The sequence below is a fragment of the Mesoplodon mirus genome, assembly GCF_964341445.2.
Source record: "Mesoplodon mirus genome assembly, chromosome: 5".
NCBI lineage: Eukaryota > Metazoa > Chordata > Mammalia > Artiodactyla > Ziphiidae > Mesoplodon > Mesoplodon mirus.
In genome coordinates, this window is record NC_138980.1 from 142,157,560 (window position 1) to 142,301,738 (window position 144,179).

General features: G+C 42.4%; 1 protein-coding gene across 1 annotated transcript; it reads left to right on the forward strand.

Moving 5' to 3' along the window:
* Positions 1-31,223: 31,223 nt before the first annotated feature.
* Positions 31,224-96,300, forward strand: LOC309804916 (chondroitin sulfate proteoglycan 4-like; the record flags this gene model as incomplete). Its single annotated transcript, XM_082622612.1, is given in 20 exon segments — positions 31,224-31,302; positions 43,408-43,568; positions 43,905-44,546; positions 44,548-45,241; positions 45,244-45,761; positions 45,765-46,603; positions 46,605-46,840; positions 47,039-47,676; positions 49,058-49,528; positions 54,487-54,663; positions 65,771-65,969; positions 69,724-69,855; positions 78,319-78,491; positions 92,895-92,912; positions 92,916-93,029; positions 93,033-93,078; positions 93,948-94,508; positions 94,511-95,377; positions 95,380-95,568; positions 95,571-96,300. Coding segments are annotated over 20 exon segments (7,176 nt in total). The 3' UTR covers positions 95,993-96,300.
* Positions 96,301-144,179: the final 47,879 nt, after the last annotated feature.

Below are 144,179 nucleotides of genomic sequence, written 5' to 3' on the forward strand. Positions count from 1 at the left end.
TAACCTAAATGTCCATCAACAGGGAATGGATAAAGAAGATGTGATACGTATATCCAATGGAATACTACTCAGCCATAAAAAGGAATGGAATTGTGCCATTTGCAGAGATGTGGACAGACCTAGACACTGTCATACAGAGTGAAGTAAGTCAGAAAGAGAAAAACAAATATCATAAATATCACTTGTATGTAGAATCTGGAAAAATAGTACAGATGAACTTAACTGCAAAGCAGAAACAGAGACACAGATGTAGAGAACAGATTTATGGATACCAAGGGGGGAAGGGTGGGTGGGATGAACTGGGTGATTGGGATTGACATATATACACTATTATATATAAAATAGATAACTAATGAGAACCTACTGTATAGCACAAGGAACTCTGCTCACTGCTCTGTGGTGACCTAAATGGGAAGGAAATATAAAAATGAGGGGATATATGTATACATACAACTGATTCACTTTGCTGTACAGCAGAAATTAACACAACATTGTAAAGCAACTATACACCAATAAAAATTAATTTTAAAAGATTTCTTTATATAAATACAATGAAAACTATAAGATGGTTAGGGCTTTTAAAAGTCTCTCCTTTTTTTTTTTTTTTTTTTTGTGGTACACGGGCCTCTCACTGTTGTGGCCTCTCCCGTTGCGGAGCACAGGCTCCAGACGCGCAGGCTCAGTGGCCATGGCTCACGGGCCCAGCCGCTCTGCGGCATGTGGGATCCTCCCGGACCGGGGAACGAACCCGTGGCCCCTGCATCGGCAGGCGGACTCTCAACCACTGCGCCACCAGGGAAGCCCTAAAAGTTTTTCCATTTAAATTAAATTATAGGGCTTGTAAACATACACTGAATGCTGCCTGACCATTTTCATTCACAGAAGGTCATCAGTCAATGGTTGTATTTAACGGTGCCAATATTTACTTCCCTCAGCCTTTATCACATTCATCATTTGCAGTTCAAATTGATCCTCGTGGAAAAAAGAAGCTTATATCTTTAATGAACAATACAGCTTGTCTAGGCATGGAATCTCAGTTTGTTCCACTGTGTTTGTTGATGTAAGTAGGGAAGGGCATGTTCTCATCTTCATATGGGGCAAAAAGCTCATAAGTAAGAGTTTAGGTGGTATGTTTGGGGGTATTTATAGGCGCCATGTACCTCAAAGTGTCTCCTCTATGGTATACAATTTTGCCCCAAATTACCAACTCAAGTGTCACACCTTTATATTAAGAGATTATTCTTTTATTTCTCTAGAGAAGGCATCTGTAAGCACTCAAGTGTAATCTAAACAGGGCAATCTAATAACGCAATGACCTGTTGACAGATAGAATATGTAATGTCTCTTTTGGGTTTTCCCCCAAAGCAGACCCTTAGAAAAGGATTCTGATGCAGGCAGTTTATTTGGGGCTTGATTCCAGGAAGGTGGGAGAAGGTAGAGGAGCAAGTCAGACAGTGAAAGGAGAAAAGCCAATAAAAGTGCTGTTAAAGAGAGAATTACTGCTGTTGGCAACCGGGCCTCCCTCTAGCTGAAGATTCTCTAAGGAAATGTGAGAAACGCACATCAGGACTATTTGAAAACCAAATACTTCCTCTTACATCCATCCCTTGGTGGTGAGGGTTGCTCTGGGGGTGTTTAATCTCTGGATCACCCAGGACGTGTGTGCAAGGGCTGAGCAAGCTCCTAAAGCACAGGAGAAAGCCCCAGTCAGAAGACAGCAGGATGGGTGTACCTAATGTGGGCACGATGGACAGGACTGCTCACTGCAGATGCAGGTGAACTCAGGGGTGGGGTGAGAGAGCATGGGTATCACTAGTGTCTGCATCAGTTGGTTTAGCCTGTGATCTAGAATAAAAGTATGAAAGAACAGAGCAGAGATCAGGTGAGTCGTTTTGGGGAGAGAGGCTAGGATGAGGAAGAGGAAAGTGAAAAAGGGTTGAGATGACATTTCTTAAAGACAGAATTGAAGTGAGGCTTAAAAGTTGGAAGCTCTGGGGCCTCCCTGGTGGCGCAGTGGTTGAGAGTCCGCCTGCCGATGCAGGGGATACGGGTTCGTGCCCCGGTCTGGGAGGATCCCATATGCCGCGGAGCGGCTGGGCCCGTGAGCCATGGCCGCTGGGCCTGCGCATCCGGAGCCTGTGCTCCGCAACGGGAGAGGCCACAACAGTGAGAGGCCCGCATACAGCAAAAAGAAAAAAAAAAAAAAAAAAGTTGGAAGCTCTGGGTCTGGAAACCCTGAGACATGGACACTAGAGGACGCGCTTCATAGCTAGTCTGGAACCTGTGTTGACTCTTTGGGTCCTTCTGAACTTGGGAGATTCTGTCAATATAATGAGAGAGTAGGGTTATGCATGAGGCAGAGTTTTATGAAGTCTCTCTCCCAGCCCCATCAAGACTGATTTCTCACTTAGGGGGACCACCCTTGGGCATGACTCATCATTAGCTTGCTTGGGTCCTTAGAGCTCTTTTCCATGGGCTGTTTGGTACACCTGTGTGGGTGTGGGGTTAAGTGTGTGAAACCCGCCTTTCCACAATAGGGCTGGGCAGGGGGCACAGCTCCAAAGTTGTTTAGCATTCACAACCAACTTGCTTTTCTCATTCAGTTCTTAAACTTTCAGGCTGACTTGGACCCTATGTATGTTTTTTTCCCCAAAAGGAGTATAGTGGTTTTTTTGTACTGATGCATCTGCATTTTATTGTGCCTTGTGCTTCCTTTCTACTGAATGCCTGTTTGAAGCTTCTACCCAAATCCTGCACATGATTTCGTACCTAAAATAGAGCTGTAGACTTGTAAGTTGTCTGCCTGCCCTCCCCTCCCCCTCCCCCAGCCTTTCCCATCTATTTTCCACTCCATCTCCAGATTAATCTTTTTCTAGCAGAACTCATATCACTCCCCTTTTCTGCTCAAAAATATTCAGTGGTTTTCCAGTGTACACCAATTTAAGCGCACATTTCCAAGCCTAGAAATCAAGTTTTTTTTTTTTTTTAAATAAGGCCCTAACTCAACCTTATTAAATGTTTCCCACTATTTCCCACTGTTACACCACACTAGAAATTATAACCTGCCTCTGGGCTGTTTATTCCCAATTTGTAGACTTTGTTCAGTTAGCAGACTGCTTTTCTTAAATTATTAATTTGTTGGTAGCATTTAGATATTGTCTTCATAGTTTTGACTTTTTACGCGGGCCTCTCACTGTTGTGGCCTCTCCCATTGCGGAGCACAGGCTCCGGACGCACAGGCTCAGGGGCCGTGGTCCACGGGCCCAGCCGCTCCGCGGCATGTGGGATCCTCCCGGACCGGGGCACGAACCTGTGTCCCCTGCATCGGCAAGTGGACTCTCAACCACTGCACCACCAGGGAAGCCCCCATAGTTTTGACTTTTCCAGAATGTTATATAGTTGGAATCACATAGTATGTCGCCTTTTCAGATTGGCTTCTTTCACTTAGTAATAATGCATTTACAGTTTCTCCACATCTATTCATGGCCTGATAGCTCATTTCCTTTTAGTGCTGAATAGTATTTTGTTGTCTGGATGTACCACAGTTTATTTATCCATTCACCTACTGAAGGACATCTTGGTTGCTTCCAAGTTTCTGTAATTATGTATAAAGTTGCTATAAACATCTGTGTGCAAGTTTTGTGAGGACATAATTTTCAGTTCCTTTGGATAAATACCAAGGAGCATGCTTGCTGAATCATATGGTAAGAGTACAGTAGTACTCCCTTATCTATGCAGGATACATTCCCAGACCCGCAATGTATGCCTGAAACCTTGGAGAGTACCAAAACCTAGGTATACTATGTTTTTTCCTGTACAAACACACCTATGATAAAGTTTCATTTATAGATTAGGCACAGTAAGAGATTAACAACAATAGCTAATAATAAGCTAGAACAATTTTTTATAACAATATACTGTAATAAAATTTATGTGAATGCGGTCTCTCTCTCTCTTTCTCCCAAAATATCTTAAAACTTAATGCTTTTTCCAAGGACTGTGGCTGTTAACTTTTGCAGTCTGAGGTTCAGCAGCAAAACTAACATGAATTTCTTTTTCCTTCTTCACCATTTAACTGATAGAAGATTCATCCTTACCATAGATCTTAGCAACCTCAGCATACAATTTTTTTTCTTAAATTGAGCACTTACACCTCTTCACTTAAAAAAAAAGCACTTTACATTTTCACTTAAAGGAAGCACTTTATGGCTTTTCTTTGGCATATCCAAATTGCCAGCATCACTACTCTTGTGCTTTGGGGCCATTATTAAGTAAAATAACACAATCACATTGCTAGAGCAGCTGAGAGAACTGAGAAGGCTATTAAATGACTAATGTATGGGGTACACTGGACAGAGGGATGATTCACGTCCTGTGTGGGACAGAACAGGATGGCATGAGATTTCATCACACTCTTCAGAATGACCTGAAATTTTAAATGTTAGGAATTGTGTATTTTGGGAATTTTCTGTTTAATATTTTCAGACCATTGTTGACCACGGGTAACTGAAATGATGGAAAGAGAAACTCCAGATAGAGGGCACTACCGTATGTCTAGTTTTGTAAGAAACCTCTAAAGGAAAAACCACTTTGTCTTACAAAGTGGCTGTACCTTTTTCCATTCCAACCAGCAATGTATGAGAGTTCCTGTTGCTCCACCCCCTCACCAGCATTTGGTGTTGTCAGTGTTCTGGATTTGACCATTCTAATAGGCGTGTAGTGGTATCTCATTGTTTTACTTTGCATTTCCCCATGACATAGGATATGGAGTATCTTTTCATATGCTTATTTCCCATGTGTACATTTTCTTTGGTGAGGTGTCTGTTAAGATATTTGGCCCATTTTTTAATCTGGTTATTTTTTTTCTTACTGTTGAGTTTGAAGAGTTCTTTGTATATTTTGGATAACAGTCCTGATATCAGATGTGTCTTTTGCAAATATCTTCTTCTAGCCTGTGGCTTGTTTCTAATTCTCTTGATATTGTCTTTCACAGAGCAGAAGTTTTTAATCTTAAAGAAGTCCAGCTTGTCAATTATTTCTTCCATGTATTGTGTCTTTTGTGTTGTATCTAAAAAAGGCATCAACATACCCAAAGTCATTTAGGTTTTCTTGTATGTTATTTTCTAGGAGTTTTATAGTTTGCATTTTACATTTAGGTTTATGATCCATTTTGAGTTAATTTTTGTAAAGGTTGTAAGGTCTGTGTCTAGATATCCAGTTGTTTTAGCACCATTTGTTGAAGAGCCTGTCTTTGCTCCACTGTATTGCCTTTGCTCCTTTGTCAAAAATCAATTGACTATGTTTACATAGGTCTATTTCTGGGTTCTCTACTCCATTCCATTGATCATTTGTCTGTTCTTTTGCCAATACAGCATTGTCTTGGTAGCTTGATAGTGAGTCCTGAAGTCAGGTAGCATCAGTCCTCCAACTTTGCTCTTCTCATTCAATAAGTTGTCAGCTGTTCTGGGTCTTTTGCTTCTTTATGTAAACTTTAGAATCAGCTTGTGGACATCCATAAAGTAACTTGCTGGAATTTGATTGGGATAAAATAAACTTTTTCAGAAATCTAGACGTTAACCAAAAGCTTGCAGAAAACTGTGGATCATTTAGTAGAGAAAAATGACTGAATCTCAGTAAGAAAACTGAGGTTTGTGGCATTTAATGTGCCCTATTCTCATCCCTTGCTCCCCAGCTCAGTGGTAGCCTTGAAAAATCAGGGTCTGCATGTTGGTATTAGAGACAGCAGAATGGAGCTTGAGCTCTTTCAAAACTTCATTCCCAGAGAACTGTTATTATTTGCTTTGGCTGGTGATTCCCCAGAAGACCTCAATCAGAAGACTTTTCTTTCTTTTTTTTAACATCTTTATTGGGGTATAATTTAATTGCTTTACAATGGTGTGTTAGCTTCTGCTTTATAAAAAAGCAATCAGCTATACATGTACATGTATCCCCATATCTCCTCCCTCTTGCATCTCCCTCTCACCCTCCCTATCCCACCCTTCTAGGTGGTCACAAAGTACCAAGCTGATCTCCCTGTGCTGTGCAGCTGAGAAGACTTTTCTTTATTTGACTTGACTTGAGCTCATCCAAGGCTAAACCCCTTTCCCTGCATCATTTGTTGAAAACATTTATAAGCAAGTACAGGTACCTCACAGCTGCCTCAGGCGACGGATAACAATTAAGGCAAACAATAGATTAAACACAAGCTTGAAATGAAACACAACAATTAAGGCAAACAATAGATTAAACACAAGCTTGAAATGAAACACTGAATAATGAATTATCCATAGGTGCTTTGAAAAGCTCTAACTTATTTCTGAAAATCTAGACAACTATATGCACATGTAGGGCTGCGTGCATGCTTATGAATGATGCTAGAAGGCCCTGTGTCCTCACCTTTGGTTGACCTTGAGGCTCTGTATAAGCAAGAAGTGAAGGTTAAGGCAGAGTTATAAACTGCCTGGTTGAATGTGGAAGACAAGCTTCAACCTGCACACAGAGGCCCTTGGCAAAGACTGGAGATTTATTCATTCAGACATTTAAGAAATTCTCCATTCAGTCATTAGTTGATTATAAAGCTAACTGAGCAGCGACCTCAGTGGTAAGCCATGACAACGAATACATATTTTATGGAATTAGTTCAGAAAAGTCACTGAACAAACAACAACTCCAACAAGCAACAACAACAAACCCTGGGGAGAGGGGAGAATCTGATTTCCAGAGATGCCACATTATATTATTTGAAATGTCCAGGTTTCAACAAAATTTATGAGACATGCAGAGAAACAAGGAAGTCTGATCCATACACAGGAAAAAAGCAATTAATTGAAACTCTGCTTCTGAGAGAGGGAGAAAAGACTTTGCTCTCCTGTCATGTACAATCTTTTGAATGTAAACCAATTCTCTCAGGAAGTAAGGGGAAAGTCCCCACCCTGGAGTGCAAGCAAGCATTTGGCTCGTGAGGAGATAAGTTTGGTTACCCTACAAATAGGAGCTGTTGGCTTCATGTCTAACACCCTTTAACTTCCAAGGTTTGCCTTTTTTAAAAAAATAAATGACATTCTTTTCTCTCTTCTTCTTCTTCTTCTTCTTCTTCTTTTTGGCTGTGTCAGGTCTTCATTGAGCCACACAGGTTTCTCTCTAATTGTGGTGTGCAGGTTTTCTGTCTCTAGTTGTGGCGCGTGGAGACCAGGCCGCATGGGCTCTGTAGTTTGCAGCACGCGGGCTCTCTTGTTGAGGCATGGGAGCTCAGTAGTTGTGGCAACGGGCCTAGTTGCACCGCGTCATGTGGCATCTCAGTTCCTCAACCAGCGATCGAACCCACGTCCCCTGTATTGGAATGTGGATCCTTTACCACTGGACCACCTGGGACCTCCCCAAGGTTTGCCTTTGAACCCAAGTTTTAGTTTCCTTTGCTTGGAAAGTCCTAACTGTGCTGAAAAGGAAAATACTTTCTCTACCATCCGAACTAAGTCATCAGGCTGACTGGCCAAGATGATGACCACCATAGGAATGCCTAACAAGATGTAATAATTGGATGATCTTATAGCTTGGTTTGTCCAGGGCACTCCTAATACATACACGTTGTAGCTCAACCAAAGCTTGTTGCTGATTTTAGCACCTTCTTTCACTTCCAAAAATGTCCCAGTGTGATGATTAGCTGTGCCATCACCACACACAAAACACTAATGGTGCCTGTTTAGCTGTAGAAGGGGTGAAGGAAAACAGGAGGCAGGGAGATGGGGCCTGGGCACCAACTAATTTGTCAGCTGGAGTGAGTTACATTTTCATAGAGCCTGAAGTTTCATTTTATACAGCCAGTATTTCAAACTTGATCCCATACTTCTATAGCAATTAATAAAATGATCTGATTATGAGATGCCTGTGCCTTTTTGAATTGAATAAGTGACATGGTAGGGGAAATCTAAACTTCAGGAAATTATAGGAAGTAGATAAGCTTCAGCCAAAGAGAATAACAAAGGAAATTGTATGAAATAGTGAAGAAATGAATCAGCACTGAGTCACAGGTAAAAAGAAAAAAATAGCTCTTGGTCTTTTTCAGAGATGTGAATCAGAGGAGAAGAAAAAGGGGAAATGGTTCCAGAAGAGTTTGGCTTTCAGGGAAGCTCAGGAGTCAGTGAGTATTGATTCTGATCTGTTTTTTTTTTTTTTAACATCTTTATTGGGGTATAATTACTTTACAATGGTGTGTTAGTTTCTGCTTTATAACAAAGTGAATCAGCTATACATATACATATATCTCCATATCTCCTCCAAGAAACACTTTGATATTCATGATGCATCAGAGGGGTATTATCTGAACTAAGCTCTGGTGTTCTTGAATCCAAGGGGCAAGACTTTTGCCATTCAGTAGGGCGTGGTGAGATGTTGACTGAGCTTACCCCTGGGCTTTCTCGTCTGTGGATTTCCTTCAAAGATCCACCAAAGGGCTTGTTGGTGGTAACATCTCTGAGAGGCTCTCAATCTCATTTGCCTCTTGGTTTCTCAAGCATTTTACCCAGATGTCTACCGTAGATTTATCACATTTCGTTGTTTCTATACAGCATCTTCCTGATTCTCTTACAGGGCAGGGCTGTGTCTTATTCACTATGGTAATGAGTACCTCCAGATTTGGTGTGTGTCCAGCACATTGTGTTAAAATGGAATGCAAGTGGTCAAATCATTTGTTGCCTTTGTTTTCAGAGAGCCAGAATCATCTGTCTAGGTCTCTCATTTAGACCTAGATCTAATGATCATCACCTGCCTCCTACTAGAGGCTGGTGGCTTGAATTTGGGAGCCAGGAGAGAGCTGGAGAAAAGTTGTAAAGAGGGGGATGCCCAGCAGCGAACTCCTTTCTTTTTGACATTAGGCATTTCCTTAGACATCCTTAATGTGATGATAGGATAATGGAGAACTCTAACTCCTACTTTTGGATCCTCTATCCACACCTCCCTTGTCTTTTATTCAACCACACATCTGAACTAAATCTAGAGCTGTCAGGTGGCATGCCACAACAGAAAACCATCCAGCTTTTTTAAGATCAAAAACATGGAAAATGGGTCACAGGGTTGCTGCTTGGAGGTGAGCTACTCAGTCAAGATTACTGATGTTGGACTACTGTGAAAGCCCCAGATAAACTTATTTGGGTTGGTAGTAGCCTCCCTAACCAACGCACCCGGTATGAGATCTTCATTCTGCAGACAGCTTTTTCTGTGTGGTCAGTCGCAGTGGTTGCCACTGGCTCCAGACTGAGCTGGTTCCAGCAGAAAGAGAGCTTCCTTCTCTCTGTGTCCACATGCCAAAGCTGAAACAGCTCTCATTAGGCTGATTATGACTGACCTGTAGCCCTATTCCTGGGCCAATTATGGTTTGTGATGAAATGGTGTTACTTAGTGGTTTTGAGCATGAACTCTGACTGCTTGGATTAGAATCCTGGCTCTGTCACTTTCTTAACTACGATACATTGGACTTGGCTACTTAACTGCCTCACGCCTCAGTTTCCCCATGTGCAAAATGGGAATAATAATAGTACATTCTGGTATGACTGTAAGGAGAAAATGGGTTAATATGTAGATTTAGAACAGTCATCGGTGCAATAGGAAGGAGAGCAAGCACTTCTACAGCCTTGGTCCAGCTGTGTCATCCATCTACTGCTGTGGCTGAGTGTGTCCGTGCTGGGAGATGTTGTAATTGAAAGAATTATCAAGAGTACAAGTGTTTTGCAGTTTACAAAGTAATTTTTCCATCTCTTTTTTCATTTGATCTTGCCTCAGTGCTGCCAAGAGGTCTTAGAGGACACAGAGGCTCAACGAGCCTTAGATCACACAATGAATAAACAGCAGGGATGAATCTTGAACCCAGAGAGCTTTCCAGGATACCCTGAGTGATATGGATATTGCCGAAGAGGTGGTGATTGCTGGCTCAGCAGCTTGAGAATGCCGCTGGATAACACAGCCCTTTGCAACCTGTGATTTAAAGTAATCCTTGGGAAATGGGTCTGCTGGGTGCTGTGAGGCATTGTTCTCTGTTCTTCATGGACCTGGCACATAGAGGGACACAGGACCATGTTCTGCTTGCATCTGGTGAGGCACTCACCGGCTTGATGTTTGGGGTAGCCGTGGTGCTTTGATCTCTGTGGATATTACCCCATGTGCAGAAGTTTATATAAAGGCCATTCAGAGCCTGAAATGATTGTGTGGGCATTTCTTTCTAGTCCGATCCTCTTTCCTTTCTGGATGTGAGTTCTGCTCTGATTCTCTCTGCTCCTCAGGGGACTTGATGTCCCCATTCAGTCAGAGACTTTGCTTACAGGGATCCTATGACCAGCTTTTTCATTTTCTCTGGCCACATAAACTTTTATTGTATCCCTGAGCTCAGTCTCCTTTCTGAATCAGCACATGTGAACTCATTCTCAGTCTCTCTCTCTCATTCTATTTCTCTTCCTCTCTCTCTCCCTCTCTCACACACACACACACACACACACATGTACACACACACTGGTGTCCACAATGTCTTTTCAAATCAAGAGTTTGACTTGAAAAGTGCTCCCTCCTTCTACCTCTATCACCGTTCCTGGGGCTCCAAATCTCTGGGAGATGAGACTGTTTTGGTATCTTGACCAAAGGCTGGGCCAGGAGTCAGAGGAAGAGTTTGCTATTTCTCTCTCTTTTCAAACCACTAGGGTAATCCTTTGCAAAGGCTATGGCTCTCTGGGGTTTTATTTTCCCCTTCAGTCATCAAACATGGACTCTACCACTTATCCAAGATTATAAGTCAATAAGACACATACCTTATTTGAGATTGCTTCACTATTTATAAACTGGGAAAAATAATACCTGCCCCCTCAAAGAGTTATTGTAAAGAACACATTTTTTTATATTCACCAACATAGTATTCAGATAGTTTTCTTATTACTCTTCCTGGTCAGGGACTCCAAAGTAGCCTGTGTATGATAAAAGCATGAATCATGTTATTGAAAGGTTAAAAAAACAATTGCAACAAAACATATCAGCCAGGTGGAAGCTGGTCCCTATGAAAGGCATCTTTAGCTTCAGACAATAATCATAGATGATTTAGTGAACATCTAAAGGGCCACTGGACAGTATGTTTTGTGGGTGATCAGAACAGCACTATACCGACTGTGGGAACTTAATGAATTCATTCTGCCTCTGTGGATGCTGCTGATGGTGGTGATGGTGGTGATCATATCAAAGGTCATTGCACATATGAAGATTGGTACATAACAGTGGTATTGATGCTTGCAAAGATGTAGCCATTTTTCTAATGATGCTCTCTGGAGGTCTTCTCATGTCTAGATTCACTGATGAATGGGCAATTATTTTCCACTGATCTGGTTCGACTCTTCAGCTTTCCAATGTACTGCCTCACTGCAGAGCTAATCAGTGGATATTTGCAGTGGAATCTTGCTGGTTGGCTGAGCATCAAGCCTGACAGCTGTGTCTGGAGGGTCACAGGCAATGAACTACACAGCTCTCTTTCAATGAACCAGTTTTCCAGGAATTCAGTGATGGGCTGACATCTTATGAAATAATCGTGTGGATTTGGACAGAGAACAATGGGCCACTTTTCATGATTCAAGACACATGACCACTTTGACAATACAGTCAAATTTCCAGGGAAATAACCAGATGAGTTTTAGGAGAAAGCCAGGGGAAATGGGGTAGTCAGCACATCGTTAAACAATACTAACCCACAGTCTTTTAGACATCTCTGGTAGCAATTAAAGCTCCTGGAGAAAGTACATTGAGCTTCTCACGCTGCCAGGGTGCAATTTAGTAAGTTACTGAGATGTTTCAATAAATTAACTAATGTTTGGGTGACAATTACCATCTGGGGACTAGTTTTATTCCTGCCTTATTTTAAAGGAAATTTTGTTTCTCTAGGAGGTACAACAAGGCTATAGCGGTAATAAAATAATCCCTGGTTCAGACTCCACAAGCAAAATCACTAGATCCTTAGTGGTGCCCATTGCCACAGACTGAAAACTAATCCTCTATGTTTTTCAAGGGTTTCTGGGGTCTGACATGTGATCCCTAGTGCTCCCTCCTTCTACCTCTGTCACCCTTAAGGGGGCTCCAAATCTCTGGGAGACGAGACTGTTTGGTATCTTGGCTAAAGGCTGGTCCAGGAGTCAGAGGATGAGCTTATTATGTCCCAGTTCAGCTGTGCAGCCCTGGGGGGACACACACCCGGCCTCTCTGTGCCCAAGGTTGGCTCTCAGTCCTCTTCCCCTCTCTTTACTTCTTGCCCTTGGCAATCGCATGGCTCCAGCTGTTAGTATGCACAGGTTCAATAATTCAGCATTTTTACAACAAACATTTACTAACTGCTCACTATGTACCAGGTACTGTTCTTTTTTTTTTTTTTTTTTTGCGGTACGCAGGCCTTTCACTGTTGTGGCCTCTCCTGTTGCAGAGCACAGGCTCCGGATGTGCAGGCTCAGCGGCCATGGCTCACGGGCCCAGCCGCTTCACGGGATGTGGGATCTTCCCGGACCGGGGCACGAACCCGTACCCCCTGCATCGGCAGGCGGACTCTCAACCACTGTGCCACCAGGGAAGCCCCCAGCTACTGTTCTTAATGCTTGGCGAAACACACACACACACACACACACACACACACAGCTTCTAGTGGTAAGACATGAACAATAAACAATTAACAATTTAATAAACAATCAAAGAAAATATGTAAAATGTCAGAGGATGATAAGCTCTGGGGAGAAAATTAAAGCAGGGAAAGGAGAGCCAATGAGGGGTGGGGTTCCTGTCATTCGAAAGAGAGGCTGGAGGAAGTCTTAATGTGAAAATGGCCTTGAAGCAAAGTCCTAAAGCCCTAAAGTAGGGAAGAGAGTGAACCGTGAGGATCATCGGAAGGAGAGTGCCCCAAGCAGAGGAAACAGCCAGGGCAAAGGCCCTGGGGTAGGAGTGAGCCTGGTGGGCTTGTGGTCCAGCCAGGAGGGTAATGTTGCTGCAGCTGAAGCAGCAGGGAAGAGAGCAGAGGAAGACGAGTTCTGAGAATTAGGAGGGTGGCGTCAAGACAGGGCTGGTACCCAGCAGGTGGGGTCATGCAGGCCTTCGTGAGGACTTTGGCTTTTACTTGCGTGAGAAGGGAGGTCACTGCAGCGTTCTGGCTGAAGAGTGATCTGAGTTATGTGTTAGAAGGACCACAGTGCCTGTTGGGAGAATAGACAGGAGGGGTGGGAGGGTGCAAAACCAGAAACCGTCAAACCAGTTAAGATGCATCTATAAAAAGTGATGGTGACTTGGATCAGCGTAACAATATTAGAGGAAATGAAAAGTAATCAATTTGGAGATGACTTGTAAGTCATGGCCAACAGGATGAGCAGGAACATTCCCAGATGGGCATCTCTGGTTGGCTTCTTTCCCAAGTACCAGTCCCACAATTTTAATCTGCGTCTGGACAATTCCACCTGATGACTTTTCAGCAATCTAAATTGATCATGCCCCTAACACCAATCCCCCTCTATCCACATCTCTTCTTAATATTTTTCCCCTGGACATGAAAACTTAGAATCACATAAAAGTCTTCCTCACTCTCACATCTAATAGTTGATAAATTCTAAAGATTCTTTCTGCCTTGCCATTTGAATCCACACTTCCTTCCTAGATCTACTGTCGTACTGTATTTAGACTTCTCTTGTCTCCTGAAGATTCAGTTCCATAGATACTGAGTGCCTATTATGGGCAAAGCCCTGCTGGAAATGCAACCCAGCCCTTCAGGTGGCTTGCTAATAATAAGACGAGACCATAGAGAGATAGGAAGCCTCTCTCTGGTCACAAAACAGCACCCGCAAGGCTTGGCCCCCAGGGCCTTGATCACACCAGGGAGGGGTTGGTGCTCACAGCCCGCATGAATGCTGAGCTGGCAGAGGAGGGCTTGAGCTGTGTCACATCTCTCTTATATCCCAGCTCTTGCTGAGTGCCTCCTTGGTCTGCAGCTCACAAGACCCACAGCCATTATCCCAGGGAGTCAGGACTCGCTGTAGGGGACGGACCACAAACTCTGATTCACATGCTCAGAGCTTGAGCCTCAGTTCTACCTGCCATTCACTGCAGGCCTTTGATGAGCTGCTTAATTCTCTCTGAGCAAGATTCCTGGAGTTTAAAGGTAGTAAATATGAAGTGGCTTGCAGAGTTAGCATTTGATAAACAGTAATGAATATTGGATGTTGGGTTTTCCCCCTTCTGGTCAATCTTTACGATACCGCTAGATTCATTCTCCGAAAATACAGCTCTTGGATTGTTACGTTGCCTGCAAGTAATTTACCTTAAAAGAAAAGCCTCAAGGAATGTAATGTATGTGTGTGTTTTTAAACTTTAATCAGTATTTCTTTTTAGATCTTTGACATCCTCAAGCCTTTTCACCAATAGAAACCACCTTCTCCTCCTTTAAAGACAAGCAAATAGAAGGAAACTTTTTTCTCATTTCTTTTGGGACAACTCAGTAAAGTAGAAAGCATTTTATTATGTGCCTGAAATGTTCCCATGTGGGGCAATAGGAGTTACGAGTATATAATATTTGTCCCTTGTTTTCAAGGGTCTTATAGTCCAATAGGAGAGACTGGATTCATATATGAAAAAATCAGAGCAATACAATTGCAAGAGAAAATCTAAGCAGTGAGATGATTATCTGAAAAAATAAAATAAAGCTCTGTGGAAACTGTGGAACTCGCACTGAGTACCAAAGACTGAATAGATTGGGCTGGGCAGAAGGCAGGGAGGGGAAAGTCCACTTTGGATCGATGATGCTCTGCTGTCTTATCTAGCTCTCTGTTATAGACTATTTGCCTAGTAAATGTCCTGTTCTGGAAAATCTGCATTAACACTGACATACTCTATTAAATTCAAAAATTCATTTTAGAGCCTTTATGCATTCCTTCCTCCAGGAGCCTCTGCAGCCCCTAGCTTGGGAATTTCAGCTTTCCCTGTCATTTTCTACTATCCCCTGCTGAAAGTAGGATCTGCATCATGCAGACAAAGTCTGATAAGGAAGCTGGGGTTACTTATCAGCTTTTCTTTTCTCTGGGAGTTTTCAAACACCCAAGTAAAGCCAAGTTTTCCCCATGGAACCCAAACTGCTTAGGTTTCCAGTTTAAAGTCAGAAGGTTCCTATTATGCAATTTGTTCCCACTATTTTTCTCACTTCACATTGGAATGTTGATCTTAAGCAACTGTCTCTTCTACAAAAATACACAGGGCATCTTTTAACACAATATCCCTTTTTATTTCATTTGGCTGGGGAAAGGCAGCTTTGTAAAAGGGAATTTAGAACTTGTCAACTGAATTTTGGTTAATTTCTCTTGAGTTTAAAGACAATAGATTACTGTTTCCCTTCCTTTTCCTAGAAGCGAGACCTAAATTCAGTCTTATTTCATAGAACTTGTCGGACATGTATCTGGGCACTTTAAAGTAGCAGAAAGCTCTTTTCTTCAAACCCAATGGCGCCCTCAAGCGGCACATCCCATTTCAAGACCGTAAACCTAATGGCAACTCTTTCAGAAGCTTCGCTTCTTAGAAATTGAGAAATGATTTTTTTTCAGTGATCAAAGCTGTGGTTAGGTTAATTAGCTTTTAAGATGACTATCTAGATTCTCCTGGATTAGGCTTCGATCCCTGGAGAACTTGAGATGCTTCTTGCTAACCGCTGTCATGAGAACAGAACGCAGATGCATACACTGATGCTACAGAGCGCGGTTGATGGATGGTTTCTCAGGACGCTCTCACGGGAAGGGTGAGTTCACTTCTAGAATCAGCGGCTGTGCTGAGTTAAGGCTTGAGCAAGGGAGAAGACTTGAGAAAATAGGTAAAGGCTTTGAAACTAAGCATAGCCTTGCCTTTATTCCTCCCATACACGCAGTTTCAAGAAAGCAGAGTGATGTATACTTCACAAGGTAGTAAATAATGCTGATTTCTTTGGTTTCCTCTCAAGTGTCAGTGGTCAGGTTCCTGGGGGGATGAACAAACCATTTTGGTCATTATTTTTCAAGGCTGACTTAGAGCGAAGAATCTTTGAGGCATTCTAAGGAGATGGATTCAGAGCTTCCCACCCACTGGCAAACCATTTGACAGACCTGCTCACATGCCCCAGTGCAATAGAAGTGACGTGGCTGACAGGAGAGACAGGCCTGCCAAGGGCTGTGGCCAATAGTCCAATATCTGTTACATAGGTGTTTTATTAGCCACTTGGCCCAAAGAATTAGCCCCCTAAGAGCTGGGAAGCACTGCCCCTCCCCTCACTCAACCAGGATGAGCGCTCTGATCGACAATCAGCGCAGACTTAGCTTGGCACGTGTAGACACGTTCTGGGGGCTGGGAGGGCAAACTGCTTCGCACAGCATCTGCCAGGGGAAGAACCTAGAGTGATTCTCGGGCTTACACTTTCCCAAGAATCTTGGCATTTTATACAGGCCCAAAGGAAGGGTCAAAGCAATTATCTGAGAGCTTAAAAACTATAGGAGTAGGAAAGAAAAGCTTTACTAATGTCTCTTCATTAATTGGCGAATGGGGGATGAACTTCAGTAGGGTGTCATGGAGATTTACACACGAGTCAGGGGGTTCATCAGCTTCGGAGACACCAACTGGGTTGTTGTCGTTATTGTTGCTAAAACTCAGAGATATTCCCAGGAGACCACCACTAATTATGGGAGTACAAGTGGCCACACTGACTTGGGAGATGAAAAGAGGCTGAAAGAGCTGAGAAAGAGAAAACACAAATGTAGGGGTGGTTAGTTGGCACCAAAGCAAAAAAGAGTTCCCTGGTTCTCTTGCTCCCTCTTCTGGGAAGGGGACTGTGTACTCTTACCACTTAAAGCTGCTCCCATAAAGTTACAAGACTGGAAGACTGGAGGAGTTTCATCATGAAGGGAGAAGCCTCATGCTCCATGCTTTCTCATAAATGCCTGTGCCTGGAAGGAGGGGACAGCCCCGTAAAGGACAGGACATGCCTTCTAGCTCTTCCAAAGAAATCTGAGCAGACAGTGAGGGAAGGATTGCAACCTGGAGACACGCACTGGGATTTAGGCTCGTAATTCACACTGGCCACTGGAGGGCGCCCGTGAGTTGTCACTGCCCAGAAGCCCAGACGAGACCTCTCCGTCGCAGGTCCAGATGTATTGCAGGGTTTCTCAGCCTCAGCACTGTTGATATTTTGGACCAGACAATCTTTGTGGCGAGGGGGCTGCCCTGTGCACTGTAGCATGTGTGGCAGCATATCTGGCCTCTGACTACTAAATGACAGTGGCCCTGAGAGCTACCCCTCCGCCCAGTCATGACAAAAAGTATCCCCAGACATCTCCAAATGTCCACGGGGGGCAAAAATCACCTTCCAGTGACAACTACTTGTGTACTGAATGTTGGGTTTAGACATCAGTCAGACCATTGTTCTAAGGCTCAAATTCTCCTTCCCTAAACTCTTGTTTAGCCTGGGCTCAATGGACAACTGCATAGACACAAAAGACACAAAAGTTGCTCTGGCCAACATCTGCAGCCATTTCCCAGTTAAACCCCGGACACAGGGCTCCCAGTCTGATATGACACAGATGTACATCCTGCCTTCTTTCTCTGCACCTGTCTCTCTTCAAAACCTCGTCCCCAGCTCCACTGGAGTGCAGACTACTCGGAGGGGAGGTATTTTGTTAACTACTTTACACAAGTTTCCTTTTTCATCTGGAATACTTCTGGGCATCATCATGCTGCGGGATACGCACGTTTAAAATGAGAGAACTGCCTGAAGGAGGATGTGGTTTAAATCTAGCAAATGAGTGTCTATCAACAGAATTCCAGGTACCATGGCATTTATAGAATGCGGATATTAATAGTATTTATCTCATAAAGTTATAATGTGGATTAAATAAGTAAAGCACTTACAACAGTGTTTGACAAAAAGTAAACACTCTAAGAATACCAGTTGTTTTTATTGTTATTATTAGCATTTTTATTATCTATCCAAGAGACATGTTTGGGAAGAGGTGGGCTAGCTTCTAGCCTGAAACACTTCCTATAAAACTACCCTTGTCTTCAAAATAGACATTTCTCCAGATAAGACAGGCAGATGGCCAACAGGCAACTGAAAAGATGCTCAACATCGTTAATTATTAGAGAAATTCAAATCAAATCTACAATGAGGTATCACCTCATACCAGTCAGAACGGCCATCATCAAAAAATCTACAAACAATAAATGCTGGAGAGGGTGTGGAGAAAAGGAACACTCTTGCACTGTTGGTGGGAATGTAAGTCGGTACAGTCACTATGGAGAACAGTATGGAAGTGCCTTAAAAAATTAAAAATAGAGATATCATATGATCCAGCAATCCTACTCCTGGGCATATATCTGGAGAAAACTCTAACTCATAAAGATACAGGCACCCTAATATTCATAGCATCACTATTCACAACAGCCAAGACATGGAAGCAACCTAAGTGTCCATTGACAGATGAATGGATATAGAAGGTGTGGTATACGTATGCAATGGAATACTACTCAGCCATAAAAAAGAATGAAATAATGCCATTTGCAGCAACTTGGGTGGATCTAGAGATTATCATACTAAGTGAAGTAAATCAGACAGAGAAAGACAAATATCATATGATTTCACTTATATGTGGACTCTAAAAAAAATGATACCAATGAACTTATCTACAAAACAGAAACAGACTCACAGACATAGAAAATAGACTTACAGCTACCAAAGGGGAAAGAGGGGGAAGGATAAATTAAGAGTTTAGGAGTAGCAGATACACACTGCTATATATAAAATAGATAAACAACAAGGTCCTATTGTATAGCACAGGGAACTGTATCCATTATTTTGTCATAACCCATAATGGAAAAGAATCTGAAAAAATATATATATATCTCAATCACTTTGCTGAACTCCAGAAACTAACAAAGCATTGTAAATTCCCTTTTGAAATTCCCCTTTGAAGTCATTTTGAATATTCCACCCTGAGTTTAAATATCATTGAATAAATGAATAAATGAGCTATAGAGAAAATGGAAACAAATATTTGTGAAGCACCTATGCTATGCAAGATGCCAAGAAGCTATCTAGAATATTAGACATAATTGCATCATTTAAAAAGTTGCAGGCAAGGCACTCAAATCATCAGGACACAGCCGGGCTAGTGAGAGTAGAGTGTAAGGTGTATGCGAGTGGAGAGGGAGAATGAGCCCCGCACAGCAGTTTGGTGAGGAGGGCACCTGGTGATTGGGTGCGGGAAGAGGATCGTGAGCCTTTATTTGGGGCCCAAGTATTATTGTGTTACCAGGAAGCAGCGGCCCCTCAATCCCAGGGTCCTAGACTCACACACTGCAAGTTTCATGTGTGCCATCTTCACAGCAACATCTAGAGACTCTGAAACCTCAAACTTACGCAAAGACCAAATAGTCTTTGCTGAACCTTCCAGTCATGCTTCCTGCATTTAGGTTCTCAGTGAGAAATGCTCCATGGAGAGTAAATGGTCTAAATCACAAGTTTTGCTGAGCCAGAGAAATAGGAGCCTTCATGAAAGTGCACAGCTGTTGCCCAATTTTCTCAGTTCCTTCCAATGCAAGCAGAGAAGTACGAAGTACGCTGAAGATCTCTCTCTCTGTGTGTGTGTGTGTGTGTGTGAGAGAGAGAGAGAGAGAGAGAGAGAGAGAGAGAGAAAGAGAGAGAAAGAGAAAGAGAGGTATTGATTGCCAGTTGCTTTATATTGGAAGGAAGATGAGGGCTTCCTTGAGTAAGAGCATTAGTGTTTACTCCTATTTTAGAGTTAATGTAATATTGTCTTTGGATTAATTTACTTTAAAATAATTTGTATAAATGGTGTGATCTTTGTGTACAAATTAACTCTAATCTTCATCCCAGAGGTGGTTAACAGTCTTTGAAACTCACAGGGCTATTAATTAGTCATGGAGAATCCTAAACAGCAATCTAAACCTCAAGTTGATTTCTTGCCTCTTAAAGTGTTCTTACTGAAATAAGACCTAAGAGGCCATGTTAATTAGCATAAGGAATGTCAGATAATTTTAAGTGATGACATTCATGGTGTGAGATAGAGTTTGATTGGGAGTATAGTACAGGACTCGCTGTCCTTGAATGAACGATGTTTAAGAATCTGTCAAGCCCAGGACTTTAATATATGCTTTCCAGATCTACAATCCCTTTGTCCCTGTTTCTGCTGGCTACAAGGATGACGTTGTCACTGGACTTGTTCACACACCTTGGAGTGGGCCTTTCATGTGAGGGCGATCGTGCGGCCAGGGCAGAGAGCCACACACAGACTGGGGACTGCGTTAGGACTCTGGGTGGAATTTGTCCCTTTCGTTGTTCTATCACCTGGTAGTGAGGTTACAGTGAAGCGAAAGTCTAACCCCACTCACTTAGAACCGCCAGTGAGTTAGCTTCCGGAATCCAGCCAAAAAGAACCAGACATTTGCTGAATGACCAAATGGACTTAGGCCAGTTTGCAGCAGGGCAAGTAGCCCTCCAGGGGCAGCTCTGGGCACATGGAGCTGGTCAAGACGTTTTGTTCAGAAGTCTCATTTGGGAATACAGGCTTCCTGAGGAGGGGAACCCTGGGCTCCCCCATGGATGTGAAGTGAGTGATGGAGTGAGCCACCATCAGCCGGATCTCTTGAAGCCTAGGAAAGCTTCAGTGAAGAGCCACAGAGCGGCAGTGTCCCTGAATAGACTCTGTGGTTATGTCACAGCTACTTCTTGGCTATTGCTTCCTCAGGTGACAACCTCCGAGCAGCTGAAGATGGCGCATGCCTTGCAGACGCTCTAACAAAGTACCTGGCACCATGCTGTAGGTACAGAGGCACTAGGGCACAGGGCCTGAGGGCTTTGGCTTCAGAGAGACTTGGCTTTAAGGCCAGACACTCTTACAAGTAGAAGGGGGAAGAGAAATAGGAAGGAGACTCACTCCTCAGCCTGTATCTTCTCGCCATCTGTTTCCCTCTAGATTCGTGTCCTTCTTCCTCACGATGTAAAAACAGAAGCTGTCACCCAGTTGCTGACTAGGAAGAGAGACAATGGGGTTACAGGGCTAGAGGAATGAGAGAAAAGCAGGTATTTTTCATGGTGTCACGCAGAATGCTAACTTCCACACAGCTTTAGCAACTCTTCCTGTAACTCTGTGGCCTACAGGGGACTCCTGTGTGACTTGTGCTGATGCACTAATCTTGAATCCAATCTTGGCCAAAGGAAGTGCCTCACATGGCCCTGAGTCTCCAGAGCTGTCTCTCAGAGGAACTAGAAGAAAATCCCCACTGGCTCATGTCTGCTTTAATACTTTATGTCTTCAGTTTAAGGCCCTGCTCCCAAATGCTCTGGGAGACCAGTCCTTGAAGTGGCTATCACTGATTTGCACTTTTGTATGGGGTATTCCATCTACTTTCTTCAGAGCAGGTTTTCATTATGAGAAATCATGAAGACAGCAGAGGAGTAGAAGGGTCCCACGGGAGCAAGGGCAGGACTGGCATTTAGGGGTATTAGGGTGTACACTTCACTGACTTCTAAATTTTTCCTGGGTGTCTCTGAGTTCTGCTGTGAAACGATTCCTGGATCGCAAGTATTCTCCAATAAACTGATAACTCTAAATTGAAAAAAAGTTCAAATTCGCTTTTTCATCAAATATTTATTGAGTACCTGCTATGTGTCAGTCACTGGTGCAGATCCTGGGGGTACAGCACAGAGATGATGGTGAGGTGGATTAGGGTAGCATAGAGATGGAGAGAAGCAGGTCATGTTTAGAGGCAGAACTGCAGAACTTTGGATGTGAGGAAAAGAGATGAATGAAGATTGATGCTTAAGGTTTGGACTTGAACCACGAAGTAGATGGTAGTGTTATTTACAGAGATGAAGGATATGAGAGGAGGATCAGGCTTGGGTGGGAGGGCAAAATAAAGGGTTCTAGTTTTGTCACGTTAATTTTGAGGTATCTATCAGACAGCCAGAAGAAGATGGTAAGTAGGCTTGTCTTAGCTCGGGCTGCTGTAAAAAAATACCATAAACTGGATGACTGAAATAAGAAACATTTATTTCTCACAGTTCCAGAAGCTGGGAGTCCAAGATCAAGGCGCTGGCAGATCCAGTGTCTGGTGAGAGCTCACTTTCTGGTTTGCAAATAGCTGTCTTGTCATTGTACCCTCACATGGCAGAGAGCAGAGAGAGGAGAAGAACTCTCATGTCTCTTCTTATAAGGGCACTAATCCCATTCATGAGGGCTCCAGCCTCATGACCTAATCACCTCCTAGGGGCCCCACCTCCAAATACCCTCACATTGGGGGTTAGAATTTCAACATATGAATTTGGAGTGCAGGGACAGACACATTTCACCCAAAACAAAGCTTTTGGAAACAAAAGTAAGGCTGAAATCCAGGGAGAAGTTCATAACTAGGGATGTGAATCTGTGAGTCATTTCCATGTAGTACTTAAGACCATGGGGGTGGGAAAGAGTTTGCAGGTAGAGAAGAAAAGAGGAGTCAGGGTTGAGCTCTAAGGCACTGCAGCCTGTAGAGATTGCTTGGAGCCAGCAAAGGAGACTGTGTAGGTGAGGTTACTGAAGTAGGAGGCTAACCAGGAGCCTGTGCTTTATGGAAGCCAAGAAAGGGCAGGGTTTCAAGGAGGGAGTAGTCATCTTGAATGCTACTGAAGGCTGGAGAAGGTAAGAATGGAGACGCACCACTAGATGCAGTGACTGGTGAGCACGATAAGACCAGATGCAGGGGAGCAGGGATGAGGAGTCCAGGCTGGAGTTCCTGAAAGGAATCTGGCAGATGGGGAAATGGAGACAGTGAAAGGAGACAACTGCCCCCCAAAAACTTCCTTTCTGTGTTACCGGAAGGGAAGTGCGTTGGGCTATAAGGACAGGATGGAATTTGGAGCCTTAGAAGACTTGAATCCTAGGACTGAGACTCATCGGCTGGATGATCTTGAACAAATACTGTTCCACATCTCAGTGTCAGTTTTCTCACCTGCAACGTGGGTTTGACAATATTGCCCGCTCCATGGGGTTTTGTTTTGTTTTTGGTCTTTAAATGTTAATATCTGTTTTTTGCCCTTAATCTCAAGAAACTGAGCATAGCTCAACAGCCCAAGAGATTTTCCTGAGGGGAGATAGAGGCAACTCACCTACTTATATTGTAAGAACCAAGATTTAGTCACTCTCATAGAGTATCTCCCCAACTTGATCATGAGGACGTATCAAAATTCCATTAAAACAGACACTGCAGTAATACTCTAAGTAACCACTCATTCACTTATTTTTTCATTCATTCAACACATAGTAATTGAAAATCTATTATGGCCCAAGCACTGGGGTTACTGCAGGGACCAAACCAAGTCTCTGCCACAGAGTTCACATTATAGTGTAGGAAGGCAGGCAGTAAAGGTGTACACATACATATTAGGCAGTGACAAATGCTATGGAGAAAAATAAAGCAGGGGAAGTGGGATGGAGGAGTTATTTTCCATAGGTGACTATGGAAGGCCTCCGTAGTTTGAGGACATTTAAGCAGAGACCTGTAAGCAGAGAGGAATGGACCAGGAGAACACAGGAACATCACAGGCAGAGGACACAACGAGTGTCAAGGCCCAGAACAGGGAATGTACTTAGGGTGGTTGTCTGCTATGGCATTGACTTTTCCTTAGGAATCCACTCCAGACATACTTGGCATCTTCTTGTTCCTCAGAGTTTCAAGTTTCACCAACAGCTATTTAGAGAAAGAAAGCAAAGTCTGGTAAAGTGAAGGCTGCTGATGGTTTACTAGGAAGCACTGCCATCTCCTTAAAAAGTATGCAATCGCCACTCCTTCCATATGGCCCTTTGAAGTTTGCTAATTCAGAACGACAATATTTTCCCTCCTCTGGTATCCCTGAGATTTCCCCTCCCCTGCTTATCAGAAGTCCCTCCACCCCCATCTGTATATCATGAAATCCCCACACCCCTCCTGATGCATAAGGCAATTCTCAGGTGGTGGCAGGTGTTTCTTTTCCGTATGTAAAAGAAAGTCTGGGGCTTCCCTGGTGGCGCAGTGGTTGAGAGTCCACCTGCCGATGGGGGGGACACGGGTTTGTGCCCCGGTCCAGGAAGATTCCACATACCGCGGAGCGGCGGGGCCCGTGAGCCATGGCCGCTGAGCCTGTGCGTCCAGAGCCTGTGCTCCGCAACGGGAGAGGCCACAACAGTGAGAGGCCTGCGTACCGCAAAAAACAAAACAAAACAAAACAAAACAAAAAACAAAGAAAGTCTGTAATGTTGATGTGTTAAGGATCTGGGCTGTGGTGTTCACTCACCTTGCAGGCACTTCCCTCCCTCCTTCCCGCAGTGCAGTCCTCACTGTAACTTCTGAGGCTGTGGCCTTCTTTTCCACAGAGGAGTAAATGAGACGGAAGTGGTAGAGGCCTGGAGGTGAGCATAGGTCACGTGGGCCTTGTAGGGAATTGGGAGGACGTTGGCATTTCCTCTGAGACATGCCTAAAATCGCAAACGTTTCCTGTCTTCTTACCTGTGAGTCACAGAAGCAGCATTGATGGATGTCATTATCTCCATGCTACCCAATTACCAGAACTTTCAAATCTCTTGAATTCCTACTCTTGCACTTCACCAACCTAGAGAAATCCCAACCCTGCCACCTCTGTGTCTGGATGCAGGGCTCTGCACCACAGGAGAAAATGACTCAATGGTGCAGATTGAAAAAACACAAATTCTCTCTCTCTCTCTCTCTCTATCTGTCATCTATCTATCTGTCTGTCTATCTATCTGCCTACCTACCTATCTATAACTTACTGTTCATACTGCGACACTGTTGAGAGTGAATGGATACAGTGAATAATTACACCAGGACAATACTGTAGGCATAAACCAGGACTCTCTCCAACACACAAGGAGTCATGGTCCACCTACTTATAAACAGTTTTACATAACCAAAGAAAAGGGAAGGAGGATCAGATCAAGGATAATTCCAAATATCATGTGATATCACTTACACGTGGAATCTAAAAAAAATGATACCAGTGAACTTATTTACAAAACAGAAATAGACTCACAGACATAGAAAACTAACTTAAGGTTACCAAAGGGGATAGTGGGGCGGGGGGCAGGGGAGATACATTTTTTAAAAAAGGATAATTCCAAATCTTCCAGGCCTGTGTTGAACTCACCTATAGTTAGTAGACACCTTTCGTCCCATTTCATAGAGAAAATTGAGTCTACCAAGCTCAATTCCCTGTGCTCTGACCTATAAACTTGCCATATGCCTAAGTTCATCCTCCCCTCCTCCCCTCTTGTTCAGGACAAACCTCCACTTGCATCTGAAGCCCATTCCTTCCTGCCTCTCCAGGACCCATCTCCAGCTCCCCCTCTCTGTCCTGTAATCTTCCATCTCTCCTCTATTTTTCCCCACCTAAACGCAAACTCTAATCCTAAAAATCCCTTTCCTGGTATTTGATTCCCTCACCCAATAATCTAACTTCATTCCTACTCTTCTAACCAAACCCTTTGAAGCTCTGTCTGCATGTGATGTCTCCTCTTCTTTGTGTCCCAACCATTCAGGGCTGAATAACTTCTGTCTCCCGCTGAGTTTTAAAGCTACTCTCGTCAAGCTTAGCTTTACCCCGGTGGCCAAAACCACTGGATGAACTTTATCTTTCTTGACTTCTCTTGATGTCTTTAGCATTGTTGAACCTTCCTGATGAATACTCTTGACTCCCTCATCCTCCATGAAACAACGCCTCCCTGGATCTCTTGGTGCCTCTCTTAGGCTGCTCACTTGCTGTCTCCCCCATGGTCAGTCGATACCAGTATATTATGGGGACTAAATACCATATGAAGATATAAAACATTTGGCCATTTCTACTTCTTGCAGATAGCACCATACACAGGGTCATGAGCAGGTGGGCAGAGACGGGGCTCCAGAAAAGCTAGTGATGCTCTTTATTTCTGACTTGAAAATCCTCTGGATCTGGATCTGGAGAAGCCAAGTGACCGAGGGGTCTTTTAGCATTCTTTTCTTTTCAAGTCCCACTGACCTGTGAAGGCAGGCATGAGTCACATCTGTAACTTGCGTAAGAGGGAGGCCAAATGCAGCACTAAATCGTTTTTTGGAAAGCAGAGTTCAACAATTTAAAATCAATCTTTTAGTTCTAAAGTAGCCAAAAATAGTTTCCTGTGGCTTATTCTATTTCTTTAACTAGGGTTACCAGAACACAGTTTTGTGCTGGAAATGCAAGTTCAGCAGAAACATGTCTTCCCCTAATGAGGCCTGGTGCCTGTCGGTATTGTGTGTGAGCCCCTGGGGCTGTTCACTGGGTGATTTTCCAGTTGCTAAGAAGTACATAGGCATCCTGTAAACATATTAAATGGCCATAAACTACCCTGGGACTCAGTGCAGAGCTTCCACGTGAGGCCTAACCCCACACGGGGCCTTGTAGTCAGCTTACGGGGAGCAGCTTACCACTCCGAGCTGGCTGTGTGGACCCCTTGAGGGGTGGTTGTACATTGAAGCCTGTGGCCTGATGGAGCCTTGGTTCTGAGTGAAGCTAAGCAGGAGACGAGGCCGTCGGAAGCAGAGGATTCCCCAGCTGTGGGAAGGTGGCAAGAATTCCCCTTGTGGCTATGGACAAGAGTCATCTTTGTGTGTTTTGTGTTACTGAAAGGCCTCTGTAAAAGTTCATTTGTTCAAGGCATCATGGAATGTGAGAGCTGACAGGGGCCTCAGAGACCCATTAGCCCAGGCTTCTCATTCTTTTTAAGTTTCGAAATACAGACAGTGGTTTGACCCCTGTAATTGCATCAAGTCATGTGATTCCAAAATGTTTTATATTCCTTCGACGTTAAGCTCTTCCTTGCTGACAGCAAAACAAGAAATGAGAACCAAGTGCAACATGAAGGTTTTGTAAAGGTATATTCTTTACACCAGCAGCATCCCCCGTTTTTTATTAACCGGTTGCCAACTGCCTTCTGTGCTCACTCTCTACAGAAGCAGACCTCAAGGCCTTCATGTCCTCCTTCTTCCTGGGCTCTCAGGTAATCTCCACTGACCCACGCTTCAAAGTCTAGTTCAAATACCAAAAAGGGCTCTTGTTCTCCTCATGTTCGTTGTACACGGACTTTTGTTCTACTTAAGGCCCTTTTAGTGGGATTCTGTTCCTTGCAAACAAACTAGTGTGGCAGAGTAGTTTTCTAAATTTTTTATTATTTATTTTGAGGAGGTGGTTCTTTCTTTTTTTTTTTTTTTTTTTTTTTTTTTGTGGTACGCAGGCCTTTCACTGTTGCGGCCTCTCCCGTTGCGGAGCACAGGCTCCGGACGCGCAGGCTCAGCAGCCATGGCTCACGGGCCCAGCCGCTCTGCGGCATGTGGGATCTTCCCGGATCAGGGCACGAACACGTGTCCCCTGCATCGGCAGGCGGACTCTCAACCACTGCACCACCAGGGAAGCCCTCCTTTTCTTAATTGAAGTATAGTTGATGTATAGTATCATGTAAGTTACCGGTATATAATACAGTGAGTCACAATTTTTAAAGGTTATACTTCACTTACAGGTATTATAAAATATTGGCTATATTCCCTGGGCTGTGCCATATATCCTTGTAGTTTATTTATTTTATACATTATAGTTTGTACCCCTTAATCCACCTACCCCTCTCTTGTCCCTCCCCCCTTCCCTCTCCCCAGTGGTAACCATTAGTTTGTTCTCTGTATCTGTGAGTCTCTTCCTGTTTTGTTATACTCATTCGTTTTATTTTTTAGATTCCACATATACGTGATAGCATATGATATTTGTCTTTCTCTGACCTATTTTACTGAGCATAATACCCTCCAGGTCCATCCATGTTGTTGCAAATGGCAAAATTTCATGGGTGCCCACAGGAAGGCATCCAGGAGCAGAGAACTGCCACACCCCTTCTCCCAGTCATCACTGTCTTGGCACTACATAAGTCCCATGGCACTTCAACACAACACAACACAGGGAAATGCAGGAGAGAAACTTAAATTGACTGAGATGCAGTTTTTCATCCACAGCAAACTGAGAGGTCAAAACAGAAATCAAGGGCTTCCCTGGTGGCGCAGTGGTTGCGAGTCCGCCTGCCGATGCAGGGGACACGGGTTCATGCCCCGATCCGGGAAGATCCCACATGCCACGGAGCGGCTGGGCCCGTAAGCCACGGCCGCTGAGCCTGCGCGTGCGGAGCCTGTGCTCCGCAACGGGAGAGGCCACAACAGTGAGAGGCCCGCATACTACAAAACAAACAAATAAACAAACAAAAAACAGAAATCAAGTTGAGTTTTGGGAAAATGTAGAAAATTATCATTCATGCACACCTGAATTTGCGAAGCTAGAGTTGTATACTAGCTCAGGAAAATGTGGATTTATCAAAAGAACCCAGGAGAATCTCATGGAAACAAAATTCAGGAAGTATAGCTGGGCTTCATGGGACTACGAAAGTCAACAGGCAGCTACTGTCTGTTGCTCTGACTGTCCCTCATAATCACCTTTTCTCTGGGACATGGTGCCAGTCCTCTCTCCGCAAAGACCAAGATAGAGGCAGATAGCTTCCTCTCCTGACTCATGGTCCCTTCATGATCTTTGTGGACATGGGTCTTTGGCTGGTGCTCACTAAGGAGCCATCTCCACATGACTTACTGGTCTGTGATCACCACCAAATCATTGCATTCTTAATGCCTCTTGGTTGAAAGTTTTGAGAAGGAATCAGCTTTGACATTCTTTTCTCCAGGGTCATGCTCCTTAGACCAGAAACCCACCCTGCCCCAGTCATGTGGGTCAGAGGGTGAGTGGTCACGTAAGTGAGACATGGCTGTTCAAGCCAGTCATATCACCAAAAATGTATGGTTTGGACAGTTCCAGAGAAGAGTCTTGAGCCCAGTTTCTAATGTACCTTTATTAAAATTACTGCTATACCTGTCTTATACTCCTCTCTATGTTTTTATTTTTTATCTTATTTTTTGGCCGTGCCGTGCGGGATCTTAGTTTCCCGACCAGGGATCGAACCCGTGCCCACTGCAATGGAAGTGTAGAGTCTTAACCACTGGACCACCAGGGAAGTCCCAACTCCTCTCTATATTGTAACTTCCTTGAAAGCCGGACCTCTAATTCATCTCTGTTCTGCACCATGACATCTTTTGTGCGCCTTTTGCATTTGGAAGAGTTCAATGAATATTTGTTGAATGAATGTCCATCTCTATATTCATTCTCTGTTCTTTATACCTTCCTTTCTGAGTGAACAGTGTGCAGGTTAACATTTGAGTAGAATAATTCCTGTTGCTGGGGCATAGCAGGTGAGTGTCAGTCAGAATGACTAGATGATTAGATTTGAGCCACTGTTACATAGGTGGGTTTCCTGATCAGACACTATAAACACCCTTAGAGTCACCATATTTATCATCGGGCTTTCCCTACCAACTGAGCATGCTAATTTCTCATTATTCTAGAGCCACCTTAAGAGCTATGGAAATTGGCCAGAGACTTCATTCATTTCTTGAAGCATTTGTGTGATAGATTAGAACTAATTTAAAGAAGAGGGGCAAGGGGTGCTCTGCAGGGAGATGATTCCTAGTCTCTTTTTGACCCTTTGAATAATTTCTCTAAATTAAAAGCTCCAAGTTTATTGGCAATCACTGATTTGGGTACAGAAACTCAAACATTTCATGTTTCTCTGTGCACTAATTAAAAGGGCTCTATTTAAATGGCAGAGCTGTCCTGATGCCAATGATGACAAACCAGAATCATAAAATTTTGAACCTGGAGGGAATTTACAGATCATTTAATCCAACCCTTGCATTTTATAGGAGAGGAAATAGAAGCTGTCACACATCTAGAGGCAGAACTATCACTCCCACCCCCCTGGTCCAGGGTTCTTCAGCCTCAAGAAAATCAGCACGACTATGGGCAGTGGGGGGATGCTGAAGATTACAAATATGGATAATGTATGTCGTCTTCAGCAGTACATATGGCTAAGGCCATGGAAGGAAAATGAGACAGCCCTCCATCCTGAAGGAAAGATAAAAGATGGCTCATTCTCAGGAGTGTGTCTAGCCAGACTTGTTCAGAGACTGGCCGGGGAAGCCCTGCGGGCCTAGCTGGGCTCCCAGGTATAACAAGACCGCCCAGTGAGTTCTTACAATAAGCCAGACACCATGCTTAACACTCAGTCCTCATGGGCTGGATAAACCTCACAACCCACCTATGAGATCAGCATCATTATCTTCATTTTACAGGTGAGGAAACTGAAGGTGGGACAATTAAGAGATTTGCCCAGGGTCACATACCAAGGTCCCTTATTAACGTCTGAGCTGGGATTTGCCTTCACGTCTCTCAAGGTACCAAGCTTATGTTCTTAACCAGGGATGACATTTGAGTAGAGGCTCCCTGGGGACACTGGTGACAGTCTGCGGCCTCTCTGGCAAGCCTGCTCTGCACTGCTTGTGCTTTTACAACTACGTGGCTACCTGAGCCTGCCGGGAGAAATCCCGCATGCCTGGGGCAGCCCGGCCTTCCGCCACCAGGCACAGGCTACACAGAGCCAGCCCTGGGTGGGGTCATTCTCTGTGCTAATGCATTCCTCGTGGAGAGACTTCCCATTTGTTTGGAATTTGAACGTGAGAATGGTAAAGCTGGAAGGACCTTAGAGATTTGGTGCAATCTCCACATTTTAAGAAGGAAAAAACAGAGGTCCAGTTTGTGTTTAATTCTTACTCATTCATCCAACACGACTGCCCGTGCCTATGCACCAGGTATGCATTGGGGATTCAGCAATAAACAGGGGCTCACTCTGGTGCCTTAAAGCCGTGTTAAGTTGGGTCCTACCTCCGCCAGGAAGGCTTCTCCCTCCAGCCTCCATTTCTCAACAGCGCCCGCTCTACGCTCAACTCCACGGCAGAACTCGCCGGGCAAGGCGGGGGACACGTACTCTCTGCTTACCGACCCTGCCTGGGCGCTGGGGCCCCAGAGCGGGCCCTCCTCGGCCGCGCTGCGGACGCCGGAGCCGGGCAGAGCGTGATGGGGCGCTACAGCTGCGGGTTGCAAGCGGCTCTCGCCGCCCCGGCCCAGGCCCCCGCGTTGGTTGGGGGCGGCGCCCCCTGGGTCGGCTCCGGGTCCCGGCCGCGGACGGGGAGGGGCCGGCGCAGGTAGCTCGGCTGCCGCCCGGGAGCGAGCGCGGGACCGCCGCGGCGGGATGGGGTGGCTCCGGGCCCGTCGCCTCGTCCTGCTCGCCGCCTGCCTGGGGCTCTGCGGGGCGCGCGGGGCGCTTGGAGGTACGCGCCCCCCAACCTCTCTTCCCCGTCCCTTCCCCGGCCGGCCACGCGCAGAGCCCCCTAGAAGGGAGGGCCCGGCGAGGGCGGGCGGCTCGGGGGGCGCGGGCGTGGAGCCCCCTGTACTCCGGGGTCCCCGGGAGACGCCGCGGCCGGGTGAGCCCCGCGGCGACCGCGACTTGGACTCTCAGGCCGGGCCTTCGGGTAGCCGGGGTAGGGGTCCGCTCGGCTCTGAGCAGTGCCTCCGGCTCCTCCGCGGAAAACTTGCGACTCCCACCCCGCGAGGCCCGGCCCCTCGGGTCCCGACCAGTTCGCGAGACTCGGGGGCGGGCCCTGCGCCGACCTCGGCACGGCCTTCGCCGCGGATTGGGGGTTTCAGGGCCGGACTCTTGGTGTCCCTCGGACGGGCAGAAGGAAGGCTTCCTGCTGTCCTCCCTTCTCATCCTTTTCAGCCCTGCTCCTGCTCGGGCCCTTTCTCGGCTGCACGTGACTGTCACGGGGGCCTTAAACTCCTCGCCGAAATTCTTGGGTGGCGGCCCGTTGTTCCCTAGGTCCCTCCACGCGTCCGCTTATATTTTCTGGACCTACTTCGCTGGAAGTGCTTTATATTTCCATGGCGCTTTTCAGAAGTCAAAGATGACTAATAAAAGCGTAGTTTTGAGACTTTTACATAACTGAGCTCGACACTTGGACGTACCACCCTGCCCCCGCTCTCTGAGATTTACTTCAGCTTAACAAAAGACTTTTCGAGACCGGAGAACAGACTCTCAATCAAAGGCCTTGTAAATCTTTGTGGCATTCGGATTCAATTCTGAACGCTTATTTACTTCACTTTAGACGACATTCCGGTGGTGAGTGGAGGACGCCTCGCTCTCACCCCTGCGCGGCCCTCCTTCCAGCTCCAGCAGCGGCTCTGCGCCAGTCCTGATGTGTGGGGGCCCTTCCGAGCTCCTCCCTCTTTATCTTCCTCCTTTCTCTCCTGGTTCTTTCTCTGCCCCCTTCCCGGCCGCTTCCTGGCCTGGCGCGCAGGGTGGATCGGGTACTAGGGCCCACGCGTGGGGACGCTGTGACGGTGGCTTTGAGAGGGAAGCTGCTGGTTGCAGGCCGGGGAGATCTGAGAGGGCAGTGAGTGGCATTGGGGGACAGATTGGATGGCGATGGGGCCTGGGCCAGGGGTCCAAGTGGTCAGTGTAGAGGGATGGAAAGCCCGTGGCTTTGGAGTTAGGAGGACTTGGGCTTTAATCTGGGTGCCACCATGCATTCTCAGAGTGACTTTGGGGAAATTACTTTACTTCTGTTGGTCTTGATGTTGCATTTGTAAAACTGGGATGATAATCACTTCTTCAGAGAGACTTGAATAAACTATGTGTAAGACCTGCTTGGGAACTACTTGATAAATGCTCATGTCCCTCCTTTCCTACTCATGACTCTCCTTTCCTCTTCATCTGTGCAGTTAACTTGGGCATGAGGCAAAGAGCAGCAGGTTAGGTATGCATTGAGGGGTACGGAATGTGGTTAGAGGAGAGTTATTGAATAAAGAATAACATAGCGTATATAATTTAACATATATACTGTTCTTCACCCTTGGCGCTAATAGCATGACACATATCAGATACCGAGGTCTTACCAAAGCTGCTTTGGGGCACTTTTTTTTTTTTTTTTTTTCAGTACGTGGGCCTCTCACTGTTGTGGCCTCTCCCGTTGCGGAGCACAGGCTCCGGACGCGCAGGCTCAGCGGCCACGGCTCACGGGCCCAGCCGCTCCGCGGCATGTGGGATCTTCCCGGACCGGAGCACGAACCCGTGTCCCCTGCATCGGCAGGCGGACTCTCAACCACTGCGCCACCAGGGAAGCCCTGGGGCACTTTTCTTGAATAGCCAGATGTGTAATCTAAATTTAGGTTTGTTCCTTACCTCCTTGGGTGATTCAGGCTGTTGCTTTGAAGACTCTGTCAAAGACTTACGTGAATGCTGCTTTCAGTCCTTACAGGACAGAGGGTGATGTGTCCCCAGGGAGTCTCATCACAGCAGGAAGTCACCTTTGTCTGGTAAAGCAGATTGTCTCAGTAAGAATATCTGTAGCACCCGCCCCCCAGTATATCTCTATTTGTAAAGCAAGTCTCAGTACTATTGTCTAACAATTTTCTCAAGGTATAATATACTCTTAGCTCTAGACCCATGTTGTCAATAGTTCAATGATTTCTCATTTTTTGACTACCTTCTTATCAGATCTCATTAGTGTATTATTGCTTTGACCTTGTAACAGGGCTAATGAGCTTGTACAGAAAGAGGAGAAGGGCCACCACCACCAGTGTTCCTTTGCATTTACTGGTCCTTGCGTTATTTGTATATATCTCTAATGTATGGCTTGTTTGTAGGAATTGTTTTAATCAATTGATCCTTTTTGTGAGGGTTTGTTTAATTACAGTGAGATAATATAATTGTAAACCCAGTTAAGCAGACAAACCCCCGTGTGGTGTGTCACTGAATGGAGAAAGAGAGAGGGAGTGAGGGCACCACTGTCCATCCTTCCACCTTGTAGAGCTCGCGCTACTCCCCTAGCGAGACTTGTGTACCCAGCAGACAAGACACACTGCCAGTCTCACATGCCACCTGTGGCATGAGGCCAATCAGTCTGTAAAGTAGAGATGAATAAAGCCTCAGTTCTTATTTTTTAGACTAAAATAACCCATGAAGTTGTAATTACATTTCCTTCTGGCTCTGCAGTGACTACCGTGGCACGCCACTTTGTCATTTCTGCCTGAAGCTGTGGCGCCCAAACCCAAAGGCTTCCAGTGGCCCGAGAGTCATGGTGAGTCAAGCAACGGTGGTGTGGCAGGAGGTGACGTGGAGTGAGGGAGCTGGGAGCTGGAGCCTCCACACCCTTCACGGTTGTTGTGCTGTGGGAATAAATAGGTCCCAGGATGGCCCAAGTGGCTGATTTTTCCAGGGAAGTCAAAAAGTCCAGGTTTTTATTTAAAATGTCTTTTATTACAATTTAAAAATTTTAATTTAAAAATAGAACTATAGAGGCCACACGAAGCACAAACAAAACTCATGCCTTCTGCTTCTGGGGTCCTTTCTAATGCTACTGCTTTATTTCTAATGCTCTGTATTCTGTATACTTAGTCCAGTACCTAAAAATGATAAGCGCTCAATAAATATGAGTGACTGAGTGATCGAGCACCCCTGGGGATTGTGGTAGGCGGAATAACATCCACCCAAAGAAGTTCACATCCTACTTCCTAGAACATGGAACATGTTGCTTTACAGGGTGAAAGGGACTTTGCAGATGTGATCAAATTAAGGATTTTGAGGTGGGGAGATTATCCTGGATTATCTGAGTGGGCCCTAAATGCAATCATAAGGGTGTTATAAGAGGGAGGCAGGAGGGTCAAAAGAGATGATGTGATGGAAGCAGAGGTCGGAGTGATGTGATTGCTGGCTGGGGCCCTAAGCCAAGCAATGTGGCCGTCTCTAGAAGCTGGAAAAGACAAGGAAACAGATTCTCCCCTAGAGCTTCCAGAAGGAATGCAGCCCTGCAGACACCTTGATTTTAGCTCAGTGAGCTCCAGAAATGTAAGACAATAAATGTGTGTCATTTTAAGCCATTAAATTAGTGGCAATTTGTTATAGCAGCGATGGGAAGCTTATAGAGGGAGTGTCTGTCCTAGTAAAAGGGATCATATAAAGGGCCATTTAATTCTGATGGTCAGAAGATGGCAGTGCCATCAGAGAGGAATATGAGGAGCTGGGAGCTTTAGGGAAGGTTTTGTTCCTGTGCACGTGAGCCTGGCTCCAGCACTCACTCCAAAGCCTGTGGCCAGGCCTGGAAAACTCCCAGACAGGGGGAGCAAACATAGAAATGTATAAATGTCACATGTGGGACATTTACGATTAGGACACAGGCTCTGTGGTCACTAAGGAGGGAGTTGTCGGCTCAGCCAGGGGTGGCTGGGGACCAGGACAGCCTCACTGCTTCATTCCAGGAGGTGCTACAGCAATCTACAGCATCTGCAGGAGTAGCTCCCCCTGCAGGTGTGCGGGACGCAGTCTGCATGACCATTTGCAGCAGGCCTAGAGACTGCCCCATTGAGAGGGGGTATGGGCAGGGCAAGTGCTGGTTTTCTCTTTGCAACCTGAGCAGTTGGCATGGAGACTGATGTTTGGGGGATGAATGAAAAATGAGAGGCCGGTGGATCCTGTTCTGCATTAGCAAGGATTCCAGGGCTGTGGATTGCTCAGGCTCTACCTGGAAACCTCAGATTTCCATCCTCACGGTGGCCCTGGGCCTACTACCGGCTTCTCCCACACACCCCCCAACTGTGTCAGCAACACATTTAGCATAGAGATGTGATGCCAGGGACCCCTCCCACCCTTCCAGTCAACTGCCCATCCTGCAGCCGTGGAGCAAATATCTATTCGCTCATTGATTTTCTTTCCCAACTTAAATTTTAGTGGACCTAACTCTCATGGGAGAGGCTCTTAGAACTTTCCCTGTTGGGATTTACTTTCAGTGAATAGAGGAGGTCGGGTCTCCAGGGCATATTAGATGTTTGTGCTAATTTGTTTCATATTTGTAAGTTTTCTTCTTAGAGTGCTCTGGATAAAGTTAGTTATCTCTTGAATAAATAGTCAACTTCAGTTTGACAAAGCACATGCCGTCGATACCATAGTAAAACACTGTCGAAACTCTTAAGAATAGATTTGTGGGGCAAAATGTGGCTTTCCTTTCCAAGTGAAGTTATTCCACTCAAACGATACAGCATGAGTAAGAGCTGTTTTATAACATTAGCCCTCCTCTTAGGATGTCATCTTAGGAGTCTGTATAATGCAAGTACTCTAGCAAAGAAGTTTTGTTTTTGTTGCTTTTTATTTTAATTTAAAAAAATAAGCTTCTACACTTATGCTATATCATCTGTAGAACGTATTTGGAAGAAAATCAGTATATAAAAAGGCACAAAATAAAATTACCAAAAATACTGTATTATGAAAAAGCAATTCTAATTTTCAGTGAAAGCAAACAGTTCTGAAATCTTTCTTTGAAATACTCTCCTAATTAGTTTCCACCCTACTCATGTTTTGCCCTCACACGGTCACCAGACTGATCTTTCTAAAACACAGAACCGATATGTCTTTTCCCAGCTAACACCATAATGCTTCCTTACTGTCTGCAGAGTAAGGTTCAGCCTTCTTAGTACGGTTTGTAAGCTGCCCCCCACCCCTGTAAGTGGGCCCCTGCCCATGGGGATCCAGGTGGCCCGTCAGCCATTTGCTCCCCAAACGTTCATTGAGAATTTCTTGTTATATATACACAGCAAAACAACGCAAAATGAAAGCTCCCCTCCCAGAGTCCGCCTCTTAATAAGTGGCTACCCAGCCAGAAATCTGGAAATTAATCTGAATTGCCCCCTTGGCCTCTTCTTCCCTCTTGTGACAGTCCCACTTGTGTGTGTGTGTGTGTGTGTGTGTGTGTGTGTGTGTGTGTGTGGTACGCGGGCCTCTCACTGTTGTGGCCTCTCCCGTTGTGGAGCACAGGCTCCGGACGCGCAGGCTCAGCGGCCATGGCTCACGGACCCAGCCGCTCCGCGGCATGTGGGATCTTCCCGGACCGGGGCACGAACCCGTGTCCCCTGCAGCGGCAGGCGGACTCGCAACCACTGCGCCACCAGGGAAGCCCAGTCCCACTTTTTAAATATCTCTTGAACCCACCCACCTCCCCCGGCTGTTTGCTTCCCCACACCCACGATCCCCTTGAGTCCATTCTCTGCCTTTCAGCCAGAGTCAGCTTCTAAATTGCAAGCTGACCATCTCATTTCCCTGTTTGATCCCTTTACAGCCCTCTTTCGAGTCTGAACTCTTTAGCTTGGCTTCCAAAGCCATCATTTACGGAGTGCCTAATGTGCCGAGCGCTGCTGTGTGCACTGCCAGCTGAGCGGTGGTCGAGACCAGCAAAGGCTCCGGACCTCGGAGTCTTATATTCTGTTTGGGGTGGTGTGGTATTGGGGCTGAATAATAACCCAGAAAACAAATTAAGAAGGTAATCAGATTATGATAAGAGCCTTGAAAGGAGTAACCAGGCACTGGGTGTGTGCGTTTGCAGGCAGACATACATGTGTGTGTGTGTGTGTGTGTGTGTGTGTGTGACTGTACACACTCACTTGGAACTGAAAGTTCAAGGAAGGCCTCAGATGGACGCAGTGGTGTTTGCCCCTGACCCCTCTTGCCTCTGCAGCTTCTACCCTGGCTGCCCCCTCCTTCTGCTGTGCTCAGTCAGACTGGGCTTTTGGTTCCTTGCAGTCATCTCTCTTCTATCTCTCCCCGCTTTTTTTCTCTCCTCTTCCCCTGCCCCAGCCCTCACCAGCTCTTCCTAGCAGCCAATGCCTTGCCTGAAGCGCCTTTCCTCCCTCCACCCTCCTTGACAAGGCCCAGTGCTACTGTTGTGGTCTGCATTTCCCAGTTAATAATCAGGCAACTGTACTTGCTTTACTTACAGTCTTTCTCAGTCACCATTGAATCCCCAAGACCAAACAAGCAGTATATGTGGACAGAATATGCACATGGCACGGGACACTGAAATCTGCCAGGGAGAGACGCTTAATAGTTAGATTGCTCCTTCCCTCATACCGCCACTGGACCCACATCAAGCTTCTGTTGTACCAACTTTCTACTATCGCTCGGATACATGCTTCTTTCTGAGCAGCTCTCTCTTTGGATAGATTGCAAGCCCCTTTGTCTTATTAATTCTCCAATCTAACCCATGATAGTACCCAGCACATAGTAGGTGCCAAAAAAACTTAAACACAAAACCAAAATCAAACAAAAAACCAGAATCATATAGTTTGGAGGAAGGAATGGGAACCAATTCTAAGATAGATAGAATGAATCATATAATTACCAACCTGGAAGAAATTACAGAGAAATAGTTCTTAACTTTCATGCAAAGTATCTTACCCACCTCACTGCCAAACTTTGGTTTCTATTCAAACATTTCACCTTTTATCTAAGCACACAAAACCAGGAAGTTGCTCTGATTTTTGTTCAGCTTGATTTGCTACATTCCTTCTAAAATGCCCAAACACAGCTTTTCCTTCACTGCAGGTCCAGATCGCCTTTCTTTTTCTAGGAACCAGTTTTACTTGTGCTTCTACTGCCCTTTATTGTGATTTTGAGGCATTTACTAGGGGCCACAAAAATTAGGCTCCGTTTGGAGGTCTGTGAGGACCCGAACTGGCTTCAGGCTGTCAAACCAGAAGTTTTAAGCCTGCTTCCCTGTTTTTCCCCTGAGGCAATGGAAATTTCTAGCCACCAGCTGAGACTGGAATTGATTTAGTGCCAGAGGTGAAATGTGGGAAAATATAGGGATGTTGTTTATTAAGCTTACTTAGTCATTCTCAGCAGCAGATTTTATGATTTAGAAAACATTTCCTGGTTTTGAAAACTTAACAATACACCCTCTAAGTCTGTCAGAAATTGGAGTCAGGGGATTCAGTAATGGGAAGGCCAGGAGGATAAAGTAGGATATCTAGTGGGTTTGTAGCTGCTTCTTTAAACTGTATGACCATGTCCCTACATTCTAGTTTTATTGAATTTAATTATTAATGGCTGTTTTTAACGAGAGAATGGGGGCTTATACATATCTGAGAAAGTCTGTAAGAGATCATGTTCATCTCTGTATCAACCTCGTATCTTGGTAAAAACACTGGCTTGGTGATTGGGAATGCTTAGTTTTTGTCTTAGCTCTGTTTCTAATTAACTGCTGACTTTACATAAGTCCATAAGCTTCTTTAGGCCTGAGTTTACTCAACTATAAAATGAGGGTTTACTAGGTTAGTTCAGTTTGGTTCCGTAAATGTTTGCTGGCTACCTACCTAGCTTAGACTGGATTCCCTAGAGAGAGAGGCTTAGGGAGGGATTCTTGTGTGAGTGAAAAACTGAGTGAGTGCTACCAGGAGAGAACTGGAAGGAAGTGAGGGAAGCAGGATAGGGCAGGAAAACAAACCAAGCAAGGATGTGGTCTCATCTCAGCCCGACCCCAGAGAAAGCTCTGAAATATGAACAGCAACACAGTTTTCTACATACTTTATACACCTCTTTCAGTCATTGGCTAGAGGTTGTACCCCGGAACAGAGGGTATAATTTCACTGAAATTTCTGGATAGCACAGTTAATCAGCTGGAGGAAGCGTGCACCAACCTGTTAAAAGGGATCTAAATGGGACACCAACAAAATCCATTATACCACCTGTGTGCCAGGCGCTGTTCTAGGTATTGGAGAGAGGAAGGTAAAAAAGATATGGTCCCTGATCATAGGAAACTTATGGACTAGTGCAGGAGCTAGATGAATAAACAAGTAATTTTAATACACCATGGTGAACTCTAGGACAAAGGTATGCGCAGTGTTGTAGGAACAAAAATGAGAAGCAGGGCTTCCCTGGTGGCGCAGTGGTTGGGAGTCTGCCTGCCGATGGAGGGGACACGGGTTCGTGCCCCGGTCCGGGAAGATCCCACATGCTGCGGAGCGGCTGGGCCCGTGAGCCATGGCCGCTGAGCCTGCACGTCCGGAGCCTGTGCTCCGCAGTGGGAGAGGCCACAACAGTGAGAGGCCTGTGTACTGCAAAAATAAATAAATAAATAAAAGAGAAGCAGACATTGCGGGTTGGGATCCTCAGGAAGCAGAATCAAACATGGAGATGAACGTGCAGGAACTTTATGAGGGAATGTTCCTGGGAGCAAGATTTGAGGAAAGGAAGAGAATAGAAGAGAAGGGAACTGGTTTCAGAAGAGGAGTCAATCTGCAATGTAGTCTCAGTGGAAACTGCTGAATTTGTGGGGGGCTCTGAAGATGCTGGGGGCTATCTGCCAGCAGCATTCATAGCAGCCAGGGTAGAAAGAAAGTCCTTTGTTCTCGAAGGGTAGTGGGTGCATCACGGAGTCCACCACAGTCCACCCCTTTCATCACTTGGATCCACTTCATGTAAATCCTGGGAACAGTATCTGAGTGATCATCTTCATGTTCCTCCTTATCCAGTGATTCCTTTTACCCTCAACTGGTATTTCTGCTGGTCTCAGTGGCCACCTGACGATGTGACTCAGACCTTCATCCCAGAGGGGTCTGAGCTCTTGTCAACGCACTCTTCGCAGGACAGGGTGACTGCGTTTATTTACTGACTGACAAAGAAGTACCAAGAGGCATCCAAGGGGACCACATGGACACCCAGCATATTTTTCTGTGAGCCTGTTGTGTAACAATAGTTCTACCCCCTGCTGATGACTCAGGCTCAATTACCTGCCAGATGAGGCATGACTCTTCTTGCCTGCTAGTTCCTTGATATAAGGACACTGAAATGTCCAGGCAGCAGCTGTAACTTATCATATAGAGAGAATCTTGCTGTGTCCCCTGGTAGAAGCATTCCCCTTTGGAAGCCAGGAGCTTTGAAACCGTGGATTTATGGTTGATGGGGATGGGAACACAAATTCCTTTAGTGGGTCACTGAGAGGGATGGTCAACAAGGCCGCTCCTGATCTACCCCTTGTTCTCAGACCCACAGCTTATACTTCTGGAGACATAGCAGGAGGTGTGTAAAGATTTTTAATTTAAAGACCATGTAAAGATATTTCACTTAAAGTGTAGATTATGTCCTGGAGGGTGGAACCCCACCCTGATAGAGTATTCCTTCTGAGCTGGTGATTCAACCGTGCCTTCATCAGGCTGTTCCCACACTCTCTCAGGCCTGCAGCTTCAGTGGTGTACTATGTGATAGGACCAGTGGGTCTCAGGGTCTTAGTCCCATCACCACACCTCCTCTGGAGTAAAGGGTGTGCCTTGGATTGATGTGATGCTATTCGGTATCCCGTGTTAATGAATTAAACACTCCAGAAGCTCTCAGAGCAGTGCCTGGTGCCGCCCTGCAAGCAAGAAAAGCAAATATATACCCAGAGTATATGTCTGTTTTTGTTGAAATGAATCACTGGCTATTCCAAGAAGAAAGGGTTTCATTGACATCACCTTGCCACCCCTCTTCAAGGGATGGTAACCTACTGGGGATTTGGTGTTGGACTCTGTGGGAGGCATGCTGGGCATTCAGCAGTAGCATCGCTAGGGAAGCCTTGGTCAGACGGGGCCCAGGCTGTTGGGTGCAGGCATAGACTCCTCCCTCACCACCCTGGCTACTTCATCACGCACCCGTTGTGCCAGCATAGGGCTGGCCGATGACAGAGGCTGGCTGATGGCAACTGGCCAAGTCATTTTGTCTGCCTGGTTGCTTAGTGCCTGTTGTGTGTGGTGGATGTTTCCTGGTGGGCATTAACATGCAATATAAAGATCTTCCTGCTTCCTGCTGACACTCACGTGTCTATCCCAGACCTCCTCGGCCCTGCTCTTTCAATCTTTCTCATTCTAGACTCCTGACCATCTGGCCGGGCTGTTTGCTGCTACCTATCCGTCTGTATTTATTCTAACGTCAAGCCTCTTCTCTCTCCATATAAAGTGGGCGACTAGGTGTACCACTCACAGTTCTACCTTTTGGAGAATTTTCCCTCAACAGTGTTTTTCATGGCCACCCCTAAGAGGACCTGTAGTGCAGTTGGAGTCCATTTTCAGCTTGCATGCATGTGATGAAGCTGACTCAGCCACGAACCAAGCTCAGGGGTTTTGCCCTTTCAACAGCTGGCAATAAGGGGTTTCTCCATGCAGCCAGATGCATGAGCTGAGAAAAAGGTGCTGGCACAAGAATGGGGATGACATGGCGCTCCAGGCCACCATCTCGTTGTGCCTTCTGGTCCTATTCATGGTTGATCCTGGACGTAACCACTACCATCCCTTGAATCTCTACTTCCACCATCCATCCGTCAGAGCCATTCTGTCATGTGTGTCTCACTTAGAGTGGGTCACTGCACTTTCTGTGCTTCCAGGATCCACCTTAGCAGTGAGTTCACACCATTTCCAGCAGTCTGTGCTAGCATGTTATATCCTGCATCCCTGGAGAGTGCCCCCAAATCTAGTATAAACTCTCCCTTTTTCAACTTTATGTTCCTGCCCCCTTGATCAGGTACCCTCAGTCCCATGTTCATTCCCCCGGCTGCTGGCACTACATTCTGGCTAGGTTCCGCAGCTCCATTAGGGTCTAGTCCTTTTCCTCCCATATCAAGCCCAGCATGTCTCCACACAGGTTATATCATGACTTAGGCTTTGTTTTTGGCCTAGTGGTCAGGAAGAGAGGTGGGAGTGTATCTTCAGAGGTTACATGTTCCTTGTGGGGAGAGGTTTCTGCATCCTCTTTAAGCAAGGGGAGTATCACCTTAACAGGGGGATAGGTCTCTTCTTCAGGCTCAGAGGGTTCAGAGGGGTCTAGGGACCCAGAATATTTGAACGCACCAATCCAGATGTCCCCATTCCATTTGTCAAGGTTCCATTCTTTACCAAACAAGGCCACAGACTTGTCAGAGGTAGCCTGACATAGCTGGAACTTTGACTTAGTTTGTTGCTGAATACTCTGATGACTAATTCCTGGGCGGGAGTCTCAACTTCCCCTGCCCACCCACTGTAGGAGATGAGAAAGACTTTATGTACTACCATGGAAGCCCTTTGGCTTTCACACCTGGCTTGTAATTATCAACTAATCTCTCCTAGTTTTTCCTGATCTTTTCCAAAGCTTCATTCAGACTTAGCAATAGACACCCAATTCCATTGTCCTTATAGTTACTACTTGCCCTATATTTCTCGTAGGTTGATATTTCAGTCCTGGCTAACGTGTTCCCTTCCACTGTTACACCGGTTCACCGCCAGTGACTTGGGATTAAGCCCTGTGGAAAGGAAGGAAGCAGAATTGGGTAGATGGAGAAGTAGATTTGCAATTCAGTTTCAGTGGAAGCCTCGGCCACCCCCTGCTTGAGAGTTCTGAAGAGGGACTGACCCATCAGAGGTATCCTGAGTTGGAGCAGGAGAACACTGAGAATTTATTTCCCCACAACAGATCTGTGGGCTACCCCAGCAAGCAGGTGTGGGCTTGCGCAAGGCAGCTATCTTTGGCAGGGTCTCTTCTGAAGGGAGATGACAATATAAGTGGAATAGACATTGTGTAATAAATTTACTAACTTTTTTGCCCCCAGCATCTTTTTATGGTGAAAGCTATGGGCTCAACATCATAGAAGTTTCCTCTGAGTTATCTCTTCAATTAGAGTTTCAAACCAGCAAACCACAAGGATTATTTTTTCTTGCAGCTGGGGAAAATGACTACTGTATAATAGAACTTCTATCGGGAAACTTATGGGTAAGATTAAAAACAAAATCTTTAAACATGTATAAGCCTTTAGTTACTGGAGGGAAAAACAGTGAGAGAAAAGAGAACAAGATAGCTATCCATTTGATTACTGTTATTTCACTAGAATAAAATCAGGTGCCATATGTAAGTGTTGAGATCTTTTCCAATTTTATCAGCATGTCTTAACTGTTCCAACTCTGAAATTTTTTAACCTCAATATGTAGTCCATAAATGTGGGAAGAGTTTCCATGTCCAAGTTTCTCTCTTTCTCTTTGTGAATGGCCTTGTTTTCTCAATAAAACACTCTGAGATGAGATTGATTAATTATGATTTTTTCTCTTTCAGGTGAGAGTTAATTTGGGGACAGGTGAACAAGTGCTCCTTTCTCAGAAAAGACTTCATGTGGATGACTTGGTTTGGCATTTAGTGGAATTGTACTGTTTTAAGAATAATATCTCTCTGGTTATTGACAAACATTATGAGATGACTGGCCAGATGACCGGCAATTTGCACTGTCAGCATGGAATCTGCATAGCAGGCCATGGTGGACTTGATGTCCCGTACCTAGATGGAGAGATGCCCAATTTCCGTGGATGTATGGAGGATGTGGTGTTTAACCAGAGGCAGATCCTTTCACCCCTTAGATCTTACCCTGGTTTTAAGAAAGTTTATGAGGTGTCACTAGGATGCAATGATGAATTTTTTGCAGCAGAGGATGGAGCCATCAATTTCTTTAGCTCCAGGTCCTATGTCCCCTTCCCAGAATGGAGGGTGCAAGGGGATGGGCTATTTGAATTTGCTTTGCAGACTGGAACTCAACAAGCCTTGCTTTTGTTTCAGTCAGGTAGAGAAGGAGATTTTGTTGCTTTGGAAATAGTTAAAGGTTTATTGAAGGCTCATGTAGGAAGGAATAAGAGTAACACTCCGCTCTCTTCTTTTTGCTTAGTTAGTGACAACCAGTGGCACGTTATTCAACTCAGATTCACTGAAAAGGTATCTGGACCTGATGGTGGATGAACAGGGAGTAAGGACATTGCTGCCTTTACAAAGCAAACCATTTGTATCTGAAGGCCCTCTCTTCGTGGGAGTTCTTGATAGCCACAAGGGAGAAGAAGTTAAAAGGTTAGAACTTGCCTCTGTGCCTAGGAAATCTGCTCAAGGAATCTCTTTCAAAGGGTGCTTAAGAGGCTTGGAAGCCAACTCAGAAAAGAAAGCATTAAAGGATGCCCTTATTTCCAAAGATATATCTGCTGGGTGTAAAATGAAGAGTGGCGATAACAAAAACCCTTCCATAACAACCACAGAAAAGCTGCTTCAGGCAGAAGTTCCCCTTTCCACGGCCGACCCTGAGGTAGGCAAGCCTATTCTTCAAGAAGCCAGTAGCTATTTCTTGGTTCTGAATAACTTGAAGGTCCAAGAAGGTGGGCAAGCCCTACTGGAACAAAGGCATATGAAGGTGGATGTGGAGTTGAAGGATTTGGGTATCCATCCGTCTCAGATACTATTTAAAATAAAGGAGATGCCTATTCATGGGTTCCTTCAATTAGATGTTTCCCCCGAACAAGAAATGGAGAAGGCTTTTACTCTGTTAGATTTGGGGCAAGGAAAAGTTTGGTATGTCCAGGATGGTTCAGAAGAACCTAGGGATTATTTCACATTTTCAGTCTCTTCCAACAGCAAGAAGTGGCATTATATCTTCAAGGACACATTTCATATGTGTTTAACATTATTGTCATTCCAGTAAATGATCCCCCAAATCTAAAGCTCCCTGAAGGATACTTGCTTCTCATGTTTGAGAACTCTAAGAAACGACTGACTCCAAATATCATACATGTGTCAGACCAAGACATGGATTCCTTGAGTCTTAGTTTCTCAGTTCTTGGCAACTTCAATTCAGATGCTGGGTTTTTAGAAAACACCAATGATCCTGGGAGAGCCATTAATGGTTTTACATATGGGGATTTAAGAGATGGCAACATTTTGTATGTGCACAGGGGACATGACAACTCCCGGATCCTTCTGAGAGCAAGTGATGGAGAGCTGGTTAGCAATACAGTGGTGTTACGGGTCATGGCTGTTCCTTGGGACTTTGCAGTGGCCAGTAGAACCAGTGTGGTCGTACGGCAGGGTGGCACGGTTCTGATTACACAGAGCAACTTGTTGGTGGAGGTTAATGGTGAAGGCCCTGAGGTGGACACCCGCTAGGTTATCACTCATCCACCTCGGTATGGCCAGATTCAGTGGCAGGGGTCAAGTGGCGAGTGGAAACAAACTAGTACCTTCTCTCAGCATTCCGTTGGTTGGGGTCAGGTCCGGTACTATAGTACATTCAAAGAATTGCAGCTAGAAAATGTTACGGATCACTTTAAAGTTAACATAGAAGGAAAAAGCAGTGAAGAGCTGATGTTTCCGGTTATGGTACAATGGCTGAAGTTTACCCTTGTGAAAAATGTTCCTCTTGAGATCAGTAAAATAAACAGGCACGTATTAAATTCTGATCATTTGCAGGCTGTGACAGAGGGTGTGGAAGTAGCTGAGAGGGAACTTCATTTTAAGTTACTGACCCCACCTAAGAAAGGAAAATTGCTACTTGGCACAAAATTTCTAAAAACAAACTCAGTCTTCAGCCAACAAAACGTTACAGACTCTAAGATAAGTTATGAACCACAGGGGAGGCCCAGGGAACATTCACAAGACGTTTTTAGGTTCTTGATGGTTGCAGAACACATCGAATCAAAAGATTATACATTCAGAATAAATTTTAAAGCAGATAAGAGGCGCATTATTGTAACGAACAGAGGATTATTTGTAAAAGAAGGAGAAGAGAAATTAATCACAAAATTGGAGTTATTTGCTCAAATCTCAGACAGTCAGACTTTCCAGTATAAAATCACCAAGAGTCCTCAACATGGGAAGCTGAAACTGACTCGATCTTCAGGTTCTCTGGGAAGTCATGACACTATCACCACGTTCACTGATCAAGACATCTTGGGTGAGCGGCTCATGTATGTGCACGATGACTCTGAGACCCAGTGTGATGAATTTCCTCATGGCCTCCACCGCAGGACCAGGCCAAGAGGGAGTGGTCAGGGATTTTGATACAGAGCATCTGTCTACAGAAATTAAAGTCACCGTTTCTGTGGAGTTAAAGAACGATGAGAAACCAGTGTGTGTGGAGGATAAGGTCTTTCACGTCGTGCGGAACGGCCAGCGCTTGTTGACTCTAGCTAACCTCTGTTACCATGACCCCCATGCAGATTTTTTTTTTTTTTTTTTTAGCAGTACGCGGGCCTCTCACTGTTGTGGCCTCTCCCTCTGCGGAGCACAGGCTCCGGACGCGCAGGCTCAGCGCCCATGGCTCACGGGCCCAGCCGCTCCACGGCATGTGGGATCCTCCCGGACCAGGGCACGAACCCGTGTCCCCTGCATCGGCAGGCGGACTCTCAACCATTGTGCCACCAGGGAAGCCCCCGATGCAGATTTTGATGATGGACAGTTGCTCTACACCTGGCGGGGCATCCCAAATGGGGACTTGGTGCAAGCCAGTGACCCGTCTCAGAAACTCTACCAGTTCAGGCAAGAAGACCTGCGGGAAAGGCGTGTGCTCTTCAGGCATCAGGGTGCAGACTCGGCCCACTTTGTGCTGTTTGTGACAGTTGGTGTCCACTACACCTCATCCCTCCTCGAGGTCAGCGTGTCAGATCCCTATGTCCGCATAGCCAACAACACAGGACTGCTGGTACAGAGAGGAAAGGACAGCAGCCTCACGACAACCAACCTCAGTGTCACCACAAACCAAGATGTCAGAACAGACCACGAGATCAAATTCCACATCCCGTGTCCCCCAAAGCATGGCAGAGTGCTGGTCAACAGCTCAGGGCCCGGCTCATTTTCCCTGCATGACTTGAAGCAAGGACGTGTGATTGATAGACATGACGGCAGTGGCAGCTTCGATGTGTTCAACCTGACGGTGAAAGTTAAAGATACATATTTAGAAGTGGGCGTGTACATGGCAGTGGACTCGGAAAGCCACCAACATCACACCCAAATTCTGCACAGCAAGACCCTTGTGGTTGAGGAAGGAAAACCAGTAAAACTGAGTAGAGGAAGGCTCCAGGTAGGTAGTGGTCCCAGCACCAAGCATCCTCACTCTCCTAGAACCGCAGGGGCAAATGATCTGTTTGCTTCTGAAAGGTATTTTTGTGTTGATTTCTCTCCTGGTATTTGGGATGACTTTTTAAAAATGTAGATGCCATTGAGAAGAAAAGCTAGAAGGTTTCATGATTTTGATACTGCTAATTATGCTATAGGGAGAAATGGAATATAAATAATCCTATAAATATATTATATAAACAATATAAATATGTTTGGTGTAGGATGACCTCAGAAGGAGGACGGAATGTGTATATTATAGTAAATGAAGAGGTCATTACTTCTTTCATTTGTCATGGCAACACTGCCAGTATTTCATTTGGTCTGAGTTATATTTGTAATGTGGTGAAGCAGGGTGTAAACGAGTAGGGTAATTTAACAGACATAAAAAGGATCCCTAAAATAGAAGAGGATACTATATTACACAGTTTATTTCCTTAGCTCTGAATGTGGCCTTGTGTAATTTCTTGAAATTGATGGATCCAATTGGCCTAGACCAGTGGAAGGCCAGGGGTGAGACCTCATACCAGAAGCTGACTGGTTTCCTGAGGCTCCAACTTGGAAGCTTCCAGTAGTACAACCCTGCTGCTGAGAGTCAGGAGAGAGTGAGTAATCTGTGCAGGGTATGTAAACTGATTTATGACAATTGGCCACAAATGCAGGCTATTCTGAATCTACCCTCAGGACTGCAAACGAGTTTGCCTGCTTGCTAAATACAGCCAATAACATCAAGTAGAAATGAATTCAAATCAGAAGCAGTTTACTAAATAATGGGTTTTGACTAAGGGAATACGGGGCCTACCAGCTTCCCTCAATTCTTTTTCAGGATCTTAGAGAGTTAAAGTTTCACCACAAGGGGGCGTATAGAGTTCAGTGACTATAAATCAGTAACAGTGACAGTTTTGAGATGGATTTTGCTGAATCCGTAAATTAAATGTATATCGAAAATGCTGAACTAGTTTAAAAATAAGCTTTCCTCTAAAGTCTTGCACTTTCAGTGAGTAAGCTGCTATTTCTTCTACCATTTTTTATTCCTTCTCCTTATACCATTTTATTTCTTTCAGCACAACTTTCTGAGTCCTAGGTTTCTTGCCACTGTGGATGATGCCTTGTTAGTACATTAGTAGCTGTTCAAATGTTGCTTTTCCTTTGTAACCAGGGCTGAAATTCAAAATATTAGCATGGTCCCCAGAACAGACCCGGGCTTAAACTGTGTATCTGCCTGGATTGTAACCTAAGCCATTTGTGGACATTAATAGAAAACAATTTGGTTCATCAAGGGTCTTGACTCTTTCATGTGTTAATGTTTTTCTTTTTGTGTCTGTGTGTTGTGAATGTGCACTCAGGCTGGGCATGAAGATGATAGTACTTCAGAGGCAATGTTCATTGTTAGAACTCCGCCAGTGCATGGATACCTCCGAAGATCTTTATCAGAGGAGGGCAGCTTGGGTACAGATGAAAAGTCACCTTTGATTTTTACACAACAGGACATTGATGATGGTTACATCCATTATGTACAGACAAGTCCTGACCAACAACAGGACTGTTTTTTACTGGATGTGATGAATGGCTTCCAAGCTGTGAGTAGACTTGAAATCTTGGTGGATGTTGTCCCTAAGTGGATTCCTCTGGAGGTACAAAATTTCACAGTCCAGGAAGGTGGTTCCAAAGCACTTCCAGAAGACTACTTCAAAATTCCAAGCAAACATTTTGAGGGACTTGACTGTGAATTTGTTCTACTCAAACCACCAAAACACGGTTATGTTGAAAATGCTCATTTTGCAAGAGTAAAGCTAATGAAATTTACCAGAAAACAGGTAATAACTCTCAGCTGATATGTTTGGTTTTGGGTATGTTAGATAAGAGAAAAAACTTGGCTATTTTTCATTTAGATTCATGGACTTTCAGGAGTGATGGGACCTTAGGAGGTATCTGGTCCAACCTCCCAACAGATGGAGAAGCCCTTCCACAGTAACCCCATAGAGAGGTCATCTAGTCATTGCTTAAATATCCTCAGTGATGGAGAACTCACTGCTTCCTGAGATGGGCCCTTCCAGTTTAAAGACACTCCAGTTGTTAGAAATTTCTTTATGCTGAGCTGCCACTTAGAAACTTCTGCTCCTAGGTCCTGGCTCTGGTAGCTTACAGAACAAATTATAACTCCTTTCATAAAAGCTCTTTAAATATTGAAAGGAAAAATTATCAAAGTCCCTTGAATTTTATCTTCTTTAGGTTAAAGAACTCTAGTTTCTTTAGCTTTTGCTTATATGCTGTAGGTTTCTAGCCCCTGCACCATCCTGGCTGCCCAGTCCTAGAGGAGCTCCACACCATCCCCTCTCAAAGTATAACACCCAGGGATCTAATACAGTCATGCTTTAATCATTAGTGGATGTTTTCATTCATTCATTCCCTTAACAATCAGTGCTTACTCTGTGCTGTGCCCTATGCTAAGCATAGTGCTGTCAATGGCTGAAATGGCACAGTCCCTGCAATCAAGCAGCTGGACACAACTGACAATCTCATGTCCAATAAGCATAAAATAACCAGACTTAACTCTGGGCTGCTATCAGGTTTCTTTGCTTTGGGTTAGAATGGTATTATTGTGGTACTTTGCTTTCCTATCATGAACAAAAGAATGATTTCCATCCTTTCTTTTTAAATATTGCAAAGTAACTTGCAGATCCCCATTATTTCCTTTATAAGTTCCTAGGAATACACACTCTTCAGGTTGGAAACCATGAACAGCTACCTAGCATCTTTGGGTGTCCTTGTCCAGTTAGCTAAGAACCCATGTGTGCTGCTTCATTTTGCTTCTGAGGATTTCACCTCATCAAGTGACTTGAATCCGTTTACTAAAAACCTACTCTGTTCAAGTTACTGTTTGAGGTTACCATGATAAGTAGACATATTCCTTGCCCTCGAGAAATGCTGTGGGGGAATCAGGCACATGAACTTTAAGGCACACTCTTCTTATCTTTCACGTAGCACTTTCACAGTGGTACTGCAGGAGTGCAGAATGGTCACATTTGACTGTAACTGAAGCCTTCACAGAGGGAATAAAGTTTAAGCTAGACTTTGAGGAGACAGAGAAAGAGCAAGGACATAACGGAGGTGGAGACAGAAAACAAAGCAATGCAAGCAAAGCAGACTGCATGGCCAAGGGCATGGAGGCACTGAGGGGCATGGTTCCTGGGGGCTGCGGAATGGTCCACAAGGCTCTAGGACGGGCAGAGGAGTGCCAGAGGGTGCTTGGGGCCAGACTGCGCAGAGCCTTGAGTTACACGTCAACAGGGTTAGACTTAACCAGCTGGCATTAGGGAGCCATGGGGAGAAGCAGAGATTGCTGAGGGTGGAAAAGACCTTAGAACTCGATGCTTCTCAACTGGGGACCCAGGGAAGGTGATTCTTCAGTGATTACGTGCAGCCATCTCTTTTTTTTTTTTTTTTTTTTTTTGCGGTACGCGGGCCTCTCATTGTTGTGGCCTCTCCCGTTGCAGAGCACAGGCTCCGGACGCGCAGGCTCAGCGCCCATGGCTCACGGGCCCAGCCGCTCCGCGGCATGTGGGATCTTCCCGGACCGGGGCACAAACCCGCGTCCCCTGCATTGGCAGGCGGACTCTCAACGACTGCGCCACCAGGGAAGCCCCAGCCATCTCTTAATCATAGCTTCCCTCTCAAAGGCTGGACAGACTGTCCGAGAGAACCACTTGTTCTCGTGTGAGCTGAATTTAGTTCTGTTCACCTCGTGCGCTCTGGGTGAGAGACTGAGCACTAAATTTTGGTCTGTCTTAGCCCATTCATTGTTGTCTGCGCTTTGTAAGAAGTGCATATTTAAGCATGGTTGGTTGAAATCTGTGTTAAGCGTGTGTGTTCCCTGTAGTATCCATGTTATCGTGTAGCCTTGTTCACAGTCAAGGTTGTGTGTTCCTGCTCTTCAGATGAGCCCTTTACACTTTCTCTTCCTTTAGGACTTCTGAGGTCTCTAGGTTTGGAGACGTGATCATTTTCACTTACGGTGACACCTAATAACTTGTGGCTGTAACCTTGAGTGACTCAGAGAAGGAGAGCCCTTGGCCGTTTTTGCCCTTCATTCATTCAGCAATAGTTTTTGAGTGTCCATGATGGGTCAGGTATCCTAGTTCTAAGTACTGGGGATAAAGCAGTGAACTAACCCAGCAATAATCCCTGCCCTTATGGATCCTTTCTCCTAGCGGGGGAAACAAGGAGGCAGAGAGAGAGAATAAATAAAATAAATAAGTGAATTTATATAATAAAATAGTTGAACGAAGATTAGTGCTATGGAGAAAAATAAACCAGGAAAGGGAGAGAGATGATGCTAGGGACTTGAGTGGTGTGTGTGTGTGTGTGTGTGTGTGTGTGTGTTAATGTTCAGTTTCAAATAAGGTGGTCGGGGGGACCCCGCTGAGAAGGCAGCATTGAGCAGAGACCTGGAGGAGGTGATGGATAGTGAGCTCGGTGGGTATAGAGGAAGAACATTCAGGCAGAGGGACGAGCAAACAGACAGCGCTGTGAGGGGAACAGTGTGACTAGAGCTACACACGGGGTGGGCAGGAGGTGAGGCTAGGGAGGTCCAGCGTGGGAGGGCTTTCGCCTTCACCTTTGACCCTGAGTAATGGGAGCGTGAGGATGTGAACAGAGAGGGGACCTAATATACCCTGAACATGACTCATGACAGGGGGCCAAACACTTTTTTTTTTTTTTTTTTTTGCGGTACGCGGGCCTCTCACTGCTGTGGCCTCTCCCGTTGTGGAGTACAGGCTCCGGACGTGCAGGCTCAGCGGCCACGGCTCACGGGCCCAGCCGCTCTGCGGCATGTGGGATCTTCCCGGACCAGGGCACGAACCCGTGTCCCCTGCATCGGCAGGCGGACTCTCAACCACTGCGCCACCAGGGAAGCCCAAACGCTTTTTAATCTTCTAAGATCTTCTACAAGTTTGTTATCTACTTTAATTTCAAGTCAGCAGATGTTTTTCTAGTATTAGAACGAGGAATAGACAAATTCCCACCAAACCTTCTCTTTGCCTTTAGATTAATACCTACTAACTGATATTTTAAATAATAACGTGGGGGAGTACCACTTCATTGAGGAAATGATGTGTTTCTCCAGGAAAGATACGGAAAAGGTGACTTCTATTTAAATGCTATCTTCCTAAAGCATACTAGGTTAGAATTTCTCCTGCCCTCTGATGAGTGCCACCTTCCACAATTGTTTTCAAATAGCTTAAAGCAGAATGTTCCAGGAACATGTGGTCAGGCCTACGGTCTGGAATTTCTCTTCCCACAGAACTCCAAAGACATTCTCAGGCACCTGTGTTCAAGTGACCACAACTTTCCCCTGAGACTGTTCATGAACTTTTCAACTCTTGTCAGAAACACCTCTGAGAGATCAAAAGTCTTTGCTCAAAGGAAGTGCGCCATAGGAATGGGCAAAGTTGAACTGTTAAAAATGTTGGCTCTATTTTATCAAAACAAACACAACCCCAGAGACTTTCTGAGAAGTTCAACTACTCCTGTCAGGCTTTAGAAGTTCTGTTCTGTTGTATTTTGGGGTCACATATTCACTGAAGCCAAGTTCCTTCTAGCTTTAAAATTCTCCTGGTCTCTGATTTCAATCCTGAGCTCTTCCGTATTTCCATCAGAGCCTTAAAGACATGGAAGGCATTCTGATCAAATCAGTGCCTATCACAAATCCAAGAGGAGGGGGTTTCCCTGGTGGTGCAGTGGTTGAGAGTCCGCCTGCCGAGGCAGGGGACACGGGTTCGTGCCCCGGTCCAGGAAGATCCCACATGCCGCGGAGCGGCTGGGCCCGTGAGCCATGGCCACTGAGCCTGCGCGTCCGGAGCCTGTACTCCGCAACGGGAGAGGCCATAACAGTGAGAGGCCCGCGTACTGCAAAAAAAAAAAAAAAAAAAAAAAAAAAAATCCAAGAGGAATTTCAGAATGGAAATTAGAAAGATGAAATCTATCAGGGATAAAAAATTAACATTTTCATTTTGGTTATTACAGTGAGAGAAATCTGGCTTGATAGAATAATTCAGTTCCAATATATTTCACTATACTCTGTCCTCAGGAGATGTATGATAGCTAGCTATGGGTAGCATCTGTTAAGAGATACACCAGAAATGATTGTATTTTGAAGGAGGAGGGGCAGGATTAGGAGGTAGCAGGTGTAACCTTGCATACAAAGAGCAGTTAAGGGAGTGATGCCTGCTTAGCTCAGAAAAGAGAAGTTTGGGGAAACTTAATAGTTGCCCTGGTCCATGTGTCTCCAAAAAGCAGAAATCCAATCAGTGGGTGAAAACTTCAGAGCGTAAGTCCGACATTCTGAATTGTCCAATAAAACAATCCACAACTTCAAAAATTAGTCACTCTAAATAAACAAGTAGAGTCTGAATTTTAATAGGTATTGCTCCATTGGAAGAAAGGGTGGAGTATGTTACTTACAACACATTTCAGGGTTAGAAATAGCCTTTGAACTCAGGTCTTCTGATAACCAGTCCAGCATTCTCTTTACTACCCCACATTGCTTGATCTCTGTGCTCCTCATGAAACTTATTTCTGGGATGCAGCACTGCTTCATAAAAATTATACCATCCATCATAATTTGCACTCTGATTGTCAGAATCATACTTCATGGGATGAACACATGCTTCTGTGTTTTAGATATAAAAAAATCAGGATTTCTTTTAAAGCACTTTTTCATATTTTTAAATTATATTTCAGTAGTTTGGTGATATTTTGTTGTTGGTTACAGGTAGAAAATGAATTGATTTCCTATGTTCATGATGATAGTGAGGACCTTCTTGACAATTTCACTATCTTTGCAAATAGCTCAGAGCTTGGAAAACAGCGTTTGCCTCAAACTCTTTCTGTGACTGTTGAATCAGTAAATGATGAGGCTCCAGTAATAACAGCCAATAAAATCCTCCAGGTAAGTGCTCCATGCTTTTGGATTTATCATAATAACATAGAACTACCAATTTGATTTTCTTTTGTATTATTTTTACTGTTAAATAATAAGATATATGACTACGTATGTATAGTTGACATATTCCTCCTGGTTTTAAATAAATGCTAGTTATTACCGAGACATTCTGTTGGTTACGGCTTGTGCTATTCTAACCCAGTAATCTTTTTTTTGGTGGGGGGTAACTATTTAATAAACTTTAGTTTTTGAGTAGTTTTAGGTTCACAGCAATGTTGAGCAGAAGATACAGAGATTTCCTGTATACTCCCTGCCCCCCCCAACATCCATACCCTACACCATTATCAACATCCCCTACCAGAGTGATACATTTGTTATTATTTATAAACCTATATTGACACATTATTATTACTCAAAGCCCATAGTTTATGTTAAGGTTCTTTCTTGGTGGTGTACATTCTATGGGTTTGGACACATATTTAAGGACATGTAGCCATCACTATAGTATCATACAGAGTGTTTTCACTGCCCTAATCATCTTCTGTGCTCTGCCTATTCATCCCCTACCCACCACCCCCTGGCAACCGCTGACCTTTTTGCTGTATCTATAGTTTTGCCTTTTCCAGAATGTTATTTGATTGGAATCATACAGATCCCATACATTTCAGATTGACTTCTTTCATCTAGTAATACACATTTAAGTTTCCTCCATGTCTTTTCATGGTTTAACATCCCAATTTTTAGTGCTGAATAATATTTCACCATCTGGCCATATATCACAATTTATTTATTCATTCACATGCTGAAGAATATCTTGGACTAACCCAGTAATCTTAAATGCTGTTTTCTAAGTGGCAAAGGATCTAGACCACCAAGCTACAAGATGGTGCAGCACACCCGTGATGTCTGGCTGGTGGTCGACACAAAGAGAAAAAGGGTCTTTGGTGAGAGTGGTGGCCAGGTGGGTGACAGGGAGGGACAGGAAGAAAGCAAGGAGAACAACAAAGAAATAAGGAACTGTAAGCCTTTGACCTTAATTATAAAACACCCCAGCACCAACTAAATGCTTGTGCAGGCATACACAGGAGCCCACCAGGGGCTAATCAAACTAGGAAATGTTACATTGCTAAAAATCACTGGAGTTTTTTTTTTTAATTAAAAAAATTTTTTTTTGGCTGCATTGGGTCTTCATTGCTGCATGCAGGCTTTCTCTAGTTGCGGCGAACAGGGGCTACTCTTCGTTGCAGTGCACGGGCTTCTCATTCCAGTGGCTTCTCTTGTTGCGGAGCACGGGCTTTAGGGTGCACGGGCTTCAGCAGTTGTGGCACGAGAGCTCAGTAGTCGTGGCTTGAGGGCTCAGTAGTTGTGGCTCACAGGCTTAGTTGCTCTGCAGCATGTGGGATCTTCCTGGACCAGGGATCGAACCTGTGTCCCCTGCATTGGCAGGCGGATTCTTAACCACTGCACCACCAGGGAAGTCCCAGTCACTGGAGTTTTTAAAATCTGTTATTTGCTCAAAATAATTGGATCTCGGAATAGGCTTTTTAGTGCTTTTTGTTATATTACAGCTTGGTTTGTTATGCAGCCTCTACATTTTAAGGGGAAAGTTAGTGGTACTTGGACCTTTGGAACTTGTCCCTTTATCTTTTGGTTTACTTCACAGTCATTACCCAGGTAGCCTGGGGATGGTGTGTTCCAGCTGGTCAACCTCATGGGCTGCCCCCCTCTGTTTTCAGCTGCCTTTCTCCCTCTCCTCATACTTATTCTTGTTGTATTAATACCTACTGACTCATTCTCAGCAAAGCGATCTAAGAAGTAGGCTGCAGACCAGCATGATGAATTGTAGGTGTCAATTATTATTAAACACAGTTATAAAAGTTTACATGTATTACTGAGTAGAGACTGGACACCTTCCATATTGGTGTCGTTTTAACAGCCCTACAAAGGAACTGCTGTGATTTATAACCTCGTTATAGATGGGAGCCCTGAGGCCCCAGGCTGTCACAAGCGAAGGTGTGGATTTGAAGCCGAGTGTGCCCAAGTCTGACTCTCTTGCCACTGTGCTCTGCACTTCCCCCATTACCTGTGACGGACTCAGGCTCTCTCAGTGCATCTCTGTGATCAGGGCTGTCTTACTAGTAAGAAGAAGTCTCCAGAGCTGTTGTGCCCTTTGCTTCTACTAAAGTGGACTTAAGGGAATAGGTCTGCAGCAGTTGTACTGACATCTGTGTGTTTGCCCAGGAACCTCGGCAGAGGATTTGGGCATTTTGCTGCATGATGCAGAACTGCAGGATGAGAAAGATCCAGGGGAGGGACCTAGGATCTAGAAAGATATGGGAGAAGAGCTGGAGTTGGCAGAAGGAGAGGAAGAACAAAGAATTAGATAGTGAACTCTCAGGCTTCTTTATGAAAAGGAATTGAAGCCCCACTGTGGGCTGGGAGGTACCATGGATTGTAAGATGCACCATCAACTTAATAATAGCTTTATTGTATTTAAATGTACCTGTCAGTTTAAGATGTTCAGAACATTGAATTGTAAGGAGAAAAAAGTGTAACCTAGACTTTGTTTCTGTCTTCCCTTAAAATTAGGGAAATACAGTCTACCGGGAACCTTGAACTTGCTCAGGCAGTTTGCCCCGACCTCTTCCCCCATCCCTGATACCAGAGTGTTTCTCTCAAGAGGAAAAGGAAGAATAGCCCGAGTAGGAGCCATTTCTTTTATTCCTATCTTCTTCACTAGATAGCCTGGATCCAGGCCAGGAAGGGTACAACTTTGGAGGGATGTGGTCATTTGACACTGGCCCTTTCTGAGCTTGTTCGTTTATTTATCTAGTAAGAAATTCATTTCTGTTTTGAAAGTTCTGGATTAAAGTTAGGAGACCAGAGTTTAAGGCTTGTAAACTGCCCAATTTAAGCAAAATTTCTCTGGGTCTCACCTTCCTCAATAGCAAAACCATAAGCAGGTTTCAGGGTAAGGTGTGTAAGTGTGTATGTATATGTGTGTGTGTGTGTGTCTGTATGTGTGTGTGTTTTCCTTGGTCATCTGTCAGTCCCTCCCAGTTCTAATATCCCGTGGTTTTTATGACTGTAAACCTTGCTTGACACTCTCTGGGTGAAGTTGCACTTAGACGGATGGAGGGAGTGTTGAGCCACCTTTTTCTATTGGATGGACGTACTCTGGTATACACTGGGGGAACCTTTTCTCTTTGACTGAGAAACATATGAATAGTTTTGGTTTTAAAGTCAGTGTGTCTAAAATCTGGAGGTGACTAGGTACTACGGTAGGACATATTAACTAGTCATGCAAACATGTAGAAATAGTTTTGGTAGGATTTGCTTGATTGTTTTAAAATGGAAGGATCTCAAGAATTTGTTTCTTCAGTTGTACGTACTGGTCATGGTGCTCTATCAATGAAAATCTTTCTATATCAAGAAAGATTTAGGCTCATTTGCCAAAATGAGTCTTTCTTTTTTTGAATTATGACTGTTGTGAATAGAAGCTTTCTAGATTTCACTGATTCCAGCCATCCGGTGCAGAATGTAGTACCAGGGCTCCTTAAGCAAAGGCATGTTACCCCCTCTGGGAATCCTGGCTGGAGTCTGGCTCCCCAGGCTTCTAGACATGCTGCTCTCATAGATGCTTCCCTGGCCACGCCAGCAGAAAGAGCACCAGGCCATCCTCTGTCCCTTGACCCTGCTTTATTCTCCTTTGTAGTAAACAAATAAACAATCTGTTGTTTGTCACCTCCCATAAACGTAAGCTCCATTGGGAAGGGACTTTCCTGTCCTTTTCCTGTGCTGCCCTCAGTGCCTGGCACAGTGCCAGGCATGTAGTAGGGGCAATAAATTTTGAATGTCTAAGTGCCCTGTGGAGCTTATGTTGAGTGGAGAAGACAATAAAAGTATGTGATAAATAGAGTGACGACCTGCTGTATTTTTCTGCAGAGCATTTAAAGGGACAGAGAGTGATGGGGTTAGAGAATGCTGACCTTGCAGAGAGAGTGGAGTGAGGGAGGGTCTCTTCAAGGAAGGGATGTTTGCATGGAGCCCTGTGTGTCAGGGGTCCCCAAGCCCTCTCCAGATTTGCTCGTTAGCAAGGACTCATAGAACTCAGCATATAGTCAAACTCATGGCTAAGATTTATTACAGTGAGAGATAAAAAGCAAAATCTGCACAGGGAAAAGGCATGTGGGGTGAAGTCCAGAGGAAAGTAGGTCAGGCTATAAGAGTCCTCTTCCAGTGAAGTCACACAGGATGCACCAGCAGCAAGTTGTGACAATGCGTGGGAAGTGCTGTCTACCAGGGAAGATCATTAGATCCTGAGTACCCAGTATGTTTACTGGGAGCTGGTCAGGTAGGTGCCCTCTGCCTAGGATGACCCAAAGTCCCGGATTCCCAGAAGGAAAGCAGGAGTCCTGCACAAACCACATTGTTTGTGCTGTTTAGATACAGTGAGCCATTCTTATTAGTTAGGGAAAGTTTTATATCAGTACAGAAAACCGTTTGACAATCGAGTTCCCAGATTGTTGATGCCAGCCAAGTGCCAACTTGCAAGCAGGACTTTCTAAGGAAAGGCGGTCTTAAGCCTGCTTTGTTACCTCTTTTTCTGAATAAAGGCCAGTGTAGGGGTGCTTGTGTTGGGGAGTGAGGAACTATATGAATGTTTGAGGCAAGAGCATTCCCAGCAAAGGGATAATCCAGAGCAAAAGTTGGGAGTCTGTAGCAGGTTTGGCGTATTTGAGGACATGGGAAGCTCAGAGTGGCCAGAGCAGATGGAGGGAGGAGGGTGGTCAGACATTAGGTTCCATGGTGAGAGCTGGTTTCTGGGCATAAGGACCCCCTACACTAGACCGTTTCATTCCACTGGCCTTCCAGAGGTGCGGATGGGGAAGTGGACCAGCATTTATTGAGCCTCTGCTGTGAGCCAGGCTCACTTCTAAAAGCATCACATGTGACTTCTCATTCAATTCTCTCACAACCCTTGACATAGAATGAGGATTACAGTAGACGTGGGGCACAGAAAGGCTAAGTCCCATGGTCAAGGTCATACAGTTAGTAAGAGAGTGAGTTTTAAGCCCAGGTAGTCTGAGCAGAGTCCACACTCTGCTATCCACGATGAGAATGATGTGGAAGAGTGTTTTAAAACTCCAGGTTGCAAACTATTAATAGACTGTGAAATTAATTGAGTGGATCAGGACCAACATTTTAAAAACAAATTAGATAGAATAAAATAGAATAGAACAGGTAGCATCAGAATGCACTGTGTGTAGTGAGGGCAGAATTGTTATATGAAACTTTTGCGTCATTTGAAACACACACACATCCATATATGCATATGAGTAATAGGTTGTTTTGTAAAAGGTATTCCTTACATTGGGTGTTAATCAGAGAACATTGTATGCCACTGATCTAGCAAAGCTAAATGTTTTTATATGGATAAATCACTTTTTAAAATTACTCGTCCTGTTTCTAGGAACACCTGCGCTTTTACAGGTTGAGTAAAGTCCTAGGAGTTCATTTTTGGAAACTTCTATTTAGAAACGGGTACTGGAAGGTTATAACAGAGTTAATGCAGGCTGTAACAACCGCCTCCCCCCTATACCCCTTCATCAGGGTACTTTACCACATGCCAGAGGTCTCTGTGTTTAGTGGAGGAGCACAGATTGCCGTCCTCAGCTTTGAAGTCTCCCTGTGAGTACCCATCATCATAGGGCTGCTGGCCAGGGTAGCCCTGCCTGCCCATCCACTGCCCATCTGCCTTGCTGTGTCCAGCAGGAAAGGAGATAGGGGTGGACGGACCAGGTATATTGTCTGCAAACCTGGCTGATTCTCTTTAGGTACTGCTCTTATGGCCCAAAGTCATGTTGGGGAGGGCAAATACAGAAAAGGAAGAACCTAAATTATAAAATTTTAAATATTTGAAGAAAAAGGGATGTAGACCAGGGTATATAATTACAACATTGCTTTCCTGTTATATATAGCATAACGTGAATGGAATTGGTTTAAGGATTTTAGAAGAAGGAAATCTTATGCACTAAAATTTTATGATATAACTAGTGTCTATTATCAATGTCAGCGTAATTTAGACCTGATGAAAAAGAGCCAAGAGACAGTCAGGAATTGGTCTTGCTGATTTCAAGAGCCTGTATTGGCAGTTTATGACATCTAAGATATTCTTTACTTTATGCCCCTAATTTTTTTTATTGGAGTATGATATCTCTATCATATCCATGAGAATGTGTAATAACAACGGCAAATGAACACAGAAAACTTCCTGGAAAAACTGTGTGTGTTGAACATAATGCAAGTTATTCTCACAAATGGATAACTGTTTATACAAAAGAACTGCCACACATTAGGCTTGTTAACTTTCTGAAAACTAGTGTATAAAGAGTATGCATTTCATCAAAATAGCAGAGCTGTGGGAGTACCTTTTCCAACAAACAGATAATTTCTCCAAAGCTACAGTTACTAGTTACTTCTTTCCAGGCAAAAGTTTCAAATGTAGGGGATGATTTCAGACAGTGATTTTCCTTCTTCTAGATTTCAGAGCATAGCAAACAGTAATAACAACTATCATTTACATAATCTTAATGGTAGCTAATGCGTACCTAGCACTTACTCTGTTTCTGGCATTGTTCGAAGCATTTTATATTTATTTACTCATTTAATCTTCAACAACTCTATGGAATATAGTTTCTATTTTAAGGAGGAGGAATCTGAGACACAGAGAGGCTCAGACATGTGCCCAGTGTCAGTACTGGAAGAGCTGCTGGGAGGCAGTAACTGGCAGAGCCAGAATGCAGGTTTCTGCTCGTAACCATGACGCTCTACTATCTCTTCCTTCATGGTTGTAGTTAAGAGGCCCAAGGACCTGGTGAGGTAGATAAAGCAAGTATTGCTGTTATTTCCATTTTAAGAGAGAAAGCTTCAGAGGTTAAGTGACTTGCCCCAAATAAGCAAGTTAGACAGTGGCAGAGTCTGGGGCAAAAACAGTCCTAAATATGAATTAATAAGCCCTCTGTATTATGTAGGGTTCTCCAGAGAAACAGAACCAATAAGGTGTGTGTGTGTGTGTGTGTGTTTATTTACTTGTTTGTTTGTTTATTATAAGGAATTCGCTTTTGTGATCATGAAGGCTGGCAAGTCCCAAGATCTGTAGGGTGAGTGGGCAAGCTGGAGACGTAGGAGAGCCGATGGTGTAGTTCCCATATAAAGGCTGCCAGGAAGAGCCAGTGTCCCAGTTCAAAGGCAGTCAGGCAGGAAAGGATTCTCTTTACTGCCCTGACGCTAGGGAAGGATCAGTCCTTTTGCTCCATCCAGGCTTTCAGCTGATTGGTGAGGCCCACCCACCTGAGGGAGGACAATCTGTGTTACTCAACCCATTTAAATGTTAATCTCATCCAAAAACATTCTCATAGAAACACCCAGAATAATATTTGACCAAAGAGCTGGTACCCTGTGGTCCAGTCAAGTTGACACATAAAATTAACCATCATAGTCTTCAGATTCTCTGGTGTCTTTGACTTTCTTTCTTTTTTTAAAAAAATAAATTTATTTATTTTTATTTATTTATTTTTGGTTGTGTTGGGTCTTCATTGGTGCACGCGGGCTTTCTCTAGTTGTGGCGAGCAGGGGCTACTCTTCGTTGCAGTGTGCGGGCTTCTCACTACAGTGGCTTCTCTCATTGTGGAGCACAGGCTCTAGGCACGTGGGCTTCAATAGTTGCGGCACGTGGGCTCAGTAGCTGTGGCTCATGGGCTCTAGAGCACAGGCTCAGTAGTTGTGGTGCAGGGGCTTAGTTGCTCTGTGGCACATGGGATCTTCCCAGACCAGGGATCGAACCCATGTTCCCTGCATCGGCAGATGGATTCTCAACCACTGCACCACCAGGCTTTGACTTTCAAACAACATTTTCTCAAGACCTTCAGACTATCCCACGTGACTGCTCACTCTATTTACTTATCATTGGAGCTTAGAGGAGACAGCATGAAGGGTCATCTGCAGTCTACCCGCGAGAAGGAAGTGGGAGGATAGGGTCAGAGCTGCTAATAGCACCTCAGACTCTGGATGGGAATTCAGAGGCAGAAATCTGAACGTTAACCCCTCGGGCCCATCATTTCAAGTGTATTGAAAGTATTTTAACAAATTGCCTTAAGTCACAGGACTGGTGGCTGGCTGATCATGGCCATTCAGTGGTACAGGAGATCATTTCTGTCATGACCAACTGGAGTTAGGAATTGGAGTTAGACCACGTCTGGTAAATCCTTTGCATTTTACTCTCAGAAGTATGTTCTCCTGAACTTACTCTCTTTTGTACTCAAGCATGACCAGTGATTTTCGTGCATACCCGATAAAATGTATTGGTGTCCACAAGGGGGCTTCAGTTTTCTATTTTTCAACTTTTGCTTTCAGTGATACTGTACATTTTGTTTTATTGTTGTTGCTGTGCATACCAGAAGTAGAACTGTTTGCTTGTTTCCCATAAGCACTTGCCATCACTGAAAAGAGCTTTGAGAGCTAAGGACAGTGGAAGAATGAAGTCAGCAAAGTCTGAACCAGTGACTTGGAGGCCTGAAGGCCTGAAGGGGTCAAATAGTGGGAGAGTCAGTTCACAGATATTTCACATCTCTCATATGAAACTCAAAACAAAGGTCTGGGTTTTTAAATATTAAGAGCATAATTTGGATATATTGGATCATAATTTTTCTAAGTCTCACTAACCTCCTATTTAAGTTAAAGGTGAATTAAAAAATATATCATTCCAGGTTCAAGTGTTACTTTTTTCAGATACTAACTCCTTAAACCATTATTTCTTGGGCTTTGGGTCATGTTGAAATCTGAATTCAAGTTTGGAGTCTTTGTTTTTCTTGTCCCCACCCATTTGAAGTTTCCGTTACCAAGGACTAGGCATTAAATCAAGCCTCACCGAAAGCAATGGACCTTTTAATTGAACTAAATTTGGTTTGAGTGGAAGTGGAGACCTGAGGTTACTAGCTCTTGTTTTCAGTGGCAGGTTTTACATTTGTTTTGGAAGATGGTGTCTTCCAGAGGCAAGAGGAGCAAAAGCAGTGTTTCACAGAAGAGTAGCTACAGTGGAAAACATGCTTCATCCAGCTTTCGTATGCATGGTGTCGGAAAAAATGAGTATCTACGAGTCATGGGAAGAGAAATGGCAGTACATTTCCAAATCAGTTCAAGTTCCTGAAAAAATGAGAATAAAATGCACAGATGGATTTAAAAATGTAAAGGGTGAAAAACTTGAATGATTGGACTTGGAGTTTTGTTAAGCAGTCCAACTTGTGTATTTTATAGAAACTGTAGGCTTTCCATGGATTAAGTGAAGACCAAAACTTTATAATTTGAACATTAGGTTGATTAACATTTCTGGTAGCTATTAAAAAATTGATGTCCTTAGAGTTTAGGGCTGAAAAATCCTCAGTGGGCATATTCCAAATGCCAAGATATAGGAGCATCCACTGACAACACAATCATTAAATGGATAAACTATTTATCTCAAATTATGGAGGAATGCTGTGGGATTAAACAAAATGTACAGCACATATTATAGAATAGCCAATTTATGGTTATCAAAGGGGAAAGGGATGGGGGGAGGGATAAATTAGGAGTATGTGATTAACAGATACACACTACTATATGTAAAATAGATAAGCAACAAGGATTTACTATGTAGCACAAGGAACTATATTCAATATCTTGTAATAACCTATAATGGAAAATAATCTGAAAAAAAATATATAACTGAATCACTTTGCTGTACACCTGAAATTAAGTTAATATTGTAAATCAACTATACTCCAATTAAAAAAAAGTTTAAAAAAAGAATAGCCTTAAAAGTGGTAATCAGGGTCTTCCCTGGTGGTCCAGTGGTTAAGAATCTGCCTTCCAATGCAGGGGACATGGGTTTGATCCCTGGTCAGGGAACTAAGATCCCATATGCCGCGGGACAACTAAGACCGCATGCCACAACTAGAGAGCCTGCACACCGCAACTAGAGAGAAGCCCATGCGCCTCAACTAAGACCCAACACAGCCAAATAAATACTAAAAAAAAGGAAGTGGTAGTCATTAAACTCCAAATGACTTTTAAGTAATATGAAGAAATCACATCTATCCTCAGAGCCAAATCTGATGAAGAAGATGGGTAACATAAAGGTAATATTTATTGAATGCTTACGATGTGCCAGATAAAGCTTTTTCTAAGCACTTGCAGATCTTAACTTACTCATTATACATAATCATTCTATTATTTCTAGTTCACTATTGAGGAAATTGAGGCACAGAGAAATTGAGAAATGTGCCGAATGGCCTGTCATATCTGGTAGGTAAATGTAGGAATCCTATGTACTTTCTAATCTCCCTATCTCAAATTCTGTTTAGTTACAGGTAAGTTATTTCATAAACTGCCTTTTCTACTGAGAAGAACAGCCCCTTAGGCCAGAGCGATTACCTAGTAAATTGCTTAGGATTGAATTTTTAAGCAAGTTGGTAACAAGTGTAGAAGATGATCAGGTTCTAGTCAGAGAGCAAAGGATGACACATAAGCTTGGGAATGTGCACAGAATTTCTGGGGGGAGGACATTTATAAATACAGAGAGAAATGAGAAAATCTAGTCAGTGATAAAGCCGCCATCTTTGGTTTTGGTGAAATATCACGTGACTGCAGGATTAGAGAAACTCGAAACAGCCTAATTCCATCAGACCTGGTGTGTCTTTTTTTTTTTTTTTTTCCGGTACGCGGGCCTCTCACTACGTACCGAAAAAAAGGCCTCTCTTTCTTAGTAACCATCAGCTTTTATTGCTTTTATACTTTATATAAATGCATATGCAGTTTAAATTATTAATTTTGAATAAATAACGATGAATCCTATTTTTTATTGAAACCTCATAAACCTCATAAATAAACACTACAACATGCTCTGTATTTCATCTGGCATTTAATTATCTGTCTGTTTTGAATTAAGAATCTTCATGCTTTAAAAACTCGGTGAATGGCTTCAGTTTTTAAATCTTTGTGCAAGGGCTATTCAGTTTACTAGTGTTATATGATTGGAATTGGTCCTTTCAAGATCTGTGATTCTCTTCTTTTTAAGGTGTGGGTGAATTCTCTCACTGAGATTACCAGTGGTGAACTCTGTGCAGAAGATGGGGACTCCTCCCCACAGGACCTTGCCTACTTGGTCTCTCCACCCAGCAATGGGCATTTGGCTCTCAAGTCCTTTCCTGGCCGAAGCATGCAGAACTTCACCCAGGCTCAAATCAATGAGGGTCAGCTAGTGTTTGTACACACTGGTATGTCACTGAGAAAAACAACGTGAAACTAAAATGTGTTTCAATCAGAGGTTAACATGTAGTCAAACCTAATAGCTGCTGAAGGAAAACCACAAGCCATCTAATAATTTTGCAAACTCTATAATTTTTTAAAAAGTGACACAGTTTGGTGAGGTCAATAATGGCAAACATTAGAGAGTACCTGTAACTCACACGTGGCTTACTCACACTGTCGTGTAAGGCCTGCGCTCATATATATGCCTCTCAGAGAGCCTTTTCCTGACCACACACTAAAATAGCGTCTCTTCCGTCACCCACTATCCCTTACCCTGGCTACCTGACATCGCAGTATAGATTGATTTGTTCATTTGTTTGTTGTCTGTCTTCCCCACTAGAGTATAAGGGCTAGAAGAATAGGCTCTTCCTTTTGTTTGCGCTTATATCCTCAGCACAGTGCCTGGAACATAGTAGGTGCTTAATACAAACTTATTGAAAGAATGAAATCATATTGAATACCTATTATGTGCCAGGTAATGTTCCAAATGCAAGGGATACATTAGTGAACACAACAAATGTATTTGTTAAATGAATGAACACACAAATGAATGAATAAATATAACTGTAAATTTAAGAGACCCTGACATTAAAAGACTTTGTTTTCTTCCTTCTGGTCATCAGTAAATCAGTAGGCCAAATAGCCACTGATTTAAATCTGCAGAAGGGGTGATCTAACCTGCCTTTGTTTCCAGGCTACCCTTGTCAGTGGTCGCAGAGAGGAAGCCACCCATTCCCAGCCTGCAGGAGGAAATGGGGGGGAGCATGAGCTGGGAGCACATGATGGGAAAGCTAAAAGCCATATCTTTCAAGCCATGTTTAATTATCTTCTTTGAAAATACAGTAAAGAAAATAAAGATTAAAATCTTCTAAATTCAAATGTAGTAATTTCCTGATTATCTTTGCAGTTAAGTACAAAGAATCCCCAGATAATCTGAAAAGCATTTACTATGTGACCGCTGTCATCTAGTGGTACCAAACCTGTAGCCCGGGGACCTGTTGGGGATTAGTTTTATTGCAACAGGATCCTAAGTCCACCCACATATGTACCAAAGCATTATTTCTAGACTGAATGATCTTTTCCACATATGTGTGTTTTTATTTTTTAATTGCATGCAGATGCGCTCATTAGTAAAATACAATTTATTTTAAGGGACATTGAAGTGACAGGATGTTTCTGCCAATTATGTATGGTTTTGATTAGTAGATACTAAAAATCCAGGTATTATTAGGCAAGGGACTAGGAAGGTTTTTTTGTTTTTCTTTGTTTTTTTTTTTTTTTCTTGCGGTACGCGGGCCTCTCACTGTTGTGGCCTCTCCCGTTGTGGAGCACAGGCTCCGGACGTGCAGGCTCAGTGGCCATGGCTCACGGGCCCAGCTGCTCCGCGGCATGTGGGATCTTCCCGGACCGGGGCATGAACCCGCGTCCCCTGCATCGGTAGGCGGACTCTCAACCACTGCGCCACCAGGGAAGCCCTAGGAAGTTTTTTATCTCTATGCAAGGATTATTTTATTTTCAAAATGGTGAGAACTACTCTAGAGACTTGCACAGGGGAGGTTTGGAATTTCTAAAACGATGCAGTTTGCAATGGAAAGGAGTTATTGACTCTCTGACACATGCTAGGCACTGCAGAAGGTGTAATCACATGTTCCATTTCATTTAACCTGAAGAAGTTCTCTGTGTGAGTGGAAGTGATGATCCTGTTTTAGAGATGAAGAAACTGAGGCTCAGAAAGATATAAGTTGGTCTGACCATAAAGCTGGGCTTTCTCCACTAGCTGCCACCCATTGAAGGCTAGAGTAGGTTGAAGAACTGAAGTTACCCTTTGCAGTGAAGGATTAAAATATAAATAAGCGCTCTGGATTGATTTATTTGTTAAACTACCAGGTCAATATTTGCTTTTGGCAAGTAGAGAAAATAATTTCTCCTTAAAAAGCAGGAAGGAGGATTATAGTCAAGCTCTTTGAGAGTGAATCATTACATTTTGTAAATGGACTTGGAGGCAATAATAGCCTTCAAAGTGGCTGGAGCCCAGCTGCGGATGAGTCTCTTGCTGAAACCAGCTGGTTCTCCCTGCTACATCTGTCCATCAGCAGCCCCAAACAAAGGCTTAGGTTTAATTAGTCTCTCTTAGCATTTATATTTGCAAAGTACTCTGCCATTAATCTAATTCATTATTCCACAGAACAACCTAAGTAGGTCGATAGAGCTGAGAAGTGGAGGAGCTAAGTGATTTCAGGTCGCCCTTCTGAAAGTACAGTCAAGTCAGGAAGATCTGAGGTTGTACAATAGAAAATCCACAGGTCACAGCTGCTTTCATGTTTCTCTCCTTCCCCCTCTTTGGTCATAATTAGTATGATAGTTAGGGCATACCCAGTACACTATTCTAGTATTTGTTTTGATATAATTCCTTCCTATTCCATTTCTGTTTTGTTTCCAGATTCATGAAATGTTCGAAGTGCCTAATGGCAGAAAGCATTCTCTCCCTAATTTCACATTTAATTAAATACAATTTTCAAAGTGCTATTTCTAGTCAAAACGAGCAAAGAAAAATAACATTTCGTTGTGGGCCTCTGCTCTGAATTAGGCAGACCCAGAATTCTCTTTCTCTGTTTTTTTGTGGGGTTTTTTTTTTTTTTGCTGTTTTTAAAAATATGACTCTTGAGTGTTTTGGAAAAAAATTTTAAAGGCTGTAACCTTTTTTTGGTGAGGAATCAGAACTCCCTGGGTTTGCTTAGATAACAGAGCCTTGAGAGACCGTTAAGCTATCAACCAGCCCTTTATTAAATCATGTTATTACGGGAGTAGTAGGTAATTGCAGAGTGAACCATGCCTCCTTTGTTCCCTGCCACATGTCCCGGAGGGCAACAAAGAGGACATTTCTACCCATTACATGATGCAGAGACCTGTGGGCCTGCAGATTTACTGCTGGATGAACAATTTCAAAGGGTGAGGGGACTGTGATCATCAGGCTGTCTGCATGGTGATCTTGCCTGGTGCTTTGGGAGTCAGATTGGTAAAGCACTCCCGGGAACGGGATCAATAGGGGGTCCGACTCAACTTCTGTTTCGCACATAAGTTAATTTATAACTTTTCTGGTATCACTAATTGATCCCTTGACAGAAGTATGTGAGTAGAATTCTCTTCTTGCAGGAATTTAACAAAACTGGGGCTGAGTCTTTCTCCACTTTTCTCTTTCCCCTCTTAGCAGAAAACAGCTAGTTTGAAATAGATGAATAATGGGAAATTATTTGGGGGGGAGGGGCTAAGTGTTATTTACTTCCCTCTAGTTTTCATTTTTCTTATTATCAAGTGTTATCAGTAGTTCAGAAATTGCTAAGGGCTGTGTGTGTGTGTGTGTGTGTGTGTGTACATTGCATGCATGTATTACTTTTATTGGTATACATTGATGCCAAAATAATAAAATGCAGGTGATGAACATGTTTTAAAATTTTTAAAAAAATTCTTAGAGGTCACATCTTTGCTTTCTTTTATTACTCTCAGGAGGGGGTGAGGCAGGAATATGCATTTTAGACCTTTACTGATGTTCTTTTAACTTTGTGTTTTGGCAATATTTGATTTGGTGAGCTCAGTGACTATTAACATACTCTCAAATTGATAGGGGTCACTTTGCAGGGGGATCAGGTGGGAGAGAAGGTGAAAGTGGGTGGCTTTTGCAAAACAACCAAATTGACCAGAATGTAATTTCTTCTTTTAAAGGAGCAATGTCAGGAGGCTTTTATTTTCAGGTTACTGATGGTTTGAACTTTGCACCACGACAAATTTTTAGTATCACAGCTCGAGCTCTGATCATTAGCTTAGAAGTAAACAGAGGACTGAGCATCTTTCCAGGTAAGATTTTAACTTCATTGGGTGTTTGGGTTTAAGTGTTTTTCAATTTATTTAGAAAGTTCTACCTGAATGGTATAACGTATCATCTTTTACTGTAGAGTGATATCAACAACAGTTACAAAGTCCCAGAAAGAATTGTCTCTTTGCAGGAATTTCGCAAAAACAAGGCTGGGTTTCCCTCACCCCTCTCTTTCCTATCTCCCGTTCCTCAGAAGAGGGCGTGTTGGTGAAAGGCAATGCTGGGAGGAATCTTTATGTTCCATGTGTACTTTCTTCCTGCTCTCTCCTTAGGGTCCTTAAAGAAGCAGGAGAGCCAGGCTCTGTCCTGACCATCTAGATCTTGGGGTTTTCATTTCTGAATATAAAACGCTGTGTATCAGGGGGACCATCAGGATTTCACTGAGTTCCTGCTTCGGGGCCCTGAAGCCTTTGGACTGCTTTTTGCCAAGAATGGAAAGATCTAAGGTAGCATCTCTGGCTCAGTACCCTCACTGCAGGAATAGAAAAAGATTTACCCAATTGCAGGGGTAATAAAAAAGGAGGAAAAAAAATTAAAACTTATTTCCCAAAAAAAGCACTGAGGTAGACGGCACAGGAAATAATAAAATTTTATATTTCAGTTAAAAAAAAAACCTGTGCACTGTAACTTGTTCAACTGATACGCATTTTCAGTCAAGTATAGATGGAAAAAGACACTAATCATTTTATTAATTATGGCCCCTCCATGGTTACTCTAGCCAGTTGTTCTCAAGCTCTGGGAAGATTTAAAAAATACCAGTGTCTCAGCCTCACCATACACCAATTGAATGGGAGTCTTTGGAATGGGTCCTGGCCATCATTATTTTTTAAAGTCCCAGGTGGTTCTGAAGTACAGCCAGGACTGAGATCCATGGGGCTAGCATTGTACTAGCCTTTTAATCCTTCCATCTATGCAAAATAGGTGATATATTCACAGCAAGTTGGCAGAATTTGTGGCTTAAAGAGATGATATAACTTGGCTATGCAACCAGGAAATAGATAAAGCTTACATACCTCTATTGTAATCCTAGAGAAAAAGGTTACTGTTTGTAACTTTAAGAAAAAAACAAGAATTTTAAGGAGAAATTTTGAAATTTTTAGGTGCTTTAAGCATTTGAGCTCACAAAAAGAAACCTTATCAAAATCCAATTGAAGATATGTTAACCCAGATTCTTTTCTTCTGAAGCCTTTTATGTTCCATAATTTTTCTCTGAGAATAAGTGTGATGCTTCTATCAGGTTTTTCAAGGCAATTAGGGTGCCATTTAGTGTTTTCAAAAATAAGCAAACTACTGCACCCTAAAATTCTGAAAAATACAGCAATCTATTAAAAAAAGGGTCTAAAATCAGAGTAAATCTGGTTGCTGCAAAAGATTAAATACCTTTCATCTATTCTGGCTAAACTCTGGTTTAGTAATTGAAGACAGTTTTATTAGATTAAAGGGGAGTTACAGCCGCTACAGCTTAGAAAGTTTTGAGTTTCTGGCACCTGCTTTACTGAATATTAGTTTAGCAAGAAAAATGTGTTGTCACCTTTGTGGAACTATGCAAAACATATAGTTTTCTTAGCCCTGTGTTTAATATTTGGACTCAGCCCTGAGCCACCATCTCATTTCCCTTCCCAACATGTGCTGCATCTGCCCTGCCCTGGCCTCCCCGTATCCTGTATCCAAGAACGCTCCACTGGAACTTGCACGTTATCCTCAGATTCCAAAGTGAGCTGTTTCATTTTCCAGCTCCCTCTAGCTCATTAGGTCTGTTATTCTTGGTTTCTGTGTTGCCTTTTATCCCCAGACTGTGACTTATTTCCAACTCCAGCTCCTGGCCAGTAGGAAGGAAAATGGATTTTTATTGTATGTTTCCATCAGGTGGTCCTTACATTTGATCTGAAGTTAGATGGGTGTGGAATGAGAATAGAGCCACAGATTTTAGAGATGGGATGGACACTATGGGTCACTTGGTCCAGTTGTTCTTGGCATTCTTCCTACCCTAACATCCCCAAGTATCAGTGGCCCCCTCTGTTCTGCATCAGAATTCGTAGGTGTGGACATGGTTCTGAAGACCACATCTCCTCATCCTCTCTCCAGGACACAGTTGAGCCTTGCTCAGTCTGGCCCAGCAGCTTCCCCAGGATGTTGGTCCCTGATGCTGTGTGAAGCTGCAGGGATGATGATGACAGATGCCCCAGTCTTCTTCCCTCAGGACCCCCCATGTCAGGTCCTGCTGGGAGCAGACCCTGAGTGACCTCTGCCGCCCTCATCTATTAGCCAGCCCCTTGGCGGGGGGGATGGGAGGCACTCTGTGTCCCACCTCTGGGGTGACTCCAGCTGTCAGCTGTCCACTGTTGCTGCTCTTGTCAGACTTGAGTTGACCTGTATGTTCTGAAATATCAGGGAAAATCTATTCCTTTTTATAGAGCTATGGATTTGATAGAACTATAATAGGAGAAAATCTATTCCTATTCTAGAATAGATATTCAAATACTATTAATATTTATGTTTTTATAGTGTTTGATATTTTTTATCTACTGAACTGAGTTGTTAGAAGGATTTAAACAAAATAATGTGATCAAGTTTTGATCATCTCTATTTGGCACATAAAAAACACTGAGGCTTGGACAGGTTCAAAGTCATGTAACTAATAGGAATCCTAAGCCCCAAGACCGAGTGCCGATGCCAACCCCAAACCCTGTGCTCAGATCACAGCTCCTGCCCTTTCTGTACGTGCCTGTGTTCCAGGGCTGCCTCTATTTTAGAATATCAGTTCCCTGAGAATGAGACCATCATGGTGGCTATTTAGTTTGTCTCCTTCTTAATGTTATTGATGGGTTGATATACACAACCAGGAAAAGATACATAGCAATTTAATAAACAACAATTATACGGAAATTTTGTGTGTTTTACTCTCTTGGGTTATGGAAATACTGCAACCCGGAATTAGCCAACCTTTTTTTCACCCTCAGTGATCCCATGCCCATTGGGCTTTCCCCACCAGCCCAGCAGCCCGTGGCCACGATACTACCTCCTTTGCATATGCTGCCCTAAAAGTGGCCCTGGCTCTAGACTTGTAAGAATTTGTAGCGTTAGACAAGGTAGTGATAAGGATACTTAGTGGGTGAATGTTTTAAGGTTAGTCATAGCTCGTATGCCCTGCCAAATTTGAGAGTCACTCTTTAGCTCAGTTATTTTAAAGCAGGAAGAACTATAGTTCTAAACAAACTTTTTGCGAGTGTGAGCTAAGAAAAGAAATTCACTCGATGTGTATTTTCATTTTGTTATTTTGTATATATACACACATAAATACACATACATATATATGTGCATATATATTTGTGTGTATGCGTGTGTGTGTTTATATATATATTCTGTTTCTTTCAGGAAAATTTATTCCCCAGAAAGGAATTTTGTAACCAATTTTTTTCACCTTGAATGCCACCATTGAATGTGTTTGTTTATCTTTAGTGATGGCATTTTGGAACAAACTATGGCGTTAGGTCCTAGTCTTTCTGTGTATCCAAGTTGTACTTGGCTCTTTTACATAGAGTGTTGAGGAAGGGTTGACCTTGGGAGCTTTGTCAAACTAGTCTAGAATATAAGCTTACACAGACCTAGAGTTAAGTAACTGATTAGCGAAGGGTATTCATAGCAAACTGTGTGACTTCAATCCCCTTGGGGTTTGGTTATGCTATAGAGGGAATCATGTCTCACCAATGGGCCATCTGTCCTCCATGGTGGGAATTGAGGGAGAGAAGAAAGCAGAAGGAAGTCACAGCATCTCGCTAAAGGGTTTAGAGCAGAGATTTATAAAACCTTTTAGTCAGATGGTGTTGAAACACTGGATTGAGTATTGTAAGGCTTAGCAGGAGATAACCGAGAGCTGTAAGAAAAGATTGTCAATCTTCAAGGAAAAAATTAAAGGCTACTAAGTAGGGAAATAAGAGACTTATACTCGAGAGTACACTAATCATGCAAAATATATTATGCTAAGCGTCCAGTGAGGGTGCAGACTGGGTGAGCTACTTGAGTTCAGGGGAGGGAAATTTCCCATAGACTGCAATGGTGAGGGAGATCTTGTTGGCCAGATGGGTCTTAGGCTGCCCCTGCAGAGTCAGTAGCATTATGATGGGTGACAACAAAGAGGGGTGAGCATACCCGAGAGGACAGCATAAATGCAGATGTGAAGCCCAGGGAAGAGGCAGGCTGTGTCTGGAAGGTGGAGAGCAGAATCTCTCAGATTTCTTGCATGATTCCTCACATTTCCTAACTCAGATGTCATTTTAGCACTGAGCTCAAAGTAATATAGTGTAGGCAATATAGTGTCAACTTTTTAGTAATACTCATTTCAGAGTCAGTGAGACCTACGTTTGACCATTAGGCAAGTTGCTTAACCTCTCCGAGCCTTATCGTCCCTTCTTAGTGATGAGGAAACAAATACATACTTCTCAGGATTACCATGACATCTGAAAGAAAAGGCAGGACTGTGTTTGTGCAATTTCCTGGTATATCTCTACTCCTTATTCTAGGGCTTGTCACATACGAGGCACTTGATAATGTCTGTTGAAGACATGCACATAGGCTTCCCTGGTGGCGCAGTGGTTGAGAGTCCACCTGCCGATGCAGGGGACGCAGGTTTGTGCCCCGATCCGGGAAGATCCCACATGCCGCGGAGCAGCTGGGCCCGTGAGCCATGGCCACTGAGCCTGCGCATCCAGAACCTGTGCTCCGCAACGGAAGAGGCCACAGCAGTGAGAGGCCTGCGTACCGCAAAAAAAAAAAAAAAAAAAAAGAGATGCACAAGACCTCCTAGCCTGGTGACCATGAAACTCTTGCTGTTATGGTAGTGGTTGTTTTTCGTGAAATAAACGCAATAGGTGTACTTAAAAGAAGGGTGAAAAAGATGTCTTTACTCCAAGACTTAGAGTCTTTAACGTGCTGATTTGCTCTTCAAATCTCCAAGAGTTACATATGGAGTGAGAGCTTGCCAAACAGATATGGTTAGAGTCCTTTTATTACCACACCCCTTGTAGGACAGTTCTTCTGTGGAATATAGATTTAGGTGGGACCTTCGTGAACCCTTTCCCAAATTAAGTGCTTGAAGCTCATGGATGAAAGTATCAATGCTTGGATGAAAAGAGATGGGGTGGGGGGTGGGAATGATGGCTCTTGGTGAACTGGGCTGCGCGGCAAGAGATGCTCATGGAGCAGTGGCAACATGAGGCCAGCTAGCCTTTCTGACTGAGCATGCTCCAGGTGACTGCTGACTAGCAACTAGACACTCTTCTGGGTTAGGAAGCTCGACAAGGGAATGAGGGGTTAATATAGCCTGGATGAGAGAAAAGTACTCTTGGCCTGGAACATCTCTGGTGGCCTCTACCCCAAAAGGCTAAATAAGATAATGAAATGATTCTTTTAAAGAGTCCCTCCCACCTACCCCCCACACACACCTGCCAAAGGTAATCCTTGAGGTGAAGGAATAAATGAAAAGTTGAGTCCTTTATAAGAAGGAAATAATTAAGAAGGCACGTTGGGGAAAAGTTGCAAAGCACAACTGAAGATGAGAAGTTGGAGGCTGGGGAGCCCAGAAACTGCACACAAAGAGGTATAATCCACTTGACAGGATGGGGGCCACCTTGGCAGGCAGCAGAGAGTGGGCCTCAGTTATGACTTTCTGTAATGTTGACTAAGGATACAGAATAATTCCTCTTGGCCTCCCCGGGCTGACCTCACATCCTGGGTCCCCAGCTGCAGAAGCTAGAAGGTGTCAGTGACTGCAAAACTTTCAGTAGCAAGAACTAAGAGAAATGTGGGAGGGAGTTAAAGCATCTTTGTGTGTGTGTGACAACAAAGGTTGTACCAAGGCAGTCCTGAATCTGGGGCAGAACTGTGTTCCTGAGGCTGATATGTCCAGGTACTCCTGCCTACCCCTCAGGAGCCCCAGGACCTAGTGCCTATCTCAAGAACTCCGGTATTTTATTTTATTTTATTTTACCTTTTGTTTTTCAGCTTTATAGAGGTATAATTCACAAATAAAACTGTAAGATACCTGAAATATACAACCTGATGATTTATGTATACATTATGAAAAGATTCCCCCCATCCAGTTAATGAATACATTCATCACTTCACATATTTACTTTTTTCTTTTCAGTTCTACTCTCTTCGCAAATTTCAATTATACAATACAATGTTAACTATAATCACCATGTTATACATTAGATCCTCAGACCTTATTTATCTTAAAACTGAAAGTTTATACCGTTTTAGCAAACTCTCATCATTTCCTTCACCCCCAGCCCTGTGGCAACCACTTTCCAATCTCTGTTTTCATGAGTTTGACTTTTTTTTTTTTTTAAGATTCCACATATAAGTAATACCATGCAGTATTTGTCTTTCTCTGTCTGGCTTGTCTCACTTAGCCTGGTGCCCTCTAGCTTCATCCATGTTGTTGCAAATGACAAGATTTCCTTCTTTTTTAAGGCTGAATAATATTCCATCGTGTGTGTGTGTGTGTGTGTGTGTGTATCACATTTTACAACATTTTCTTGATCCATTCATCCACTGATTGACATTTAGTTTGTTTCCATACCTTGACTATTTTGAGTGATGCTGCAATAAACATGGGAGTACAGATTTCTCTTTGAGATAATCATTTTGTTTCCTTTGAATATATACCTAGAAGTGGGATTTCTGAATCATATGGTAGTTCTACTTTTAATTTCTTGAGAAACCTCCATACTATTTTCTATATGGCTGCACCAATTTACATTCCCACCAACAGTGCGCAAGGGTTCCCTTTTCTTCACATCCTTCACTAGCATTTGTTCTTTCATGTCTTTTTGATAATGGACATCTTAACAGGTGTGAGGTGATATCTCATTGTGGTTTTGACTTGCATTTCCCTGATGATTAGCGTTGATGAGCACCTTTTCATGTGCCTGTTGCCTATTCGTAAGTCTTCTTTGGAAAAAATGCCTATTTAAGTCATTTGCCCATTTTAAAATTGGGTTATTTGGGGTTTTTTGCTACTAAGTTGTATGAGATCCTTGTATATTTTGGATATTAACACTTTATCAGATATTGGTTTGCAAATATTTTCTCCCATTCCATAGGTTGCCTTTTCATTTTGTTGATGGTTTCCTTTGCTGAGTAGATGTAGTCCCACTTGTTATTTTTGGTTTTGTTGTCAGGTATTTTAAAGGGAGCCTCTAAATTAAAGGCTCAGAACAATCTTTGCATGTTTGAAAATCTTACTGAAAGCTGGCTTCCTCGTGTATTAGCTGTAGTCAAGGTCCTGCCTTTAAGTACCTAATGTGGTTTAAATACTGCAGTCGGTGGCCCTCACTCTCCAAGGCTATAATGGTTGAGTCAGGAAAGCAAAATGAATGTCATTTAGGAGGCTTAGTTATTATTGGGTGATTGGCTCAACTTCATAGACAACTTATAAAGTGCCGACTCCAAGAGCTAGTGCAAGGCCCCTGTGCAAGACCTAATGCTAAAGCCCTTTAGCAAGGGCTAAAACAGAAAAGAGAAGGTGAGATTCTGGGCCAGGATGACTGTAAATCTCTCTCAGATCTGCCATCTTATCAGGTTGGGGATATTCCCTAAACCCATGCAAAGTAAAGCGATAGAAACTCTAGCCCTATATTCCTCAAATTGTGGTCCATGGACCTCTAGTCTGTGAACTGATAAGAATGGGAAGTGAAAGGAGGTCTTTAGAAAATTTTATAGCAATTTGACATTGTTGCGACATTTTATTGTATTTTATAAAATTATTGGTCCACAATGGATTTGGTGGGAAACACTGATCCTTCACTAGAGTATTTGAGAAGCACTGCGCTAACCTGAATGTCCCCAAGTCCCTCTGGCCCTTAGTTATCAATGAGGTCACATTAGCACACTGACCACTCACTGGTTCTTCTTTCCTTAACATCCACACAGGCCCTTCCCTCCCCACGTTGTCCATGCAACCTGCACATCTGGGGGCTCCTCTGGAGACCGCTACCATTTGTTTCAGAGCCAACCTCTCCCCCAGACATCCACAGATGGACACTCCATTGAGCACCTGCAGCCACTGTCAGGCCAGGACGCATCTGTTCTCCCAAGTTTAGCCGGCACCCCCTTCCTGTGCTCAGAGCCGAGCTGGGTGTCACTCGCCTGGCCTTGCCTTCTTTCTCCTGAGATCAGTTAGACATGCAGGACTGTGGGGGCCAAGGGGCTCTTTTCATGGGATTTTCCTCCTTCATCTCTGGCCCCCGTAGCAAAGTACATCCACAAACAGCAGGCGCATGGATCTGTTGGCCCCTCACAGCCCAATTTCAAGTTCGAGCTAGCCAGCCCCCCGTACATAACTACGTGTTTTCCAGTTTTCAGGGGTCTGTAAAGATCATTTCATTAACCATAGCCTTCATATGCTTTATACTTACATGCATGTTTCAATCTTCACTTAGGTTCCATGAAGCCCCTTTCAGCTTGTAACCTGAGAGCTGTGACCAATGACGTGGACAGTGCAGGAAACAGAACTATAACCTTTACAGTTGTAAGTTCCCCTAGACTCGGGAGGTTGGTGCGAGTCAATTCTGACAACAGCACAGAGGATGTTTCCATGTTTACGCAGCATCTGGTGAGTCCTGACATCTGTCCGTGCAGCTGGGCAGGGCTGGGCGTCTCTGCAGGGCGGACCCCTCGCTTGTCCTCATCCGGTGAAGCCAAGCAGACGTGCCCGTTTGCCCAGGCAGTTACTCATTCCCGCTGTGCTGGTTTTAAAACCGGACACTTTGTAGTGAGCACAGGATGGAACACAATTGTCAGAAAGCACCAAGCAAATTCAAACACTGTGTCTAATAAATAAGAAGGGATCCTTTTATCACTAGAGATGAATTTAAAAGGAAACCCAAAGCAGAGCTGCAGGAGTAAATCCTACAGGATATGTCTGTCCATTTATGCTTAATATATAAAATTAAATGCATAATTTCATGTATTGTTGTGTTTATATAAATATGTGCATATGTAAGGAGAGGGTGTGTATTTAAGCTGCACCCAGAGCCATCTGTTTCCAACTTCACTGGTGCTTTACCACTACCACCATCCACATGCCCTCTTTTAAATGCATAAGCCTTCAAGTCTTTTGATTTTTTTTTTTTTTTTTTTTTTTACTTTTGCATCCTAGGAATCTGACTGGTCATGTTTGCTTCTGTGTGATTTCATTTTCTAAACGTCTATGTTTCCAAACCATCTTCTTGCATATAAATTTTCTTGCTTGCCATTCAGCTTTCTTTTTCCATTCTTAAACTGTGTGTACAGGGATCTGATAGCTGATCTGTCTATAGCTTTACATGACTAAGAAATAAAATATCCAAAGTCAAGTATAGAGGAAATAGCCAGAGTAAACCACATGTCTGCCCTTTAACCGTTGAACCATTTTTCTCCAGGGTGATGTGGCAGAATTGAATTGAGCTTTTGCTTTGCTATTGCCTTTGTCTGGGGTGCAGTTAAGGGAACAGATCATGAGGTTAGCAGAAGTTCTGAAAGTGACACTGAAAAGAGGAAGTATAAATTCTCTAGTTCACAGATGAACTCTGGAGGAAGAAAAAAGGGATTAGGGTGAAAAGTACATTGTGTGTGGGAGCTTAATATGCCCAAAGGCATCAAAACCTGCCCAGGTTCAGCTTACATTTTGAATACGAGCAAGAATGATGTCAGTCATATTAAGATGCTTTACGTCTAGCCCTAGTTCTTTAAAAAATATATATTTTTTGATGATGATCATTTCAAGCATTAGTTTCTACTACTTTTCATTGCAAATATATATTTTAGATTAATATGGTCTAAATAGGCTTTAGTGGATATGGTAGCCGAGATCCACTAGGTTATGCTGCAGTACCAAACAACTCCCCAGTCTCAATGGCTTACAACAGCAAAAGCTTATTTCTCACGTATGTTGTACATGGCCTGTGGGTTAGCTGTGGGTCACATCTGTCCCTTATTCCAGGGTCCACATTGAAGGAGCAACCCCTCTCTTGGGCATTGCTGTATTTGCAGCAGGGGGAAAAGAAGTGATGGTGGAAGCATGCGACAACTCCACACGTTTATGCTCGGAAGTGCCATGTATCACTGTGCTCACGTCTCATTGACTAAAGAATGTCACGTGAGCAAGCCTGGTGTCAGTGGTTTAGGGAAGGAGAACCATCTCATAGGGAGGAGACACTGAAACAATAGAACAGTCCACCACGGTGGGCTAGCCTGGTAATCACAAAATAGTTTATGATACATTAAGAGTACATTTTCCTGTAAAAACAAACCGCCCTCACAGACAACACATTTGTCAGCAGGAATTAAAGCCTCTAGCTAGTTATAAGGTCACAGGGCAGGCAAAGTCTTGATTGATTGGAATCCAATTGTTTTAAGGTTTTATTTTTCTGCTCATTATTCCTTCTACTTTACGAACCAAGAGGCGAGTGTCAAGAAAACATATCATCAATGGCAGGTGGTAGTCTGTGGGTGATGTGTTGCCTTGGGGCTCAGGGCTGTAAAGGGCCTGCAGAGGGGTGTCTGGGATGAGGGGCATTAGAACCCACTGTCGGTCCTCGTGGAGGCAGGGGCAGGCTCCAGTGTGGAGGCACAGCCTGGGCGATGTCACAAGTCAGGCGTGGGGAGAGAGGAGTGTGTTCTCCTCCTCGAGTGGACCAGGAAAGCAGCCCTTCTCACCACACACAGCCCTTTCCTCTCCAAAGCATGCCGTGCCAGCGGCCTGGCCCAGTGCTTTGACTCAGGGGACAGAGGAGAGCGCCTTTTGTGGTATACGAGGCATCAGACTGTATATCAGGCCGTTTATGCAAGTGCACTCCTGGATGTGACAATTCCTGTCTCCCCAAACCAGCGTCTAAGATATATTTCGAGTCTGTAGGAATTCAGCACGGCAGCCCACACTCTCTGCCTTTGGTGTGTGAGTGTGGAGAGAGAATATAATTTAGGAATTGGGCGCCCTGTTGCTGCTGTTTGATCCACTGCTGACCATGGATGACTGAGGACAGTGCCTTGGCCTCTAAGGTCGGAAGATCTGGATTAACTCTGTGAGTTATGGCAAATGACATATCTTTTAATCCTCAGTTTCCTCATCTGTAAAAGGGGGAAAATAGTAGTAATGACAATTGAAATCGTTTTGAACATTCCGCATGTCCCAGGCGCCATTCTAAGCTTTGTTCTATTCCACTCATTATGTCACTTTACAGGCTTGGATCCTAAAGCACAGGGAAGTTAAGCGACTCACCCGCCGCTACACAGCTGAGACGTGGCAGAGTCAGGATTTGAACTCAGGGTCTCGACTACTTTCCTCTTGGCCGTAATGAATTAGCACAGAAAGTGAATACAAAACGTTTAGCACACAGCCCCACATGTAGCAGATGCTATATAAATAGTAGCTAAGGCTGCTGTGATTATCTTTTTGCCCTTGAAAATGTGAGAAGTTCCTTTCCTCTCATAGTAGCCAAAGGACTAGTTTCACGGGGCAGGCAATTTTCTGGGACACTGGAATTGGCTGCTGTGTTTACCCTAATGTGCTGCAGTGATTTTATGAATGGAAATGAGGTCATTAGAAGAAAATGACATTTACTTCACCCTGTAACCTGCTTACTGTTTCCCTTTTGTTGGAGAGTCCCTGGCGTTCTGGAATACATTTCCTTGAGTGATGAGGAGAGGAGGTGGCTGAGGAAAATGTCAGGTGGCCTCGTGCCTGGATTCAGCAGTACTTCATCCTGGGGCCGAGCACAGGCTGGAGACACAATGAGGCCTGGGGCTGGGGCAGCTCCAAATATCCCACCCCAGAGGGTCAGGGCAAGGAAGACCCAGTGACAGGACTGCTCACCAGAGCAGCTGAGAGCTGCTGTACAAAGTTGAGGTGCTTTTGCAGGATACGTTTGGCTAAATTTCTAAGCTTCTATGAATAAATTTCATTGAAATACCGTCTTTCCCTTCCACTTCAGTAGTCATGAAGAACATCAGTCATGTGGGGAGAGGAGAAAGTGCAGAGGAAACTCTGCAAGGATATAAACGCAAATGCTAACTCTGGCTCTTTTAGTGTGTGTGGTTTTTTGAGTACCAACATATCACACGCTTATTGTAAAAATAAAATTAGACAACAGTAAAGCAGAAAATTCATATTGAAAAAGACTAGGGCATCATCCATAAATTCAGTACAATTGGTGTTCACCTGAAGGTGTTCCAATTCCGTTCAGCTTGTGTGTTCAGAAGGCACATTTTAATTTGTGACTTGGGAAGAAGAAGAAACTTATTATCTCCCTGACTTTCCTCTTTTCAGGTCCTGTCTCCTTCTTCACATGCAAATGGAATGTGAATCTTTTCCTAAAATCTGCAGTTTTATGGCCTGTGCCAAACAGGACCTTGGTCAAACTCTCAGCCATTTTATGATGGCTCAGTTTCCTCCCCAGCAGCTCCAGAACATTTGGGGAAGTAAAAGAAAGGGTGGGACAGGTTTTGGAGGCAGTGAAGATGATGAAGACATTTTTTCTGAAACTACTTACCAAGGACATTTATTGAACACATATTATGTGCTTTGACTAGTCCTCTTTAGTCTAGTTGGTGAGAAGAGATATTAACAGAGGAAACAATTTTCATTGTTAAAAGGAGCTCAGAGCTGTTCAGCCATGCTCATGTAATCAAATGGCTTCAATTGCTTTTTAGCTTTCTAGATCAGTTTTTCTAATTTCAAGAGTCATTTCCAGCCCATAACGTGCTAAGTGTCCAAGGGGGAGAGTGCTTGAGGCACCTGATGGTTGAGTCCTCTTTCATACCTGTACCTTAAAGGACTAAAGTCTTTCCAGCTCTCTACCACCCTCAGCTGGGGGAGGCAAAAACATCATACCATTTGCACATAAAACCTACACCCTTTTTTGCTTTTGATGGATAAACAAAAATGACCATTTTTTTGTTTTTGTTTTTTTCCGCTATAGCTGTTTTCATATTTAATCATAATTATTTTTCTTATTGAAGTATAGTTGATTTACAGCGTTGCACCAATCTCTGCTGTACAGCAAAGTGACTCAGTTGTACACATATATACATTCTTTTTTTATATTCTTTTCCATTATGATTTATCACAGAATATTCAATATAGTTCCCTGTGCTATACATTAGGATCTTGTTGTTTACCTGTTCTAAATGTAACAGTTTGCATCTACCAACCCCAAACTCCCAGTCCATCCTTCTCCCTCCCCCACTTCCCCTTGGCAACCACAAGTCTTTACTCTCTGCCTATGAGTCTGTTTCTGTCAAAAATGACCATTTTAATCAATGGCTCTGCATGGTTGTAGCTTGTGAAAGAAATCTAGATGTTCTCCATTATGCTAAATAGCATCCTTTGGCAAAGTAATTGTGGGGAAAACATTTGTTATGTTATAGCTCAAAATACTTTCTTATCCTGGAATAAATTCATGATTTTCAAACCATACCATATCAACCTACGAAGATAAACATGTAACATCTTGTTTTTCACCATAATATTACATCTGCCTAAAAGAGAAAAAGCTAAACCACAAAAACTTGTGCTGAAAATCTTATATCCTGAAGAATTAAACATACAAATACACCGAGAAGGTGAATCATCAAATTTTAAAATGAAATGAAAGCTTTTTACAAATTTAGAGAAATTATTGTTCATTTCAAAGAATGTATGAACAAAGCACATACATTGAATTCTCTAAAGCACTAATATCTTCCTTGTAGAGCACAAGGCTAATTGAGTGATTTTCATTCTAGCACTTGTTTAGATAATTTAGAATCATTAAAAAGCAAAGTGTTCTGGTTTTGAGGTTTATGACACCTGGCCTTTTTGCTTTTCCATAAAGCCAGTAATTGCATTTTAGCCATTGTGCTGTTGTGGGTAGATCATCCATCTTCGTCTCTGCCTGTTGCTGCAACACAGATATAGGTTTCCAGGATCACATTTAGAAAATAATATAATCGATTCTGGGTTATGAATTTTGTCTAATTACCCCCTCTTCTAGACTCTGAAGACAACACGTACATTTTAAGAAATTGCAAACACATTTCCCATAGGACAGAAGCTGATTTATTACAACTTAATGGAGAGTGCAATGGGATCATTTAACTTTGGCCCTTTACTTTTCTGAACAGAGAAGGACAAGTTTCTTTGTGTTAGTGATCACTTCTGCCCCACGTCCCCGCTTTCTTGGGGTCTCTTCAGTGACAAGCTCAATGGCAACTAGACTCAGTACTCATTTTGAACATTTTCCACTAGGTTTGTGTTTTGGCAGTTTTGTTTTGGCCCTTACGGTTCACTGAATTATGTGCTAGCATATTTCTCCATGTGTAGAAATTATTGTATTGCACTGTCACTTAGTCACCTATTCATTGTTCAGACAAAATTGGCTGATGTGTCATAGTCCAATGGCTTTGAATACCCAACAATGTTTCTTTCTTTGAAAAAGCAGATAGAACCAAATCCCATTTCAGTGAGTGTGGTTTATCCTTGCTCCTTGTAGTAATTTCCTAAGGCTGCTGTAATAAATTACCACAAACTTGGTGGCTTAAAACAGCAGCAATTTACTATCTCATGGTTCTGGAGGCCAGAAGTTGGAACTCCATTTCACTGGGCTGAAATCAAGGTGTCAGCAGGGCCATGCTCCCTCTGGAGGCTCTAGGGGAGAACTCCTTCCTTCTTCCCTCTTCCAGCTTTTGGTAGCTGCCAGCATTTCCTGGCATGTGGCCCCATCATGCCAATGTCTGCCTCCATGGTCACGTCGCCTTCCCCTTTTCTGTCTGTATCGTGTATCTCTCTGCCTCCCTCTTGTAAGGATGTATGTGATTGCAGTCAGGGCCCACCTGGATAATCCAGGATACTCTTCCAATCTTAGGAACCTTAACTTAATCACATCTGCAAAGTCTTTGGCATGTCAGGTAACATTCACAGGTTCAAGGGATTCAGACCTGATATCTTTGGTGGACATTTTTAGCCTACTACATTCATATATAACAAAAGCAAGGTGTCCCATATGCTTTTATAATGAATCACCTCTTACATGATCTCACTTGGTAGTTTTTAAAAAGCTCCATGCTTGTAATGGTATAAGGCCTATGAGACTCTATATCTACTTTCATATAAATATGGATTTGGACCTCTCTGCCAGGTAGGGCTGTAGGTGGATATATTGTTAGGCTCCTTGAAAAGCTTTTTGTTCTAATATTTTTATGCAGAGACTGACCCAGTATGGAGGGGCATGGATAATTATTTGGACCTGGTTTTCAATTGCCCATTTCTAGCTGGAGATTTCCAGATATCACCATTTAGGAACTTAAGTTTCCTAAAATGCCTCTTCTATCCATTTCCACTAAGGGGAATTATTCCTGGGACTTACCCCAGTCCCATTGTGTTTAGCCTGATACCTGGGCACCCTCTAATCTGTAGTTTGCTGGACTGCCCCGGACTTCTAACCTCTTCTGGGAACCTTGAACTCTCCAGGCCCGGCTGCTCTCTGCAAACATGGTGGTACCAGTCCTGGTGGAAACAAGAAAGGGCACATAGAAAGGAGTCATTTCTCTGAGCTCATCATTCAGGAGCACAGGAGCTTGTTGCTTTCCAAACCTTAGCCTTTAGGACTTTTCGGTTAACCTACACGGAACCTCAGAGACTTTATCTTTTTGAACTGTTTGGCTTTTTGAACTGTCTCCTTTCCCCATGATTATCTGCCCAAGATAGAGATTTTTTTGGCCAGCTCTCTTTCCCTTGCTCCTTCTGGCCAATTATTGTCCTGCTACAGACTTTGGCCCTTTGGCAAAGCCATCATGTGGAGAATCAAGCGAGTGGACTGCGTGCTCCCTCCCTTTTCACCCAGTTGAAAATTCATATTGAAAAAGACTAGGGCATCATCCATAAATTCAGTACAATTGGTGTTCACCCAGTTGACTCTAAGATAATTTGGTTACTCTCTTCTCCAGTGGGAATTTCAAAGCTGTGATTGACTTTTAGGCCCTGCTCTGGGATAGATCAGTGTAAAGGACTCATGTTCTGGTTTTCTTATCAGGATTATGGAGGGCTATATTTAGAAAGACCCCTGGAATGAAGATATAATCCAGAGCTTTCTAGCCCTGCCTTTTGGCCAAGCTTGACAAGTTTATTCTCCAACACTCAGTTCTGACCACATGTACTTTTAGACAGGAATTGTCCTCAGCCTGGAGCCAGGTGGAAACTCCTTTCCCCTCATTCCTACCCTCTTTCCCTCAATGTCCTGTGAGAAAGTCTACCTGATCTACAATGGCAGTTGTGAAGAACTGGAATACAACCTTCCCTTAACTTGCCATTTGTAATAGATACAATATGTGGAGCTATTTCTTTGGATCCTTAAAAGCTCTGGCCAATAGTGACTGTGGCCTAGACAGGCCAGACTACAATGGCATTTGTCTGCCCTAGTCATACCTACCAACTGACTTTCCCCATTACTAGACTCCTTGGGGTTGGAGAGCATGTCTTGTGAATTTCTGGTCGACCACAGTCTCACTGAGCTTTCCACACATAGGTACAGTGCAGTGGAAAAAGTATGAACTCTGGAGTCACACAGGACTAGATTAAAAACTGGGTTCTTGCACCTATTGGCTAGAGTGAATTATTTAAATTTTCTGAGCCTCAGGTTTTTTTAAAATATGTCAATGGACACAACGATTCTTGCCTAAAACAAAATTAAATAAAATGAGTTACATAATGTGCCTAGCAGAGTGCCTGGCATATTATTTAGGGCACAATTAAAGTTAGGTATTGTCAGTGTGTTTTTGTTAAACAAATGGGTAAGAAATGTCTTGGATTGCCTTATTTCTACTGCTTCATGATGTAAATGTATACTTTATAATTAAATTTTGTAAAGTACTTTTCAAGTAGTTTATTTATTCATTAAACAAATATTTACTGAAATGCCAAATGTAGAATGGTGAACTAATACTCATTTACAAAGCAACTGGAAGTTAAGCTTCTGAACTATGTGCCAGGATTCCAGCCTACAAATTCCTTTGTTTTACGGGAAAATATTTATTTTATTAGGCATATTTTAGAACTTTCTGATTGCTTAATATTCTCATGCCATGATTCACTATAAAAATGAGTATAGCTTTCCAACTGTAAGGAATTGGTTAGTGAGGACTTAGATCCTTTCTTGAAAGACGTAGAAATGCCCAAGGCCTGCCATTTTGAACATTGATATGGCAACAGACCAATTAGGTCAAATGCATATCTACAAGTGAGATATTATTCTATATTTTAGTGCATAAATGGAGGCTCAATGAGATTAAATGGAAAAAAAAAGCCACAGAGCTGGCAGTTGGTAGCATTTGTATTTGACTTTAGGTCTGATCAATCCAAGGTTCAAATTCTACTACACTCCTATACTTAGATTTTTATATTAATGAATGTCCTTTTCCTTTTTGGAGGAAGAACAGTAGTAATTCAAGCAGTTGGAGCCAAAATGGCCCCAGTAATGAGCGCTAAAGAAAGAGCTCTTATCTACAAGTCTGAAGATCTGGCTTCTGGTCCCATCTCTGCTCCCAGCTAACCCTGCCATTGTGGGGAGGGAGAGGAATTGAAACCGAGAAGGACCCTTGGGGACCCTGGGCACAGAAGCCTTTTTTGCCCCGTTTCTTGTAAGCAAGACTCCAGCCTCCATGACCTTCCCTGAGTTCCAAAGGGCAGATTCGAACAATTGCTAATCAGGGGAGTAGCAGCTAAGAAACCACCTGAGGCCAGATTAAAGGGACCAGAGAAGCTCATCCAGATTAGGAGACTAGACCACCTGAGACAAGATTAAGGCATCACAGGCCCTGCACACACCCTAATCCTGTCAGCAACCCCACGCTTGAACTACTGCTATAAAACTCTTCATCAAATCCTCCCAGGTTAGGACACATAGTTTTTGAGGGCAGGAACCCACTGGGTCCCCCTTTGCCTGGCAAAGCAGTAAAGCTATTCTTTTCTGCTTCACCCAAAACTCTGTCTCTGAGATTCATTTCGGCACCAGTGCAGAGAGGCTGAGCTTTCAGCATCAGAATGACCTGGAATCCCAACTTCTCTGAGCATCTCAGTAGCCTCTCAGCTGTAAACTTTGACCCATCACACAAAAGTCAATAGGGTCCCTGGCCATCTGAGAGTCAAATATGTCTCTTTAGCCTCAGACAAATGTTTTTCTTTGTGGTTCTATAGGAATCAAGGGATGATCCAAGGGATGTTATCATATTATCCCTTCTAGTAAAAGCACTACTCTGAGAAGGTCTAGGACTTGGAACCACATATCCACCCATTCCTAAGTCAGGTAGGAATACAGCCTCATTAAAGTCCTAGAGAAATGGACTAAGCTGGAGGTGGTGAAGGGTGGACCATATTGGGATAGGCAGTAACCACTTCTTGATTTCATAGTGCCCAAGGCATTTGTGGGTTCCTTCTCCCATTCTGCATGTACTGAGTCATCAGAGAAAAGGGACTATTGGTCCATTCTTGAAGTTGGTATAGTAAAACACCATGGGATTTACTTTTTAAAATTATTTTAACTTTTTATTTTGAAATAATTTCAGACTCAGAACAGTCGCAAAAGAATACAAAAAATTCTCTTATACTCTTCATCCATATTCACCAAATTTTAGCGTTTACTGCCTTTTATCTACCTTAGCTTTATCATTCTCCCTACATACACACACACAACTTGAAATTTTGAGAGCCAGTTGCAAACATGATGCCCCCTTACTACTGTATTTAGTAATATATTTATATTTATTTACCTCTATATTTAGTACATTTATATTTAGCTCTGTATAGTTCCTAAAAACAAGGGGCCATTCTGTTATATAACCACAGTATAATTTTCAGAAGCATGAAATTAACACTGATACAATGCTATTTTATAATCTATAGACCTTAGTCAAATTTCACAAGTTGTTTCAGTGAATGTCCTCTATAGCAAAGGAAAAACCCATAGCATAAAACATAGCATTTAGTTCTCAGGAGCCTTTTGTCTCCTTTAATCTGGATCCATTCCGCAGTCCTGTTGACTTTTGTGACGTTGAAGAGAACAGGCCAGTGATTTGTAGGAAGTCTCTCAGTTTGGTTTTATCTGATGTTTCCTCATCATTCACGTTATGCATTTGGGGCAGGAAAGCCATGAGAGAGGCTGGGTTCTTCCCAGAGCTTCCTGTCAGGAGGCACTGGTGCTTGCTTTGCCCTGTCACTGATGGTGATTTCTTTCATCAGTTGGTCAAGTGCTGTCCTTTAGGTTTCTCCACTGTGAAGCTTGTATTTTCCCCTTTGAATTCTATAAGAATCTGTGAGGAGATACTTTAGAACTATCTAAATATCCTGTTTCTCATCACAATTTAGCTCACTAGTTTTAGCAGCCATTTTAGGATTCTTGCCTGAGGCATTTATTACTAGTTGGTTGCCAAATGGTGATTTTTCTAATTTTCTGTTTTTCATTCTACATTGGAATTCTGCACCATTGAATTGCTAATGACACTCCAGAAAGACTCTGTAAAAGAGAAAATATCTGAGCTAATCTAAATCCATAGGAAATAAAAACACCCCCTCCCCTCTCCTTAGTCCCAGAGCCCAGGTATTCTGCTAAGTGGCTTATCTGTCTATATTTAACACAGTGGAAATACGCAGAGCTGTTGGAAGTTGTTCCTAAGGCTGCTTTCTATTTAAGGTAACAAATAATTCCTAATCTTCTCTGAGAACCTTCTCTCCTCAGGTTGACCCTATACTTTTTTCCCATAAAGTCTTGGTCTTATTATTTTCCCTTTCCTGGACCTCTCCCAGTATACACACACACACACACACACACCATAAAACCTGACTCTTAAAGCTGGTGAAGTTAAAGCTGTTTTCTAAACATTAGAGACTCTACTCACCTCAAACCTCTTTCAGGGCATGACTGGCAAGTTGACATTCCAAAGGCGCCCTTACTCCCTTTGACTTCTAGCTCAGCACTTTCAGTTACCTGCTATCTGGTCTTTAAGCTCAGACGCTCAAGGTGAATCCAATTCATTTCTCTCTCACACTCTCCCATGTAAAATAAGTCACTTTGTTTTCCCCAATTTCTCACTCTTAAAATGACTTTTCGAAAATAGAACCTAAAACAGACCTTTCCTCCACTAGGCTCCTGAAATACAAAACTATGTTTAGGACTCTCCCCCAGTTACTTCCTTCAGAAGATTTCTGACCTTCCACCACTCTTCCCATCTATGAGAACCATTCTTTCCCTGGGACAATCATTCTCCTTACAGTAGATATCAGAAGACCTTAGATTATTCTAATAACTTGTTATATTTTTTTAGGGAAGCTAATTTTCACTTAACACCAAAGGAGCAATGAGCACCAATGACCTGCATCCAAGAAAATCTTCCCTCCTGGTTAATAGACTCTGTTATTTTAATATTAAGAAACTGGGTCTCTTTTGCCTTATAATATTATGACTCTTAAGCATAATGGGAACCTTTAAGGAACCATCCTCTGGTCTGAAATCCATGGCACAGTCACCCGCTTCTAGGAGGAGGAATATATTTATGATTGATCTTTTGTCATAAATCTTAAGCTAGGAATAGAAATGGTAGATCTACTAAATAAAACTGACTTTATTCCCCAGGAGTTTCTGGGGAATTAAGTTACTAGTTAGTACCAGAAATTACTATCTTTGGAGAAACTCCAATTTCTCACGAGTAACCTTGCTTTTTCTATTAGGAAATATTGAGAGATGATATATTCTTCTCCCCACTTAAAATCCCCAAGTGACAGCACTTCCTTGCTTTATCCTTGAATAGGATAAGAAACAAAAAATCTCCTCAACAACAGTTTTGGCCACTCTAGGAACACAGATCTTTTCAGATCTTTTCTTCCGTGAAACTCACTAGTCAAAAGACTTTCTGGTTCTAGATACATCCACTGTAACAAGCAGAGAGTCAGAGTAATGCATCACCAAACCTCTGTTAATTAATACAGTACAGTCATCGCTACATATCTGCAGGGGATTGGTTCCAGGACAACCGCCCCCTCCTCCCCCACTGCCATGGGTACCAATATCCGAGGATGCTGAAGTCCTGTATATAAAATGGAATAGTATTTGCATATAACCTACACACATCCTTCTGTATACTTTAAATCATTTCTAGATTACTTACAATATCTAATACAATATAAACACTATGTAAATCCTTACCAGCATGTGGCAAATTCCAGTTTTGCTTTTTGGAACTTTATGGAATTTTTTTTCCAAATATTTTTGATCCGCGGTCGGTTGAATCTGTGGATAAGGAACCTGTGGATATGAAGGGCCACATTTCCGATACTGGCTGACGAAACAAACTCAACTTCTCTCTAAATTATGTGATAATTTATCCTCAGCACATTTGATGTGAACACTCAAGTATTTCGGCAGAACCTACCTGTACGTTCAGATATTATAACAGAGAGCAGGTCAGAAAAAGATGTGACCTATAGGATTAAGGGTGGAATATTTTCTCTCTAGCCTTCCCTTCTGTGGTTGCAGTTTTAGAACATTCAATCACTGCTGTTGAGGGACGGACTGCCCACATGGTATCTAGACAACACAACACTGGGTAGAACCCATCTCCATCCGATGAGATAAAAAGGACATTGATAGGCCACAGGCACTAGGGACTTGGATTACATCTTGAAAAATATCTTAAGCCAGGTGGGGCAGTTTGAAAATCAATGAAAATAATACTTGCAATGGAATGAAATACATCATATATTAAAATTCATGAGTTGATGATTCTTAAACAAACAAAGAGAACAATGTTTGGAGATTGGAGCCAGGGGACTCATCTTCTGAAAAATGATATATAAAGGGAAAAAATCAAACACTTATCCTGTCTTTCCTGCATGTACTGTGCAACCAAATAGCTGATAAGGGAAAGTTCTTTATAAATAGAAGAATTACAGATAAGAATGAAGAAGGAATGATAAGATAAATAATATCAGTGTTTTGCCACTGCAAAAATAATGAGTTTAGGCAACTGTATCAATGAGTATGTAAAACTATTAGTTGATAGGCTTATGGGGAACTTTAAGATAGTTGGATCAATCTGGCAGCACTTGAAGCCACTTATCAATCGTAACACATCCAAAAGAGAAGCAGCCCAGCATTATTTTGCCTTGCAATGCAATGCAAGAGGAAATATACAATACAACATGTAAAACATTCTTACCAAAAAATTGAACCTGATTCTTGTTAAGCCTCTAGATTTAACCGGTGGTATATAGGAAATATAGGGACCAGAGGAACATGCTAAACAACGCCATATGGATGCAATCAGCAAAATCCAGAATGTAGGAAACTCAGAAGACAAATAACCCAAGTTCTTCAGCAAATAAAGTAGAAGAAAAAAATTAAAGAAAGGGAACCTATAGATTAAAAGAAACCAATGAGAAGTACCAAACAAATGTGAGGTGTGGATTTAGGATCCTGACTCAAAGCAACTATGTTAAAAAAAAAAAAAAAAGACATGTACTAGACCACCAGAAATATTTGAACACTACACTAACTGAATATTTGGAAAAAGTCATCTTTTACTAATACTCGAGCATTTACAGATGAAATGATATGATGTCTGTGATTTGCTTCAAAATAATCTCTTGGGCAGAAACGTGGGTAGGAGTACATATGAAGCAAGATTGGTTGGAAGCTGGTAGTTGTGATGCTGACATGGAAGTGAAGGTTCATTATAAACTTTTTATAATGTATATACCTTAGGCATTAGTCATCTCAGAATCAATGTACTTTTCTTTCTCTGATAAGTAGATCATTTTGGTAATAGAATCACTTAGGTTTGACCAATAAGTTAGCACACTTTTAATGTTCCTGAATTTGCATGGAAATGTGCAGTAGTTTGAGGAGGGGTAGAGTAAACCCTGAAAAGACATGTATCTCCTCCAATTAGGATATACGTTAATTCTCATATTAGCCCTCAAACCAGGGGCTGATTTTTCTTACTATCTGGCCAGGTGAGTGAGCTGCTGATATGATACCAGCATGTAGACCGGGAAAATACAGGCTGGACTGCAGAAGACTCTTTCATGTTCACAGTGTCCTCCCCACCAGCAGCTCTAAGCCCTGAGGAGTTTCCTATAACTATTTCATAGGAAATTAATGAACCTGGTCGGCAGAGTCGTCTGCTCGCAAATACAGGTAATTCCACCACGATACGGTCAGTACCTTATCTCTAATTATTAAAGTAGGGCCAATTTGGAAATACATCTTTTCCTTTTTTTTTTTTTTTTTTTTTTTTTGCGGTACGCGGGCCTCTCACTGTTGTGGCCTCTCCCGTTGCGGAGCACAGGCTCCGGACGCACAGGCTCAGCGGCCATGGCTCACGGGCCCAGCCGCTCCACGGCATGTGGGATCTTCCCGGACCGGGGCACGAACCCGTGTCTGCCTGGACTCTCAGCCACTGCACCACCAGGGAAGCCCCCATCTTTTCCTTTTTAATTGTCAATGCCAATGTATCCACCTTTGAAATAAAACCTATATGGCTATAAAAATTTGTTATTTCTTTATGTGTGCTCTTTCTCTGGGCCTCTGCTCTTTCCTCTCATATGCCTCAATAGTTGTAGTGGGGAAGGATGGCAAATTAGCTTTACAAAATTCTTATTTGTACCTCCAAATGGGGACTTCACCATGCCCATGACTGAACACTGTTGATGGAAAATGAAAATAACAAATAGGGCAAGTTCTTAAAAGGAAAGGGGGTATTGAAAGCTGCACCTGTTTCCATGGCAAGAGAAAGTGCAGTAGTAGGTAAGTTAGGAGATGAACACTTTATAAGTGAATCTCAAGGTTTTAAAACTCTCTTACATGAAATGTTGACTTAATAGTGTGGGCGTGTGTATTTAAATTTTACTTTTTTCGTATGCCTTGGGTAGCAGTGCTAATTCAGATACCAAGGTGTTGTGAATTATCCACTAGGACAGGCAAATCTGAGGGAGAAAAAGCCTTACAGCTGTCATTTGAAAATTCTAACGAAACGTCACTTTGGTCTTTATGTTTGTTTTTAACAGGAGCTGTTGTCAAGGAAGGAGACAAAGTTCTCATTGGCCAATCTAAGTTGGATGCTTCCAACCTCTTATTTAAATTGCCCAAATCTCAGCGTTCTGCATATGAAATTTGGTTCCAAGTTACATCTCTTCCTCACCATGGAACTATTATGGTTGGAGAGAGGAATATTACCAAAAGCAAACCCAATTTCTCTCAGTATGTAATTAATAAACTTGGAATCACATACCTTCACGATGACTCTGAATCACTAGCTGATCGTTTTACCTTTGCCGTTTGGCCCAACCAAAAGAGCAAGTCCACCACTAAGCCAGAGGCTGACTTTCTTGAAGAGATGTTTAACATCACCATCACTCCTATAAATGACCAGGCACCAGAATTAAGGACAAAAGGGCTTTGGATGAAAGTTCTGCAGGGCAATAGGTTGGTTTTAGGACCTGAAAACCTAAAAGTGGAAGATCCAGACAGTCCTCCAGAGGAGATCAGATATATGATCATCCGTAATCCTAATAATGGCTTTTTGGCAATGGCTCACCGTCCACACATACCTGTTCAGCATTTCACACAGCCCACATTGGTAACTCTCAGGTGTGGTTCATACAAGATGGAAGCCCATTCTCTGGAGTGTTTTACTTCAGGGTGACCGATGGCCAGCACCGCCCACTCTACAAGCTCTTCCACCTGGATGTCATCCCCATCTCCATCACCCTCGTGAACCTCACTGACCTACTTCTCCCACAAGGCCAGACAACCGTTCCCATCACCAGTGCTCACCTGTCAGCAGTGACCAATGGGAGGAGCCCCCAAGTCACTTACAAGATAACATGGACCCTGCAACATGGGTATCTGCTCGTCGAAAACCAGGTGGTCATCAGCTTTGGACGGGAGGATCTGAATTCAGGAAAGCTCTCTTACCACGTGACAGACCTCACTGCCTCAGAGGACCAGCTACGGTTCTTGCTGTTTACATCAGAAAGCAACCTGACAGGACAAACACTGCGCATCAGGGTGCAGCCTTTACTGCGGGTTATGTCAGATCTGACAATTGCCAACAGAGTGGCCCATCAGCTGAGAAGAAAGGACCTTGATGCTACTGAGCTTGCTAATAGGACTAACAGTGATCCCAAATTTGAAGTGACAGAACCCCCCGTCCATGGCAGACTTGTACGAAGAGTGGCCCAGGGCACTGCAATGGAAGACACGACTCTGTTCACTCAGAAGGATGTTGACCAAGGACTGTTGATGCTCGAGCCACATGCCAATCTAACTGGCACTGATAGGCTGAATGACTCCTTCACCTTCCTGCTCAGGGCAGCCCACGTACAGCCAGCAACAGGTTGTCTCCCCTTCACCATAGTGCCACCTGACCCCTTTCTTTTGCAGACTTTTACCCCTGATGTTTCTTTCCTAGTCACTGCAGATAACCTTGTGACTTCAGGTCTCAGGAAAAGCTTGTGGTTTCCTCAGGACCTACAGCACAGACAGGAACTCTGGGGAAGCTGACCCAGACCAGATGGCAGGAAGCAGATCCCTGGGGACAACACAGTGGTGAAGCGCCCACTCTGGATGTCAAGGCCTCTCCTACCAGAGTCATTTGGCCACCAGATGCCACCAAAGCCAGCCCTGGGCACCCACCCAGCCCAGGGAGGGCAGTCTCCTTCCGATAATCATCATACCATTGGCAGTGGTGGTCTTCCTGCTAATAGTAACTGCAGTGGCCTTGTGTGTCTGGCTGCTGGGCCAGAAGATAAAAAAGGCAAAACCTCTTATTAAGCCCCAGATCAACCTAGAACCCACACCCCCAGGTCCTAGGCCAGAAAGGAGCATAGCTGTTCCCACTGTCACAGTGATGGCTCTTCTAAAAAGCTCCAACAGTCCTCCGGTCAGTCTTTTCGGGGCCCCACAATGTGAGCACATGGAAAAATCTTCAGTCATTGAGCCAGTGAAAAAATGTGCTCCTTGGGAGACATGGGTGAATCTGGATCCTGACATGGTCAAGCTCTGCCGACAAACCAACCCAACACTGAAGCACAACCAGTACTGGGTGTAGACTGAGGGTGCTTGTTCCTTACCACCTGCTGTGTGTCAGATACTGGGATACAAAGACAAAGAAGTGCTGGTTGGATCAACTGAGAAAAGCCCAGCCCTGCCATCCCTTGGTGTTCTGTTGTAGCTCCATGGTTATATGTTGGCAGGTGTTTACTGTAACTTTTGTACAACACTCATGTTATGGGCTGTCCACAATGAGCTTTGTGTACCCTCTTCTGGACCTGATGCTCTGAGTGTACGTAAGATTTTGCCACTATTTCAGCCCTTTACCAAGGTGTGACAGAACATGCTGGCCCGACTGCAGATTAACATGGGAGCTAGAGTTAGTGGAGGAAGGCTTTGACTGTTTTTCACTGAGGATTCACTCTGACTGATTCAACGAGGAAGTACAAGAGCTGTTTCTGCAGGTAGGAGAGGTAATTTATCATATCAGTGAGTTTGTTTCTAGTGTTTTTCTGTAACGACTTTTCCTCCTTGGAGTATCTAGCTTTGACTTCTTAATGCAAGAAATGCCTTGGTGCTCCAGATAGTTTGACAGTCTGGCCCCCTTTGCAAGTATTCATTGAATACATTGAGTTTCATCAAGAGGCTCTGTCTATTCTGATTTGTAACATCAAGCCTATAGTACAAATATTATTTGAAGCCCTAAAGAATAGGTTTAATGCTTTTGTGATACCTCAATTTGGCTTCACTTTACAATGAACTGAAATAATGGCAAATTTGTATTTGACTTGTCTAGTTGAGCCTACCATTGGCCGACTCAGCTTCAATTTCTGTAATTGTAAAATGGTGACATCAGTACTTCTATTAGTTAGGAATGCTTTGGGTAGCAAATCACAAGACATCTGCCACGAGTGGGGTTTAGGTTGCAGATTGGCAAACTTGCTCTGTGCAGGACCATATAGTAAAAATATTTTAGGTTTTGTGGGACGCATATGGTTGCTTTTTAAAATTTTTTAACAACCTTTTAAAAATGTAAAAACAATTCTTATTTCCTGAATGTGACCCACAGACCATAGTTTGCCAATCATTGGTTTAGCTAAGCAATAAAAGTGTTCGATTATTTCTACAAACAAGCAGCCTGAGGTGGACATTCCAAGGCTGGTTCAACAGTTCAAAGATGTCGTTGAGAACTGAAGCTCTTTTGTTCTTTCTGCTTTACCTTCCTCAAGCTATTGGCATTTCATCCTTTTGTTTAGTTCCTTGTGATTGTGAGATGGCTGCTGAAGTTCCAAGCAATACAGTCCCACTCAAAGGCAGAAATCCTAGTGGGGGAAAAGGAGAGACTTTTTCTTAGAGAGGATCTTATTTATTATTATTTATTAATATTTTTTAAAGTCTTGAGGCCTTCCCAAATATTTCCCCACTTTTTCATCTCATTGTCTAGAACTGAGCAACATGGTTCCCATCCTTTGACCAACCATTGGCAAAGGGAAATGGGATTCATGTGACTGACATCTCTTCTGGGGCTGGGAGAGGATTCTGCCAGGTCAGAGATCAATGAATCAGCCCACCATGTAATTAGGGAAGGCTGGGAAATGGCAATTAGATAGGCAATGTGTAGGATCTACTCTTCAAGTATAGAAACACTTGGGAAATTATTTAATCTTTCAAATTGGCATCTACTTTAATATCTCCTTTTCATATTTTAATGATTTTCTTAAAGCCAGTGTTTCTAGTGTGGGGGGAGGAACTTCCCCCTAAGGGGCATTTGGCAATGTCAGGAGACATTTTTGGATTTCACAGCTGGTGCTGCTGGCATCTAATGGGTACAGGCCAAGGATGCTGCTAAATATCCGGCATTGTACAAGACAGCCCCCATGGCAAAGAATTACCTGGCCCAAAATGTCAATAATGCTAAGGTTGAGAAACTCTCGTTAAAGCCATGATGTAGAGTTTTCTTGTATACTCAGTGAAGGATTAATAAACCCATTACCACGTCTAGGCAAAAAATTGTATTCTAAAAACAGAACGGAAGGGTGAAAATTCCGTCGTATGTTTGAAATTGTTATTGGCTAATGGTAAACATGAACATTTTTTAGAGAACGTATTAAAAACCAAACAAAACTTGAACAGACTCATTTCTTTATATTCCTTGCCTAAGGAAAAACACTTGCCTTGTGTTAACAGGTGGAGCACATCAGGAGAAAAAGAAAAAAAGGGGGGGTAGGATATTTACAAAGGTAAAGATGAGGTCAAAGTGTCCCCAAAATTCTGATGCCCCTGATGTGTTCCATACGGAAAAGGCTTTTTTCTCACCTTCTCCGTTTCTGCTCTTCTAGGTTGCTTTTCTCTCCCAACCCAATTTTAACTGTTCTTTGTGGAAACAGATTTCACCGTCTACAGAATAAATGGAAGCATAGCCTATGTGGGCCTAGAGACAACTACCCTTGTCTTAGATCCTTGGATGTAATGCCCCAGACGACTGTTGCCACCATCCCTGGCCATGGACAACTGTTGCTGAAGAAGACTCCTCTATTCCTCTTCCAAAAGTGATTCCCTCCTGCATTTCTGGATTCCTCAGTTTTATATAGCCCCCTCAAGTGTTTTTTGAATTTGATCCCTTTATAAAGGAGGAGGAATGAGAGTCTTAACCCAAGGTTGGCTTGATCACTGTGCAACTCAGAATTGTTCTCAGGCCTGTTCTAAGCAGTTGGGCACAGAAGAAGCAGAATGGCAGTGCAAGCACTGCACAGAGAAAGAAGGCTGAGGAGCATCTTTGCATCCAGTAAGTGGGCCTTTGCTCTCCCTTGACTGGGCAAGGAGAATACCTGTTCTTTGCTGAAGAGCCAGACATACTTGGCTCTGTGACCATGTTGGCCTCTTCCTTGCTTCAGCCATAAAATCTCTGGAGCTAGGACTACCAGCCTGGCCAAACAAAAAAGTCTGATTTCCTTCCTCTTTTTCCTGTTAAATCTGCAACTCCAGGCAAATAAATTTGGTGTCCATATTGGAATGAGACACACACAAATGCTTTAAAATGATAATTCACATTGTTTATGAGTGTGCCTGCTACAGCAAGAACATCAGTGTGAGATCCAGATGTCAAGAATCAGCCATTAATCATGTAATTCATAGGGAGCTTGAGAAGATTCCTTCCAGAGGATCTGGGATAGTCTACCGATTTGCATATGGGTTCAATTTAAAAGGCAACAATGCCTATCATTTGGTGCTGGCTCAAATAAAACATGAAATGAAACATTTTGGCAAAGGCTTGTTTAGTGTTGGAAATTGAAAATCAGTCCGAAATGGTTTCTCCCATATGTAGAGCTATAACTGCCTAGTCTCAATTCTGAATTCATAATGAATTCAGTGCTTCTTAACAAATGACTGGTGATTTAATAAGTGGATACTAAGGGGTAATATCAGAAGAGTAGCTAATTTTGCTTAAGAGAAGGTATACTTTGGGGTGGGCTCAGAGTGGAGGGTCTAATGTTTTTCCACATCTGGAGGCTTTGGCAGATTCTAACCTTTCAGAGATCCTGCTCAGACACTTGGGGGTATTTCTTTAGAGTCGTGCATTAATTAGGTAAAATGGAGATGACACAGAAGCTGTTCTTCAGATTTCTGAGGCTGAAGTGGACACATTTGGAGAGTGGGTGGTAGGTAATGGGACGTGATGGAATATATCAGATGACATTCCCTGAATTTGGGGATGGGGCTGCACTACACACCTCCTGCATCTTTCAGAGGTGTTGTAATTAATAATGAGGTTTGGTTTGGACCTGCGTAGGGAGAGATGTGGGAATAAAAGTGGGCATGGAGCCCACTGTGTGGCATGCTGAATGCTGGAGACTTTGCTAGCCTGCTCAAGAACACCACTGGCTGTTTCATGGGGACCTGGAAGAGGCTGCCTTCTCGTAGTGATCTGAAAATATTTATTAGGCACCTACTGTATGTGAGATGCTAGATAGTTGATACTGCTTCTAGATATTGAAGATGCAAGATTTTGTCCTGAAAGGAGCTTTTTGGTCTGTTTCCTCTATTGGCTCCTCCAGAACCACACAAGGAACGCCAGGAGAAAAGAGGGTACAGAAAGAGGACAAAGGGAGACAGAGGTTAGGAAAGGGCTTTGTGTTTTTACTTGAAGCACTCTTAGGTAAATGCTGCCTACCCAGTGGTGCAGCAAGAATTAGGAAGCTCACTGGCCCATTGGCCTCCACATTTCTCAGCCCGACCTTGTATATTCTCATAGACCTAGTGACATGGCAGTGTGGTTAAACAATAGACTCTGGGTCTGTTTTGGATCCTGGCCCTCTGCTTCCAAGCAGTGTAACTTTGAGTAACTTATTCAGTCTCTCTGAACTTTAGTTTCCTCAGCCAAAAAATGGGGATAATATTAGCACCTGTCTCTTTGGGTTTTGTTAGGATTTAGTGATATAATCACTTGATGTTAATATCATCATCATCATATGTGTACAGTATTTTCAATGCATCAGGCACTATACAAAGTGCTACAGAGGAATTTTCTTACCTAGGGTTTTAATGCATTTTAAAAGAATTAACACATTAAGTCACTTGAGTAAACCAGAGGCTCATATTTTTAAGAAGAGGAGCTTCCCAAATGCTCATACTCTACCTACAGGCAGGGCTTTCCCCTTCATCCTTACGCAGAGCCTTGGCAAGAAGATGGATGAAGGAAAGAGCACGCCAGGAACACTCACAAGGGGCAGACTTGAGCTTGGAGGTATTGATGGTTCTCTGTCTTGTAGGGGGTGCTGAGCTGCTGATAAAATACCCTGCACTGTTCTCTGCCTATGCAAGTGGCCTCCAATCCCTACGTCAACCAGCCTCTTGATTTTAAACACCTACCTCCTCTTCTTCCTCCCAGCGCAGTATCTTCAGACATTCATGAGCCAGTAATTTTCAAGTCCAAAATTGGCAAAGGACTGACACTGAAAACAAATTAATATCCTTCCTTGGCAGAAAAAAAAAAAAAGTGCTGCTTACCATCACCATGATTTCATTTCTAAGGTAAGGAAGGAATCTTATAATAAAGAAACTTATGGAAAAAAATAAGCAGCTTTATGAAAAATTCTGTCCTTTTTCCAGACTTGACCTTGGCCTGGAAAAACCTTAGCACACACCAGCAGGGTCAGGAACCCCCCCCTGCCTTGCCTATGGATGTGTGGTCAGAGCTGAAGGAGAGGCAAAGAAGAGGGAACTCAGCCCCTCAATGTCAGTGTTTCTTATGGAGACGTAGTCAGGAGTACGTGGTGTGTGTGTGTGTGTGTGTGTGCGTGTGTGTGTGTGTATGTGTGTGTGTGTAGGAGTGAGGGTGAGGGTAATTTGCCACTTTAGAGTCCAGACAAGGCCAGCTTCATGGCCACGTACAACCAGTGCAGTCACACAGGGTCCACTTCAGAAGGACCTGGGGCTTGGCTTATGCTCTGCTGTCACCACCTGGAAATTCTAATAATTTTGGAACAAACACCCCACATTTTCATGTTTCATTGGACCTTGAAAATTCTGTACCTGATTCTGAGACCTCACAGAACTTAGTTATAGTTGCATCAGACACCTCTTAAGCATTGTTTCAAATTCTCTGAAATTGGCTTCCTCCTCTAACTATGGCTGAGGCTACCAGTTCCAGGTGTGTTCACAGCTATAAATGAGTGTATGGTGTGCCTTGTGCTTTCTACCCTGGATCCCTCTGTCTTCACAGCATGCCTGTGGGAACTTTTGGTTGCACACCCCAGAAGTAGGGAGAGATAACTCCCCACAAAACAGCCCTTGGCCAGTGGCAAAGTAGAGCTGACAAATAAATACTTCCCCCTTTCATCCCATGGGTAAACAGTTGTAAAATGCATTCTGTGAGACTTCTCAAGAGTGTCCAGAAGATTGAGCATAAAAACATTGGTATGGACACTTCCGGTCCTATTTATTATCCCTGTCTCTCTCACAGAGGAGCCTTTGCTTTGGAGGAAACCTAGGCTAAAATAATAGTTCACATTCTCCTAGTATTGTGTGCTCCAGGACCATGGACCTGGGGCTCTTGGTTTTTGCATGAGCCTTAGGCACACAGTTACCCTCTGGATTACTTGCCTCTAGGGACCACTCCTTGCAGGACCTTTTATCGGCAGCAGCTCAGGTCTGCAGGTGGGAGCCAGGAGGGCTTGTGCTGGTGGGAGCCTTGGCCATTTTGGCATCATGCTGAGAAACTAGGCTTTTCCCAAACCACCTTCTAGTTGAAAATCCCTTTACTCTTAATTACAGTTACTCTGCTGGTCATGTTAGGTCCCAGAAATAATAACTTGTTCACCACAACTTTTAGCAAGTCCAAGATTTAATGCGTTTTGTAATATTTTAAAAAGACTCCTCTGCATTTCATCTCAGCATTGCTTGTATTTTTGCATAGCAACGACTACATCAGCACTTTAAAAAAATACAGCTTTATTGAGATATTATTTACATACCATACAATTCATTCAAAGCATATAGTTCAATAGTATATTCACAGAGCTGTACAGCCATCACTATGCTCAACTTCAGAATATTTTCATCACCTCAAAAAGAAGCCCTGGGAGCTTCCCTGGTGGCGCAGTGCTTAAGAATTGGCCTGCCAATGCAGGGGACATGGGTTAGAACCCTGGTTCAGGAAGATCCCACATGCCGCGGAGCAATTAAGCCTGTGCGCCACAACTGCTGAGCTTGCGCTGTAGAGCCCGCGAGCCACAACTGCTGAGCCTGTGTGCCACAGTTACTGAAGCCCAAGCACCTAGAGCCTATGCTCTGCAACAAGAGAAGCCACTGCAATGAGAAGCCCGTGTACCGCAACAAAGAATAACCCCCGCCCACTGCAACTAGAGGAAGCCCGTGTGCAGCAATGAAGACCCAAAGCAGCCAAAAATAAATAAATAAGTAAATAAAAATTAAAAAAAAAGAAAAGCCCTGTACCCATTGTCAGTCACTCTTCATTTACCCCCAAGTCCCTCAGTCCTAAGCAACTACTAATATACTTTCTGTCTCTATGGATTTGCCTATTCTGGACATTTCACATAGATAGAATCATACAATACTTGTTCTTTTGAGACTGGCTTCTTTCACTTAGCATAATATTTGCAAGGGTCATCATGTTGTAGCAAGTATCAGTTCCTTTTTGTGGCTGTATAATGTTTCACTGTATGGATATACCACATTTAGTTATCCATGCATCAGCTAATGGACATTAGGGTCGTTTCCATGTTTTTTGGCTATTGTGAAAAATGATACTATGAATATTCATGAACCCGTTTTCATGTGGCTATATGTTTTCATTTCTCTTGGATATATACCTAGAAGTGGAATTGCTGGGTAATATGGTAATTTTATGTTTAAACTTCTGGGAAACTGCCAGACTGTTTTCCAAAGTGGCTGCCACATTTTACATTCTCACGAGCAATGTGTGAGGGTTCCAATTTTTCTACATCCTCAGCAACACTTATTATTTGTCCTTTTGATTTTAGCCATCCTAGTGGGTATGAAGTGGTATCTCATTGTGTTTTTTGCTTGTTTGTTTGTTTGTTGTTTTTGACTGTGCCATGTGGCTTGCAGGATCTTAGTTCACTGACCAGTGATCAAACCTGGGCCCAGGCCCTGGCAGTGAAAGCGCCGAGTACTAACCACTGGACTGCAGGGAGTTCCCTCATTGTGATTTTGATCTGCATTTCTCTGATGACTAATGATGTTGAACATCTTTCTATTTATTCATTGGCCATTTGTATATCTTCTTTAGAGAAATGTCTATTCAGATCCTTTGTTAATTGCACTATTTGCCTTTTTATTCTTGAGTTATAAGAGATATTTATATATTATGGATAGTAATCCTTATCAGAAATGTGATATACAAAAATTTTCTCCCATTCTGTGGATTGTCTTTTTACTTTCTTGATGATGTGCTATGAAACACAAAAGGTTTTAATTTTGATGATGTCTAATTTATCTATTTTTTCTTTTTTTTTTTTTTTTTTTTTTTTTTTTTTTTTTTTTTTTTTTTTTTTTTTTTTTTTGCTGTACGCGGGCCTCTCACTGCTGTGGCCTCTCCCGTTGCGGAGCACAGGCTCCGGACACACAGGCTCCGCGGCCATGGCTCGCGGGCCCAGCCGCTCCGCGGCATGTGGGATCTTCCGGGATCGGGGCACGAACCCGTGTCCCCTGCATCGGCAGGCGGACTCTCAACCACTGCGCCACCAGGGAAGCCCTATTTTTTCTTTTGTCACTTGTACTTCTGATGCAGTATCTAAGAAAATATGTCCTAATCCAAAATCATGAACATTAATGCCTCTGCTTTTTTGTAAGAGTTTTATAGTTTTAGGTCTTAAAATTAGATCTTTGACTCCTTTTGAGCTCATTTTTATACATGGTGTATATGGTGTGAAATAGGGGTCCAACTTCATTCTACAGCATGTAGATATGTATTTGTCTTAGTACCATTTGTTGTAGAGACTATTATCTCCCCATTTAATTGTGTTTGTTCCCTTGTCAAAAATGAGTTGAACATAAGAGGTTATTTCCGTACTCTCTATTCTAACTGATTGGTATTTATATCTATCCTTGTGCCAGTGCCATCGTGTCTTGATTACTATAGTTTTGTAGTAAGTTTTGAAATTGGGAAGTGAGTTCTCCAGGTTTATCCTTCTTTTTCAAGATTGGTTTGCCTACAGATAACATACAAGGGAATCACCATAAGGTTAACAGCTGATCTTTCAGCAGAAACTCTACAGGCCAGAAGGCAGTGGCAAGATATTTTTAAAGTGATGAAAAGGAAAACCTACAACCAACATTACTCTACCCAGCAAGGATCTCATTCAGATTTGATGGAGAAATCAAAAGCTTTACAGACAAGCAAAACTTAAGAGAATTCAGCACCACCAAACCAGCTTTACAACAGATGAAAGGAACTTCTCGAAGTGGGAAACACAAGAGAAGGAAAGACTTACAAAAACAAACCCAAAACAATTAAGAAAATGGTAATAGGAACATACATATCAATAATTACCTTAAATGTAAATCAATTAAATGCCCCAACCAAAAGACACAGACTGGCTGAATGGATACAAAAACAAGACCCGTACGTATGCTGTCTACAAGAGACCCACTTCAGACATAGGGACACATACAGACTGAAAGCGAAGGGATGGAAAAAGACATTCCATGAAAATGGAAATCAAAAGAAAGCTGGAGTAGCAATACTCAGATCAGGCAAAATAGACTTTAAAATAAAGATTATTATTAGACTTTAAAATAAAGAGATAAGGAAGGATACTATATAATGATCAAGGGATCAATCCAAGAAGAAGATATAACAATTGTAAATATCTATGTACCCAACATAGGAGCACCTCAATATTAAGGCAAATGTTAACAGCCATAAAAGGGGAAATCAACAGTAACACAATAATAGTAGACAACTTTAACACCCCCACTTATATGGACAGATCATCCAAACAGAAAATAAATAAGAAAACAAGCTTCAAATGACACATTAGACCAGATGAACTCAATTGATATTTATAGGACATTCCATCCAAAAACAACAGAATACACTTTCTTCCCAAGTACACACGGAACATTCTCCAGGATAGATCACATCTTGTGTCACAAATCAAGACTTCACAAATTTAAGAAAATTGAAATCATATCAAGCATCTTTTCCAACCCCAACACTATGAGGCTAGATATCAATTACAGGAAAAAAATTGTAAAAAATACAAACACATGAAGGTTAGACAATACACTACAAAAAGACCAAGAGGTAACCGAAGAAATCAAAGAGGAAATCAAAAACTACCTGGAAACAAATGACAATGAAAACACGACGACTCAAAACCTATGGGATGCAGCAAAAGCAGTTTTAAGAGGGAAGTATATAGCAATACAATCCTACCTCAAGTAACAAGAAAAATCTCAAATAAACAACCTAACCTTACACCTAAAGCAATTAAAGAAAGAAGAACAAAAAAACCCCAAAGTTAGCAGAAGGAAAGAAATCATAAAGATCAGATCAGAAATAAATGAAGAAGAAACAAAGAAAACAATAACAAAGATCAATAAAACTAAAGGCTGGTTCTTTGAGAAGATAAACAAACTTGATAAACCATTAGCCAGACTCATCACGGAAAAATGGGAGAAGACTCAAATCAACAGAATTAGAAATGAAAAAGCAGAAGTAACAACTGACACTGCAGAAATACAAAGGATCATGCTGGGCATATACAAGCAACTCTATGCCAATAAAATGGACAACCTGGAAGAAATGGACAAATTCTTAGCAAATCACAACCTCCCAAGACTGAACCAAGAAGAAATAGAAAACATGAACAGACCAAACACAAGCACTGAAATTGAAACTGTGATTAAAAATCTTCCAACAAACAAAAGCCCAGGGCCAGATGGCTTCACAGGTGAATTCTAGCAAACATTTAGAGAAGAGCTAACACCTGTCCTTCTCAAACTCTTCCAAAATATAGCACAGGGAGGAAAACTCCCAAACTCATTCTATGAGGCGACAATCACCCTGATACCAAAACCAGACAAAGATGTCACAAAAAAAGAATATTACAGGCCAATATCACTGATGAACATAGATGCAAAAATCCTCAACAAAATACTAGCAAACAGAATCCAACAGCACATTAAAAGGATCATACACCATGATCAAGTGGGGTTTATCCCAGGAATGCAAGAATTCTTCAATATATGCAATCAATATGATACACCATATTAAGAAACTGAAGGATAAAAACCATATGATCATCTCAAAAGATGTGGAAAAAGCTTTCGACAAAATTCAACACGCATTTATGATAAAAACCCTCAAGGAAGTAGGCATAGAGGGAATTTACCTCAACATAATAAAGGCCATATATGACAAACCCACAGCCAACATCATTCTCAATGATGAAAAACTGAAATATTTAAGATCAGGAACAAGACAAGGGTGCCCACTCTCACAACTATCATTCAACACAGTTTTGGATGTTTTAGCCACGGCAATCAGAGAAGAAAAAGAAATAAAAGGAATCCAAATTGGAAAAGAAGAAGTAAAACTGTCACTGTTTGCAGATGACATGATACTATACATAGAAAATCCTAAAGATGCCACCAGAAAACTGCTAGAGCTAATCAATGAATTTGGTCAAGTAGCAGGATACAAAATTAATGCACAGAAATCTCTTACATTCCTGTACACTAACAATGAAAAATCAGAAAGAGAAATTAAGGAAACACTCTCATTTACCACTGCAACTAAAAGAATAAAATACCTAGGAATAAACCTACCTAAGGAGGCAAAAGACGTGTATGCAGAAAACTATAAGACACTGATGAAAGAAATAAAAAATGATACAAACAAATTGAAAGATATACCATGTTCTTGGATTGGAAGAATCAACATTGTGAAAATGACTACTACCCAAAGCAATCTACAGATTCAATGCAATCCCTATCAAATTACCAATGGCATTTTTCACAGAACTAGAACAAACAATTTCACAATTTGTATGGGAACACAAAAGACCCCGAATAGCCAAAGAAATCTTGAGAAAGAGAAATGGAGCTGGAGGAATCAGGTTCCCTTACTTCAGACTATACTACAAAGCTACAGTAATCAAGACAGTATGGTACTGGCACAAAAACAGAAATATAGATCAACGAAACAGGATCAAAAGCCCAGAGATAAACCCACACACATATGGTCACCTTCTCTTTGACAAAGGAGGCAAGAATATACAATGGAGAAAAGACAGCCTTTTTCAATAAGTGGTGCTGGGAAAACTGGACAGCTACATGTAAAAGAATGAAATTAGAACACTTCTTAACACCATACACAAAAATAAACTCAAAATGGATTAAAGACCTAAATGTAAGGACTGACACTATAAAAGTCTTAGAGGAAAACACAGGCACAGCACTATATGACATAAATCACAGCAAGATCTTTTTTGACCCACCTCCTAGAATAATGGAAATAAAATCAAAAATAAACAAATGGGACCTAATGAAACTTAAAAGCTTTTGCACAGCAAAGGAAACCATAGACAAGATGAAAAGACAACCCTCAGAATGGGAGAAAATATTTGCAAGTGAAGCAATTGACAAAAGATTAACCTCCAAAATATACGAGCAGCTCATGCAGCTCAATATCAAAAAACAATAAACCCAATCCAAAAATGGGCAGAAGACTTAAATAGACTTCTCCAAAGAGGACATACAGATTGCCAACAAACACATGAAAGGATGCTCAGCATCACTAATCATTAGAGAAATGTAAATCAAAACCACAATGAGGTATCACCTCACACCGATCAGAATGGCCATCACCTAAAAATCTACAAACAATAAATGCTGGAGAGGGTGTGGAGAAAAGGGAACCCTCCTGCACTGTTCGTGGGAATGTAAATTGATACATCCACTATGGAGAACAGTATGGAGGTTCCTTAAGAAACTAAAAATAGAACTACCATATGATCCAGCAATCCCACTACTGGCCATATAACCTGAGAAAACCATAATTTAAAAAATACATGTACCACAATATTCATTGCAGCACTATTTTCAATAGCCAGGACATGGAAGCAACCTAAATGTCCATTGACAGATGAAAGGATAAAGAAGATGTGGCACATATATACAATGGAATATTACTCAGCCATAAAAAGGAACGAAATTGTGTTATTTGTAGTGAGGTGGATGGACCTAGAGTCTGTCATACAGAGTGAAGTAAGTCAGAAAGAAAAAACAAATACTGTATGCTAATGCACACATATGGAATCTAAAAAAACGGTACTGATGAACCTAGTTGCAGGGCAGGAATAAAGATGCAGACGTAGAGAACGGACTTGAGGACACAGGAATGAAGTGGGGGAAGCTGGGACAAAGTGAGAGAGTAGTATGCACATATATACACTACCAAATGCAAAATGGATGGCTAGTGGGAAGCTGTTGCATAGCACAGGGAGATCAGCTCGATGCTTTGTGATGACCTAGAAGGGTGGGATAGGGTGGGTGGGAGGGAGGCTCAAGAGGGAGGGGATGGGGATATATGTATACCTATAGCTGATTCACTTTGTTGTACAGCAGAAACTAACACAACACTGTAAAGCAATTATACTCCAATAAAGATATTTATAAAAAGAAAAAGATTGGTTTGCTTATTTTGGGCTTCTTTAATTTTCATATGAACTTCAAAATCAGCTGTCAATTTCTGCAAAGAATGCAGCAAAGATTTTGATAGAGATCTCATTGAATCTGTAGATAAATTTGGGGACTATTACGTCTTAACCAGTCTTCTGATCCATGAACATAGGATGTCTTTCCACTTATTTAGGTCTTTTAAAATTTCTTCCAACAATGTTTTGTTGTTTTCAACCTAGAAGTCTTGCACTTCCTTGGTTCAATTTATTCCCAAGTATTTTATTCTTTGTGAAGCTGTTGTAAATGAAATTGTTTTCTTAATTTTCATTTTTGTTTCTTAATTTTGTAATGTACAGAAATACAACTGATTTTTGTGTGTTGATTTTGTAACCTGCAACTTTGTTGAAATCTTTTAATTTTAGTTGTTTCTCAATGGCTTTCTTAGGATTTTCTATATAAGCCATTATTTCACTTGCAAATGCAGATGATTTTACTTTTCCAATCTATTTTCCTTTTATTTCATCTTCCTGCCTAATTACCCTTACTATGACTTCCAGTACAATGTTGAATATGAGTGGTGAGAGTGGACTTCCTTAACTTGTTCTTGATCTTAGGGAGAAAGTTTCACTCTCTTGCCATTAAGTATATTGTTAGCGATAGGGTTTTTGTAGATGCCCTTTATCAGGTTGAGGAAGCCCCCTTCTATTCCTAGTTTGCTGAATGTTTTTATTATGAAAGGATATTGAGTTTTGTCAGATGTTTTCCTGTATCTATTGAGATGATCATGTGATTTTTGTCCTTTATTCTATTGATATAGTGTATTACATTAATTGATTTTTAGATATTTAACCAACCAATCCCACTTGGTCATGGTATATAATCCTTTATATATATAAAATCATATATATATATATATATATATATATATTTCTGTGTTTATTTTGTCAGTATTTAGGAGGATTTTTGCATTCTATTGGTATTAGTACTCTCTCTATAAGCTCTCATTCAGGGCCATGAGCTCAAAAAGAAGAATGTGTATTGAATAGACATCAAACAATTTTTATCTAGGAAGGTTTGTTTTATTGTGGAATAAAAATAGAATGTATTTGGGCATTTAAAATGTTTGAGTCTGTAAGGGAGAAGCTGAAATATTTGTCTTGCTTTAGTGCACAGATCACATTTGGAAAGGTAACTGGTATTTGAGTAGACCTCTGGGACAGGAGTAACCACCAGAACAATGCTGGAGAAGTTGACCATATACCGTTCTACACTAGGGGGCTGTGTCTGCTGCTGCTCCTTCCCCAGCTCACCCCACATGACTGTTGAAGGTTAGGATGTTCTAGCCAGCTGCGAGAGCCAGGAGCAAGGCAACCTTTGTTTGCTTTGAGGATGGATTCAAGATCACAGGATAATAAAATGGAACATTCAGTTGAAACACCAAGACAATCAATAACACAGTTCAAAGCTTCACCACAATAAAATCTTTTCAAAAGAAGTGATAGAAAACAGGCTAGATGACTCTTAAACTCTTCCTTGGCATTTTGGGTGGAAAATAGTCAGAAGTTGGAAATGGGTGAAGAAGAATTGGAGAGAAAGCTGTTCCTTTGCCATGAGTTCTACACAACCTTTACCTTCAAAGGAAGATCTAGGAGTATCTGAACTTTCAAGCTTATGGAAAGGAGCTTCAAGGGATCTACTTAGAGAGCTTAATATATGTCTCCTGCACCTGAGGAGCACAGAATAACCTAAAGGGTGAGAGAGAGACCTACTAGTTGCCTTCATGGTGGTTAAAAGGAGAGATACAAGATTTCCAGAGATGTCAGGCCATTGAGTGAGTACAGATAGTCCCGGACTTATCATAGTTTGACGTACGAGTTTTAGACTTGATAGTGGTGCAAAAGTGATACTCATTCAGTAGAAACCATACTTCTGATTTTGAATTTTGATCTTTTCCCAGGTCAGCAATATGTGGTACATATTCTCTCATGATACTGGGCAGTGGCAGTGAGCTGCAGCTCCCAGTCGGCCATGTGATCACAGGGGTAAACAACCAATATGTATATAACCATCCTGTACCCATACAACCATTCTGCTTTTCACTTTCAGTACAGTATTCAATAAATTACATGATTTCAACACTTTAATATAAGATAGGCTTCGTGTTAGGTGATTTTGTCCAACTGCAGGCTAACGTAAGTGTTCTGAGCACATTTAAGGTAAGCTAGGCTAAGCTATGATGTTCCATAGGTTAAATGCATTTTCGACTTACAATATTTTCAACTTATAATGGATTTATCAGGATGTAACCCCATCGTAAGTCGCGGAAGAATAGCACATGAGTGTTTCTTGTGGACCAGATGTGGATCCAGAGAGCAAGCTGGCATGTGGTTATCTTGTTTGAGACAGTGGTCTAGAGAGGCATGGAGACCTAAGACCTGAGTGGAGGGAAACTGGATTTCTAGGGAATGAGGAGAAAAGGAAGTGACCAGTCAGAAAAGAGTTGCATTTGCCCTCCAAGAAATTGCAGATGAGAAACCTCTAAGATCTCTGAAGAATCATGTCACAGCCCGTGAAAAAAGTCAACTTTAAACATGTGGGGGAATAAGATCACAAATTCTAAACTTTATGACAGTACCAGGGAAGTAGAAACTTTTCTGCTCCCCTGGCCTACTCACCCTGACTGTACTTCAGCTTTTGAGGGGTTGAACCCATAAAAGCCAGAGGAAGGACAGATATGAGAGAAGACAGACCCTTTCCTTCCTTGACTTCAGACCCAAACTGTAGGAGGGGGAGAAGCCACAACTTAAAAGCAGATTTGAAATTTTGACTATTACATAAGGCTAGACATTTTAATGCTAATCTGAAATTGTGATTTATGACTTGAAGTGACCCTACAGTTGTGTGTATTACTCAAGAGTGACCAGAAAATTCTTGAAGACTTCTCCTACCCTGGGCGTAAAACTCAGCAGACATGGCCCCTCAGAGCTGACAGTGGGGGGACAGCAGAAGACAAACATGAAGTTGTTTTCTGCTGACACTCTATGTACTGCTTGTTCAATGTAGTGTTCGCATGAGAATGATGCCTTTCTATTTGTCAGAACCACACCATGGCCACAGGGCTGAGTGCCAGATGCTATTGAGTTTTATTCCAAATTCGGTTTCACTATAATAATGCCTTATCTATATTCTATTTCTTCCAAGGGGCCCTGTCTGACCACTCCAATTAGATGACCTCAATCACTGCAATGGATATATGTCCTTCTTTCTGGCCGCCGAGCATTGGAACGTCCTTCCTATGTCTGGGAAATCTCCCATTTTAGGAAGTAGAGCCCCCTCCAGGGATGGAAGCTGAAATGTCAGGTACTCAAGTCCCAACCTCCCTGCAGTGGTTGTACAAGCATAGCCAGCAATGGGAGGAGGCAGGGGCTGTCTGGACTCCGTTCTGGGCAGAGAGTGGTAGCAGCAGTGAGAGAGAAGAGGGCCTGGTGTTGTGGTGTGGGTGGAGGAACCTGCAGTGTCTGTGGCCAGAGGGGGCCGTGGAGTCTTTGTTGGCCCAGTTCTGCCATGTGGGCTTGGCAACAGTTCCTGGCTCTGTGGCCACCACACCTGACTCTCCGGTGCTCCTGGAGATTCAATGAGCTTCTCAGTCATCTTTTTCATTTTTTTTTCTGAAGTAATTATAGATTTACAAAAAAGCTACAGAGATAGCAGAGAGAATCCTCATATCCTCTCACCCAGCTTGTCCTAATGTTAACATCTTATATAACTATGGTACTTTTGTCAAAACTAAGACACTAGAGTTGGAACAACACTATTATCTAAACTACATACTTTATTTGGATTTCACCAACTTTTCCACTAAGATCTCTTTTCTCTTCCAGGATCCAAATCAGGATACCACTTTCCTTTTGGTTGTCATGTCTCCTGGGTCTTTCATCTGTGACAGTTTCTTATAGTCTCTCCTTGTTTTCTAAGAGAACTGGTCAGTTATTTTATAAAATGTTCCTTAAGTTGGACTTATCTGATGTTTTCTCATTATTTGACTGGAATTACGGGTTTTGGGGAAAAACACTACAGAGGTGAAGTGTCTCTTTCCTTCAGGTGTTAAATATCAGGGGGTACATGATATCCACATGACTTATCACTGGTGATATTAACACTGATGGGCTCGTTAAAGTACTGTCTGCCAGGTTTCTCCACTGTGAAGCTACTATATTTCCTTTTCCATACTCTATCTGTTAGAAGGGAGTCACTAAGTCCAGCTCACACTTGGAGAAAGGGAAGTTAAGTTCCACCTGCTGGAGGGGGCATGTGTTCACATATTTGGAATTCTTCTGTAAGGAAGATTTGTCCTTTCTTCTTCATTTATGTATGTATGTTTGTATGTATGTACATATGTATGTATGTATCTATCTATCCAATTCCCAATCTAGCACAAGAAAAGGGCATTTGTTAGTAAAAATTCAGAGAGAAATCTTAGGACCCAATGGCAGGAAAAATAGCCAGCATGATAGGGTCTACAGAGATGTTACAAACTGAGATAAGAGACTACATGATGAAAACAAGAGAGATGCTCTCTGTGGCCTGCTCTATTCCCTTGGCAGTGGACTGGCTTCTGCTACAAGGTTCTTAGTTTTACTTTCCTCATGGTTTCAACTAACCAAAGCCTCTAGGTGGCCTGACCCTCTCCTTTGCCTCCAGACTACATGACTGTAGCGCCAGGGCATAACATCATCTGACTACAATTGGGGGTGCCTGGCTCAAATTCTCAACAGAAAATAACTCATTTTCTCAGCCTAGCTTATAAATTCATTCTTCCTGGGCCAGGTGTCCACTTGAATTAAATTAGCTGCAGCCAGCAGTGGGATGGAATTACTTGGTAAAAATCATAATCATCTTGTCACCTCTCTGTAAGAGCTCTAAGGAGGAGTGAATTCTAAAACGGGAGTATGATGGGCTGGCACTGCAGAATGCTCCTGCTTCACTTTCCTTTGGCTCTTCTTGGATTAAGGGTTCTACTACTAAAATAGCATGCAAGGTTGCATTCATTTCAAAGTCTACATACGGGCTCTTCTGCTTAACACACAGTGCTCTTCAGTGACCTTCTTTTTTCTCGAATATTTTGGAGTTTCTGCCTAACATTTTGTGAAGCAGATAAAATAGAGCTGTTATTGAAACATTGGCAGGGGCTTATCACATCACCCTCTCAGCCTCTCCGTCCTCTCCCCAGTGGCTGCCAAGGTCCCCTTCAGAATATGGTTTAAGGGAGGTAGACCAGATAAATGATTTACTTCTCTGGGCCTCAGTTTTCAAGTTGAAGGACAAAAAGTCACTGCTTTCATCTATCATTCTCCTCTATGAGACTATACTGTGGGACCCTGGGAGATTCGGAGTCCCTGCCTCTAAAAACATCATAAAGATGAATCTGGGAGTATAATCTTCAGGGTCCCAGAAGGCACACCCAAGCTAGGTCGCTGAGAAGTGTTTAATAACGGACTCTAAGAGATGTGGGCCGGGTTCAGGAAGAGTTAGTATGGCTCAGTACTCCCGGGGCTCGCAACTGCGGGAGGCCATCACAGCCCCTCAGGTAGAAAGGACAAAGGGAGGAGTGGTTCCTAGAGGTGGAGACAGTGCTGTGTCGTGGTGAGAAGCGGCCAACCTTAGAGAGTGGAAGGGAGAGAGCTGGGGGAACGGATACCCCATCCCACCCTCCTCCCTTCTGACCTCCTGCCACTGGCTGCCATCCACCGAACCCAGTGGGAAGCCAGAGGGCCAGGTGGCCCTCGATTTAGACCATAGAGAACAGCCTCCCAGGACAGACAGCAGGGTGGAGAGGGTGGGGAACGGATCTGCAGAAACACAAGGAAGGCATCCAGCACAAGACAGACAGATGGTTTGTGGCCAAGCCTGGCCTAGCCTCCCACTTTCCTGACTTGTATTATCATGCTCTTTCACCTCAAAACTCTGCCTTCTTCTCATTTTCTCCTGTCACTCTAGGGCAGCTGCTCCAAAGTTCTTCTCATATTACAGATGAAGGAGCAGCTTGGTTTTGCAAACTGTGAGGGCCCCACTTTGGCCTGCATTTTACACAGTCCAGTAATGAAAGACCTGGGCCTGCACTCCTGCTTTTCTTGGGTTTCCTCCCAGCTCTGGAGGCCAGAAATCTATCTTATGTCCCCTCCATCCTGACCTCTGATCGACTTCCTTCTAGATGGAGTGCTTTGCTGAGAAACCCCTCCTTATGAGCACAGGAAAGCCCCCAATAATTTTTTTTGTGCAATGGAAAAAGAAGCCTCAAATTGCTTTCTGAGTAAGTGAGGTTTGCATTCTTCCTGGAAAGCGTTTTCTTCCTGAGGCTGCTATTGCCACAGTCGGTTGAAAACTAGGAAGCCGCTTTCAGAAATGCTTGCCTATGCTGTGGAATGTTATTGAAAACAACTGTTCTACTTCTACTGAAATGTGCAGGGAGTTGAAACCAACATTGGCAGATAATCAAGGAGGGGGTAGGAGCAGAATGGTTTGGAGGAGGGGAGGCGAAAATAGTGGTTGGGTCGGGGCAGGGGGGAAATAAAAGGTTTATTGGTTAGAAGGAAGGAAAATAATTGGAGGTTTCCATGTCGAATAAATTTCTGTCTGACTTGCCCTGATGGCAAAATAGACCGTGGACGAGAAAAGCTGGGTGACCTTTCAGAGTAACAACATAGTCTCAGATCCAGGCAGTAAGAAGGCGAGTCCAGGACAGGAACCCTAGTTTCTTTATAGCAAGTCAATTAGAGATAGGCATTGCCATGCACATTTTAAAGAGGAGAAGTAGAGACTAGTTCACAGAGCTATAGGGATAGTTCATAGAAGATACAGGGGATATCCTCCCAGCCTTAGAAGGAAAGATCCCATTACCTTTCCAGTTATCAGTCTCACTTCAACAAGGAAGGTGGAACACTCATCCCAACATAGCCTTTGCCTTTTGTTTCCTGCAGGCCCCATGTTCTCTGGCCTTAGACGTTTTTTTCATTAATGATAATTCTGTTCCTAAGCAAATGGCCCACGCCAAGTGCAGATGCCAGCGAAGCCTCTGCCAACTAGGTCCACACCTGGAACAAACCCCCTCCTGAGCAATGTCTCTCCCAGCCCTGCAGGGATGGGGCTGGGTGTCCCTGCAGGGGATCTGACATACTCTTCCCGTACCTTGAAGAACCCAGAGAATCTGGGGGTTAAATTCAAAAGACAGGGCTCTGAAAAGCCTTCCTTAAAAGAGAGAGAACATTTTCTCTATGATATCGGAGAGAGATCAGAGTTGATCACATGCAGAAGCATTAAAAAGGACATTTTAGGTAAAATTACTTCCTCGAGCTTTTATGGTTGTAACCTTAGGAATGAATGTGAACTGCTTTGAAGTCCTTCATGCTAAGCATTTTGGCTGAGAGCCTGGGCCTCTAACAATAGGCTGGGCCACAGATAGGTTCTTGAGGGGGCATCCCCCCTTTTCTGGTCTCCCATAAGACTCCACAGTCCCAATTAATCCCCAAATGTGAACATTCCTCTTCTTGTGCAGTTTTTTGAGAGGCATGTGATAATTAACACTTAGAACAGTACCAGGCATATAGCAAGTACTTAATAAGTGTCTTACATGTGCTAACTGATTTAACTATCACACTCTATGAAGTACTCTGATAGTACCACATTTTTCTCATTTGTAAAATATAGATAAAGAGGGTGAGTAACTTGCTCAAGGTCATGTAACTAATGAGTGCTTATAGGGATGTTGAGATGTGCTGCTCAGATCCCTCTTCAGGGATGAAGGACATATACCTCCAACTGCTGAGAGTGTGGCTACAGACAGCCCTTAACTCTCAGCCCTCTTTGGGAATGACCTTGGCTGAAGAGAGCCATCAAGCCTAGGGTTATCCTCACTTCCCAGGGCAGCTCATATCCAGTGATTGATTGACAGAGAAGTACAAAAGCTCAGGCCCCTCGGTCCCTCTCAGGATAATTCTGAAGGTCCATCTCAGCTTCAGAATCCTGAAGGGTTGACTCAGGCCTTCACTGAGATTACACTGCAGCTTAACTTCTCCCTTAGCCCAATCCTACTTATTTCCTTTTCCTTCCATAGTAGTTGATCCCAGGAACATTCCCTAATAACTCTCCAATATTCTAAAACCCTTGACTCAGAGTCTGCTTTCTGGGGAACCCAAGCCATGACAGTGCTAGAGCTGCGATTTGAACTTGGGCTATCTGGCTCCACAGGCCATGCTCTTAGCCAATGCATTCTAATAACTCTCCAGAGAGACGTAATTGTTAAAGCTGGAAGGGGCCCTAAAGTCAGGGAGTACAACACCATAGTAGTGCCTAGAATTCAAAATACTATTTGAAAATATAACGTCTTGCCTATAGCAGATACTCTGTTTCTGTTCGTTAAGAGGGGGGGTATGGATGGTGTTTGGATTAGGAAATTAGGAGGATCCCCCATCCCTACGTATGTTTTAATGATATGAATAGAGATTTGTTGCCCATCTTAGTAGAATTAAGGTCCTCTGTGGTTTTTCACTGAGCCTCTAAGAGCTTGAATTCAGTGAAAGTCGGGCTCCTGCGAATTGATAGCCTTGTAAAGGACAGCAGGAGGGGCAGGCACTAGCAGGAGGGCAGAAGCCACCACAGCTTTCTCCATTAGGGCTTTCTAAGTGTGGAATCCTTGGTGAAGAGCTGAGAGATCATCCATGTACTGTCTTCAGAAGCCTCACAGAATTGTCTTTTTGACGTGGGAATAATGCTGGTCATGCAACCCCGCTTCATCTTCTACAGATGAGGACACTGAAGTATGGAGGAGCAGAGGGTTCGCCCAGCTAACCAGGGGCAGAAATGGCTCTGGAACACTGTACCTGGACTGACCCTCAAGGGCTCTTTCTACTGCCCTGCTCTTCCAGTTTGAGATTTCATGAAACATTTCCAATATGATGAATGTGCCAGAGACGGTGCACAGTGATTATTCCAGGTGTTCCTCTAACACTCCCCAGATTCCTCTGAAGTTAGGTTGGAATCACGTGACCATCTGGCTTGAACTGTGAGTAGAAGTGGAGTATGAGCCTCATCCAGGCTAGTGAGTTCAGGTCAGTGTTCCTTCTCCATCCTTCATGTGCTCTACAAAGGAGAACTTGGAGATCAGGTGGAACATTCAGCAAAGCTACAAGACAGAGGACGGCCTCCCAATTAATGTGAGACTTTACCTGAGCATGAAATAAACCACTGCTCTCTGAAGCCACTGATTTTTCAAAAGTTTGAGCTTTGAGACAGCTAGAATCCACTACCGAGTCAATGGGCTTCTACTTCTGGGCCAGTTTGCCAGAACAAGACATAAGGAGCAAGGTTTGGCAACAGCAGCCCACCCTTTGGGAGAAGTCAATAGGAATGTGATCCTCATCATTTGGACACCTGTTGCTCAACTCAGAGGCAGAAGGTCTGAGAGAAGGCACGAGCTTCAAGGTTGAGAAAAGAAGACTAGTCGCTACTTCAGTGCACCTTCCTACTCCAGAAAATCAAATTTCCATGGATGTAGAGAAGGCTAAGTTAGGCAGCTGTGGTGTGTTCTTAAGTTCTCTTTCTACAACTAGGATGGGTTGTGGCCACATTACATTTTCAGCCTGAGCCCAGCTGCATCCCCTCTCACAAGTGCACTAGGAACTGGTAGGAGGAACTGAGCCAATGAGACTTCTCTATGAAACCTCTTCTCCAGACCCCACTTCATGCCCCCACCTGCAGTGGGCCTCTCAGGACCTGACTCTGAACTAAGAACTCATACCCTTTTCCCCTGGTGGGCACAGCTGTGACTCTAAATGAACGCTTGAAATAAGACAGAGGAAAGGCAGGACATCCTCCCTGCTGGGCAGTTGGTTTTGTGGCTATAACTGGGTGACTTTTGGCTGTAGGACCTCAAATTAAAGCATGGATTGCTGGCTCCAATGTTGAATTCTGGCCAGCTGGCCTTGTAGACTTTTGCATTCCTGCTACTGAGCCTAGCACACCCAAAGTGGTGAGGTCCATTGATGGAGAGCTAGGTTGCCTGTGCCTTTCTCCCTCCACAGATGGCATCTTATTTCCGAGTGACTCTCCCATGGATGATCACGGACACACATCCCAGGTGCAAGGCCAGACTTTCATATCTTCATCTCACCTAGCTTTAGATAAGGCTGACTATTTAAGGTCATGGTTAGTGGTTTCATTGCATGCAGACTCTTTGGAGAACAGGACGTGATAAAGCAGGAAGGGGATTCTGTGGTGGTTGATCATATAGATTACATGAGAAATTCCAATAACTGGGCTGATCTCTTCCATTTTCACTAATAATGACACAGTCTTCAAGTGGTTCTAGTAGATGTAATAATTAGCTAATAAATAATTAGCAAATCCAGCAAATGCCCAGCATTTTATGTATAAAACCAAGGAGTTATTGTCACAAATACCTTGTTATTTTCCTGACATTTATCTTTTTGAAAAATCTAATATGCTTTAATTGTAAAGATTAAAGCAATACAATAGAAAGAGAAGGTCATTTTCTAGTCCTGAATCTCTAACAGGTAAATGAACAGTTTGACATATATTCTTCCATGTTTTTATGCTAACATATATCCTCATATTTTTAAAAATATAAATAGAATCATACTACAGATATTGCTCTGTAACTTTCATTTTTATTTCATTTTAAGGTGTTGGGACATTTTTCCATGTCAACGGGATCTACCTCATCTTTTAAAAAATCTACAGAGTGTTTTATTATGTGGATGGACCATGACGCATTTACTTAACTCTCCTTTGATAGACACAAGGTTATTGCCATTCACTTATTGTTATGACTAATACTACAATAAACATCTTTATACAGTATATCTTTATCCATCTGTCCTATAATTTCTTTATGATAAACTGCTAGAATTAGAAATATTAGCTCACAAGGCATGTACAGGAAAATTTTCAAATTGTTAATAGATTATCTTCCAGAAATGTTGCAACAGTTTATACTCCTAGCAACTAGTGTGAGAGTACCTATTTTGCCACACCTTTAGATCACTGAATATTACCACTCCAATCACTCTGAGAGGTTTAAGTAAATCTTGCTTTTAAAAATTTGTATTTCTTTGTTTATTATTGAATTTAAGCAGTATCTTTTTGGATAATAGTGATTATCTGTATTTTATCTAACTGTTTAATTTTTGTCCATTTTTCTTTTGTTTATATTTTCTAACTGATAGATAAAAGCTCTGTATATTTGACAAATATTAAACCTTTGTGATATACGTTGAAAATATTTTATAATACTTTTCATTATTTTCTCATATTGAAAGATTTGAGTTACAGCTTTACATACTTCTATAAAAACAAAAGTCACAAAGTTAATCTTCTGCTTTAATGTTTCTGGCTTTGTGACATGCGTGGAAAAGCCTTTTCCACCTCAAGAGTATAAAACTATGTAAAAAGAAAAGAACTTATGAATATTGCCTTTAATCATATACAAAAATAAATTTCTCCAAAATGGAGTTAACTTATTTCTTTAGACAGTAGACAGCCAATCATTGCAATGCTACATATTGAAATGTGAAATATTAAAATATTACAGTTATTTTATAATTCATCTCTGTTTTATACTTAAAAACAAATTATACATGTGTGGATTTTTTTTTTCCGGTACGCGGGCCTCCCACTGCTGTGGCCTCTCCGGTTGCGGAGCACAGGCTCTGGACCCGCAGGCTCAGCGGCCATGGCTCACGGGCCCAGCCGCTCCACGGCATGTGGCATCTTCCTGGACCGGGGCACAAACCCGCATCCCCTACATCGGCAGGCGGACTCTCAACCACTGTGCTACCAGGGAAGCCCTACATGTGTGGATTTTAATTTAGACCCTATATTCTATTTCATTGATCTCTTCTTCCATACTTAATTCAAATCCAGAGTGTTTTAATTGCTGTGGCTTTAAAGTATGTTTTGATTTCTAGGAGGGCAGATTTCCACTCATTAATCTTCTTGTGCATTTATACCTCAAATGAAAGTTAGACTCAATGTAGATTCCCTACACCAAAAAAAAAAAAAATTGCTATTGGACTTTGTGTTAAATTTATAAATTAATTTAGAAAGAACTGAAATTTATATGAATAGTCCTAAGCAGATGTAATACAGAAATTCATTTATTTAAATCCTTCATGTAATTCAATAAAGTTTTTTGTTTCATGGAAGTCTTAAGAAAATATAACTCTAGGGACTTCCCTAGTGGTGCAGTGGTTAAGAATCCACCAGCCAATGCAAGTGACACGGGTTCAATCCCTGGTCCCGAAGATCCCACATTCTGTGGAGCAACTAAGCCCGTGCACCACAACTACTGAGCCTGCATTCTAGAGTCCGTGAGCCACAACTATTGAGCCTGCCCGCCACGACTACTGAAGCCCAGGCACCTAGAGCCCGTGCTCTGCCACAAGAGAAGCCACCGCAATGAGAAGCATGGACACCACAAAGAAGACCCAATGTGGCCAAAAAACAAATAAATACATAGATACATAAATAAACAAAAAAGAAGCACAGCTGCAAATTATTTCTGAAAAAAAAAGAAAATATAACTCTAAAAAAGATCCTATTTACAATAGCATAAAACTATTGTTGGAACTTTGTAAAATATTTATATTAATACATAAACTATTTCTGATATATTAATAATTGTTTGATATTTAAATATTTTCTGTTATCTGAACATCTTCCTAAACTCTCTCTTATTAGTTCTAATTGTTTTTGAGGCATAATCATATTGCAAATAATGACCAGGAGACCTTCAAGATGGCGGAGGAGTAAGATATGGAGATCACCTTCCTCCCCACAAATACATCAGAAATACATCTACATGGGGAACAACTCCTACAGAACACCTACTGAACACTGGCAGAAGACCTCAGACTTCCCAAAAGGCAAGAAACTCCCCACGTACCTGGGTAGGGTAAAAGGAAAAAGAAAAAACAGAGACAAAAGAATAGGGACAGGACCTGCACCTCTGGGAGGGAGCTGTGAAGAAGGAAAGGTTTCCTCACACTAGGAAGCCCCTTCGCAGGCAGAGACGGGGGTGGCGGAGTGGGGGAGCTTTGGAGCCACAGAGGAGAGCACAGCCACAGGGGTGCGGAGGGCAAAGCGGAGAGATCCCCGCACAGAGGATCGGTGCTGACCAGCACTCACCAGCCGGAGAGGCTTGTCTGCTCGACCGCCGGGGTGGGCGGGGGCTGGGAGCTGAGGCTTGGGCTTCTGGAGGTCGGATCCCAGGGAGAGGACTGGGGTTGGCTGTGTGAACACAGCCTGAAGGGGGCTAGTGCACCACGGCTAGCCGGGAGGGAGTCCGGGAAAAGGTCTGGAACTGCCTAAGAGGCAAGGGACCATTGTTTTGGGGTACGCAAGGAGAGGGGATTCAGAGCACCACTTAAAGGAGCTCCAGAGATGGGCGCAAGCCGCGGCTATCAGCGTGGACCCCAGAGATGGGTATGAAACGCTAAGGCTGCTGCTGCAGCCACCAAGAAGCCTGTGTGCAAACACAGGTCACTCCCATCCCGGGAGCCTGTGCAGCCTACCACCAAGATTACTCCACCCAGCAAGGATCTCATTCAGATTTGATGGAGAAATTAAAACCTTTACACACAAGCAAAAGCTAAGAGAATTCAGCACCATCAAACCAGCTTTATAACAAACACCAAAGGAACTTCTCTAGGCAGGAAACACAAGAGAAGGAAAAGGTGTACAATAACAAACCCAAAACAAACATTAAGAAAATGGTAATAGGAACATACGTATCAATAATTACCTTAAATGTAAAGGGATTAAATGCTCCCACCAAAAGACATAGACTGACTGAATGGATACAAAAACAAGACCTGTATATATGCTGTCTACAAGAGACCCACTTCAGACCTAGGGATGCATACAGACTGAAAGTGAGGGGATGGAAAAAGATATTCCATGCAAATGGAAATCAAAAGAAAGCTGAAGTAGCAATTCTCATATCAGACAAAATAGACTTTAAAATAAAGACTATTACAAGAGACAAAGAAGGACACTACATAATGATCAAGGGATTCAATCCAAGAAGAAGATATAACAATTGTAAATATTTATATACCCAACAATTGTAAATATTTATGCACCCAACATAGGAGCACCTCAATACACAAGGCAAATGCTAACAGCCATAAAAGGGGAAATCGACAGTAACACAATCATAGTAGGGGACTTTAACACCCCATTTTCACCAATGGACAGATCATGCAAAATGAAAATAAATAAGGAAACACAAGCTTTAAATGATACATTAAACAAGATGGACTTAATTGATATTTATAGGACATTCCATCCCAAAACAACAGAATACAGTTTCTTCTCAACTGCTCATGGGACATTCTCCAGGATAGATCATAGCTTGAGTCACAACTCAAGCCATGGTAAAGTTAAGAAAATTGAAATCATATCAAGTATCTTTTCTGACCACAATGCTCTGAGACTAGATATCAATTACAGGAAAAAAATCTCTAAAAAATACAAACACATGGAAGTTAAACAATACACTATTTAATAACCAAGAGATCACTGAAGAAATCAAAGAGGAAATAAAAAAATACCTAGAAACAAATGACAATGAAAACACTACAACCCAAAACCTATGGGATGCAGCAAAAGCAGTTCTAAGGGGACGTTTATAGCAATGCAATCCTACCTCAAGAAACAAGAAACATCTCAAATAAACAACCTAACCTTACACCTAAAGCAATTAGAGAAAGAAGAAGAACAACAAAAAAATAACCCCAGAGTTAGCAGAAGGAAAGAAATCATAAAGATCAGATCAGAAATAAATGAAAAAGAAATGAAGGAAACAATAGCAAAGATCAATAAAGCTAAAAGCTGGTTCTTTGAGAATAAACAAAATTGATAAACCATTAGCGAGACTCATCAAGAAAAAAAGGGAGAAGACTCAAATCAATAAAGTTAGAAATGAAAAAGGAGAAGTAACAACTGACACTGCACAAATACAAAGGATCATGAGAGATTACTACAAGCAACTATATGCCAAAAAAATTGACAACCTGGAAGAACTGGACAAATTCTTAGAAGAGCACAACCTTCCAAGACTGAACGAGGAAGAAATAGAAAATATAAAGACCAATCACAAGCACTGAAATTGAGACTGTGATTAAAAATCTTCCAACAAACAAAAGCCCAGGACCAGATGGGTCCACAGGCGAATTCTATCAAACATTTATAGAAGAGCTAACTCCTATCCTTCTCAAACTCTTCCAAAATATAGCAGAGGGAGGAACACTCTTAAACTCATTCTACGAGGCCACCATCATTCTGATGCCAAAACCAGACACTGATGTTACAAAAAATGAAAACTACAGGCCAATATCACTGATGAACATAGATGCAAAAATCCTCATCAAAATACTAGCAAACAGAATCCAACAGCACATTAAAAGGATCATACATCATGATCAAGTGGGGTTTATCCCAGGAATGCAAGGATTCTTCAATATATGCAAATCAATCAATATGATACACCATACTGAGAAACTGAAGGATAAAAACCGTATGACAATCTCAATAGATGCAGAAAAATCTTCTGACAAAATTCAACACTGATTTATGATATAAACCCTCCAGAAAGTAGGCACAGAGGGAATTTATCTCAACATAATAAAGGCCATATATGACAAACCCACAGCCAACATCATTCTCAATGGTGAAAAATTGAAACTATTTCCTCTGAGATCAGGAACAAGACAAGGTTGTCCACTCTCACCACTGTTATTCAACATAGATTTGGAAGTTTTAGCCACAGCAGTCAGAGAAGAAAAAGAGATAAAAGGAATCCAAATCAGAAGAGAAGTAAAGCTGTCACTGTTTGCAGATGACATGATACTAGACATAGAGAATCCTAAAGATGCTACCAGAAAACTACTAGAGCTAATCAATGAATTTGGTAAATTGGCAGGATACAAAATTAATGCACAGAAATCTCTTGCATGCCTATACACTAATGATGAAAAACCTGAAAGAGAAATTAAGGAAACCCTCCCATTTACCACTGCAACAAAAAGAATAAAATACCTAGGAATAAACCTACCTAAGGAGACAAAAGACCTGTATGCACAAAACTAAAAGACTGATGAAAGAGATTAAAGATGATACAAACAGATGGAGAGATATACCATGTTCTTGGATTGGAAGAATCAACATTGTGAAAATGACTCTACCACCCAAAGCAATCTACAGATTCAATGCAATCCCTATCAAACTACCAAAGGCATTTTTCACAGAACTAGAACAAAAAATTTCACAATTCGTGTGGAAACACAAAAGACCCCGAATAGCAAAAGCAATCTTGAGAAAGAAAAGGGGAGCTGGAGGAAGCAGGCTCCTGGACTTCAGACTATACTGCAAAGCTACAGTAACCAAGACAGTATGGAACTGGCATAAAAACAGAAATATAGAACAATGGAACAGTATAGCAAGCCCAGAGATAAGCCCACGCACATATGGTCACCTTATTTTTGATAAAGGAGGCAAGAATATGCAATGGAGAAAAGACAGCCTCTTCAATAAGTGGTGCTGGGAAAACTGGATAGCTACATGTAAAAGAATGAAATTAGAACACTCCCTAACACCATACACAAAAATAAACTCAAAATGGATTAAAGACCTAAATGTAAGGCCAGACACTATCAAACTCTTAGAGGAAAACATAGGCAGAACACTCTATGACATAAATCATAGCAAGATCCTTTTTGACCCACCTCCTAGTGAAATGGAAATAAAAACAAATATAAACAAATGGGACCTAATGAAACTTAAAAGCAGCAAAGGAAACCATAAACAAGATGAAAAGACAACCCTCAGAATGGGAGAAAGTATTTGCACATGAAGCAACTGACAAAGGATTAATCTCCAAATTTTATAAGCAGCTCATGCAGCTCAATATTAAAAAGAAATAAGCAACCTAATCCAAAAATGGGCAGAAGACCTAAATAGACATTTCTCCAAAGAAGATATACAGATTGCCAACAAACACATGAAAGGATGCTCAACATCTCTAATCATTAGAGAAATGCAAATCAAAACTACAATGAGGTATCACCTCACACTGATCAGAATGGCCATCATATAAAATCTACAAACAATAAATGCTGGAGAGGGTGTGGAGAAAAGGGAATCCTCTTGCACTGTTGGTGGGAATGTAAACTGGTACAATCACTATGGAGAACAGTATGAAGGTTCCTTAAAAAACTAAAAATAGAACTACCATACGACACAGCAATCCCACTACTGGGCATATACCGTGAGAAAACCATAATTCAAAAAGAGTCATGTACCACAATGTTCATTGCAGCTCTATTTACAATAGCCAGGACATGGAAGCAACCTAAGTGTCCATCGACAGGTGAATGGATAAAGAAGATATGGCACATATATACAATGGAATATTACTCGGCCATAAAAAGAAACAAAATTGAGTTATTTGTAGTGAGGTGGATGGACCTAGAGTCTGTCATACAGAGTGAAGTAAGTCAGAAAGAGAAAAACAAATACTGTATGCTAACACATATATATGGAATCTTAAAAAAAAAAAAGGTTCTGAAGAACCTAGGGGCAGGACAGGAATAAAGATGCAGACACAGAGAATGGACTTGAGGACACAGTGAGGGGAAGGGTAAGCTGGGACGAAGTGCGAGAGTGGCATGGGCTTATATACACTACCAAATGTGAAATAGAGAGCTAGTGGGAAGCAGCCGCATAGCACAGGGAGATCAGCTCGGTGCTTTGTGACCACCTAGAGAGGTGGGATAGGGAGGGTGGCAAGGAGACGCAAGAGGGAGGAGATATGGGGATATATGTATATGTATAGCTGATTCACTTTGTTACAAAGCAGAAACTAACCATTGTAAAGCAATTATGCCCAAATAAAGATGTTAAAAAAAAAATCTTGTCAGAATAAGGAAACTGCTGTCCATATCTTTTTTAAAAAAATGTGTATATTTATGTATATGTGTGTGTATTTTATCAGAAATAGATGTTGAATTTCGTTGACAGTCCTTTGACATCTACCCAGATAATTATATAGTTTTTTCATTCAATATACTAATATAATACATTCTATTAATTGATTTTCCAAAATATATTAAATGAATAGATGAATGAATCAAATCATCCTTGAATTCCTGGAACAAACTAGTTGATTATGATTTTGTTGTTGTTGTTTTTTGCGGTATGCCTCTCACTGTTGTGGCCTCTCCCGTTGCGGAGCACATGCTCCGGACGTGCAGGCTTAGCGGCCATGGCTCACGGGCCCAGCCGCTCCGCGGCATGCGGGATCTTCCCGGACCAGGGTACGATCCCATGTCCCCTGCATCGTCAGGCGGACTCTCAACCACTGTGCCACCAGGGAAGCCCGATTATGATGTATTTTAAAGATATATTATTGTATTCTATTTTCTTATGTAATATTTAGGATATTTGCCTGTATATTCTTAAGTGAGACATCTATACTTTTCTTTATTGTGTGCCATTTTTGTCGGGTTTTATATTAGTGTTATGCTGCTTCATAGATAGCTTCCCCAATCATTTTTTCTTTTTAAAATGTTAAATTTAAAACATTACTCTGGGTCACATCCCAGAAACAAAGTGAGAATCCTTTTTACTGAGCATGTAGCCCCTCTGTATTTATTGCTATATAACAAATTACCCCCAAACTTAGTGGCTTAAAACAACAAACATTTATTGCTTCACAATTGCTATGAGTCACGAATTCAGGAGTGGCTTAGCTAGATGGTTCTGACTTATGATCCCTCATGACATTACAATTAAGATGCTGACTTGACTGGAGCTGAAGAGTATGGCTGTTGACTGGAGGCTCAGATTCTTACCACATAAGTTTCTGCCCAGAAGCTGCTTGAGTGTCCTCATGACATGGCAGTTGGCTTCTCCCAGGGTAAGCGAAGCAAGAGACTGAAACAATAAGTCTTTTATGACCTAGCTTCAGAAATTACATACTATCATTTCTGACGTATCCTATTGGTCACATAAGACAAATCCTGATAAAGTGTGGGAGGTGACTACACAAGGATGTAAATACAAAAGGGCAGGGACCATTGGGGACTATTTTGGAGGCTAGCCACCATACCCTATCTCTCTTCTCTATATTTTGGACTCCTTTCTCTGAGATACCACTCTTGACAACCAGTAGAACATTATCGGTGGATACTAATTGTAACTAAAACTTGGTAAGTAAGATAATGCTCAGGATTCATTTTAAGTAACTGGGGTAATTTTGTGTATATACATGCATGTGTTCAATCCTGGTGACTAGAGACAACTTTCTACTTGATGAATATGGATTGCTGTTTGTGAATATTACAATTCCAGTACTTTTTAATGATGCTTGTCTTCTGTCTAGAAGTTATTTGGAAATATTGTTTAGAAAGGGTGATGTGTCTGGTGAGTAAGAATTTTCCCCCAGATTCTTCTCTACTACCATGTTCCTTCTTTAAAAGGAACATAGAATTAAATATGAAAATGGGAACTTCTTGGGATGGTATTAGCTAAGGTTTGGTATGTATAATGCTTCCCCATTTTGGAAAAACTGCCTTGTGCACATCCTCATTCAGAGCACAGATAGCAAGAAGAGAAGCGTTAAAAGACAGTGTTCTTTCACTCTCTCTCGGATCACTGGAGAAGTCAACTGCTATACCATGAATGAGTGTGTGTGTGTCAGGGTGAAGGGAAAATGTCCTGTTATTTTACTTGAACTTGGCATTTAGTCCCATCTTCTTTCCTCTATCCACTGAAAATATCACAGTATTAAAAAACATTTTTTTAATGAGACAGTAAAAGTTGAGTGAGTCCCTCCTTCTTCCTATTTTCCTTGTATCTATTCTACTTGCAAACAACCTCTCTTAAGTCTGTGTCTACAAAGATGCCTATGTTAGCTTATTTGCCTGAACTGACTTAACAGGTAGTTTTAAAACTAAGTTTTTATTCATTTATTTTTAATGGTGCAGAGAAACTTTACCTTCTTCAAATTCTTTGATCAGATACTTTATTCCCCCATCCATCCTATTATACCAATAATTCAGGACCTTTCCCACTTCATCTACATTCTGAAAAGTGTCTCTGGATTATTCTTCGAGTTGTGGAAAGTAGCTTGTTTTATCTTTTTTTAATCTCATCTGGAAACTTCTTTTTCTTGTTTCATTTCCCTACCTTATCAACTTTGTTTTCACATATACCTTTTCAACCTTTTTTAACACTATATTTGAACATTAATCAGGAATGGAAGAAAGGAGAAAATTTGTGAAAGGGAGGCTTCAAAGAAGAGTTATTGGGTGAGAAGAATTGAGATACAGGTGAAATTTTCCTATTTTACTAAAATGTCTCCAGTCATTACAAAGGTCCTTTCCAGCTCAATTACTTTGATTCTATCATCTTTGCTTGTTTGCCTTTGGTGCAAAACAATTTCTTCATGTGAAATCTTGTAAGTAGAGCAGATTAAGAAAAATATGTCACTTTAATTGACAAACAATATGGAGTTCAGATTCTCACATACTGGGGCTGTTCTGACCCGAACTCCCCACTCCTTTTCACTGTGACCCCGGGGCTGGAAGAGGGTACTACCCCCTACTACTCCCAACAATCTGCAGAATATAGTTTAAAAATCACTGGACTAGACAGGCTCTGAGCTCTCTCTTTGCTCTGAAATGCTGTGTGTCCTTACCTGTGCTACCTTTCCTCACCTCCAATCTAATCATACTCACCTTTTCAAGCCCCCTTCTCTAGTTCACATCCCTGACCTCACCTGAATATATTTGTATCCTCTTCCTTTGTGCTCTTGCCCATTCTGTTCCCTCTAGGTCAACTTCCCTTCCCACCTTTTTTGGTCCTGAAGAAGTGTAGGATTTTTAGGTAGTAGACTGTATTCTAGTTTGACTAGAGCATTGGACTATTGAAGGAAAATAGTAAGAAAACTGGGTCCAGATCATAGAAATAGTAACTGTCTGAGGTAGCCACTTAGGTTTTGGAGTAAGAGAATTAGCAACAGACACAAATATCAACCCACTTATACATAAAATGATTTCACAATTCCTTTCCCATCTAGCATTCCTGACTTCTATGATTGGAGTTGTTTCTGGTCTGACAGCAGGGGATGGAGGGAACTGGAGCAGGCAGGACCACAGGCATGGACAGAATGTGCTATTCCTTGGTCCGTTAGCTCCATAAAGTAAAAGCCATAAAAAAGCAAGATCCGCCCAAGCATCTTTCCTTTGCTTCCCTGTGACGTGTCTAAGTGGCTCTCCCATTTCTCCACAGGGTTGGGGAATCTGAAGTCACCTTGAGTAAGCACCTGGCAGATGGTGCTTTTGAACTCTTGGCTTCCCTTGGAATTTTCCTCACAGTCTCCATTTCTCTATTGCTGAATTCGTTTAAACATTCATGTAGCATTTTGAACTTTTAAAAAGCACCTCCACATCCACAATTTCATTTTATATCAACTTAGTAATGGGAGAATTTATCTTCATTTTACAAACGAGGAAACTGAATGCCTGGCAGTTTAAATGACTTGCTAAGATTACGTACAGTAACTAATATTAGTGGCAGGGTCATAACAGAAAAGCAATGAACTGGGAGCTAAGGGACCAGTATGACAAGGGTATGCTCCTATTGTTAATACGGTTCTGTGGAAACAGCCCCTCCCTGCCACCATGCCCCGTGCCAAGTTAGACCTACATTGTCCCTGTGATGTCATGAACATCATCGACAATCTAGTCGATGTGAAAATCACACAAAAGAAAATGTTTTGGACTGATGATCTTTGCTTCTCAACATGTGGATTTATGGGACACTGGACATTCTGGATGGCCTAGGAGTTGGCACAATTAGGACAAAGTAGGTTTTCAAAGTTGGTTGGAGGCAAGTAAGCCAATGGAATGTGGCAACCAGATTCTGCACATCTAAAATACATTCCTATTTAGGAAAGAGAAACTTTCTAAATCAGCTCAAAGCAGTACAAGATGGAAAGAAAGGTCTTATGCCAAAACTCCAGCCACCACAAAAGCTGTTCAGTTCCCTCAGAGTCAGCTCAGCAATGTGACAGAGCGTGCCTCTGATCCCTGCCCAAACGCTGGAACCCACCGTTTCATAGGCAGAATTCTGGCACCTTTCGGAAGCTCCATATTTGGAGGGGAGAAGCCAAGGTGGGATGGAGGGCTCTGTGAGTACTGGCAGAGGGTGTGGGACCTGGTTGCTATACTCAGAGCCACGGCTGACGTCAAACCCTTACCTCCCTCCCACTCAGACTGGAGCAAGCACACAGAAAACTCCCTTTTGCAGCTGTGCAAACTATTCTTGCCGAGCTGCAACACGCCCACTGCTCCCTACAGCTATTCCAAATCCACAGTCTCATTGGCCATATTCAGAGGGAAATTAAAAAAAACCTGTCTGTTTCCCAGTTGGCCCTTTTTCAATCAAGATTAAATTAAAATGAAGCCTGAAGTTTAAACGAAATGCTCTTCCAGTTTATGCTCTGGAGTTTCCATGCTCCTTTCTCCTCAGCCTGATTAGGGCAGGCCAGCCAGCTGAGGACTTTTCTTCCAATGTCTCCTAAGGAACATTCTGGAAAGTTGGCTATAGGGCTGCATTTCTGTCTAATATGCATCTGCTTTAGGCTTCAGATGTGCCTGCTTACCCTCCCTGGTGGAAAGTGGGACATTAGGAATCGATTCTAAAAGCTGGCCCTGTAGAGGGAAGGGGAGGGGACAAAGTTAATCAGATTTGCCCCAGGTCTTACGAGAGCCCATTGTCCCCATTGGTGTTGCAATACACAGACTGCCCAGCTCCATCTCTAGGGGACTCCAACCCAGTCTGTGGGGGAGAAGAAGACCATTTTTCTTGGTGGGAATAAATGGCGGAATCTGCCCCTTTCAATGGAAGCTCAGGTGGGAAGGGGTGAAACAACTCTTCCAAGTCCCTCTAAACTGTGCTCCTAAGAGTTTGACATCAAGAGTGGTGTTAGAATTAAGAGGTACAAACTACTATGTATAAAATAAATAAGCTACGAGGATATATTGTACAGCACAGGGAATATAGCTAATATTTTATAATAACTATAAATGGTATATAACCTTTAAAAAATATGAATCACTATGTTATACACCCAAAACTTATATAATATTGTACATCAATTATACTTCAATAAACAAACAAATAAACTCATAGAAAAAGAGATCAGATTTGTATTATCAGAGGAGGTGGGGTTGGATAATTGGATGAAGGTGGTCAAAAAGTACAAACTTCCAGATTTAAGATAAATAAGTACTAAGGATGCAATGCACAACATGATAAATACAGTTAACATTGCTACATGTTATATATTGAAAGTTATTATGACAGTAAATCCTAAGAATTCTCATCATGAGAAAAAAAATTTTTTTTCTGTTTATTTAATTTTGTATCTATATGAGATGATGGATGTTCATTAATCTTATTGTGGTCATCATTTCATGATGCATGCAAGTCAGATCATTACTCTGTACACCTTAGACTTATACAGTGCTGTAAGTCAGTTATATCTTAATAAAACCAGAAGAAAAAAGTGAAAAGAAAATACTACTAAATGAAGGCAAATAAATAAATAAATAAATGTTCGATTTTTTTTTTTTGGCGGTACGCGGGCCTCTCACTGTTGTGGCCTCTCCCACTGCGGAGCACAGGCTCCAGATGCGCAGGCTCAGCGGCCATGGCTCACGGGCCCAGCTGCTCCACGACATGTGGGATCTTCCCGGACCGGGGCATGAACCCACGTCCCCTGCATTGGCAGGCAGACTCCCAACCACTGCGCCACCAGGGAAGCCTGAATTTTTTTTTTTAAGTGGTGTTAGAGGTTTGGGGGCAGAGGAAACATGGAGTTCTTGTGTTACTTCTAGTCCCAAGTGCCCTGCAAATCCTAGTTCTTAGGTATGTATTGGAGTCATCTATGGAGCTTTCTAGAAATATAATTGCCATGCTCCGAGCCCAGATATTCTAATTCAGTAGAAAGGGCACTGCAAGACCTTAGCATTTGTGTAGTTTGTAAAGTTCTACAGTGATTCTCCTGCCGGTGGTTTTGTGTATTTGCCAGTTTTCTCATCTGGGATGTGTATCAAAACCACCCCCAGGGTGGAATTCTAAAATCACTGGAAAAAAACTCTTTTAAGTGGAAATCTGCAGTACAAAGGTAAGGCGACAACCCATCTAAAAAGACTGGAGGATATAAAACCAGGAAGAGTTACAGTAGACAGGAACAAATGCCTCAGGTATAGACAAATGGAGTAGGGCTGTTTATTCTAGGAAAACTACCTTAGCCCACAGAGATAGTCACTGAATAAAATTAATTGTGTTCTAGCTGCAGAGATAGTGCTCAGCTCGGGGTGGAAAGGATAAAAAGTCTCATCCCTGGAGGTTGGGTAAGTGGGTAATATTAGACCCATCCATCCTCAAGAAGGGATATATTTAGACAAACACAACATGCCTCAGGGAAGGAACATGGGTCAGTTAGCTCCAATATTTTGAGCTCTCATTTCTAGTGGTATTAGACACCTTCAGTATGTTCTGATTGTTAAGACTTTCATTTTTTTAACAAGTGATGTTAAGTTTTTAATTTTACTTTATTGAAGTATAGCTGATTTACAATGTTGTGTTAGTTTCAGGTGTTCAGCAAAGTGATTTAGTTATACATATACATATATTCATTCTTTTTCAGATTCTATTCCCATATAGGTTATTACAGAATATTGAGCAGAGTTCCCTGTGCTGTACAGTGGGTCCTTGTTGGTTATCTATTTTCTATATAGTAGAGTGTGTATGTTAATCCCAAGATCATAATTTATCCCTCCCCCAACATTTCCCCTTTGGTAACCATAAGTTTGTTTTCAAAAATCTGTGAGTCTGTTTCTATTTTGTAAATGAGTTCATTTATATCATTTTTAGATTTGATTCCACATATGAGTGATATCATATGATATTTGTCTTTCTCTGACTTACTTCACTTAGTATAATAATATCTAGGTCCATCCATTTTGCTGCAAATGGCGTTATTTCATTCTTTTTTATGGTTGAGTAATATTCCATTGTTAAGACTTTCATTTATTCCTTCACTAAATATTATTGACCACCTGCTATATGGCAGTCACTCAATGCTAGATTCTGGAAGGACAGTGACAATGCCACCAGAACTCTTCTTCTCTGATCATTTCTCTTCTTATTTTTACTTGGCCTTAGTTTTTCATTTAGATTCTTTCCACATGGTAGAGAAGTTGCCTTCTGCTGCCCCTGATTTACACCCTTCAGCTTAGAAACTCCAAGATAAAAGGAAGCTCCTTTCTTTCAGCATCTATCAACCATTCTGAGGGAAATATTTGGAATGGCTCTGCTTGAGTCATATGCCCTACCATGGCAGATGATATTTTCATTGGTGTGATGATGGTCACACCAAAATATTCACTCTTCATTCCACATGTTCATCTTACAACGTGACTGACATTCCTCCCACCAAGCAGGGGATGGGGGCAGGGGTTGGGAGGTCCTATGTTCCCTCCCCTTCTCTCTGGGTGGGGGCTGTGATGGCTCCAACCAACAAAGTACTGTAGAAATGGCGACATGGAACTCTTGAAGCTAGGACATCAAAAGGAAATAGTTTATGCCTGGCATACACTCTCTCTCTCAGGATACTCATCTTTAGATCCCAGCCTCCACATTGTGAGGAAGCCCAGGCCACACGGAGAGGCAACACATGGGTGCTCTAGCCAGCTGTCAGCATCAACATGCAGACACATGAGTGAGTCTTCACCTGACTTCAGCCCTAGCCTTCAGGTCTTCCAGCTGTGACCCCAGACACTGTGTTACAGAGACAAGCCATCCTGCTCTGCCCTGTCTGAATTCCTGACCCACAGCACCCATGAGCCATTATATAACATTATTTATGTTTTAAGTCACAAAGTTTTGAGTTATTTGTTGTGCAGCAATAGATAAATAACTGTCCATTGGGCCAGTTGCCTGGCAATTGGAGTATTGTGATTAGGGGAGCAAATGTGTTACTGAAGAAGAAGAGATGTGAAAGGTTGCTGGGTAGACAAGATGAATAGATACCACGGCCCACTACAATCATCCTAGGATGAGTTAATTTCCCATGAGTGTATAAATATACATGTATATGAACAATTGAAGCCAGAGTCATTATTATAAATAGCAAATGGAAAAGGATCTTAATTTCACTAATTCCATTTGCTACATCATGAGTAGTCTAGTATTATCCAGGAAACATATGTCTGTTTTCTCCGATTAATTGCTTGGGCAATGATTCTCAATTCAGCAAAACCTAAAAACTAAAATTTCAGAAGTGTTACAAAGAGGTTTTGGGCACAAGTTGAAGTTTAGCTATGTAACTTAGGAGGCTGAGCTTGAAAGCTGGTTAAAGAAACAGGTTCTGCAGTGGTGTTTAATAGGAGACCACACACAGGGGTGGGAGGATCACTTTCAAGAAAGAACACATCTTTCACAGCGCAGCTTCCCTCTACTTGCTCTGCTCTGAGCATGTTCATTTGTCTTCTGCAGGTCACGATTAATTTGCATAACTTAAAACGGAACCCTAATTCCCCATTAGCAAAAGAAATTATACTCTCTGGAAGTTAGAAGAGTGTTTTTTCAGTTTTACTTTTTTTTTTTTTAAAGAGAGTCAACCAAAGTATATTCTCAAAGTTTATTGTGTGTAATTATTTTTATACACTTCTGATAAAAAAATTTCCTTATATAAACCCATTCTGAAAGTTTGAAACACAGGAGGGGGAAACCATAAATTAAGCAGTATCTGAAACGTGCTCTTTCTCACAGGAGGGAAAAAAGTTTACTCTGCAGTCAATTTAAATGACAGCCTCCAGAGAGGTCAGAGACTGGGCTTCAGGATTAGGGACTGAGATATGAAATTAAAATACCTGCCTCAAGGCTCATCTATAAAGAAAAAAACAAAAACAGTAGACATTTCTCTGTTGTGTCTCTGAGAAAGGCAGGCTTTGGGGAAGAGGAAAAAGGTGAAGTTCGCTGACCCTCAGCTCTCCAGTTGGACAGGGGTCACGGAACTGAATGCGTCCTCAGGCTCCACTTCCTTTCAGAAAGTGACTGCCAGTGAAAGAGAACACATTTTGCCCTGTCCCTCCCTGAAGTTAAATTTCTCATCCAAATCCACATGGAAACAGAAGAGACTCAGTCCATTTCATAATTCAACAGGATTTGATCATGCTTTCTGAACTTATAACGAGAGTGTCAAATTATATGAACCTTGGAGAGGTTTTTCGTTTAAGTTCTAGATTTAAAAAAAATTGTGGTAACATTTACATAACATAGAATCTACCATTTTAACCATTTTAAGTCTACATTTCAGTGGCATTAATGCTGAACATTCACACTGTTGCGTAACCATCACTACCATCCATCTCTATAAATTTCTCTTCTTTTCAAACTGAAATTCTGTACTCATTAAATAAAAACTGCTCATCTCCCTTCCCCCCCAGTCCCTGGCAAGCACCAGTCTACTTTCTGTCTCTATGAATTTGACTACTCTAGGCATCTCGTATAAGTGGAATCATACAATATTTGTCCTTTTCTGACTGGTTTATTTCACTTAGCATATCCAAGTTAAAGCATATGTCAGAATTTCCTTCTTTTTAAAGGCTGAATAATATCCAGAGGATGTATACACCACATTTGGTGAGTTTTTTTAAGGGGAGGATTATATTCTCCACTGATAATCTTCAGGATAGCCTTCCTAGTCCGCATCACCTTTTCAACATTAAACATTTGTTTAAAGATGATTTTTTTCTTCCATATTTTATCATCATATCTGGTGTAGGGGAGCAAAATTCGCTGCCCCAAAATATGTCTCATTTTCATGAGAATTAATTTAGGCCGATTACTTTTCTGGCTCAAAAGCCTCAGGAAAAATCCTTGACTTTCCCCTTTCTTGCCTAAAAGAATGTAGATGGAGGCTCTGTTCCAGGAAAGGAACTATCACCATAGGTAATTATAGTATGAACTAGGTGTGTAGACAGGGAAGGACCTAGCAAATTCTGTTCGTTAAAAACTCCTTTCGGTGTCCCATTGTCTCTGCCTGGCTCAGCAAACATTTGTTTCCTAAACATTTGCTTTTCCATCTCCATGTAAATTGCTTTCCTCCCCTTTGAAGTCCTGAACACCTGTCCCCAACATTGTCTTTTGCCTTTAGCTGAAGATGGTGTTTAAGGCAAGGGCTTCAGCCATTTTGGCAAATGACTCAGTTTTCCTGGGTTTCTGCCATGTCTGTATGTTATTAAATTTTTGTTTGATTTTCTCCTTTTGATTTGTATCATGTCAATTTAATTCTTTGGCTAGTCAGAAAAACCTAGAATGATGGAGGAAATTTTCTTCCTCCCTGATACTGGTTTTCTTTTCCTCCCTACCTCCCTTTTTTCCTTTGTCCCTTCCTGTGTCCCTCCCTCCCTCCCTCCCTTCCTTCCTTCTCTCTCTCTCTCTCTCTCTCTCTCTCTCTCTCTCTCTCTCCTTTGCAATAGCAGGTGATACATATTGCTTGTATCGTAATACTTACATAAGGCGTTATGTAAATACTTACCTCTCCTAACAAATTGTCAGTTTCTTGGAGCAGGAACCAAATCCTACCGTATAGGAGGCCTGGAATAAACGCTCAGTAGAGGAAAGTTGAGTTTAACTGAGTGAAATGATACTCAAAGTAGACAGCTACATAATGATCTCATCTACAGATTTCTTAAAATCAGCTAAGCAAAACACTGACCCATATGTCTATCCATGTTTTCATTTTCTATGGCTTCTGTAACAAATTTCCACTGACTTAGTGGCTTAAAACAACAGGAATTTTTTATCACATAGTTCTGTACTTCAGAACTTCAGTATGGGTCTCATTGGACTAAAATCAAGGTGTCAACAGGTTGCATTCCTTTCTGTAGGGTCTAGGAGAGTATGTTTCCTTGCTCATTCAGGTTTTGGGAGAATTCAGTTCCATGTGGTTGTAGGACTGAGGGCTCAATGTCTCTGCTGGCTCAGCTGGGGGCTGACCTTAGCTCCAAAAGGCTTCCCTCTGGCCTTTGCACATGTTATCTCACAGCCCTGTATCTCAGAACCAGCAATGGAGCATGAAATCCTTCTCAGGTTGTCATCTCTCCTAGCCTTCTTCTATTGTTGTGTCTTTCTCACTGCAGCCTGGAAAGATTCTACACTTTTAAGGACTTGTGCCATTAGATTGGGCCCACCTGGATAACCCTCATCACATCTGCAAAGTCACTTTTGCCATGTAAGGTAACATACTCACATGTTCCAGGGATCATGGCATGGACGTCTTTGGGAGCCATTATTCTGCCTACCACAATCTGCAACTATTTACTCCAGATCTCCTTGTTCCTAATCTTTCTCTTTCTAAGGTCTTTCCTAGCCAACCAAGTCATTCTTCACTCTCCATGGGTTCATGTATATTCTAACACCAAATTACTTTTTCTTCTACGCAATATGAATAACCAGGTGAATTGCCCAAAGCTCTGTGCAATGGGATGATTTTTCCTTCCCACTCTCTTTCAAGGCTTCCCTCAGATGGGGCTGTAGCGCAGCCATGATTCATTTTCAGTGTGCACACACATACTGGGCTGAACCACTGTCATCCAAGCTCAGTCTTTTTCTTCCTCCACCAGCTGGTCATAAAGGATCCCACATGTGGCCACAGGTGTGAGCTGAAGAAGCAGTGCTGGTATCAGAATAATGGATGACATGGGAATCTGGCTATCTGCCTACATAGCTTGCTTATATTCTATGGACCTACCTGTGGTCAAAACTAGATGTAGCACTTCTATTTCATAACAGATTGCTGCTGGCCCTGCCTTACTTTGTGACTTTGTGGGCTGGATCATATGATCCAAGAACTGCAGCCTGACCTACTACAGAGTGCTTTCCTACTCTGGAGCCTACTCAGAGCTGGCAGCCTTTCATGTCACACACTCTGCTGGTTGGAACAGTATTCCTGGGTGGGGAATATTCTGCCTCCAGATTCTGAAGTTGCCTATAAAGTGTTATATTTCCCTCTTCATGGTTGGAAGTGCAGGAAGCAATAGTTTTTCCTTTACTTTGGAGAATATGCCCCAGCTTGCTTCAGACTACTGGAAAGAACCTAAAAATTTTACTGATGTGGCCCTCCCTAGAATCTTCAAAGAATTTATCTCACATTCTCTGGGGTGTGTGTGTCTCACCAAGGCCTCCAGTGAACTAACTAGTCACTGTGCTCCTCTGGTCTGATTAATATAATGCCATCAACAGAGTAGAACAACATGAGGTTCTACGGGACATCCAGGTCTTTTCAGACTATACTTTATGAGAGAGTTCACATAGACCTGGGGAAAGACAGTGAACACACACTATTGTATATTCCAAATAAATGTGAAGCAATCTAACCTTCTTTTCTGATCATAAAGAACGTCTGACCCCATACAATGAACCTGAGACCATGCTAATCTGCTCTAGCTGTCACAGCAGCTGCAGTTGGGACTACCTCTTGGTTGAGTTTGCACTAGTCCACTGTCATCCTTCAATATCTGTCTGATTTCTGTAGGGGGAAGACTGGTAAATTAAATGGAGATATGAGGACCATCACGTCTGCAAGGGGTAAAATATAAAGGTGGATGAGAGAGAGTTTATTGATTGGGGAGCCCTCTTCCAGAATACACCCTAAATAACCTAGAGAAGGCCCCAGGAAATTGTTCAAGGATGCTGATAGGATGACTCCTAGAAGGATGGTAAAAGGGATGGCCCAACCAAATGAAGTAAAAAGGTCAGAGATTGCTGTGGCATGCAGAGGAAGGGGAAGTAAAAGGCTCAGAGAAGGGACCTTGTGGTTATACTATGTAAAGCTGGAAAGCCCAGTTACGTTATGACTTAATCCTACCTATTGGTCTGGTGTCAGGAACGGAGTAGAGGCAGACTTGGGGGTAATGGAGTTAACATGTTGTCTTGTGAGAGAAAGACCTCTGTGTCTTCTTCAAGTAAGCAAGCATATTATCCCTCAGTATGCAGCAATGGAGGCACCTTCACAGGCTCAGAAGGTTAAGAGAAATCTGGAGAGTTAATAGTTTGGGTGGCATCAACCAAGATGTCCCTATTCCACATTTCTAAATCTCATTCTTTCCCAGCGAGGGCCACGACCTTGGCACCATATAATATCTTAGTTGGGAGTTTAAATTTCCTTGGAGTCAACTACAATGTCAAGTAATTCCTGAGGCTGCTTCTCAGCTTTCTCAGCTCTCCCACTATAAGAAATGATACCTCTTTATATGCTACCAAGGAGGATCTCTCTGGCATTCACTCTTAGCTTATAACTGTCAGTTCATCACTCTCGGCTTTTGAAAATCTTTTCCTAGATCATCAACTGAGTTTACCAAGAGCCATCCAGTTGCATTGTTCTTATTATTTCCCTCCATATTTCTCAAATACCTGATATACAACACCATCTAATGAATTCCTGTCCACCAGTATATCATCCCAGTTCATCACTGGTTGAGAGTTTTAACAATTGCTTTGCTACCTAGTACCAGGGGCTAGCTGTTGCTCACTATCACCAGCAATGGGGTCCTCTTTGCCAAGTACGTATGCGTGATTCAATTCCAAAATCTCAACTCAGTGTTTGATACCGAAGGCTTCTGCCTTTAGCACTCCCAGTGGCTGGGAACAGCACTTCATTCCTAAAGACTAGGTGGTGTATCACAGTGTCTATCAACTAATTTTAAATGCTTAATTCAAAATGGAACACCTTGATCTAACTTCAGAAAGAGATTATTTCAGGAAAAAACCTTCCCCTGGAAGGCTCATGTGAAATAAATGTAGGTCATTGACCTTCATCTCGTTGGAGAAGCAGAACACTTTGGTAGGCAAGTCATCAGTGAATGATGTTTGTTAGACGATTACCATGTTCTCAGTCATTCCATTCAGCATAAAGAGAGGGAAAAAAATCTTAAAGGTTTATAAATATGTCTTCAAAGAAACACAAGTGATTTTTGGTCATAGTTGCCAATATTTAGATTGAAGTTTTTTTTTTACATCTTTATTGGAGTCTAATTGCTTTACAATGTTGTGTTAGTTGCCGCTGTACAACAAAGTGAATCAGCTATACATATACATATTTCCCCATATCTCCTCCCTCTTGCGTCTCCCTCCCACCCTCCCTATCCCATCCCTCCAGGTGGTCACAAAGCACGAGCTGATCTCCCTGTGCTATGTGGCTGCTTCACACTAGCTATCGATTTTACATTTGGTAGTGTATATGTTAATGCCACTTTCTCACTTCGTCTCAGCTTACCCTGCACTCTCCCCATGTCCTCAAGTCCATTCTCTATGTCTGCTTCTTTATTCCTGTCCTACCCCTAAGTTCTTCAGAACCATTTTTTTTTAGATTCCATATATATGTGTTAGCATACGGTATTTGTTTTTCTCTTTCTGACATACTTTACTCTGTATGACAGACTCTATGTCCATCCACCTCACTACAAATAACTCAATTTTGTTTCTTTTTATGGCTGAGTAATGTTCCATGTGTATATGTGCCACATCTGCTTTAGCCATTCATCTGTCGATGGACACTTAGGTTGCTTCCACGCCCTGGCTATTGTAAATAGAGCTTCAATGAACATTGTGGTACATGACTCTTCTTGAATTATGGTTTTCTTAGGGTATATGTCCAGTAGTGAGATTGCTGGGTCATATGGTAGCTCTATTTTTAGTTTTTTAAGGAAACTCCATACTGTTCTCCATAGTGGCTGTATCAATTTACATTCCCACCAGCAGTGCAAGAGGGTTCCCTTTCCTCCACACTCTCTCCGGCATTTATTGTTTGTAGATTTTTTGATGATGGCCATTCTGATCAGTGTGAGGTGATACCTCATTGTAGTTTTGATTTGCATCTATCTAATGATTAGTGATGTGGAGCATCCTTTCATGTGTTTGTTGGCAATCTGTATATCTTCTTTGGAGAAATGTCTATTTATGTCTTCTGCCCATTTTTGGATTGGGTTGTTTGTTTTTTTGATATTGTGCTGCATGAACTGCTTGTATATTTTGGAGATAAATCTTGTGTCAGTTGCTTCATTTGCAAATATTTTCTCCCATTCTGAGGGTTGTCTTTTCATCTTGTTTATGGTTTCCTTTGCTGTGCAAAAGCTTTTAAGTTTCATTAGATCCCATTTGTTTATTTTTGTTTTTATTTCCATTTCACTAGGAGGTGGGGCAAAAGGGATCTTGCTGTGATTTATGTCAAAGAGTGTTCTGCCTATGTTTTCCTCTAAGAGTTTGATAGTGTCTGGCCTTACATTTAGGTCTTTAATCCATTTTGAGTTTATTTTTGTGTATGGTGTTAAGGAGTGTTCTAATTTCATTCTTTTACATGTAGCTGTCCAATTTTACCAGCACCACTTATTGAAGAGGCTGTCTTTTCTCCATTGCATATTCTTGCCTCCTTTATCAAAAATAAGGTGACCATATGTGCGTGGGATTATCTCTTGGCTTTCTATCCTGTTACATTGATCTGTATTTCTGTTTTTGTGCCAGTACCATACTGTCTTGATTACTGTAGCTTTGTAGTATAGTCTGAAGTAAGGGCGCCTGATTCCTCCAGCTCCATTTTTCTTTCTCAAGATTGCTTTGGCTATTTGGGGTCTTTTGTGTTTCCATACAAATTGTGAAATTTTTTGTTCTAGTTCTTTGAAAAATGCCTTTGGTAGTTTGATAAGGATTGCACTGAATCTGTAGATTGCTTTGGGTGGTAGAGTCATTTTCACAATGTTGATTCTTCCAATCCAAGAACATGGTATATCTCTCCATCTGTTTGTATCATCTTTGATTTCTTTCATCAGTGTCTTATAGTTTTGTGCATACAGGTCTTTTGTCTCCTTAGGTAGGTTTATTCCTAGATATTTTATTCTTTTTGTTGCAATGCTAAATGGGAGGGTTTCCTTAATTTCTCTTTCAGATTTTTCATCATTAGTGTATAGGCATGCAAGAGATTTCTGTGCATTAATTTTGTATCCTGCTACTTTACCAAATTCACTGATTAGCTCTAGTAGTTTTCTGGTAGCATCTTTAGGATTCTCTATGCATATTATCATGTCATCTGCAAACAGGGACAGGTTTACTTCTTCTTTTCCAATTTGGATTCCTTTTATTTCTTTTTCTTCTCTGATTGCTGTGGCTAAACCTTCCAAAACTATGTTTAATAATAGTGGTGAGAATGGGCAACCTGGTCTTTTTCCTGATCTTAGTGGAAATGGTTTCAGTTTTTCACCACTGAGAATGATGTTGGCTGTGCGTTTGTCATATATGGCCTTTATTATGTTGAGGTAAGTTCCCTCTATGCCTACTTTCTGGAGGGTTTTTATCATAAATGGGTGTTGAATTTTGTCAAAAGCTTTTTCTGCATCTATTGAGATGATCATATGGTTTTTATTCTTCAAGTTGTTAATATGGTGTATCATATTGATTGATTTGCATATATAGAAGAATCCGTGCATTCTTCGGATAAACTCCACCTGATCTTGGTGTATGATACTATTAATGTGCTGCTGGATTGCATTTGCTAGTATTTTGTTGAGGTTTTTTTGTATCTATGTTCATCAGTGATATTGGCCTGTAGTTTTCATTTTTTGTAACATCATTGTCTGGTTTTGGCATCAGGGTGATGGTGGCCTCTTAGAATGAGTTTGGGAGTGTTCCTCCCTCTGCTATATTTTGGAAGAGTTTGAGAAGGATAGGTGTTAGCTCTTCTCTAAATATCTGACAGAATTTGCCTGTGGAACCATCTGGTCCTGGGCTTCTGTTTGTTGGAAGATTTTTAACCACAGTCTCAATTTCAGTGCTTGTGATTGGTCTGTTTATATTTTCTATTTCTTCCTGGTTCAGTCTAGGAAGGTTGTGCTTTTCTAAGAATTTGTCCATTTCTTCCAGGTTGTCCATTT